The following is a 142232-nucleotide window of genomic DNA, read 5'->3' on the forward strand; positions in this document are numbered from 1 at the left end:
CCTGGCGGAGGAGGGGTTCAGAGGATTTGGGTGAAATAGAGTTGGGGTGCAGGAGGGGGTGGGCTGAAAGATGCAGGCTCTGGCTGGGAGGTGTTTACCTAGTTGGTTCCTGGCCAGCAGCTGCTGGGACCCTCAAGCAGGGCTCTGCCTGCTGCAGGGCCAGGTGCTGGGACCACGTGCCTCTCTGCACTGTGCGCCCTGGAGGGGAGAGACTTTGTGCGCTGCTCCCGCCCCATCACAATCATCGCAACTCCCATTGGCTGGGAACTGACCAATGGGGACTGCGATGATTGTGCTGGGGGCGGGGACAGTGCACAAAGCCCCCCCTTCCCAAGAGGCGTGCAGCACCTGGAGTCACATGGTCCCAGGAGCCAGCCGCTTGGGCTGCAGCAGGCAGGAACGCTGCCTAACGGTCCTGGCAGTTCTGGGCCAGATCCAAAGACTTGGCAGCTGGGTCTGACCCACAAGCCATATTATGCCTGCCCCTGCCCTGGGCTCTGGTGGTTTCCATAGCTGATGCTCCATAGGAATCTAGGTAGGTCTGGTGCCATTGGGTTCAGCGCCTTCTGCATGCATGATTGGGCGATGCTTTTTTTCTACCTGTGGATTGCAATTTTTTGAACTATAAAGGAGGCCAAAATAGTCACGCAATGAGCGTGCAGGAGAGAGGTCAATGAAAAATGTGAGTGGCAACGGTGACTGGCAAAAGGATTTGGCTGTAACATACTAAACCTTTACACAGGAAGAAAGGTTGTATAGAAATTACCTTCTGGCAGAACCAGGCCCTGTCTGGGCGGGCTGTGGGAGGAGCCAGTGGCTGCCTTGTTTCTGCCATGGCAGCCCGACCCGACCCTGGCCTTGCTCCTGGAGTGGGGGAATCAGCCCCAGCCTTTTCTTGGGAAGCCATCACCAGCTTCCCCAGGGCTGGAGCTGAAGGTAGGGAGGAGCCCCAGGGGCCGCATGGATAAGGCAGCTGTTTTTTTTCTACCCGGCTTGTGTAACCCACACACCTAGTGTGGGTCACTGTCCCATGCAGTGACACTTACACCACTTACAGCATCAGATAAGAACAGGGGAGCTCTACAGCCTATGCTGAGCGCCAGCTGGCTCTTAGCTCAAGCAGTAGAGGCTCCTATACTAAGCTGCAGATGTCCCAGATTCAAATCCATCCAGGGACGGTTATACTTGCACGCGCTGAAATCACTTGAGCCTGATGGACAGAAGTCACAGCTAAGAGCTGGACACACACACACACACCCCCGCCCAGGCTGCACCCCTGAACTCTGGCTGTGCACTGACCAAAGGCAGCAGCTGAGGGGCAGGGTGCAGAGAAGGTCTGGGCATGCGAAGGGCAGGGCCGGTGGGTTTCCAAGGACACTGCCCAACCTACTTACTCATGGTTTATGAATCTGCTCTGTGGTGTTTTCACAAAACTCTGCCAAGTTACTTCCCTCTCTTTTGTTACAAGCTTTTCCTACACTCAGACTCTGCCGGTGCTGGGGGAGCGTTGCCGCCCAGAGGCGCCCAGGGGCGGGGTGTGAATTTCCCTGGTTACTAGGTGGGGGCTGGAGCCAGTTCTGTGTTGGATGGATGGGAGGAACCCCTAGAAACTGAACCCAGCTGCTGCTGGTGCCAGCTGGCAGAAGGGTGACATACCTATTAAAACGCATCACAAGTCCAACTCTAAACAATTCTCAAAACCATTATCCTTACTCTGTCTATACATTTTGATTCCAGCCCAGAATTGTTTCTGTCCATGTGAGTGATGTGACGGAGTGGGGATTGTATTCGCGCTGTCTGCTTGGCGTGTGGTATGTGATTTCTACGGTCCTGTAGTAACCCAGTGTGTGTGCCTCAGTTTCCCTCAGCACTGCACCAATAGCGAGATGGTGATTGGACTGTTGCTGTGACAGTCTCCAGCATGTGCAGGATGGCTAATGCTTTCTGTAACCTGAGCCAAGGAGGAGGTGTGACCAGGTGACACTGTTTGCTCAGGAAGCTGGACATAGGCTGGAGGTGGGGCTGGCTGCAGGGGGAGACAGCTGCTGGGTGTGTGAGTGAGTTTCGCAGGCTTGGGATGCCGGGGTGGGGGGGAGTGTCAGGGCCCTGGGTTCTGAGCCCCCTCTCTCCTAAATGGACTGTATTTACTACTACTGCTTTTTGTGCTGACTAGTCTGCTCTACACTGTATGCCTGTCGACTAATAAACCTTCTGCTCTACCTGCTGAGAGTCCGTCTGGCTGCAGGTGGGGTGCAGGGCCCGGTGACTCCCCACACCTTGCTGACAGGTGTGTACAGAGAAATCAGCACTTACTGACTATACAAATCCAACCCTTCCAAGCCTAACTATATTTCAGAGGATTTCTGCATCTGTACAGCACATGGTACGTGGACTTCAGCGTTGCTAAAGATTGTCATTTGAGGGTAAAAATACCTAATGGTCAGGTCTACATACGTTAGAAAGACAGTCATTTTGGCATAGGAGAACGGTCGTCATTATCATTATCATTGTGGGGGACAGAGGCGAGCTGGTTGGTCCTGCCAAGTGGAGACATTGGTCACCATTAAGAATTGGGTTTCCACAGGAAGTAGCAACCCATCTTTTTGGCTTCAGTTGTTTTACTCTTCGTCTTCCTTTTAGCGTTGCCTATACTCAATCTTTACCCAGCTTCTGTGTCTCTTAGCCAAAGCCAGGGAGCAGATTTAGAGATTTGTAAAACGAAGATTAATCCAATGAATTTCAGTAAAGGAAAATGTGCTCTGAGTATCAGGAACACTTTCATATAAGTGAGGCCTCTTCAACTATCAAGAGTTACAGAAATCTGTAATGGTCGATATATTTAAATCTAAAAACGTCAATGTTGTAGGGAACATCTGCTATTGGCAGGGGGATGGAATATCGATCCAACCCCACTTAAGTCAACAGAAAAGTTCCCATTGATTTCAGTGGAAATTAGATCAGGGTTGCCAGGTGCCTGGTTTTTAACCAAACAGTCCAGTATTAGAGCTTTCTGTTCGGGAAACACATTGAGAAAATAGAAATGAGAAAATATAAACGTCCAGTATTTTCTAAATAAGATGTAATGTAGACTGCGATGAAATATCAAGCGTGTCCGGTATTTTTGTTGAAACCATCTGGCAACCCTATTGATAAATATAGAGATTGTTCGGCTGCCTTCAGGGCCTTGTACACTTATTACTGAGTGCGGGAGATGCCATCTTTTGTCTGCAAGTGACTGTAGGGCCCGTCACATATTTTCACAACGAAACAGCAGTTTATTTGGGTTGGACTCAGATTGGTGTGGGTGGTTCAACCGCCTGATGTAAGATATTTTACGCTTGTTAGCTCTATGGTGACATTTGGCTGTTGATATCGGAGATGGAAAAATATCTGGTTTCTATGGTTCTGTGATAATATGGCAACAGACTCTCTCACTGGGGTTATTTTTTGTGCTACAGGATTAAATAAATACTTGTTTGCTTTTTAATACGACCTTTCTATCATGGCAGCAGATTGAAAATTAAATGTGTATCTAGACAGTGCCGAACTTTCAAGTAACAACCACAAAACCATACGGCTTGTTTTCCTTTCTCTCTTATTGACTTTACTTTGTTTCATGGTAAAACATATGTGACTTGGCTGTTGGTGCAGCTGTAACTTAGCAATGAAATGAAATCAGTGCTAATATTATACATGTATATAGTCAGACCTTCCACAAAACAACAAGCATCATCTTTTCTTTATGTAGCGGAATGTGACTGTATATTGACTGGAGCTTGTATTATTCAAATGACATTAACGTGTGCCCAGTGTGACAAGGGAGATCCTAGCTCGGAGATGGTAGCTTTACTCTTGGCCTTAAGATGATGTTTCTGATATTTGAGATCTCTGTTTTCATGATCTTGTAATTCCATGTCTTTGATTTTGGAGCTCCCTGTCTCTGGCTCACCAGAGCCAGGTTGGTTAATTTCCCAGGCGAGCTATGCTCACCTGTAGATCGGGATAAGTCTATGGGTGAGCATAACCCGTATCGAACAGCTCTCATTCCCCATCGGACTTGGGGGGCCCCAGCTCCAGCAGAGCAGAGCAGCCCAGCCCCTTTGCGCTGGTCTCCCTGGCCAGGAGCAGGACTCTTGGCCACATTTAGGTGCCCTCCTCACTGGAGGACCTGCAGGCAGCACAGGGGATATTGACTTAATTGGTGCCAGCTCCCCAGGCCTCGGCAGCTCCCTGGTCATGGGGCAAGTCTGCGCTTGAACTCGTTGGATCCCCATCGCAACGGCACCGGACTCCATCCAGGAAGGGGTCCAGGTGCCAGTCCCTGGCCAGGAGTTGGACCGGGACAAGCAAGTCTCCATTTGTCAGGTTTGGAGTGCACCGCCCCTTCTAATGCACCATGGAAACGCCACTCTTGGGGTTGATAGAGGCGCTCCCCTACAAGTACTGCTAGGGGGAAAATGTCCAGCATGTGGCGAGCTCACACACCTAGGGTGTGTCTAGATACAGGGACTAGATACAGTGTCTAGATAAAGTGGACTTTTGTCTACAAAACTATACCTGCGTCTACACTACCACCGAGTTCTGTCAACATAACGTCGACAGAACTTGGCAGTTTTGTTGACGGCGGTAAACCTCATTTTACGAGGAATAACGCCTTTTGTCGACAGAGTTCTGTCGACAGAAGGTGTTATTCCATCCACACTGTCCTTTGCGTCTACACTCTCACATCGACAAAGCGGCTTGCTTTGTCAACAGAACTGGTTGTAGTCTAGACGCTCTTTGTCTACAGACGCTTTGTCGACAGTATCTGTCAATAGAGCCTCTGTCGACAAAGGCCTGTAGTCTAGATGTACCCCTACCCTGGAATGGATGTGAGCAACACATCTCGAAGAACACCCGTTGTGAAACAGAGAGCTGCCTTTTCTCTCCAGTATGATGTATAAAAGAGGCCTACAAAGAAATCACCTTGTTTCATTCCACTGAAATGTCAGCAGTGTAAAGTCTTGAATTTCTTTCTTCTATGGGAAGTCTTTTTTTTTCCGCCCGTCATAGCAGATGCCAGGATTTTGACGTTTCAGCTAGGTCTGGGCAAGTAACTCTTCCTGTCTCATGTAAATATCAAAGCTTTCCAAGTGTTCCCAATCAGGACAAAACTGACCTTTGGACATTTTTTGTAAAAACAAGAGAGAGATTCCAGCGTAGCCAGTAGCTGGTGAAAGTAGCAGGGGAGAAAGTAACTTACATTTCTTACAGATACGGTTATATGAACACCTGCTTCCCCGGGAGGGCTCAGGGCAGGGGGTGGAGGGTGTGTGTGATATGACAATATCTGTGGGGAATTTCAGTGTGGAGTAGAGTGCAGGGAACACAGGGCAGGGTGGTTAGGGCGTGTGTGGGTGTGCTCAAGGCAGTGGGTTGGTGTGGAGGGTTCAGGAATCAAGGCAGAGGGCTGTGGATGGGGCGTGTGCAGGAATTAGCTGGGACTGCGAGGAGACGCAGGCCAACGGGCTGGGTATGTGAGAAGAATGCCGGGGAAGAAGGTGCTGAAGCCCTCCTATTCCGACTGATGCTGCTTGTTGCTTGCTGCTCCCCTTCTGTCACTGCCAAGGAGCATTATATTGTAGGTTCTGATTGAATTTTTGATCCACAAGGATTTCCAGATCCTCTTCTGCAGCACTCCCACCGAATCAGTGTTAGTCCCTATTTTGTAGTTACGCAGTTTGATTTGTACTTCCTGCGTGCAGCGCTCTGCATACACTTCACTGAATGTTGTCTTGTTGAATTCAGATCAGTTCTCTCATTTGTCAAGGTCATTTGGAATTCTAATCTTGTTCCGCAAAGTGCTTGCAACCCCTCACCGCCTAATGTCATCCATACCTTTTCTAAGTATACTTTCCATTCCATTAGCCGAGTCATGAATGAAAATATTCAGTAGTACCAGACTCAGGACAGAGCCTTCCAGGACTCTACTAACAGAAGTCCTCTCAGTTTGACAGCAAACTATTGATAGGTAATTTGAGAGCCACTTTAATCCAGTAATGCACCCACCTTATAGTAATTTCATCTAGATCACATTTGCTTATGCAACTGTCATGCCAAAAGCGTTACCAAACTCAACAGCTTCCTTCCTAGACACTGGAACAGTAACCCTGTGAAAGAAGGAAAATAGGCTGGTTTGGCATGATTTGTTCGTGACAAATCGATGTTGGCTACTAGGTGTTACCTTGTTATTTTCTAGGTTGCTTCCAAATGAGTTGGTTAATTTGTTCCGAACCTTTCCAGGTTTGAAGTTAAACTAACTGATCCATATTCCCTGGATATCTTTGTTCCCTTTTTAAAAAATAGGTACTGTGTTTGCCCTTCCCAGGGACCTCACCTGTCTTCCATGAATTCTTGAAGCTATTGCAAATGGTTCTGAGATTTCTTCCGCTAGTATGTGCCCTAAGATTAATTTCATTAGGTCCTGCCAACTTATTTTTTCCCTATTTTTGGAAACGAGGTGGAACGAGGTGTACCGGTAGTTCGGAATAGGAATCCTAGCACGGGGTTCGAACCAGCGGGGTTTTAAAAATGGCGGCTCCCCGCTTATGCAAATGAAGCCCGGGAAATTCAAATCCCGGGCTTCATTTGCAAGTGCGGTATGCCTACATTACCCTCCTAGTTCGAACTAGGAGGGTAGTGTAGACATACCCTAAGGCAGTGTTTCTCAAACTGTGCTCCGCGGAGCCCCAGGGGCTCCACGAGACTTTTCCACGGGCTCCGCGAGTTTGACAAACTGGAAACATCGATAGGTACAACACATACAATCAGTGGACCGCTGGGGCTCTGCATACATTTTTACGCATGTAAAGGGCTCTGGAGCCCAAAAAGTTTGAGAACCGCTGCTCTAAGGCTACGTCTACACTGCAGATTTCTTGCTCAAGAACTGTTTTACGCAAGAGTTCTTGGGCAAAAAGTCTTCCACAAGAATACGTCCACACTGCCATGTGCTTTTGTGGAAGAGATGTGCTTTTGCACAAGAGCGTTCATGGTAGTGTGGATGTTCTTTTGCCCAAGAAAGCTCTGATGGTCATTTTAGCCATAGGGGTTTCTTGCTCAAGAAAATCATGTTGCTTGTCTACACTGCCTCCTTGTGGAAGAGCTCTTGCGCAAGAGGGCTTATTCCTCATGGGGAGAGGAATAACACTTACGGAAGAAGCCCTGTTTTCCAATGCTGTACTGTAAATTTACTTGCGCAAGAACACACATGCAGTGTAGATACCCGGCAAGTTTTTGCGCAAGAACAATTGTTCTTGCGCAACAAGCCTGCAGTGTAGATGTAGCCTAAATGTTGCTCATCTTTATGGGAATTCTCTCTTTAACATTCTCTACACACATGTGGTTCCATTGACTTTATAGAATTACTAACATGCTTAAAACAGCCACATAGGTGTTTGCCGCATCAGAGCCATAAGCCAATTAATAAGAATGCAGTTTTAACCTAACTATGGAATGATAACATCTGGATATGATAGTGTCCAGAATTGTTTGTAAAGACAGAGCCTAAATTCCCTGAAAAGGATTTACGATGGTTGTGACTTACAATTAATGTTAATGTTAATGCAGTAAATAAACAGAAGTGTTACGTTAGCCAAACTTCCATCTAATTAAATATTTACTATATTTATGTATCTGGTGACTTAACCAGGAAGCGGGAAGTGCTGATGCAAGCATCTCTAAAATGACATCTCTTGTATTTCTGCAGACTGACAGTGCTGACCTTGGCTGGTTGACCCCCTGCATCTCCCACTACTTCACTTTGCACTGGCTACTCTCACCCTGCCAGTGTCACTGTAAGTCTTTGAACCCTGCAGCTCTCTTGGCTTGCATGGATTTCATTTTCAAACATCTCTTGACAGGTGCAAATGTCTGTCTTTGAAGTTGTCGTGAGAGGCAGAGTCCCCTTTGGTCTGTAGCATGCCATATGAGATTCTGTCTTTATAGTGTTCATGGTTCTGTTTGGCTTGTAAGTCTATTGCCCCTGTTTCCCCGTAAAATAACAAAGGGTCGCTTTTTAATTATTCTTACTTTTGTAAGATTGATCATTCTTTGTAGAATGACTCACTCGGAGGCCCTTGATCTTTGGATATTATCTAACTGAAAGGGAAGTCTTTAAAACCATTTTCTGACTCCCCCTAGAGGATTTCTTTCACAACCTGGAAATCACACTACAGTGATAGAGAAACGGAGCATTCAGTCACTTTTGTCCGCATGGCTAGGTCAGTCGCAGTGCAGATTATATCTTTTTCAGTATCCTGCAGATTGCTTATTTCTGTCAGCTCCTGCTAATGACTCCCTGATTCTGTTCCCTCTTTAAATACAAAAACTTTTTGTCCATTTTCCCCCAGACACCGAAAGGGCCCAGAATTCTCTGCCAATCCAAAAATGTCATGACTGCCCAAAGATTTCCCACTCTTGTAATTCTACTAACTCTTCAATCACAGATTAAGTTAGAAATCCTAATATCAATATCTTTCTGAAGCCTCATCTCCCTTTATAATATGCATGAAAGTTTGATGTTGTAAATAATCTCTTATCATCTTAAGCATGTGATACATTTGTCCTCTTATCAAGGACCACAACCTGTATGTGTTGGAGATGAATCATTATCTTTTACTATACACCATATAACGCTTTGGCCAATATAGAAATTTCTGCTTTCAGCAGACAATGATTCTTGAGTCCTCTCTAGAAAAGTCACGGTAAGTGTCATACACTTTTTGACAAACCATATCTAAACATGGTTCTTGTTAGAAAGATCCTAACATAATCACCATTCCCAGAGGGAACCACACAATAACATTAAAAGATTTGTGTTTCAGCAAATAAGAAGAACATCGCTAGTTTAGTATGAACAAAAAAATCTGGTCTTTTTTTACTTTTAATACAAAATGCACCCAAACTCTGCTCGGCAAACCACAGTGTGAGAAAGTGGGTGAATCAAGACGGAAAGAAAATGGGACTAATGTCTGTACTAGTCCATTTCTCCAGTTGAGATTGGTGGAACCCATCCCTCGCCCACTCTCTCTTTCCTAAAGGAAAATTTTGTCATGATTATGAGTAGCAGCATTACAATAGTGTGTAGAGGTCCTAGTGTGCAAGATTCTGAATAAATGCACAGGCTCATATTTTTAAAGATCACAAACAAGTTCCTTTGAAAATGAGATTTAGGCTTCGGCTCAGGTGTTGCAATGCTGAGTGCAACAACACCCGAATTCCTGTTAAAGAAAAAGAGCCAGGGTGGGGGACAGTCTTGCTTGCCTTAAAAGCTCATGCCTAAGTTCTATCAAAGGGTACGTCTAGACTACAGGCTTCTGTCGACAGAAGTTTTGTCGACAGATACTGTCGACAAAACTTCTGTCGACAAAGAGCGTCTAGACTACATTGAGTTCTGTCGACAAAGCAAGCTGGTTTGTCGACATGGTAGCGTAGACGCAAAGGACAGTTTACATGCAATAACACCTTCTGTCGACAGAAACTCTGTCGACAGAAGGCGTTATGCCTCGTAAAATGAGGTTTACCAGCGTCGACAAAACCCTGTAGTCGAGACACACCCAAAGTCTAGAGCCACCGTGTTAGTTTGTTTAGCAGTTGCCATACTTTCCACAAAATTATTATGGAAGGAATAGTGGAGAGTCATCATAGTGGCAGACAATCAGCAAGGAGATGGATGGATGTAGCAGATCACTGGAAATTCAGTTGCTTACTGTTGAGAGATTTGTATCCTTCTGATATTAAAAAAACAAAACAAAAAAGAAAAATATTGAGGTGTCATTAAAGCGTTTTTAAAATAAATTCTAAGGTAAGGCTGAAATATATAGTAACTACACCTGTGCCTCCTGGACACATCTGAAAACATTGTGCCAGAGGAGAGATCTCCATTTAAGGATTGCATTGCAATCAGGGTCTCTCTTTTTGCAGGAGTGAATTTTGCATGTGCAATAAATGAGGCTCACTACACTGTTGCTAGGGCAAACTACATGTAAAATGCATCAATGAATTACTGGTTTTGAAATGCAGGCTCTGAAAGGTTAGTCGTTAATGATGTGCATCAACCTATATGTAAATTCTTTTGTGTTGCAGGAGTGTTAAGGAACAGAGAATCCGATGTGCGAATCCTGGATGATGGTGAGTGTGGGTGCATGCAGAGGGTAGTGTGGCTGATGGAGTGGCAGGGAGATGTGTGTGTGTAGAGGGACAAGGACAGGTGGAGTGAAATGCTGTCTATGTGCACAAAAGGGTGTGTGCTGCCTGGGTACAGTGAAAAAGGGGGGAAGGGCTGCCGCCCGGTGTACACGTGAGACAGCAGGAGTGTGTGCTGGTGCCCGGGAAGTGCTGGTGAGTGCAGCAAAGGGGAACAAGGCCTGGTGGGAGCTAAGAGGTGTCTGGTGGCCTGAAAGCAGGGACAGAGAATGCACCGTGTGGGTGGGTGGGTGGGAGGCCGGGGAGGATGCTGATGGGGTGTGTGTGGCGGGGCCCAGCCTGTGGCGTGTGGGGGAGTGAACGGAGAGGGTAGCACACCTGGGGGGTGCACTGCTGGAAGGCGGCTGGTGCTCTGGGGGGCGGAGGTTGCCTGGAGAAGGACTGGTGCCCTGTGCCTGCTTGGGAGTGGGCCGGTGATGTAGGCGGGGAGGTGCGGGGACCCTCTGAGGGAGGTGGCATCCTGGTGCCTTTGGTGGCCCCGGGAGTCGTGGGGGAGGTAGGGCCTTGGTGGGGCTGGTAGTGGGTGGGCCAGGCAGGTGGGTGATGGGGCCGGTGCCCGTGTGGGCGGGGCCAGTGCCCAGGGCGGGGCTGGGGCGTGTGTGGGCGGGGCTAGTGCCCACGGCGGGGCGGGTGTCCCTGTGGCCAGGGCCAGTGCCCAGGGCGGGGCGGGTGTCCCTGTGGGCGGGGCCAGTGCCCAGGGCAGGGCTGGAGCGTGTGTGGGCGGGGCCAGTACCCTGGGCGGGGCGGGTGTCCCTGTGGGCGGGGCCAGTGCCCAGGGCAGGGCTGGGGCGTGTGTGGGCGGGGCTAGTGCCCAGGGCGGGGCTGGAGCGTGTGTGGGCGGGGCCGGTGCCCTGGGCGAGGCCGGTGCCCCTGTGGGCGGGGCCAGTGTCCAGGGCGTGTGTGGGCGGGGCCTCGTGGGAGGGCGGGGCCGCCACCGCCCAGTTCGCCGCGGCGCGCGGGGGGGGGGGCAGTGACGGTTGCCCGCCGGCCGCGAGCCCCGGGCGCGCGCGCGGCCCGTGTGGAGCGCGGAGGATGGCCGGGGAGCGGCTGCTCCTGCTCGCCGCGGCGCTCGCCCTGCTGCCGGCCCGGGGCGCCCCCGCGGAGGAGCCAGCCCCCGCCATGCAGGGTACGGCGGAGACCGGCCCGGAAAGCCCCCGGGGCCGGGCGCGAGCCGCCCTGGCACGAAGCGCCCCCCCCCCCCCCTGAGGCGCTGAGGAGCGGAGGCTTCCGCGGGGCCGCCCCCCCCCTTCACCTCCGCGGGCGCTTGTGTGGGAGTCGGGCCGAGCCCCCCCCCCTTGGCCACTGGTCCCTGCCGCTCCCCGCCCCATGGGCCGGGCCCCAGCTGGGGGTCAGAAGGGCCCCGAGCCCCCCCCCGTTTGAACTGCCTCGCTGGCAGGTCTCCCTGCATTGTCCCAATGCCCCCCCCCCCCCCGGGACAGGCCGGTGGGGGAGCCGCAGCCCTGTTAGTCTGGTGCAGCTGGAACCAAAGACAGGGCCCTGCCGCACCTTAGAGACTCACAAGGTGGTTTATGAGGTGAGGAGCTTTCGTGGGCCAGACCCACTTCCCAGATCAAAGAGTGGAAGGAAATAGTCACAAGCATATATACCAAAGGGGACACCGCAACAGAGATGTAACTGCCTTACCCGTGACAGAGACGCTTCCCCACTTGTCACCCTGTGACTAGTGGGGGTACCTTGCTGGTTGCCAGGCTTGGGTTGTGAGTGACCTCCACTGGCTGCAGCAGGGCAGGGGACGAGTCATTGTGCAAGGGGGCTTTGAACCTGTCTGACCAGTGATCTCCCAGGGAGCGGAACAATGGGACGAAGGGGAGGGGAGCGCTGGCTGGGGCAAGGCTGGAAGTGAGGGAGTTAGTTTCTGTCTGGGAGGATGGAGGAGACAGCCTAGGGAAAGGGGCTGGAATTTAGGGGCACATCTCAAGGGGGGGGGGCTGAGGCATCGTAGGCCTGCCCTGGAACCAGATGACATCTGTGCTGAGCTGTATCCTGGAGAAGCAATAAACATCCTCTATTCTAGTGGCTGGTGGAATCTGTTCATGCCATTACGGGGGTGCAGGAGACAGGAAAACCCCAACGTGCCGTCACGCACCCCAATACCATTATCTCATAGACACTAACCTCACCCCCCCCCTTCTAAAATGTGATTTGTCAATTTTATGCGTGTTCATTTTTTTTTGATTGTATCCCTTTGGTATATATAGTTATGCCAATTTTCTCCACTATTTGATCTGAGGAAGTAGGTCTGGCCTACGAAAGCTCATCCATCACCGAATAAACCATCTTGTTAGTCTTTAAAGTGCTGCATAGTCCTGTCTTTTGTTTTGGAAAAGGTTGGGAACCACTGCGTTAGAGGGATCAGATCCTTGACGGATTGTTTCAGGATAGTTAATTGTATGGCACAAAAATGTTTGGAAGCAGCATTTTATGGCTATGGGGCTGCTAAAGCAAAAATATGGGCAGTATCTTAACCCCCAGAAAGGAAAAACTTGACTACTTCAGACCTAGGAAGGCTCTTAGCTGTGCATTACAATAAGGTGCTAATATTGCTGCAAATAGAAATCCTATCCTGCAATCAGATCTGCTTGGGTGAAATTACTGAAGTCAGTGGAGTTGTGTGTTGTTCGAAAGGTCTACCAATATGTAGCCCTATTGACTTTAATAGGCCTGTGTGTATGAATTCAGTTTCAGACTTGGAAACTTAGATATACTGGTTATTGATTGTATAACTGGTTTTGACATTTAGTGTAGGCTCTTAAAAGGAGCTAGTGATGCCAAATAATTGTTACTAATATAGTCCTGGAAAATTAGCATGGTCTATTTGTAAGATGGCCGATGTGTTTAATTGCATATATATTTCCCAACCAAATGCCATTATTGAATGAATGAATGAATGAATGAAAAGAGAAGTGTTAAATAAAAAACTGAAACACATAATAGGGATCTCGTGTGAGGACATTAAATACACATATTCAGAGTGGTGGTTGAAGATTTAGTTCAAAAGTTAATGTCTTACATTCTCGAGAATATATATGTTAAGGCTTAAACATAACACTTTCTCTATGGTACAAAGATAGCAAGCATATTTTTTATTAGAGGTCAGGTGTTAACTTCTAACCAATCACATGACACAGAACACGGGGATACAGTGTTCACATATTTGGGGAAGTGACAGGTAAAATAGCTAGTTGGAAACTTTAATGGATTGAGCCTGACTATACAGTGCAAATTGACAAATGAAACTGACCAACTTTCTCCTCTTATATTTGTCTTTGGCAATTAATAATTTTTTGGAGGGGGTCTGCCTTTGGTTTCTTCATTTCATTCCCTAAATATTCAGATTTTTAATTTTGATATTGACAAAATTTAAATAAGTGGTTAATGGGTTGCTCAGCACTTCTGAAAAGCAGGTGATAGTACAGGTTGAACCCCTCTAGTCCAGCACCCTCAGGACCTGATGATGTCAAACCAGGGTCTCTTGCACAAAAACAGAGCCTCATTAATTATGCAAATGAGGCATGGCGATATTCCACACTTTGCCTCATTTGCACATTTTTTTGCACAAGAGGGGGCAGTCTAGACATAGCCATAATGTGTTGTGTCTACATCTGTTGCTTACTGAAGATTTGTACTTCACAATTTTTAATTAGCATCACAAATTCCTGACTCAATGGAGTTCTTAAAGTGATATTCTATTCTTGGATTGGAAGTCAGGATGAACCTGTAATAAGTGCATCCCTTACCTGCAACCTTTTCTGGCTTGTATTGATTGTCCCCAAAACACAATCAGCATGTCAAAAGTTGCAAGGTTAATGCAATTGTGTAAAGGGTAATGCTCTGCCATTTGATAGAACAGTGAATCCGAAGGAGCTTTTAGCGAAAAGAGCAGATGGCAGCTTGTAATTGTTTCACAGTATACTTTATTCTGATATTTATAATCATAATCCACAGGTACAGGAGATGGGAAATTCCTTTTTTCTTTATACATTTAAGAAATATCTGTGCCTTTTAAATTCCCGGCTGACAGCATTTATAGTATGTCAGCATTTTTTGTGTCATGATAACTCCTATTTCAAAGGATAGCAAGACTATCTAGTAATATTATGGACAAGAGAATAGTGTCAAGTCACATCCCATAGGTCTTCTGCTCCAGTATGATTTGCTATTCTATGAAGGTTTGGAAGAAATTTTAAAGAAGACAGCTGAGTACAAATCAATATTTTCTTGACATCCCAAGTCCTCTTTCTCACTTTCCAATTTACATCTGTCCTCCAGAGATGACAAATCACAATATAGTCACCAAAGAGGCTTTCCATCTTCTAAATTACAGTATCTTTTTTTCTAATTTCACAGACAAAAAATGATTAAATCAGTCTTCACCTGTTGCCTAAAGGTATTTGCTAGATAAGGCATAGGCATAATTTAAAGCAATAAAACAGGCCTGTATCTTGTAAGATGGTAGTTTTCAACCTTTTATAATTTACAGACATATAAGATATCAAATGGTGGTATGGACCCTTTTGAGAATCTTAGCCATAGTCTGTTGACCCAAGTGCTGTGCCTGTGGACAACAGGTTGAAAACCACTGCTGTAAGACATTGATATAAGCAGTTAGCATGAAGCATTGAGACCTGTGAACTTTGGCATGGGCCCAAAGTAAGTGAATAGACAGAATTGGATAGATTCTAAGATACTGTGGTCTACTGGCTAAACTGGAATATGAAATCAGTTCCCCTGTCGTCTCAAGGTGAGGGCTGCTGGTCTGAGGCTGCCACTTATTCATCTTTAAGTACCTTTAATACTACGAGTCTCTGAGGGGAACCTTGTTAATCTGTAAAAACAAGGAGTGGTGGCACAGAATTCCTCATTTTTTAATATTACAATCAGTTCAACTAACGAAGCCCCTTAACACTTGTATAAATGTTAACTAGCACAGAATCCCCTTCTTGTGAGATTCTGAACACAAACAGCTTGGCTACATTGGCAAGATTTTGTGCAAATACTCTTTAACGCAAGAGTTTTTGCGTTGGAGTATTTGTGCAAGAGAGCGTCTACACTGGCATGTGCCTTTGCGCAAAAGATGTGCTTTTGTGCAAGAGCATCCGTGCCAGTGTAGACGCTCTCTTGCGCAAGAAAGCTCCAATGGCCATTTTAACCATTGGGCTTTCTTGCGCAAGAAATTCATGTTGCCTGTCTACACTGGCCTCTTGCGCAAGAACAATTGCACAAGAGGGCTTATTCCTGAGCGGGAGCATCATAGTTCTTGCACAAGAAGCACTGATTTCACACATTAGAATGTCAGTGTTCTTGCACAAGAACTCCCCGCCAGTGTAGACAAGCAGCAAGTTTTTGTGCAAAAGCGGTTGCTTTTGCACAAAATCATGCCAATGTAGACACAGCCCTAGTTATTAACATCAAATGAGAATGCAACCAGACTGCAATGAGGCTGATGCTGCACATCACCCCTCGCACATCCTTGCACAGTTACAATTGTAGAGACCTAGTGGCAGGAGACAAGTTGTTACCTATGAGGGCCCTACCTGGCTTCTGGTATGCCATGAGAGTCTGATGTTCAAGGAATGTCTTAAATGTCTCTGTTCGAGAGAGGTGTGTATGCACATGCATATGTGTGTGTGTTACTATTCTTCCCAGGAGGGCAGTACTCCCTCTATTGCAGAGTTTGTCAGCTAAGTAGAAGTAGTATGCTGAAGGCAGAGAAACAGAAAAGAGGAAGTCCCGAAATCTGAAAACATACAGTTTGCTAGGCACTATATTCTAATTCAGAAATTGATTTGGTTTTCTATTTAGATTTTTACTGCAGGTGAGTTACCTGCCTGGGCATAAGCTACAGGGAGGGGAATTGCCGCTATGGACCTTTCTCTGTTTGGTTGCCAAATCTGTCACTTGATCTATGGATTGTGAGTGTTGCAGCTTTGCATATTGGGCATTGTCAGCTGAACAATAATCTTAATAATACTGGGACTGATCTTGGCACAAGAACCTCAAACCTTAGAGTATTAACTGGGGATTCTTAAGTAATCAATATAAACATTAAATACTTTTGTTTGACTTTGGATTTGCAAATCCTTTCTATACTTGAGCAGGTGCAAAATCACGTGTTTATTTATTTTTCTTATCAGTCTTAACCCTGTTTTGGTTTCCTTATAACTGTTCAGCTGAACTATAAACATTTTTTACTCTCTAGTTCAATCCTTTGAGACATTTACAAGTTCTCCATAAAACAACTTTGTTGGAGAATTGATCATGCAAGAAAAATTCGTCAACATCAAGGGCCAGATCTGTATTATTTTGTGATTAAACCTAAGCTCGGAACCTGATGAGTCCTTGTATAGTTACTTTCCTGTAGCTCAGTTTTTTTATCTGGGAGACTTATAGAGCCTCATTTTGAGCCATAGACTGAAAATACACAGGACCAGAATCTTCATTGTTAAGATAGCTTCAGTCTGTTGTAGTTGTCACAAAATTGGGTGTTCCTGTGAGCTGCAGAAACAAAGAAAAGATCAAACCGAACAGTTTGAGATAAAGTGCCTTGCTCAGTACCCTAACAGCACAAGGAATCTTGTGTCATAGGAGGCTATCATTTCTTCCTAACCTAGGGGATTAGGATGAAGGCTTCCATTTTAGTAAGAAGCATGAAGAAATAGACAGCAGCTGCACGTCATATTTGACATTTTTTTATGTGACATATTTAAAACAAGACCGGAAGCACCAAGTTTCACCCATCAAAATTGTGAGCCAGCAGTTGCTGATAGGTCTTCAATTTTATTTCACTGGGCAGAAAATCATTTAAATGGCTTCTTAATAGATCACATAGACAAAATAACAGGAATATCCTTAATTTTTACCTTGATCCATCAGTCCACTAGCCCTCACAGAGGACACACCGATTGCAGTACATCATCTGTGTTGTTCTGTTCAGACCGTCAGCCACCTGCTGATAAGTCTGTCAGTTGCATTGGATATCCGATCAGCCTAGCCCAATGCAGCCTAGAACCCTTGAGTGGTCCATGAACCTCCACCTCCCAAATAATTGAGATTACACGCATGCACCACTATGCCCAATGTATTTTTTATTTTTTAAATCGTTTTTGAATTTGTCTAGGGTCACAAGATTTTTTTGGGGGGGGGGTCTTTATGTCAAATCTTTGATTCTAACAAAATTATTTAATGTCTAAGAGGCTTTCAAAATGTACATGGAGGACAACTTAAGCAGCACACAGCAGGAAAGAGAAATGTATTACAATATCTATAAAGTCAACAAGGCTTTACTAGATTTCATTACAATAGTTCAATAAAGGCATTTGGAATGTCTTGAGTCTTTGATAGGATACTTCAACGCAATACATTTATTAAAATGCTACATAGAATTCTGTTCATTTCCTTAATGACTTTTTGAGTTTTGAAGTCTGGTCTTGTGCAGAAGTAGGTTCCTGTGGATGAGTTCTCAAGGTGTACTTCTTCAGAGATTTTACTTTTGTTGCATTGCTTCTTAGTTAAGGCAGTCCTAGACTGATAAAAGTCAACTTTATAGAATGAACAATTTTTTTTACATAAAATATTTTGATGGCATTTATAAACTGGCTAATATCAGTCCAGAATTCTATCTTGTCTCTTTATTCTGTTGTCTTTTTTCTTTTCCCTTGTGCTTAGTTTTACAGTTATGTGGTTTCACAAGTGAATGATTACTGTAGTGGAATTACTTAAACCGAGAGAGATGATACTGTGATTTTTGAGCAGTCTTTTTGGTTTTCTTTCTTCACCTGCTGGCAGAAACAATTCAACATCCCCAGAAGAGTGCAGTCCAATTTAAAGTAATAATATTTGCAAGTAGGAAAATTCCTGATTACCTGGCACGGCATGTAATTCTAAATGTCACATTTCTTTGCTCAATCATTAGCATTCTGAAAAACAGATGTAAATTTCTTTTCTATTTTTCATGCAGGAAGTTAGAGCACTAGCTTTTCAAAAGTACTCAGCTCAGTGTCCAGTTTAGGCACTTGCATTGAAATGGCTAGATTTTCAGAAAAGAACAGCACCCTCCAGCTCCCTTTGTTCGTATTATTTAGATGACCAAACGAATGCTTAACAGTTTGTAAAATTCGAACACCTCATTTGGGTGCCTGAAATGAAGAAGCAGGTTCTTGAGAAACTGGCCCTAAACTTCCAACACAAAATTACTTGAAATAAAGAGACATTGTTGTGTTTTTTTGTTTTTTTGTTTTTACTTATAATTACATATTTTAACTTTGCAATGAGCTTTCTTTCCCTGTTTGGTGTAATGTAAGGTGAACACTTTAAAATATAATACAAAGGGCAAATTTATAATATTAAAGAATACCAATTTCAGTCTGTTCCTCTGCATTGACAATATGTAATTTAAATGTTATGCTCAATGACTAATTTTAATTTTTTTTCCTTTTAGCATTGCAACATACTCTTGAGACTGTTAAACACATAAAGGTAACTTTAATTTTGGGATTTTGAGAATAAATGTATTTATTTATTTCTGTTTGTGCCCGCAGTGTGCTAGGATACTTTCAGACAGAAAAGAAGTAATTGTCCCTGCCCCAAAGAGATGTGCCTAACAAGATTTATCAGTCTTCTCATTTCTTTAACATCACAGCAAAGGAAAATACTTGTGAATTACTAATTTTCACTATTACAGTGTATACACTAGGTTTAATTCTGCGGCTAAGAGATTTTTTCCATTGACTTTTATGGGAGCAGGATCAGGTCTGACATTGGGTGAGATGGAGAAGAAAGGAAAAATCTGCATGTTCTGTGACAGAATTAGCCAATTAATCAATTAGGTCCCGGTCCTGCAAAGACTTACTTTAAGTACTCATAAAGAAATGCAGAAGTTCAAACAAACACATACATTTAACAAATTTTTGAACATTGTTTCTCTGTACTCTAAAACTGTTCAATATTTATTTCAGCAGCAAATTTTAAAGCAGTTTAACTTTAATCTTTGCAGGATCAGAGCCTTAGTAAAGATGCTTATTCTTTCTACTAAGCAGGGTAAGTGTTTTCACTAATGAGTGACAATTTTTATTGTAGGTTATTCTAGAATGTGTGCTGACTTTTGTTTCTTTATTGTTAGTGTTTTCATTTCCAGTTTGAAAGAACAATAGGTGTTTTGTGGGATACTGAAAAATACTATATTTAGGAGTAGTTCTGTTCCTATATCATTTTCTGACTTACCCTCTATTCTTTATTAAAAAAAACCCACAGCACCATTGTTTTTTCTCTCATCCCAATCCTTAGCACACTTGACTTTGCTTAGGTTGTAAGCTCGATGGCTAGTGCACATCAGAGTGGTTCATAGATGATATAGATGCAGAATTTCCTCCAAATAGAATATTTTCAGACGTTTTCACCCGGCCTCATAGCTCCTCAAATACATTTCTGATATGTTTTAACTTTGTGCCCTTTTGCTGTAGGTATAAGCAGTAAACAACATTGACATATTTCCACATATTAGGGTAAATCTGAGGCAGGAAAATTTGCTGCTGAAATAAATATTGAACCGTTTTAGAGTACAGAGAAACAATTTTAAAAAATGTGCTAAATGTATGTGTTTGTTTGAACTTCTGCATTTCTTTATAAGTACCTAAATGTTTGCATGGAAAAAAATCAAATATATGGGTGCAAATTGCATTTGTCACTGAAATGACGTTAATGCAAGGTTGCCTACTTTGAATGTGGAAATGTTGTTGCATATGTTTGAATGGATTCACATGAAAAAATCCAAAATGCACAAACAAGTTTAGATAGATGTTAGCCTGCTGGGGTTTTGTGACCACTGTCCTCATACTGACCAATATTATCATACTTTTCCTCGTAATCTGTCTGTAAATGTCTGTTGTCTCATAACGTATGCTTTGATTGTAAACTCTTTGGGGGCAGGGACCATCTTTTTATTTGATGTTTGTACAGTGTCTAGCATAATGGGGTCTTGGCTCTTGAATAGGGCTTCTAGGTGCTATATTAATACAAAATAATAATAATAAGGCCACACATAAAAATAAGGCCCTGTCTATCTCTACAGTACATTTTTAGTGCTAGATTTGGTGGTTTTGGTGAATAAACTAGCACCAAGAAATGAATTTTGAGTTCTGAATATTTAAGACGTCACAAAAGATTGATCAATTAAACTTGTATCAGGCATCTGACATCAGTCAATAGCAAATAGAAAGATTTCATGGGACATTGAAAATACATTTGTGAATGTTTTGGAATACCATCCCAGAGACTGGGATATGCACCTTCCATTTTTACAGAAAGCAAGGAGAACTGCTATGAGTTACTCAGCAAAATGCACTTGTCATCTTCTGACATCAGAAGACTACACGTTGAACCTATGTAATCCGATCATTAAAAGTTATAGCAAAAGTCCAGATATAGCTGAAATTTGTTTTATTCATGATATAGGTGCACTTGCAATTTCGTCAGCACGCCTGCCGAGGACGGTCTTGCCTCAGGCGCCAAATTAGCTAGTTACGACTCTGAGGAAAAGTGAATAGAAATGAATCGTTTAGATTAGGTGTTTCCCATTTTCTGAGCATCCGGCATAAGATACAGAGGTTGGATTTTTGGAAGTGCTGAGCACTCATACCTGTAACTGAAGTCAATGGGTGCTGTGCTTTGAACGTATAATGTGCTATAAAAATGCCTAGTGCTCTGAAAAATTAGCTGTAAGTGTGTGGAAGGGAACATGCAAAATTAGTGGACACTTTTGACAACAGCTTTGTACTTTAGTTTCCCGTCTTTGAAATGGGAATAATCCACTTCGTTTCAAAAGGCCATTGAGAAGATAGTCATTAATGTTTTAGAAGCAGTAAGATGCCATAGAAAAGCTCACATGTGAAAAGTAATAATTTTGTATTTAGTGCAGAGCTTGTATGGTAAACAAAGAGCGGGGTCACACATCAGATGAGGAGCATAAAAAGAAATATCGAATAGCTACCTGCCCAGTGCTTGATCCTGAACCATTAAAGTCAATAGAAATCTTAACTCTAATTTTCGCAGTAGTAGGGTCAAGCTATGAGTGAGTGTACATTCATTCTGTACACTCAATAAGGCAGAGCTCCGATGGAAAAAATATTACGTAATCATATAATTAAAGACTGTTCATTTACTTTCTCTAGGAAATCTTAATTCGCTTATCTCTTACATTTACATGCTTAATTTCCAGTCTTGGCATTTTTTTTTGGTACACAAAGTATATATACACACTACTATGCAAATAATGGAACGTGTGGTTTAAGATGGCAAAATGCTAATTATACAGTTTTGAGACTCTCAGGGTCCCAGGCAGAACCACCACAGTATTTGAAGTTTTAACATTTTAGCTAGCTGTGATCTTGCCAATGACATGTTTACCTTATGTGGCAGGAGTTAGAAGGAAGGCAAAGTTTTGACTGTGTGGTACAATAAATATGGGAAATTCACATTCTTTGGAATCTCTCATTCTCTCTTTTTTACCAGAGAGAGAAATTTAACTTTGAATTTGTTGACTTCAGGGTTTTTTTGTTGTCGTTGTTTTAATTATAGTGTTCTGACTAGGCCAAATTATTCTGTTTGAAAATCTGTCTTAATTATTGCCCCCGTAATAATGGAAAAGGGGCAGCTTTTTCTCTGGAAGTGGGTGACAGGGAAGGAATCATGTGAGGATTACCTGTTCTGTTCCCTCCTTCTGGGGCATATGGTATTGGCCACTGTCCGCAGACAGGATACTGGGCTGGATGGACCACTGGTCTGACACAATATGGCCGTTCTTATGTAGACTAATAATATGAAGAAAAATATTGTTATAATAAAGTAGAAGTCAGATTTCAAATACATTGTTTTTATGCTTAACAGATCACTGTGAACCCAACCTCTTCTATCCAGGTTACAACCTTAGGAACAGACAACTTAACAATTTATGGTAAGAACTCCTAGCTCTCATTTACAGCAATGTGTTTGCAGATCCCAACTGTAAAATTGCATCATTCAGATTTTTGTCGACAAGATCTGTTTCAAGCAGCTAGCTCTTGTAGAATTGTGCCTCTGTCCATATTTCAGCATTCTATAACTAAGAATAGAAAAGTTCCCAATTTGCAGGCTTGCAAAAGAGAAACTCCATGCAAATGCCCATCATAATTCATTTAAGGAGGCAGGGTTACATTCAAAATGTCAAAAATCATAGATTTTCTATAAATATGAAAATCATTAAAAGTTATGGCAAAAGTCCAGATATAGCTGAAATTTGTTTTACTCATGATACAGGTGCACTTGCAATTTCTATGAGTGTACTTTATAATTATTTGGTAATCTTTTATAGAATCACATACTATACCTTTTGGATCAGAAGAAAAGAAAGAAGAAAAAACCCTGAAGAGCCTCGTGGCGATTCTGCAGGATATGATACAAAATGTTCCTACACAGGCTTCACCAACTGAGCAAACACTCTTTACACCCAATATAGTAAAATCATATGTCAATCAGAGTATTGACTCCCTTTGGTTAAATGTAGGCCAAAAATATGGTATAAAACAAAAGAAGTCAAAGAAAAAATCTGCTGTTACGAAAAAAATTACTGTATCTACAACAACACCATTTTGGAGACTTCGAACTGACACTGACGTTTCGGTTGTTTTACACACTAATGAGTCTTCTAGCTCAACAACCCCCCTGAAAAAATTATTTATGACATACGAAAATGGTGTTTTAACAAAAAAGAGTAAAACTTTTGATCAGTTAACAAATGGATCCCTAGAAAATCTGGTGCAGTCTTTAAAGTATGTACAAAAACTCAAAGAAACAGAAAACATCACCAAAAAAGTAGAAAAACAGAAACATGTTGCAAAGGTGAAAAAGCTACATGTATATGACACTGTGAAACATCAACCCGTAGGTGAAGCAATCTTGGAAAAGATTAAAAAGCTAAAAAAATTGTTACAGAAACCACCAGATTATGTTAAACAAAATCCACATCTCAAAGAGTATGTTGAATCATCTGAAAGCTATATAAAGAAAGCTCTTATTGTGGAAAAAGAAGCGGAGGCTTCTCTAGGTCAACTGTATCACCAGCCTAAACCATCACCTCCAGAAGAAAAGGTAGAAGAGAAAACAGTAGAAGTAGAAGAGGACACAGCAGAAATCAGAAAGCTAAGAGCATTTATTAACCTGCTGTATGATTTTAGTCCTCAGCTAACTACATATATTGATAGTTCCAACAAGAAATATGTCCCAGAGGATATTAGTAAAAAAGCTACGGCTATTCTTGATGCTATGAAACATGTTTTCTGTGGAATTCAGGCAGAGCAAAACAAAAAAGTGTTGAAAAAGTTGCTAGAGGATGATATAAAGCTTTTAAATATAGTTCTTAAGAACCACACATAGATTCTTTACAATAGTTATTCTGCATTTATTTAAAGATCAATTTTCTAGTTTGTCATTGTCATCTAGGCCTGATCTTTGTTGTATTAATATTCATCTCAGTAATTAAACACCATTTTCAAAAATGTTCATTTTCAGTGTTTACCATGGTGGGTCGTTGACCTTGGATAAGCTTATTCTGTTGTAAAATTTGTGTTGGCATCTGAATGAATCATGCTTAGGTACATTGTTAGTTTAAAATCTTATCATTTCCTTTGCAAGGGTTGTTCCACAATGCTTCTATAATACATGCCACTTAGTATAAAGGGCTGAGGTAAAACACTTAGTCTTTTAATGTTTATTTTCTAAAATTAAATAACACCAAATAGATCTACACTCTTGGGCTCGTGACTCTCATTGATAGGAGTGCAAAGATAGGAGTTCCTGTAGCTATCGAATAAACACTAAGAAGCAACCCTTGCCTCGTTCTTGTTCACAGGTAGCGAAGGTCCTAACTGCAGTCAAACTATCATGGTTTAGGAAAGGAGGTGGGCAGCAATGGGGCTTCTGGGAGCACTCCATAAGAACATAAAATAGTCATACTGGATCTGACCAAAGGTCCACTAGCCCAGTATTCTGACTTCTAATAGTGGCCAATACCAGGCACTTCAAAGGGAATGAAAAGAACAAGTAATCAAGTGATCCATCCCATCACCTGTTCCCTGCTTTGTGCAAACAGAGGCTAAAGACATCATCCTTACCCTTCCTTATTAATAGCTATTGATAGACCTATCTTACTTGAGCTTATCTAGTTCTTTTTTGAATCCGGTTTCAGTGTTTTGACCTTCACAACATCCTCTGGCAAGGAGTTCCACAAGTTTACTGTGCATTGTGTGAAGAAATCCTTCCTTTTGTTTGTTTTAAACCTTCTACCCATTAATTTAATTTGGTGATCCCTCGTTTTTTGTTATGAAAAGGAATAAATAACATTTCCTTATTTACTTTCTCCACACTAGTTATGATTTTATAGACCTCTATCGTATTCCCTCTTAGTCATCTCTTTTTCAAGCTGAAAAGTCATAATTTTATTAAGCTCTTCTCATATGGATGCTGTTCCATACCCCTGATAATTTTGTTGCCCTTTTCTATACCTTTTCCAATTCCAATACAGCTTTTTTAAATGTCATGACCACATCTGCACCCATTATTCTAAATGAGGGTGTGCCATGGCTGAATACAGAGGCAATATTTTCTCACTTATCTATCCCTTTTCTAATGATTCCCAACATTCTTGTTAGCTTTTTTGACTGTTGCTGCACACTGAGTGGATGTTTTCAGAGAACTACCCCAAGATCTCTTTCTTGAGTGGTAATACACAATGATGAGGTCTAAATTAGCTGTGTGTGTGTGTGTGTATATATATATATATATATTTATGATTGGGATTGTTTTCTAATGGGCAGTTCTTTCAGTTATCAACACTGAATCCTAGTCCTCATGGGGGCTTTCCGTTATTGGACCTCTTTCTCTGAAGGACGGGAGCACAGGAGAAGTGCATGCATGATCAATGAATCTTCTACCATGTGGCTCTCTGGACAAATGCAGACAGAGAGCCATGATAAAGGGGATTTTCCTAGACTGTAGGAGTTGTGTTGGTACTCTGGGCTGGAAAAGGAATGATTTTTGCCTGTCCTCCAACTTCTGAGGATATTCCCAATCCAAAGCTTATCCAACATTTGACCCCAAGTGAATTTTTTGACAAGCCCCCTCCCCCATAGCTCTTCCCTTTGTTTGCTGGAGTCCATGTTTTTCTTATGTCTTGAATTTGTTTAAGGCTTTTGAGATTTACTTTTAAAAGTAAGTCCTACTGAAATAATAGGGATCCGAGAGCATTCCTGGGGACTTCTTCCTGATTTCACCAGATACCTCATGTGGCCTTTGAAGAGGAGATAATCCAAATCAACCATGCTTTCAAGTTGGGCTAGGGTAGATGCCCAGACCTGCAATATGATTATGGATTCAGAGAGTTATCTCCTGAATTCTACTGTATAAGTTCTTCTTACAGAGCCATATTTTTGCTCAGTCCCCAAAAGGTCAATGAACTTTGAGACCTAGAGGATGAAAGACAAGCCGTGTGAAATGATATCAAATCAAAGGCTCCAACTATTTGTTCCCTTTACCAAAGGAAGCTTGCTCTCTTATGTTATATGTGCAAGTTGTTCTTAATTTAAATAATTTATACTTTTTGTGGCTTGTGCGTAGTCACTAGCCGGTGTATATTGTTTGTTTTCTTAAGATTTCTTTTTAGACAACTCAAGTTTTTAAAGATTTTTGTCATACACTGTTCCTACTTTTCTGTGTATTTTTCATCTATGAGTGTTAAAATGGTTTGAAAATTGAAACTTCAGAGGGTTTTTTTGTTACTATTTAGATTTTCATGTTAAATCCATTTGATCATATAGATACGGTGGTTCAGTATCTCTGATGTGGAGTTTCTTACAAATTTTTCTAATAAATATTGGCTCATTCCATAATAGTACCAATCTAACAGTCGGACTATTGCAACCTGCTCGTTATTAGTCTTTTACTAGAAAATATATTTCTGGCTTTTAAACATATCCTTTCATTCTGTTATTGATTTGGGATACTTATTTAAAATATCAAAGCTCTGCTGTTTTGTTGTTTGTCTCCCCCTTTCCCCGAAGAAATCAGAAACAAGAAGTTTGACCAAATCAGCAGTTGGCTTGACTCATTGGTTGGGCAGGTAGTATCTTCCTAAAGAAATAGAAAAGAGACATGGGAGAGAAAAAGAAACCAGAGAAGACAACAGAATTTAGATCCTCATTGTCATATGACAAGGCTTTATAAATGTTGACAATCTTAGTAAAGAAGAGAGAAATAAAGCCAGTAGGGTCAAAAGATGAATTGTCATAGGAAAATCCAGAAATAGAGATTACATGAGAGACCAGAAGTTTGTCATCTGGCATGTACATAAGAATTTGTCAAACTGTTTTGTTATGAATAATTATTACGAATTTAGCTCCTGTTTCAATTAGTGAATAATTCACAAACCAAGATTGATTTTTTTCAATGTACAGAATTTGTTGATTGTCAGTATTCACTTGTGGACAGGATAAGTAATTGACAGCATGTCACCTATTTGCAGCTTGTTCATGTTGACTTTGCTTTTGGTATTCATAGACTCGATTGTCTGTGTCTTAGGGTATGTCTACACAACAAAGTTATTTGGAAATAACAGCCGTTATGTCGGTTTAGCGTTTACACAGCCAAACCTCTATTTTGAAATTAAATCAAAATAGTGGCGGGCTTATTTTGAAATTGGTAAACCAATCCACGAGGAATAGCACCTATTTGGAAATTACTATTTCGAAATAAGCGCCGTGTAGATGCTTATTTCGAAATAGGAGGCCTCCAACCCTTCCCAGGGTGTCCTGGTAGCCACTACCACGAAAACTCCTCTCCCTTTACCCCTCCCCGGAGCCCTTAAAGGGGTAGACTCTGGCCACAGTGCCTGTGCCAGCTCCAAGCCTGCCAGCCCGGAGCCAGCAGTCATTGCCCCGACCCAGTGGCCCCAGCATGAGCAAGGCAGCCAGTGCCAGCTAGCCCTTCACCACTCCCCAGGACCAGTTTGCCAGCCCCCAGGAGCCTGTCAGGGGCCGGAAAAGGCGGGCACCTGCCTGGTCCAGGGTGGAGATCAGAGACCTAATTCAGGTTTGGGAGGATGCCTTCAACATCCATGATCTCCGCACTAACCGGAGGAATGCAACCACGTAAAGGCGGATGGCTTCCAGCCTGGCTATCAAATGCCACATGCGAACCCAGGAGCAGGTTCGCATGAAAATAAAGGAGCTTAAGCAGGCATATGCCAGGGCCACAGGGGTCAGCTCCTAGCCGGGGCAGACCCAGACCCCTGCCCCTATTTTGATGCTGGATATTGCATCCTGGGGGGCAGGACGGTCCATGCCCCTCAGGTGGTCATCAACCTTGGGGCAGAGCTTGCTGCCTCCTGCTGCTCCAGCCCCTGCTGCCTCCCCAGCTACCACTCCTTCTCCCGCTCCCGCTTCTTCCTTCCCATCCTCCCCACACCCCAAGGGACACTGAGGCTCCCGCACCCATGGTGCTGGGAGACAGTTGGGCCAGCGAGGCCCTGAGCTTCTCCTCCCCCTTCCTCCCCTTGTCTCCCCCTGCCAGCTCCATCCTCCCCTCTCCCACCTTCTTTCCCCAGTTTCACCTCAGTTTCATTCCCTCCCACCCCAGTTTTGTTCAATAAAGACGCTTTGTTGTAATGAACACGTGTCTTTTATTGTACAGCAGGAAGGGGGGGCTAGGGAGGGGTAAGTGGAAGGCCGTGAGGGAGGAATGAGGCACAAGCCCCCAGTGGGACACACCAGGGAGACTGTTACTGCCTGCAGAACGTGCTGCCAGGCTCACAGCAACAGGTCCAGGAGAAGCACCAGAGTGCCCAGTGGTGGCTCCAGCTCCATGCTGCAGAGTGCTATGATGTCCTGAGTGGGGGCAACCAGAGCACACAGAGAAAAAAATGCTTTGCTGTCCCTCAGCGAGGTAGGTAGGCAAGCAAGCAGGGAAACCTTAGAACTGGCTGTCCGGGGGCGGGGGCTCCCTTTAAGCACAGGTCTCAGATACCTTGTGTGGCTGCTGCCTGAGGCTAACTCCTGACCTGATGCCCTGTCAGAGCCAGTTCTGGCCAGCCTTAGATGCAATTCAGCATCCTATCAGTGTGGACATGCTATTTCGAAATGCATTTTGTGTTTAGACGTGTTATTTCGAAATAAGCTATTTCAAAATAACTATTTTGAAATAATGCTGTAGTGTAGACATACCCTTAAGGTGTTAATGCTGCTTCTCGACTGTTTTATTGAAACATTTTAAGTATAATTTGAATAGAGAATAACAAATACTGCACTTTCTACTACAGGTTTTGGACAAATAATCACTTGTTATAAGTTTTATTAATTTTTTGGGGTTATAAACATTTTCACCACTATGTGGCAGCTGCTGAATATCTGCGATTAAAAGAAAAAGACCTTTTAGCAAACTGAACTTATTCCTTTTATTCATTAAAATATTAACATATGAGTTTAATTGTTCAGCCTGCCCTGAAGTGGACTTGATTTTGTTCCCATTAAAGTTAATGATATTTTTGCTTATTTTAATCAAAATGATACAGCCTTTTATAGGAGGTGTGACATGCTGTGCATACCTTGTGCTAGGCCAGGAGGGCTTAATGTCCTGTGGGCAGAGGAAGTCCCACCCCACCCCCTCGACACAATGAGCATGCTCCAAGAGCTGGGATAGTATAAAAGGGAGCAGCTCAGCTCAGTTGGGATTGGGCGCTGGAGAGGTAGGACCAGCCAGAAACCCAGATGACAGGAGCTAGAAAGGAGCGTCAGGGGAAGACTGGTGTTGTAGAGCCTGAGGACCTGAAACAATGTTGGGTCACCCCAATTCCAGAACTGGTAGGAAATGACCCAGGGAGGGGGTGTGAGTGGTATCTCCCACCTGAGTGAGCTCAGTGTGTTGCAATGGGATTCCCCACGGAGTGACTGGTGGCTCACTCCCTCAACGATAGGGCTGTGGGTTGGGATCCAGTGGAGTTGGGTGGGCCTGGACCTCCCTTCCAGAGCTACTGCTCCAACCCCTTTGACTCTAACCATTAGCCAAGGGCTACTTTATAGACACTGACCATCAAGCCATATGATTCTGTGACTCAAGGACTAATATATATAGATGATGGCCATTGCGCTGTGCTGCCTCAGAACGGGGCATGCTTAAGACGCAACAAGTGGTGGATAATGTGGGCATCGATCAGGACTTGCTAAGAAGCCCAGATGGAAAGACTGGAATAGGGGAACCCCCTCATCCTTGATAACAGTGGAAGATGGATTTAGACAAGCTTCTGAAGTGGATGTTGGAAAACCAACAATAGCAAGTAACTCAACAACAATTACAACAGCCTTAGCTGGTACCACAGTTGGCCCACCACTACCAGCTCCAAATGACTCAACATCAGGAACAGCTACAACAGCTGCTCCGTGAGCTGGCTACGCAGCACCAGAACCAACAGGAGGCTCTGGTCCAACTGATAGCAGCACTATTGTGCCCCAAGACCTGCCACCATGGGAGCAGTGTCGGGAATTGCCTTGATGGACCTACCCATTCAATTGGCAAAGATGGGACAAGTTGATGATCCAGAGACTTTCCTGGTCACCTTTGAACAGGTTGCTATGGCCACCAGGAATACTGATCCACACTATTGGCCCCTTATTTAACAGGATAGGAACACATGGCCTATTGCAACCTCAATGCAAGAGAGGTTTTATATTATGCAAGGGTGAAAGAGGTGACATTGGACCACACGGGTATCGGCCCAGAGAAGCTCTGGGGAATGCATACCCATGCGCCTCTTACCCTGGTCATGCCAAAATTGGTGATCTGGAACACTAACGGCAACTTAGCCAAGTCCCCGTAGGGAAGGAAAGGGACCCAACTAAGGAAGGCCTACAGTCCACTGGAACATGGGACCGTTGCTGGGAGTGTGGCCAAGAGGGACACATTTGACAAAACTGCCCAGATATGGACGGTAGTTACAACCATATCCAGCTCCCCAGTCACTGGGGCACAGAAACCCTGTCCAGGGAAGCTAGTGATGCTGGTGGCCATAGGGGGAAATGCAACAACCACCTTGGTGGACTCCAGATGCAGCCAAATGATTGTACAAAAGGGACTAGTCCCTGGTCTCCAACCCTCTGGGAATATGATCCGCCTACAGTGTATCCGTAGGGATAAATTACCCTATTCACCTGCGGCCGGGAAGAGGTCCTTCATGTAGGTGTGGTACCCCAACTAACCTATCCCATAGTATTAGGCTGCAACTGGCCCATGTTCAGAGAGGTTGTCCAGGATTGTCACTACCGACTCTCAAGAAGATGTCAACGCAGGAGACTGGATTGAACTTCCAGAGCCAGTGGAGCTTCAGGGAGAGAACACCTGCTGGGCTCACTCTTAAGGGTGAGGGTGTATGACGGGTTTTACATACCCTTTGCTGGGCCAGGAGGGCTTATTGCCTTGTAATAGGACTGCGTCCCACCCCTCCAGCCACACTGAGCGTGCTCCAAGGGGTGGGGCATTATAAAAAGGAGCAGCTTGGCTCCGTTGGGGCTGGGCGCTGCAGAGGTAGGACCTGCTACAGGAGCCCCAGAGGTGGACTAGCCAGAAACCCAGACGATGGGCGCTAGAGACCTAGGAGACTGCATTGAGCTTCCAGACCCAGTAGAGTCTCAGGGGAAGACTGGTGTTGCAGAGCCTGAGGACCCTGAAATCGTGTGTCACCCAATGCCAGAACTGGATGGAAGCGATCCAGGGAGGGTGCATACGTGGTGTCTCCCACCTGAGTGAGCTCAGCATGTTGCAGTGGGATTTCCCGCTGAGTGAGTAGCGGATCACTCCTCCATTGATGGGGTTGTGTGTCAGGGTCCAGTGGAGTAGGGTTGGTTTGGACTCCCTACCAGTGCTGCTGCTCTAACCCCTTTGACTCTAGTCCTTCGGCTATATTGTCCTGCAACTCAAGGACTACTTTCTGGACTCTGACCATTAGGCCATACCAAAAACTAAAGGTATAGAAAACATTACCTGTGTGGGAAGACTGAAAGAATTGGGTTTGTTTAATTTGGAAAACAGAAGACTGAAAAGAGACATAGCAGCTTTTAGATACCTAACAGGATGTTACAAGGAGAAGAGAGAAAAAATATTCTCCTTAACATCTGAGGAGAGGATAAGAAGCAACGGGCTTCAATTGCAGCAAGGGAGGTAGGTTTAGGTTGGATATTAGGAAACTTCCTAACTGTCAGGGTGGTTAAACACTGGAATAAATTGCCTGGGGAGGTTGTAGAGTCTCCATCATTGGAGATAGTTAAGTGCAGGTTAGATAAACATCTATCAGGGACAATCTAGATGGTGCTTGGTCCTGCCGTGAGGGCAGGGGACTGGACATGATGACCTCTCAAGGTCCCTTCCAGTTCTAGAATTTTATGATTCTATGACTAACATATGGACTGTGGCCATTGGGCCATGCTGCCTCGCAACAGGGAAGTGTGATGTGTTATATTTGTGTGAGAAGCATATGGTGGTAAACATGGACATCAGGAGCGATGTTTGTAGTGACATGATACATTATATTAATAGATGCACGAGAACCAACCTGCCACTCTAATACTCTAACTACCTTTAATGATGTAATCTTATTATATTAACCTTCATATCCATTGTGTTTTTGTGTCTGAGGCCGGCCATATCTCTTCACAGAGCTTGATCCAGTAATGATTTGCACAGCGTCTGCTTGCTTGCTTCACCTCAGCTTTTGCATGTTGATGTCTCACTTTGGTGTTCTCTGTTGGCTTTTTGATGTATTCCAGATAGGCTGTGCTCTTAACGTTGATTGGAAGAAACATTTCAGCTTCATTTTCTTCAAACCCAGGAGCAATGCCTGAGGGGGCTCAGGAGGAACATGACCCTCCCAAATGTCATGGGCAACAGGGGCAAGAGGCCAGAGCCTTTGGGTGGGGGGGGGATCTGGTGCCCACAGCAGGGTTCAGGCCACCTGTACTCACTGGCAATGGCAGCGGGGGTGGGAAGTGGGGCCCTTGACTGTTTGAACATGTGTGACAGGGAAGGGATCACGTGATGATTCCTTGTTCTGTTCACTTCCTCTGGGGCATCTGGCACTGGCCACTGTCGGCCGACAGGACACTGGGCTAGATGGACCTTTGGTCTGACCCAGTATGGTCGTTCTGATGTTCTCCTCCCCACACTCATTTCCTGGTGGGGAGTGAAGCAACAAGTTGGGGAGCAGAGTGAGCTAGGGTTGTGTCACTCCTCTTCCACTCACTGCTGGTTAGCGTGGGTGGCAGTGAGGACCACCCCTACTGCCCACGCCAGCTCCCCACTAGTCTCCTGATCTTCACTCGGGAGGGAAGGAGAGAGTTTGGGAGTAGACGCTGGGAAGAGATGTGGAGGGGCAGAGCAGGGGCAGGATCTCGGGTGGAGGGGGCATTGTCCCAGTATTCCTCTGGGCTGGGGTGGCATGGGGAGGAGTCACGTGGGAGGTAGTCACATGGCCAGTGCCCTCCCCCCTTTTCCTTCCTCACCAGTTGCCACTGTTCAAACCAGTCCTTGATGCTCTCTTTCCCCCAAATGTAGCTAATGCTGTTTCATGGATTGTTCTTAAATCTTCCCAAAATTCCTCGGCCCTCTCTGTTAATGACTTCACATGCATGCTGAATTCAAAAGCCTTCACCTAAGCCTAGTATTTCTCTGGATTTTGGTATTAATAGCATTGACATTGGGCTGCTCTTAGGTTTTACTCCATGTAGTTTCCTGGCTGTGATCCTCACTTTGCTAATGATCAAGGAGTGGTCAGTGTCCCAATCAGCACTGTGGAATGTGCATGGCTGCATCCAGACTGGCTTGGCCCCACTATGGCTGCCTTGTTCAGACTCTTCCTCACTTTCCTCCATGGCCCCCGGTCACTTGATGTCTGTGGGACCTCACCCACCTAGGGACCTGGGAGCTCCCCAATGGCTGTCCCAATAGCAGTTTTGGATCCCTTGAGTATTCCATCAAGCCCAGGGTATGTTACTTACTGTTTCATTCCCTTCCAAGCCCCAGTTACCAGCAGCAAGAGTCAGCTGCCCCCTACATCACAGGCCCATCCACAACACCTCCTCCTGAAGCCTGGCAAAGTTTCCCACCTCATACAAAGGAACGGTCGGGGGATACACAAGATGCCACCCCTCTCCTTCCCGGTGGCTTCATTGAGTTCCTCTCCCAACAAAGCAGAGACAGGGGCCTCCATTACAGGCCCACCTCCTATGGATTTCTTCTTATGGACTTCTTTCCCACCATGCTCCCTAGTTGCTGAAGCATTGAAAGCAACAGGATCATCAGGCTCCGGTGCTCAAATCCAAAGATGCTAAACACCTTGGCTTGTTCAGCCACAAGTTCTACTCCACATGGGGGCTTGATACTCAGGATAGCTAACCAGCTAGCTATCCTCAGTTGCTATGGTTATAACTCTTGGGCCGCCATCTTTTAATCCAAGGACGTATTGCCCCAGGAGTCACAGGATGAGTGTGCTGCTTTTGCTCAGGATGGCAAAGCGGTATCCCGTCCCTGCCTCCAAGCTCCCTTGGTAGATTCCTTCTGTGCCCTTTCTCAACCACCTATCCCGTTTTCAAGATGCCTGGGCTGCCATCATTGGACTGCTGGGTCCTTCAGACCATGGAAATGGGCTACTCTTTCCCGTTTCTGTGCTCCCTGCCTGTTCCTTTGTAGGAACCCCTCTCATGAGCAGCTTGTACTTTGTGATTTTCACATGCTTTTGGATCTAGGGGACGTGGAGGAGGTTCTTTAGGACTCCAGAGGCAGGGTTTTGTACTCCCAATATTTCCTTGTCCCCAAGGCGAAAGGGGGCCTCAGCCCATCTTAGACCTTCAGGAGCTCAACAAGTTCATGATCTGCCACAAGTTTTGGATGGTCTCCCTGGGTTCCATCATTCTTTTCTAGGATCCAGGGGATTGGTACACTGCCCTCGACTTAAAGGACGCCTACTTTCATATTGCGATCGAACCCTCGTACAGATGATACCTTCAGTTCCAGGTGGGACAGTTGCACTTCCAGTTCGTGTCCCATCCTTTTGGGCTTTCTGCAGCACCCTGGGTGTTGACCAAATGCACAGTGAATGGTGGTGACCTTCCTCAGGCGTTGCAAGGTCCAGGTCTGCCCCTATTTGGACAACTGGCTCCTGCGTGGCCGTTCTTATCAAGAGGTGGGCACATGTCACCATTACCAAGAGTGACGGTCTACTGGTTGGGTCTGTTGCTTAACTCCAGAAAGTCAACTCTCGTTCCTACACAAAGGGTCGAATTCACCAGGGTAGTGCTCGATAGCACATGCCAGAACAACATTCCTGCCAGAACAACACTTCACAGTGTTGACCGAGATCCTAAAGTCCTTTTCCTCAACTTTCTAGTCATTACGGCCAGAACATGCCTCAAGCTCCTGGATCACATGGAGACGCGGGCAGTTACTTCGGGCTAGTCAATTTCTAAAATGGCAACCGGCTGGGAACAGGCAAATCAAGCGTGGGATATTTAAATCCCGGGCTTGATTTGCAATTTCGGTCACCCTCATTAGCCTCCCTAGATCGATCTAGGGGGCAAGTGTAGACGTACCCGAAGTGTATTACCTACCGGGAGTACAGAACCAGCTGGGGGATCACCTCAGCCACTCTTTTCTCACGTACGAGCGGTCAGTTTGGCCAGATGTTCTCCACACCGTTTTCCGGAAGTCGGGGTTTCCCCAGCTCAACCTCTTTGCTACCCAGAACAATCGGAAGTGCCCACAATTCCGTTCTGGGGCCTCAGTCCAAAATCCCTAGCAGACGCATTCCTGTTTCCGTGGCAGACTGGACTGTTGTACGCTTTCGCCACATTTCCACTGGTCCACAAGGTGCCCCTCATGCTCCGAAGCATCAGGGTGAACGTTATCTTAAAGCCCACGCCTGGGCCCATCAGCGCTGGTACCCTGTCCTCCTGGAGCTGTTAGTACAACCACTTATTCCACTTCCCCTGCTCCCAGACCTCATTATACAAGACCATGGCTGTCTTCCCCACCTGCCCCTATGCTCTCTCCATCTCACATAACCCTTTGTTTAGCTTTCACGGGCATTGTCCCATAGAAAGTGTCCACCAGAATAAAATTAAGTTTCTTTTGTGTGGAATTTTGTGCAATAACAGTCAGATGTGGAATTTGTTGCTGAAGAGTCATACAATTGATAGTGTATAGTTTATTGTGTCCTGAAATAGTAGAATGATTTGACTGTGTGCATTTGGGAAACACAATATTCTTTGTTGTTTATCAAGCTATTTAGATGTGTAATCACAAGCCACTCTAAAAGTAATTATGCAATAACAGGATAATTATTAAAATGTCACCACCACATGTTCTGTAATGATTCAGTTGACATCCTTTTATTTGACAGACACAAACCTTTTAGCTGGCAGAGTTAACTTAAACCTCTAAAAGAGACATCTGTATACTTTATTGTAAAATCATTTACAGCTGAATTATTAGAATAAGATCTGAAAAGTAGGATATACCAGCATTGTCCTATACTTCTACCAGGAAAACAAGAATTCTGAAGAATGAAAGGCATATCAAATATATCATTTAAGGTGAGGGCTTTTATCCTATAGAATGAAGTAATGTTTATGACTCAATCTAAAATAAGTGAATTAACAACTATATTAAAATTGCCAGTGATGATAAAAATCTTGAAAGGAAAAACACAGTCATAAATATTTGTTACCATTGTATAGATTTTTAAAAACCTTTGTTATATTTGTTTTATAGGCACATGCTTACAAGTTGGAGTAAAAAAACCCATTTTAATAATAATATTTTATGCCTCTGTACATATAAATGATATATAATGTTGATCCTTGTATCTATTTTATCTTTAGTGTAAATACTGTGATTATAAATATCAATTCAACTCAATAAGTATTTACTGAAAAAAATCAGAAATAAAATAAAATAATGGAAATTCTATAATTTGGTATGCAGAAATTGTTGTCATTCTTTTTATACCATCAGAATTCAGCTTGAGTGATTAATGTTTGCATGGTAGTTTGTAATGTGTAGTTATAAAGTAGCAAAAGTATGCTTAGTTTAATTCTCATAAAGAAAATCTTTACAGAATTTAATAAATTAGCATTTATACCTATTTTAGCATGTAAGAAAGAAGCAAAGTTATAGTCTGCTCATGCAGAATTTATTCTTTAAATTGTACTTATTTTCAGTTCTTTAAGAACAATCCCTATTTTGGTCAGTCACAGTAGTTTTTTAAAGGGAGCTTTTAGAAAATACTGTCAAAGAGTATTACTTTAAAAAATGGATTTATGCATACTTTATTTCTTCTCTCTTTTTGTCTTTTTCTTTCATCAGTTTCACAGGTTGGTGTAGGTGAGCTGGTTTTTCTTTCCTTTGCTGTTTTTCTTGTTCTGATTGATTTTGCCGGAGACCCATTACTGAGTAAATACACTGATTTGTAATATTTGCCATAAATTCTTCTTTTTGTAAAAGCCATCAAAGTCCACGTTAATTAAAAATTAAGCCAAATGCATTATTGTACAGTTCACATAGCATGTATAACCCTTAAAAGTCATTTTTGCTGTTTCAAGTGCCTTCAAAGAGAGAGTGATAGAAATGAAGCCGTGTTAGTCTGGTGTAGCTGAAACAAAATACAGGACTATGTAGCACTTTAAAGACTAACAAGATGGTTTATTAGATGATGAGCTTTCATGGGCCAGACCCACTTCCTCAGATCATGGTTGTGACTATTTTCTTCCACTATTTGATCTGAGGAAGTGAGTCTGGCCCACGAAAGCTCATCACCTAATAAACCATCTTGTTAGTCTTTAAAGTGCTACATAGTCCTGTATTTTGTTTCAGAGAGAGAGGATATTTTTCATCTGTGCAAAATACACAGTGCTTCCCAAATTAGATACCTTTAAATAAGTCTTAGGGACATTTGTAGCAATAAGTTCACAATCTGAAAAGGGAATGTATTCAGTATTACCGACCCCAGGCCTTCAAAAACCATAAGTTAAGTCCCCAGAAGCCATGGGATTGGCTTAAAAATCACAAAACTTTTGCCGCCTTGTTTCTGAGACATTCAGGATTTTTCATAGCTTTCCTCTGCAGTTCGGAGGGCTAACACATTTTTTTTTTAAAGAAAGCTGAGAGTCTCATGTAATCACATGTCTCCAGGAGTTGAAGCTTTACGAAAAACACCAAATATCATGAGACTTGTGATGAAATTGCAGGAGTTGCCAACACTGCCAGTAATGCATGCTCGTGCATTCAGCCCACCCAGTCAATAGAAGTTCTTCTGGGCTTGCAGGAGCAGGGCTATAAAGATCAAAATGTATCGGGACAGAGAGGGTTTTCTTTTTTTTTTTAATTGAAAACCTTGATAACATGTAACAAACTGTCAGCATCAATCTTTCCTCACTCACAGCTATGGGTGGTGGTTGGGCTATCAGAATACTTAAAAGCCAAAATATCATGACCCCTCTTTCTACGGTAGTCAGAAATAACCCGGGTCCGTTCTCTGTTCTCTCCAGCACTATGATATTGCGCCTGCCTTTACTTTCAGCAATTGAAATAGGATTCTGACCCTCCTGCATCCATAATCCTCTTAATGTTTGAGCTGTTGCTCCATTTGATTGGAAGTTTTCCTTTGAACAGGTGACTCAGAAAGGCTGGTGACCATTTCAAAGTTGCTACTTGCTTTTCTCATTGCTGAGATGCAAGAAGACTGCTCAGAAGGTGCCTTTATTGTGTCTCAGCGGTATTAGTGAGCTTTACTTTTTAGTTTCATTACAGCCTCGTATTGATTGAGTAGTCACGATCCATTCCCTTTTGTGTAACCGTATTTGAGCTTTATCTCCTTTTTTTATACTCAGGTGGCTTGCTGACTCAAAAGTCCTTGTTGGGCGTGGGCTCCGTTTGTGAATGTGGAACAACAAACAGTTCAGTAAAGTTCAAACCCATGTCTCTAGAGCAGTGTTTCTTAAACTTTTTAAGACCAAGGAACACCAAACAATAATTTTTTTTAATGAGGAACACCAAGGATTTTTTGTTAAGAAGAAGGGGAAAAAAGGGGGGGAGGGGTTTGGGGGGAAAGTTGAGCAAAAAAAAAAAAGTCGCCTTCCCCTTTAAGGGTGGCCATTTTGAATTCTGTTGTTCTCCGTGGCACACCTCCGGCTGCCTCACGGCACACTGGTGTGCCACAGAACACAGTTTAAGAAACACTGCTCTAGAGCAAATGCACTTTGGATGTCACAGTCCAGGTACTATGAGTCTTTGGAGTATCATTAGCTGAGCATGTGTCATTTTGGAGTCAGCTGTCTAGGGTGGCTAGTTTGCTAGGTTTGGCTTGATGTAAACCAATGCTACAATTATTTGTGGAATTGGGGTTTGATTGTTAAATCCTGGGCCCTATCTAGAGGCCCAGACTTGGCTTTGATGCATTCCTTATTCAGGCAAAACCACCGATGTCAATGGCAGCTTTGGTTGGATAAAGTCCAAGTCATCCCATGGAGGGGCAGAATTCCTCTTCTGTGCATGGTAGAGAACTGAGCCACCTCATGGTAGGGGTAGAGGGTGCATGTGCAGGAAGGGGGAGACGATCGGGCAGTGTCCGCACACAGACATACAGGTGTAACTCGACTCAGGTGAGTGGTCCCAGTGGTTGATAATTGAGCTGCGTAAAGCTGCACACCTGAGAGTGGCTTCAGACTTGTCCCTTTTGTTTATAAACTTCCTGGACTACATTTGCATGCACAAATCCCAGCTTGACAGCAAAAATGCTGAGTGTTGCCGGTATGTTTGGAAGGTGAGAAGGAGAATCGCTGCATGCAGAGAAACAGTAGGGGCTTTGCAAATATTTCGACAAGCAGCTTAACAGAGAAGTGCTGAAATAAAACAGACTTGCAAACAGTCTGTGTGCTAGTCCAAAAGTGGTGATGTAACACAGTATCCCACTTCAGGCATCCTTATACGATTGAATGTTAGATCGTGCCCTTTTTGTAGCAGACTGACAACATTTCATGAGGCAGAGTAGCAAAGTTTGAGGCGTACATATAATAGAAATACTATGAGGCATTAAGGGAGGTTTTTTTGCATCAGGACCCAGGGCATATCTGAACACAAGATTTATATCTCATTCACCCTTATCCAAGTAAATACTTGACACAATCCAGCAAGATGACCTTTTAAAATCATGTTTTAATAAACATGTCTTGATTCTGATTTATGTTTTTAGATCTGTTTTTTAAACTTGTGTTAGAGTATCTGTTGGAATCCCACTAAGGAACACCATGAATTAATGTAAAACACATGCAACTGAAAAGAAATACTAATATATTAGGAAATAATAAAAATAAACCCCTTTAAATTGTACTATTTTGCACTGAACTCAGTTATGGTGTGCCTAAAATAGCAGCGTTTCAGCTCTTGCATGCATTAGAACAGATATAGTTATAGTTAATTAGCCATTTTAAAATAGTACAAATGTGCTTCATGAGGATCATTTTAACTTAAATATTAAACACTGACTCATCAGGCAAATTAGCATTTTGTGTCTCATGGCACTTTCATTTGTGCTATTGAGTTAGGAAGAATGGAGCTTGGAACAGTGACGTTGGGAAAAGGAAGAGACTGGACACAGACGTTTCAGGTAATGTGTGTTCCCTATGGCACAAGCGTTGCAGTGTGAAACCTAGTCAGTCATGCGTTTTGTGATTTTAAAGAGAAGTTCAGCATTTTGATCATTTTAACTAGAATGAAGAAAGCCCAGAGTCGCCACGTGGAACGTACAGTTCCAGCACAGAGAGCTCTGAAAGACTTGCATGATCTCAGCTTGCTTTATAAACTATCCAAAGTAAGTTGAAGACTTTCAGAAAAGTATTGTCTTCACTTGGGGAAAAATGCTGCCCATTCAGATATATCCGCTACAACTATACCCACCCAGCAATTCAGACCTTTATTGTGGACAGTCTCATCTCTCAGAAGGATGAATTAGAGGTAGCTCCGTTGCATTTAATGAGAGTTTTGAGACCTCCTTGTACTGTAGCTGGGTGGCACTGTAGGCAAGCTGTGATCCTTTCCCTCCAACTTTCCCTGTACCTCTCTGTTGCACTTGTTAGATGAGTATGAGCCTGATATGTAAATGATGGGAGAAAGCATGCCCAGAATCCCATCTAATAACTGTGCACTGCAAACCTTGCATACTACAAGATTTTGGGACCTGGGGAACTGCTAACGCTTCAGTTCAGTGGTGCCCTGTTTGCATTCAGCCTGGCGTTTTCCTTTCTTGCACGCACCGGAGTGTGTCAGCTTGCCGTCTTACTGAGTTTTTAATAAGTAAACCAAGGGAGCCTTTCAAATGAGATTTGCTGCCTCGACACCAGTGCCGAAGAGAAACTGTTCCCTTTTGCTGCGTGAGCTGCACGTTACTTTCTAAAGTAACTGGCTTGCCACCCATGGATCTGAAGTGCCTATTACAGCCGTTCGGAGTAAAGTGCAAGTAGCTTACTCTCTGGTTTCTGGTTCTGACATTCCCATGGCAACCTCCGCCCAATTTAGTCACAGTTCGCTGCCTCTCAAGTAGGATTTGTTCAGAAATGAATACAGGTTGCAGCCTGAAAAAGACACTTCCCCATGTGCTCCTGATGGCCAGTAAATAAGGCCTGAGACACAGTGTGAATATGAGCTTTTACTGTGTTTGGCAGGGCACAGTTTGCAAGGTTAGACTGTTTAATGGAGCCAGCAGTATCAAATAAAGGAAACTAAAAGAACAGCAAACAACTGAGATCAGCTACATTTTAAGTACAATGTGGCAACAGGAAGACTAGGCTGCCGCTTAGCATATGAAAGAAGAAGTGGACAGGAGTCAGGAAATGTGTGAAATCGTAAAAGACTTTGTGAAGTGTTGGACTGGATAAGGATTTACCATTACAGATTGATAGGATATAAAAACTATGTAGCTGTGTCAAATATTTGATGCCTGCTTTGCGTGTGTGTCTCACACACACATAAACTGGATATAAAAATACCTGAAATATTATTGGAAGATCCTCTGCAAATGAGTGTGAAATTCTCACAATGATCCCTGTTTGGCTGACTCCTGCAGTGTCATGTGAGGATGGGCTGAGGGCTCTGGCAGGGTGTTAGCGTCATAGAATATGACACATAGGGGATGACTTACAGCAGCATTTCTCAAACTGTGAGTCCCGACCCCGTGGAGGGTCGTGAGCAACTTAGAGGGAGATTGCAAACAACTTAGAGAGGGGTCGCGAGCAGCTGAGATGCAGGTTGCAGCAATGGAGAGGGGGGGTCACAAGCAACGGAGAGGGGGGTTGCGGTATCATAAGTTTGAGAACCCCAACTTACAGTGTTGAAATGACATGTTGAGTACTCTCTGGTTTTTATGAACCATTTGTCCCAACTCAGTATGGCCATTCTTAGGTTCTTACTGTAAGATTTACCCCGCATTGCTCGGGTCCTTAACGTGTAAGTCTTATTTTTCTTCATTTAAATCATAGCTCTGGGGTGGGGCTGGGGATGAAGAGTTCCGTATGCAGGCTGCCCTGGGGAGAGAGGACAACCCCAGCCCTCTCTCACTGCAGCAGCTTGGGGTCAGGTGAGAAATGCCTCTCCATGGCTGCTGCAGCAGGCCCAGCTGGGGAGGGGGTGCATGTCCCCCAGCTGGGGCAGACAGACACACAAACAAACACACTTTCTGAAATATATAGTAAAATAGCTGTCCCTTTCTCCACCTCTTCCCCCTGCTGGTCCAGTGGTGTTCTAGCTATCCTGGTCCCCATCTCTAGCCCCTTGCTGCCCCCCTGTGGTCAATCTACAGTATCACAGTCCCTCCTACCATATTCCCCTTTCCATGTTATGAGAAACAATTGAATTCCAAGCACATCCCATTGTCTTGGCACAACAAAACCCTTACCTTGACCAAATTTGGCGGTCCTAGCTCTTTCCATTTAGGAAGAAACAAGTAGTCCTGTGGCACCCTGGAGGCTAACAAAAATATATAGGATCATGAGCTGTCAGGAATAAGACCCACTTCATCAGATGAGTTGGAATCGAAATAACAGAAACTATCTATCTATCTATCTATCTATCTATCTATCTATCTATCTATCTATCTATCTATCTATCTATCTATCTGCAGAAGAAGTACCTTTCAATTATAGGACCCATGTTAATGAAGCTAATTAAGTGGGCTGGATGTGTCCCATTCATAGCTTTTGATGTGGAAATGCGAATGTCAAAGGCAGGAGAAATTGGCTTTGTAATGCACCAACCAGTTAATGTCTTTATTCAAGCACAGGGTAACAGTGTCAAAATTCGAGCTGAATTCCAGTTCAGCAGTCTCCCTCTGTAACTGGGCAGTGAAATTCCTTTGTAGAAGAACAGCTACTTTTAAATCCATGACTGAGTGGCCAGGAACTCAGGTTTCTGTGTGTTCCCGTTTCTGATGTCTGATTTGTGTCCATTTATCCTTTGTTGCAGACTGTCCAGTTTGGCCAATATACGTGGCAGAGGGGCATTGCTGGCACATGATTGCATAGATCACATTAGAGGATGTGCAGCTGCATGAGCCCCTGATGTTGTGGTTTATGTGGTTAGTTCCTGTGATGGTGTCACTTGTATAGATATGCAGACAGAGTTGGGAACAGAACAGCTGTCATCACCTACAGCCTCTAGCGTAAACCCCTCCAACACATCACTGACAATCAACAACCTATCCTGGAAAACGATCTTTCATCGCACAGGGCTTGGGAGACAGGCTAATCCTCACCTACAGACAGCCCCCAAACCTGAAGCCAAACCTTTCCAGCAACATCTCAGATACACTCACTCAGGAACCTACCCCTATAATGAACCCCGTTGCCAACTCTGTCCACAAAGGATAGAAACCCTCCCTTCAACTTTCCTTACGCTTCTCAGTCCAGAGTGATCAGTGATTGATTTAATGGGTCTTCACTAGACCCACTAAATCAAACCCTGAAGATTGATTGTCACAGCGCCAATCCCCCCGTAAGTATAGACATGCCCTGAGCAGGGTTTTGCCTGCAGTTGCTGCTCTTTACTGCTCTGGTACTGGGCACAGGGACGGAACACAGGGAGATGGTCTCTCTTGTGCTCCCTGTGCTGGCAGCCAAGCAGTGTGGAGGAAAAAACCGGTTGACTCAAATGCAGAAGGTAAAACAGGCAAAGGGGCTGCAGAGCAGAGGGTGTAGTGGACAAGGACTGGGGGGAGAGACTACACCTGGGGCCTTGCATAGAAGGAAAAGAAACTGGGTCTGGACACATAGGAGCCTGGGACTGTACCTCCTCTTTTAACAGAGGCCTGGGGGAACACCTATGACAGCGAAATATCGAAATACAATTCCCAAAGCATTATCAAGCCCAACCGGTTCCCTACGGCTGACCCAGTGCTCACTTACCTGGCTTTATTGGTTTCACCCAGTAACAACTAGATGGGTGAAACCAGGCAATTGTCCTCACACCGAGGAACAATGCAAGAGAGAAACACCCCCGGGCAAACACTTCACAAAACAGTTGCTCTGTACAGGGCTTCAGGGGGGCTGGGGGGGAGAAAGGTGGTAAAGGACACGATGCACAGGGGCCCAGCATTTCAAAGGAAGCTGGAGCTCCTGGCCACTGCTGCAGCTGGAGCCCTGGGTCCCTTTGAACTGCTGCGGAACTCCACGTAGCTTTGAGGTCTGGGTGGCGGGTCCCGGCGCCATGGTCCAGACGCACAGAGTCAGGCTCCCCTCCCACCTTGCCCTGGGGCCCATGGTGGCTGTCAGCCCCACTGGCTCCTTATCTGACCTCTCAGGCCTCGTTCTCAAAGGAAAGCTGCACAACACAGTCAAACGATGCTCCTGTGAAGTTACATTCATAACTGTGCTAGACACTGGGGCTGTGTCTACATTGGCACCCTTTTCCGGAAAAGGGATGCTAATGAGACAAGTCGGAATTGCAAATGCCGCGGGGGATTTAAATATCCCCCGCGGCATTTGCATGAACACGGCTGCCGCGTTTTTCCGGCTCGGGGCTTTGTCGGAGAAAAGCGCCAGTCTAGACGGGATCTTTCGGAAAATAAAGCCTTTTCCGGAAGATCCCTTATTCCTCTTAAAGGGTATCACAAGGAGAAAGGAGAAAATTTGTTCCTCTTGGTTTCTGAGGACAGGACAAGGAGTAATGGGCTTAAAGTGCAGCAGGGGAGGTTTAGATTGGACATTAGGAAAAAATTCCCAACTGTCAGGGTGGTCAAATATTGGAATAAATTGCCAAGGGAGGTGGTGGAATCTCCCTCTCTGGAGACATTTAAGAACAGGTTAGATAGACATCTGTCAGGGATGGTGTAGACGGAGCTTGGTCCTGCCTTGAGGGCGGGGGGCTGGACTCGATGACCTCTCGAGGTCCCTTCCAGTCCTATGATTCTATGATCCGTAACCCACTCACCCTGCTTTTGTGTCCTATGACCGGAGAGTTGTTAACAGGCCCCTTCACCTTGAATGGTCTCTTACAATGTGTGTTAATTACTTATGCTAATAGATCGCTTCCATTTAGTATTTAGCTGTAACACTTTACGCCCCTTTCATAGGTGTGAGGAAGAACTTGATGCATGTAACTGGAAAGCTCATCTCTTTTCCCAGCAGAATTGGATCCAAACTTAACGGTGCCTTTTTTTGGACTTCCTAGCACCATGAGTATAGACAATGATTCTTCATGGCTGGAGTGGGTAACGAAGCAGTTTGAAAGCATCGCTGGGGACGATAAAGAAATTGACTTGGAAGAATTCAAAACTGCTCTGAAAGTGAAAGAGGCAAGTTCTTTCGAGCATGGGAGACGTTTGGTTCAGATGGTCTGTTTTGCTGTGTAGATAACTGGACATGAGCTCAAATTGTAGAAGTCATATTAGACTTTGTCAGTATTTGGTGCAAAACAATAGTGGCAGATTAAAATGGAAGCTTCAGGGGATAGCCAAGTTAGTCTGTTACAGGAAAAAATAGATCTGGTAGCACTTTACTGTCTACATGTTTTGTTAGTCTATAAAGTGCTACCAGACCATTTGTTGGGTTTTTTTTGGAATAAAATGGTTCTGTGATCTGTTGTTGCCCTATTTTAAATAGAAGAGTGAAGCTTAAAAAATGGATAGGCGAGGCTAATGAAGAAGTGTTTTAAAGAGAGCTTTGATTAGTCACTGTATATTATTAGCAGTCTTGGAAACCATGGGTGAAAGACGAGCTAAATCTTGAAGTTAGTCGGTTGGAGGAGTTTTGGGTAAGATTGCTCATTACCATGATATTCAGCCTTTTTCGGGCCATATTTTTCGCTGCTGTTAATAGAAGACTTCTGGATGGCTTTATAAGAAGTACCCATCACGTATTGTTGAAAATATTTGTTCCTTCCATAGTCCTTCTTCGCGGAGAGGTTCTTTGCATTGTTTGATTCTGACGGGAGTGGAACTATAAGTTTAGATGAGTTACTCAAAGCCTTCAACCTTCTCATCCACGGAGACGAAACAGACAAGCTACGATTCCTCTTCCAAGTTTACGACGTAGATGGTAAGATTCTGAAGAACGAACAGTAGTCATTTGGCTACCAGTGTTGCTGTCCTCCATGAGCATTAGCTACTTCTTAAAGATGGATGGAGGGAGCATGCCATTAGCATGTATTTACACTAATCAGATAGCTCAGCTCAAGCCATTGTCTAACATTCTAGCTTGCCAGCCTTGTCCTCCTCCAGGACAACATAGTCTTCTCCCTTAAAAGACAGCAGCTAAACTCGTTCCTATTGTAAGTTCTACCTGGCTATGGTGTTACCCTCGATGCTGGAGAAGAGCCAAACAACTGGGGCTAGATTCACCAAGGAGACTTAGGGTACGTCTAGACTACAGGGTTTTGTCGACAGAAGTTTTGTTGACAGATACGGTCGACAAAACTTCTGTCGACATAGAGTGTCTAGACTACATCCAGTTCTGTCGACAAAGCAAGGTGCTTTGTCGACAAAACCCTGTAGTCTAGACACAATCCTACATGCAATAACACCTTCTGTTGACAGAACTCTGTCGACAAAAGGCGTTATGCCTCGTAAAATGAGGTTTATCAGCATCGACAAAACTGCTGAGTTCTGTCGACATTATGTCGACAGAACTCAGCGGTAGTGTAGACGCAGGTATAGTTTTGTCAACAAAAGTCCACTTTTGTCGACAAAACTCTGTAGTCTAGACACACCCTTAGGCACTCATTGCCAGGTCAGGCACCGAAGTCCAAAATTTCTATAATCAGTTACTGCTCTTCTGCCGCCCAACTCCCGAGCAGCTTGCGTTTCCACTGCTCACGTCCCCTAGATGCCTCCCTATCTGTCACGGGACATGTGCACAGCCACCTGTCTGCAAGCAGGTCACAATGCAGCCCCAGGGGATTCTCAAACAAAGGCCTACCTCCCTCTATCCCCCTTGTGGGGCATGATCGGGCTAGTGTGCCCAGAGACCCCTTTAGAGGGCATCTAGTAGATCAGAGCCCACCAGAACACAGCCAGGTTGAGTGGTGGTTCCTCTCCCTTTTTACCCAATAGTCCAGAGGGGCAGCAGCACTCGCCAGGATATGAGAGACTCGGGTTCAAATCCTTAGAGGGAGATCTCAAGGTAGCAGATCCCCCCTCCCAGCTGAGCCACCCATAAGCCAGGTGGCTGACCACTGGCTTATGGGTACCTCCCTCCCAGTCTCTCTTCTTGGGGCTGTTGATAATTAAATATCAGGGGCATGCGTAGCCACCCCCGAGCTAGCTTTGCTGGAGAGCCGGGGAGCTGCACAGCAGGGGCAGGACTCAGGATACATAATCAGGAAGTTAGCCCCTGCTCTCAGCATCCCTCTCCTTGTCTTTGGAGCAAGCGACAGCAGAGCTGGCTGGGGAATGTCTCCCCATGTTGCGGTCACACCTCTGACCTTGGCGCACGGCCAGAGATTCGTGAATGGATTCATAGAATCATAGAACTGGAAGATACCTCAGAAGGGCATCAAGTCCAGCCCCCTGCTCTAGGCAGGACCAATCCCAACTAAATCAACCCAGCCAGGGCTTTGTCAAGCTGAGACTTAAACACCTCTAGGGATGGAGACTCTGCTACTTCCCTAGAGAACCCAGCCCAGCGCTTCACTACCCTTCTAGTGAAATAGTTTTTCCTAATATCCAACCTGGACCTCTCCCACTGTAACTTGAGACCATTGCTCCTTGTTCTGCATCCGTCACTACTGAGAACAGCTTCTCTCCAGCCTCTTTGGAACCTCCCTTCAGGAAGTTGAAGGCTGCTATCAAATCCCCCCTCACTCTTCGCTTCTGCAGACTAAACAGACCCAAGTCCCTCAGCCTCTCCTCATAAGTCATATGCTCCAGCCCCCTAATCATTTTGGTTGCCCTCCGCTGGACCCTCTCCAATGCGTCCACATCCTTTTTGTAGTGGGGGGCCCAGAACTGGACACAATACTCCAGATGTGGCCTCACCAAAGCTGAATAAAAACAAACAAACAAACAAAAAAGAACACACACCAACCCTCACTCACAAACACAAGCTCAGCACACAGCAAGAAAGCCCCAAACACAACACACACTTCCCTCAAGAGTCCTGTATCTGCTTCTCCTTTACCTGGAGAACTCCCTCTTTAAACTCGCTGTCAGCACTCACCTGTTCGGATTAATTGCACCGATTTATTTGAACGATTTATACCCGGTGTTTGTACACACCCAGCAAAGAACAAGCACGGTCAGAGACAAGGGAAAGTACTTTGCAGCCCCCAAAAGCTGCATTTGTCACAAATATTATTCCCGGAGTGGTCTGAGCGAGGGATGGAAAAGGGTAACTGGTTAACCGGGAAGCATTGCAGTTAAACGATTTACCGGGGGGAGGGGGAGAGGTGTGTGGAGCAGCCGGCTGTGGTGTGGCTGGTAGGACCTAATTCAGCAAGCCAGAGCAGCCCCCAGCCTATCCGTGGAGGGCTGGGTTGGAGGAGCCCTCCTGCCTAGTAAGCTGGCCAGACCGTAGCCGGTTAACCGGTTAAACAATTGCAATTAATTCATTTAACTCAGTGGTCACCAACCAGTAGATCTCAGAGCCTCTGACAGGTGATGTTGACAGGTTTGGCCAGGAAGCTCTCAAGCGCTGGCACATCAGTTGATCCTGCACTCACTGTCCTGCTGCTCCTGCCGTCTGCCTTGGAGCTGTCCTCCGGGAGCCTCCTGCTTGCTGTGCACGGTGTGGGAGGGAAAAGGGGGGTGCTGATGTCAGGGTGTCCCTCCTCCCCCCACTCCTGGACCCCATCTCCGCAGAGAGAAGGGGATGGAAGGAACTTGGCAATGCAAATCATTCTCACACACACACACTGCCCCTCATGCTCCTCTCCTGACCCAACACACACGCGGGGGGGGGGGGGGGCTGTTACTTCTGTTCCTGCTGGCAAAGTGGGGTATCTTGGGCGTTTGGCTGGTCGGTGCATTTCGTCATTTTCATTTCTCTCTCCTGCTTAAATGGAATTTTTTGAGCAGTGAGTTCTACAGTGCCACGCCTGCCGTGGCTGGAGTCATTATCCTTCTGGGAATTACTGTTCCTGGACGTGGCTGGCACAAACCAGCCTGAGAGAGGCAGAGCAGGGGGTCTCCACATGCTGTCCTGGCTTGCAACCGCTCCTGCAGCTCCCATGGATCAATAGCAGGGAACTGTGGCCAGCAGAAACTGTGGGTTCAGTGCCTGTAAATGAGGGGCAGCGCATGGCATCATGCAGCCATTGTTGTAGATACCAGCTGCTTTCGGGAGTGGGGCAGGGCCAGGGCAGGGGTAAGCTGCTTTAACCCCACTGCTCCCCCACCCGGAAGCTGTCTCAGTTAAACAGTGCCCAGCCAGAGTCTGTGTCCTGCTCTTCTGTCTCCTCCTGCCCTCAACCTCCTGCCCCCCTGATCTCAAACTCCTTCCCAGGACTTGCACTCTGAAACCCCTCCTGGACCCCAATCCTCTGCCCTGGGCTATGCCAAGAGCCCCTCCCACACTCCATACTCCTTGACCAAGACCAGAACCTGCACCCCAGTCCCTACCCTACCCTGGCGAAAGTGCGTGGTGATGGAGAAGAAGAGGGATGGAGTGAACAAAGTGAGGCCTTAGAGAAGGGGCGGAGCAGGGGCGTGGCATCAGAGAAGAGGTGGAGCAGGGGCGTGGCCTCAGAGAAGGGGCGGAGCAGGAGCGGGGCCTCAGAGAAGAGGCAGGAAGGAAGCAGGGCACATTTACCTAGGTTTGGGGTAGATCTTATATTGCACTTCAATTGAGAAAGCGATCTTGTGGTTAAAAAGGTTGGAGACCCCTGATTTAACTGGTTAACTTTTTCCCTGCATATTTATATCCCCTAGATTGATCAAAACCACAGGGGCAGGTTTGAACCTAGGGACCTGACTCCAGACAATATTGACCCCTTCTTGAAATGTGCAAAGGTGTTTAGTTTTGAGGGTCGTGCTTTTTTATTTGGGCAAGTATTGAAATGTTGGTGTGTGAGAAATGTGTTTCTTTATAATCAAGGAAAAGCGAAACCTCGGCCAAATAAACCCCCCAGTTCTGCCTTGGTAGTGTTTTCTTTCTGATCTAATCAAGTTGAAAGGATTGGCCACAAAACTAAGAGCCCAATCACCTTCCAAGCTAATTTGTCTTTACGTTTTGTGGCCCGTTAAGCATTATCTGTGTGGATTTCGTCATGGTGAACACTGACCACTAAGACTGGAATCCGTGCTCTCCAAATAGCTGTTTCCCGCAGATCATTCACTAGTTCCTCTAAATAGAACCATTTTTTCCTAATCTACCAACAGCTAGCCACTGGGGGGGAGGGGGGGGCACAGTGTCCCCGTGAAAATCCTGAGGGGCAGGAAGGAAGCCCGTTTCTGCATCAAAGGGAAAGATAAAACTAAAAGCAGCCAGGGTGTCCCTAAACCGGCTCACTAGCTATTGTACCACCTCGTATGTCTCGGAATCTCAGGAGCCAAAGGGCTATTACTGTACTCTTGGTCAGATGCAAATTCTTGCTCACCGTAGGCAGTGGCTCCATTGACCCTGATGAACTGCGCACGGTCCTGAAATCGTGTCTGAAGGAGAGTGCAATATTCTTGCCGGAGGAGAAGCTGGACGACCTCACCCTGGCTCTTTTTGAGTCAGCCGACAAAGACAAGAGTGGCTCTATCACCTTTGAGGAGCTCAGGGAGGAATTGGAGCGCTTTCCAGAGGTCATGGAGAACCTAACCATCAGGTACTGGCTTTGACTGGCCCCTCTGGGTTCCCAATCAGAGCTATATATTAGACCAGTATTTTCCCTTCTTAGCACCTTGCTCTTTGCCCGTTTCACAGGCTCCTGCAGTGTCCTTGTTTAAGTCTCCGAGGGGTCACCGTGTTAGTCTGTAATGAAAAAAACTTTAAAAACAACCATTATGATCCTGTTGCACCTTAGGGTGCGTCTACACTACATGGCTCCGTCGAAGGAGCCATGTAGAGTAGTTTACTCAGCATAGTCAAAGAAGCGGGGATTTAAATAATCCCGCTTCTAAAATAAAAATGGCTGCCGCGCTGTGCCGACAATCAGCCAATCTGGCACAGCTCCATTATGCCTTGTGAAACTTTGGTTTCACTTTGTCGAGGTTTACTTTGTCGAATGCGCCGCATCTAGACTGCTGCGCTGTGCCGGATCAGCTGATTGTCGGCAGAGCGTTTATTTTACTGAAGTGGGTTTATTTAAATCCCCGCTTCTTTGACTATGCCGAGTAAACTACTTTACATGGCTCCGTCGACGGAGCCATGTAGTCTAGACGCACCCCTAGAGACTAACCAAAAAATATGTAGATGGTATCGTGAGCTTACATGGGCACAGCCCACTTCTTCAGATGACAACTACAGAGCAAGAGGCACAAATTAATTCATAGACGGAAATCTGACATCTGAAAAGGCAACGCACAGAAACCTTTAGGGACCATTTTAACTTGCCCAGGCACTCCTCAATGGATTTAAAGGTGGCTATTCTCTTACAAGGTAATTTCAGGAATTAACGAGAGAGTCTGCGGAACTGGCCTTTATATGCAAATTGGACACTATTTCTCATGGCTTGAACAAAAACATGAACTGGATGGGCTGCTGTAGTCAACACCCAAATGACATCAGAAGCTAAGTGTTGGGCACTTATAGCCCATTCTATTAGTCTCATTTAGCATGGACACTTTAATTGTCAGGGGGTTTTCTCCTCCGCCTCTCCCTCTTTTTTTGCTTTACAATTGAACCTCTGTGCCTCCTGGTCCATAGTTGTCATCTGAGGAAATGGGTTGTGCTCATGAAAGCTCATGATACTATCGATATATTTTTTGGTTAGTTTCTAAGGATGTGTCTAGACTACAGGGTTTTGTCGACAAAAGTGGACTTTTGTCGACAAAACTATATCTGCGTCCACACTGCCTTTGAGTTATGTCGACTTAATGTCGACAAAACTCAGCAGTTTTGTCGACGTACGTAAACCTCATTCTACGAGGAATAACGCCTTTTATCGACAGAGTTCTGTCCATAGAAGGCATTATTGCATCTACACTGTCCTTTGTGTCCACACTGTTATGTCGACAAAGCGGCTTGCTTTGTCGACAGAACTGGATGTAGTCTAGACGCTCTATGTCGACATAAGTTTTGTCGACAGATTCTGTCGACAAAACTTATGTCGACGTAAGCCTGTAGTCTAGACATACTTTAAGGGGCTACAGGACCATTCTTATCCTCGTTTATGTTCACAGTGGCCAGCCACGGATGGGTGCTTTGTATTTTTCCCTTGGAGATTAAACAGTCCTCTTCCCCAAACCTGCCAAAGCCTTCCCCAGAAGGAGAGCAGGGATCCCGTCCAAAGCAATGGGATGATGTTTTTGAGAAACAGCACGCTTAAAGGAAGCCGCAACCCTCTGTCCACAGTGTGGCTGCTTGAACGTTCTCAGGGCAAGATGCCCTCCATACCATACTCCAGCTGCACCGTCGTGGTGTACGTGAGGGGGCTGCCGGCCGCTGTCCTATAGCTGGGAACTGGCAGGGTTCGTGACCCTCCGCATGAGAAACCAGACCCTTGTTTCCTTGCTGGTCGAACAGTCAGAGCAGGGCAGTGAGGATGAAACACGAGGGGCCTACGATCCTGAGCGTCTCCTGGGACGTGCTGGGAACGCGTCCTGCTGAAATCAAGAGCACGACTGCACCTCAGAAATTCTGCTTGTTGGGGGCTTTGAGAAGCTCTTCTGGGGGAGGAGGCCGGGTGTGAGGCTTGCCTTGCGACCCTTCAGCGTGCAAAAGGGAGCAAAATACTCTTGTTCTCTGGACATTGCACGTCACACCTGACTCTGTACCGAATCGTACCCAATTGTTTAAAAGAAACCAAAGGCAGTATTTCTTCATGCAGTGCACAGTTCATCTGTGGAACTCCTGGCCAGAGGATGTTGTGAAGGACCAGGACTTTAACAAGGTTCCAGAAAGAACTAGATAAATTCATGGAAGTTAGGTCCATCAATCCTTATTAGCCAGGATGGGTAGGAATGGTGTCCCTAGCCTGTTTGTCGGAACCAGGAGACAGGAGAAGAATCACTTGGTGATTCCCTGCTCTGTTCACTCCCTCTGGGGCAGCTGGCAGTGGCAGCCAGGACACAGGGCTAGACGGTCTGACCCAGACTGGCTGTTCTTATGTACAATTAAAGGCCCCTCAAGAGCCAAGGGTCAAGGCGTCATTCAGGTTGATTCTCTGTTTGTCCGTGCAAATGCCTTCCCAATGTGAGGAGGCCTGTGGGATAAGTATCGCTCTGTTTTCCAGAGAGCCATTACCCTGAGTCCACCTAATCAGCATCGATTTGGGGGCGCTGCCCCTCCTCCAGTGTGGTGTAATGACCTAGACACATCGTCCACCCACTTGGCTTTCTCCTAGTAGAGGCTTATGGCGGCCGTGGCACTTTGTGTGCTCCGAGAAGTTGGGGTTTCCACGTGCCTCCTTCCGCCCATTGACTGTTGGCTCCCATTTCCCGCCTTCCTGGCCGTGACCGGAAGCAGAGTTTGTGCTCCACTCACTCCATCCAAGCCCTCCTCACCAGCCCGGGTTCAAGAGGGCGCTGCACAAGCAGAGCCGCCCAGAGGATATTCCAGACGGTGCATGGGCGCCCGGGCTAAATGTTCCCAGCGGTTACGCTCCCAGTCCATCCAGAGGGTCGCAGAGGTCTGACGTGCTCAGGATGGTGCAAAGTGGCTGTGGTCTTCTTGCAGCCTGTTGGAAAACCCAGCGCCACCATGTGGGGTCCAGCAGTCATCATCACCACCCTGCAAATCCCCCAGGGGCATGGCCTTCTCGCCAATCTAGCACCTCCCGGATCAGTCTCCAGGAGATGCTGCCCCGAGCATCCGTCCCGTCTCTGTCCAGCCCTGCCAAGCTTCCTGCGCCACCGAAGCTTTTGGCGCTGAGCTTCTGCCGTTTGACCAGTGGCAGGAGCCCACGAGAAGTGAACATGCCACTCCAGTGACCTGCCACCCTCCCCTGTGCCCGTTTCATTTCCAGGCAGGAGAATGTGGTAACTTTGCTTCCACGGATCTTCCGCTGGGCAGCAAGCATGAGGTCACCACGTTCCACCAAGGCCACGGCAGGGCCCCAAACATGGCAGCAGCTGCTGCTACGCAAATGTCCGCGTCTTACAAACCTCCTTCAGCACCGTCAGGGACGTCACCCAAGTACTTAACAGTGGCTACCTGCTCGATGGCCCTGCCGGACGGGTTGTTAACCATCTGGTTGAAATCTGGAGCGGGGGCTGTTCGATGGTGTGGCCAGGCACGGAGTTTGAGATGGGAGTCCCCTTTGGAGAGCGGGTGCCGGGCCACCTCCCCCACCGTTCCCAGTGCTTTGCTCGCAGCTGCCAAGTGTTGGTGTTGGTTGCTTGGTCACAGACTCAGGCCCGCCAATGAGGGGAGGGAAAAGGGGGCAGTTGCCCTGGGACCCCGGGCACCTGACCACAACCACTGCTACTGTGGCAGCGACCGGAGCTCCAGCCCCCTTTGGCTCGGAGGATGGGGTGGGTCATGTGCTGTGGTCCGGGTGATGCTGAGGGCTGGCTGTCCCAGCCCCGCCCCTCAGCCTGAGGCCACGCCCCTTTCAGAAGTGCAGAGCAGCCCCCCACACCTTGCCCCGTGGCCCGCGGTGGCTGTCAGCCCCACCGAGCAGACTCTTCCCTTCCTTTCCGGCAGTGCCGCCAACTGGCTAAAGCCCCCGAGGACGGACCCGAGGAGCCGCCTGCCGCGCTACTTCACCCCAGCGTACTGGCACAACAACAGGAGCAAGCTGCTCTGCATTGGGGGCTACGGGTGCCTCAACCTCCTCCTCTTCACCTGGGCTGCCCTGCGGCACGCGCCGCTGGGGGCCTGGGTCATGGTGGCGAAGGGCTGCGGGCAGTGCCTGAACTTCAACTGCACCTTCCTGGGGGTGAGTCCTGCGCCTGGTGGGCACGGCCCAGCCCCCCTCCCGGTGCTGGGGCAGGGCCAAGGAGTGAGGGGCCCAGCGGGCGGAGGGCGGGCCAAAAAAACCGAGACCGTCCCTGTCAGGAGTTGTCCAAGTGGGGCTCAGAAAGCTCCAGTCCTGGGGATTCCAGCGCCAGCTCCGGGCAGTGCTGAGGGCTGCCCTGGGGAGGCCCACGCAGCCCTGCCTCTTCTGCCTGAGGCCCCACCTTGCCTAGGGGCCTGGCGAGTCAGGGGGCCCCACTGGCGTCCATGGAGAACACGTCCTCTTTAGAACGTGTTGGCAGACGGTTCCCAGGTCCCCATGCCCAGCTTGCCCAGCTTTCCCCCGTTGTGCAGGTGCACTCTGCTCTCGATCCATTTCGTTGCTTTCGTCTAGACCGGGGGTTCTCACAGTGTGGTCTGCAACCGTCTTGCAGGGGGGCCGCAGGCTCGGGGCTTGCCCCTCCCGGTAGTGGGGAGCCTACGCTGGCTTCCTGCTGCAAGGTGGGAGGGGGGAGCCTCGCTGGCTGGATCTGGCTCACAGGGCAGGAAACCGCTCTGCCTGCTGCCGTTTTCCCGGACTCCAGCTGGGGGAACAGCAGTACAGGAAACTGCTCGCCTGGAGGCTTTCCCCGCTGCTCCCATTGGCCAGAACCACAGCCAATGGGAGCAGCGGGAGTGGTGGGAGGCACAGATCCAGGTGAGCAGCCCCCCATCCTCCTCATGCCCAGACCCTGCACCCCATATTCCTCACCTACCTCCCTGCCACTGAGACCCCTCACCCTCCCTCCCTCACAACCCCTCCACCCCACTCCTGCGCCCTTCCTCCCACCCAGATTCCCCCCCATTCCTCTATCCTCCCTCCCACCTAGTCCCCACGCTGTCAGCCTGTTCCTGCAGCCTCCTTCCCACCCTGACCACCCACCGTCAGCCTGCACCCTCCCTCCCACCCAGAGCCCCCAACCCTATCCCTTCCTGCGCCCATTTGGTCATCCTGGGTGGCTGGCTGGTAGTCCGCAGAAAGGTCTGCCTTGCACAGGGTGGGCCATGAGCCAAAAAGTTTTTGAGAAGCAATGCCCCAAACGCTCTCCGATTTTCCACACCCTTCCTTGTGTGTGGTGCCCAGAGATGGGTGCAGCTGAGGCCTCGCAAGGGCTGAGTAGAGACGAGAACTGCACGTCTCCTTCCCGTGTCTCACACGCAACGCTCCTCTTAATACATCCCAGAACGATGTATGTTTTGCATCTACATCACAGTGCTGACTCCTCCCCAGTGGGTGATCCACTCCCACCCCCCGCTCTGTCCCAGCATGCTACCACCCGGCACCCCGCCTGTGCTCAGGAGCTCTGCGGGAGAGAGGATTCTTGCGGGGATGCATTTTCTCCTGGGACTTGCAGCCATTTCCCTTGGCTTATGCTCAAAAGGGAAACCGTGGGCAGTCACTAAGACCAGTCCTTCGCCCTTCTCAGGGCTGAATTTCACGTGGCTGATTTCAGACCAACTCCCCGATGTGTCAAGGTCTCTTTGAATTCCAATCTTGTCCTCTAAAGTGCTTGCGACCCCTCCCTCGCTCGACATCACCCCCACATTGTATATGCACGCGCTCCCTTCCCTTAGCCAAGTCCCGAGTGAAACTATTGACTAGTGCCAGACTCAGGACCGAGCCCACGGGACTGTAGTCTCGCTATGCATACAGCACTGCAGTGGGAAGGTGACAGCCTGTCCACATAGCGCCGGAGCAGCATTTCCAGTTTGGGCAGAGCCGTGCTAGCTATCACGGAGCTGCTGTGCTAAACTTAGAGCCTGCGGTACGTAGTCGGTCAGCTGCATGAGTGTCGGGGTAGGTAGCTGCCCCATGTCCGTACCTAGAGCTGTCCTGCCATCTCTGCAGCTGTGGCCTTGCCACTATTTTAAGCAGGCTAGCTGGACCCAACCCAGCATGGGTTGTCTGGGGATTGCTCCTCTGTAGACATGACCCTAGTCACCACTGAACTCCCTGGGCCACACGGCTCTGGGGGACGGCTGGAAGTGACCGGGCACCCCAAGGGTCGATTCTCAGGCTGGTTTGGTTCAACATCTTTATGAATGACCTGGAGGAGAGGATGGGTTGAACCCTCGCAAGTTTACGTATGTCATTAAGCTGGGGGAGAGGTAGATACGCTGGAGGGCAGGGATAGGGTCCAGAGTGACCTAGACAGATTAGAGGATTGGTCCAAAAGAAATCTGATGAAGTTTGATAAGGACAAGTGCAGAGTCCTGCCCGTGAGACGGAAGAATCCCAAGCATTGTTACAGGCTGGGGACCGACTGGCTAAGCAGCCGTTCTGCAGAAAAGGACCTGGGGGTTCCAGTGGATGAGAAGCTGGAGATGAGTCAACCATGTGCCCTTGTAGCCAAGAAGGCTAATGGCATATTAGGGTGCATTAGGAGGAGCATTGTCAGCACATCTGGAGAAGTGATAATTCCTCTTTATACAGCACTGGTGAGGCCACATCTGGAGTATTGCGTCCAATTCTGGGCCCCCCACTACTGAAAGGATGTGGACGCATTGGAGAGGGCCCAGTGGAAGGCAGCCAAAATGATGAGGGGGCTGGAGCGTGTGACCTATGAGAGGCTGAGGGATTTGGGCTTAGTTAGTCTACAGAAGAGAAGAGTGAGGGGGGATTTGAGAGCAGCCTGCAACTTCCCGCAGGGAGGTTCTAAGAAGGATGGAGAGAGGCTGTTCTCAGTGGTGAGAATGAGGAGCAATGGTCTCAAGTTGCAGGGGGGAGGTCTAGGTTGGAGATTAGGAAAAACTCTTTCCCATCGCGGGCGAGGAAGCGCTGGGCTGGGTTCCCTAGGGAAGTGGTGGAATCTCCATCCCTAGAGGTTTTTAAGCCCTGGCTGGGTTGATTGAGTTGGGGTTGGACCTGTGTTGGGCAGGGGGCTGGACTTGATGCCTCCTGAGGTCCCTGCCAGCCCCGGGTTTCTATGAAATGGAACACACGGTTGTGTTGCTCACTGGGGAACGTTTCGGAGAATCTGCCTGTTTAAAGTTAAGACGTTACAGAAGGGCAAAAGGGAAGAAGGCCGTGAGCTCGGCGAGAGCAAGGACCAGGACCGTCCTTGCCCCAGAGCCATGCCCCACAGACACCCCTCTGGGCTCCTTTAGCCTTCACTCAATGGGAAGGGGGGGGGAGAGCCCAGGTCTGGGCCTCAGGAGACCTCAGTTCAAGTCGTGGCTGTGATTCTGGACCAGTCTCTTTACCTCTGGGTCTTAGCGTGCCCCACTGTCCCGTCGGGATGACGTCCCTCACCCATGTTAGCGAAGGGCTTTGGGGCTGGGTGGAGCTCGGGGACTGTGATGCAAGGAGGATCTGGGGGTCCCTTCTGGCCTTCAGCTCTCTGGCTGCCTCCCGAGAGACAGGCCCGTGTAGCAGCAAGGCCTGGTTCTGACTGTCGTCCGGTTCCCCCAGGCGCTCATGCTGCGCCGTTGCCTGACGTGGTTGCGCGCTACCTGGGTGGCGAAAGTTTTCCCGCTGGACCAAAACGTCGTCTTCCACCAGCTCGTGGGGTACGTGGTGGCGGCTCTCTCAGTGGTTCACACGGGAGCACACGTGGTGAACTTTGGTGAGTAGAAGGCCTCTCCCGGCCCAACCCCCTCGTCCAATAACCGCGCTGATCCCTTCTTTGCAACACACTGTGCTTTTGCACCCGTTTTCCTAACGCTCTCGCTTAATGCGCAAGAGGGGAACCAACCGTTACTACCATGGACAACCCAGCCGCTCCTTAACTATCCAGATCAAGGGCTTAAAAAGCCTAGATTCAAATTGACATTAAATACAGACACGATCACGCGGCATTCCCTGAAGTATGGAATGCACCTTGGAGTGGGCGGGGGGCAAACGGGGGCAAGAGGACCAGCCACCAGGGTGCAAAAGACCCTCGTCATTGTTCTCCAGGGGCTGGGCTTTCATTTCCCAAAACCGTGGCCCTGCAGGTGTAGTGGTTGCAAAATCACCCTTGAGCATGTGACCCAGAGGTAACCCCCGGGGGCTGGTCCACCCCGAAGGGAAGAGGGCCGGAGACAATAGCTCTGCTGGGGGGAACTGCCCTGAGGGGAACTGACGCAGGCCTGAGTGTGCAGAGAGCCTAGAGCAAGAGCTCTGCGGTGCGATTTGCCCCGTTCAGTGAGGACGCCGCAAATACGTCTCTAAATTCCAGCGCTGGTAACTGCACGTCGCAGGGCGTAAGGAAGCAAAGGGAGATTTGCAAAGCTTGCTCCGGCAGGTCCTAAAGTGCAGGGAGCTTCTAAGAACTCCCTGGGAGAGGGTAGGGGGAGTATGGAAGATACGTACCAGGAGTGGCCAGACTTCCTGACCCTCCAAGCTGCAGACAATAATCTTCAGAAGCCGTAAGACATGCACAACCGGCCCTGTGGGGCAGAGCCTGCTGGGGGGCAGGTCTTCTTCTCCAATGCCCACCACCCCACTACAGGGCAGAAGCTCTCAACTGCCCCTGTCCAGTTTTCTGGGGGGCTCTGAGGAGCTGCGCTTTCACTGTAAAAGAGCCGCATGCGGCTCACGAGCCACAGTTTAGCCACGCCTGGTATGTAGATTCAGCAAGAGCAGGCCGTCAGTGAGATACGGTGAGGCTGCAGAGGCAACACGGATTCCATCTTTCTATGGCGGGGGGCGGGGGCGTTTCAACGTTCAAAGTTTGCAGCAGTGGATTTAAGGCAGGTGCCGCTTGTGAGACCAGCCACACTTAACTTTCCCTCTTCCCGTTGCTAAAAATTGTGTACGGTGTCAAGTAAGGGGAGGGGCTCTTTATAATCCACTGGTTCACCGGGCATTGTCCCCCTCCAGGGGTAAGAGCTTTCTACTGCTACCAGCGAATGGCCTTTCTCTTTAGCTCAAGGGCTTGGGTGCAGCCGCTGCGGACAACTCCCATTTGGAGTGAGACGTGGAAAGTGATCCTGCTTTAGGACGAGTTGTCCAGCAATCCAGACTTCAGCGCCCACCGAGTCCCGGGGGCGTTTGCGGGGAAGGCGGGGGTGGGCGTTTTGTGCATAAACAGCGCGTTTTATAACTAATGTCTGTAAAGCAAGGAGAACTGACCCTGGAATGCGGGCTCAGGACACAGCAACCAGGGCTAGTGTCATGGGGTCAGAGGACCACGGCTGACCCACAGAAATATCAGTCGGGGGCTGCACAAGCGAGAAGCAAAAAAACCCCAAACCAAAACTGACGTGGCCCCTGACCGAGAAGGAGAAAGACCCTCCCCACATTCCCCTCACACGCCAGAGCCTAGGGGGGCCCAGGCTGGGAGATTTGGGGGGCCCCCTAGGCTTCCTCCTCCCTGCCAAGCAGAGCCCGTGGGTTAGATCCGGCTCTGGCTTGCCTGGCTCCAGCCCACGAGGCTCAGGGCTCCTCCCCTGCAGCGGGGGGCTGGCGCTGGCACCCCAGCTCCGTGGGGGCTGTGGGGTGGAGTGTCAGCACAGCTCCCAGCACTGGTGGGGGGGTGCCCGGCCTAGGGATCTGGATCCAGCCCCCAGGCCTGAGGTTCCGAGCCCCGTCAGCTGCCACAGCCCCTCAGGCCCACGTGTCTCTGTTCAGTCAGGCTGGCGCAGCGCCAGGGTCGCCCCGCGCTCTGGGAATATCTCTTCACCACGCGGCCCGGGATTGGCTGGATTCACGGGAGCGCCGCCCTCACTGGGATCGCCCTGCAGCTCCTCCTCTGCCTGATGCTAGCGTGCTCCAGCACCTTCGTTCGGAAGAGCGGCCATTTTGAGGTACTCCCCAGCGGCGCCCCGCAGGAGGCCAGTTCTGCCTTCGTTACAGCGCAGTCCTGCAGGCTCCGGGGCCTCCCCCACCCCATCCCGCTGGGGCCATTTTCATGCATTTCCTTCCACGGCGGTTCCCGTCGCAGCAGAGCGGAGAGGGCCTGCGACCCGAATCCCATGCAGCCAAACCGCGGGGTGGAAACTAAAGGCAGCCGGAAAAACCTTCTCACAAGGGCCGGGAGTGGGCGCGGAACAACGCACTTCCATGGGGTCGGAAATAAAACCCGGCCAGTCAAACAAACTCAGGGAATTCCACCCCTCCTGCGGCCAGGTTGGAAACCCGCATCCAGCAACTTGGGGTGTTCCTCTTTCCTCTTCTTTCAAAAGACCGCCCCCTTCCCTGTCCACACGCGCCTTTTTGCGAAAGAGCTCTTTCAGAAAAAGAGTTCTTCCTTGTAGAATGAGAATGACCAATGTCAGAAAAACCCGTTGGTTCTTTCGAAAGAACGCAATTGCAGTGTGGACGTAACTCACTCTGTAGTGTAGACATACCCTGAGACTTGACACTGTTGCCAAAAAAGCAAACATGATTCTGGGTGGCATTAACAGGAGTGTTGTGAGCAAGACACAGGAAGTCATTAAGAACATAAGAACGGCCGTACTGGGTCAGACCAAAGGTCCATCTAGCCCAGTAGCCTGTCTGCCGACAGCGGCCAGCACCAGGTGCCCCGGAGGGGTGGACCGAAGACAATGATCAAGCGATTTGTCTCCTGCCATCTCTTTCCAGCCTCTGACAAACAGAGGCCAGGGACACCATTTTATCCCCTGGCTAATAGCCTTTTATGGACCTAACCTCCATGAAATTATCTAGCTTCTCTTTAAACTCTATTATAGTCCTAGCCCTCACAGCCTCCTCTGGCAAGGAGTTCCACAGGTTGACTATGCACTGTGTGAAGAAGAACTTTCTTTTATTAGTTTTAAGCCTGCTACCCATTAATTTCATTTTGTGTCCTCTAGTTCTTCTATTATGGGAACTAATAAATAACTTTTCTTTATTCACCCTGTCCACACCACTCATGATTTTATAGACCTCTATCATATCCCCCCTCAGTCTCCTCTATTCTAAACTGAAAAGTCCTAGTCTCTTTAGCCTTTCTTCATATGGGACCCGTTCCAAACCCCTAATCATTTTAGTTGCCCTTTTCTGAACCCTTTCCAAGGCCAAAATATCTTTTTTGAGGTAAGGAGACCACATCTGTACACAGTATTCAAGATGTGGGCGTACCATAATTTTATACAGGGGCAGTAAGATATTCTGGGTCTTATTTTCTATCCCTTTCCTAATAATTCCTAGCATCCTATTTGCCTTTTTGACCGCCACTGCACTTTGTGTGGAAGTTTTCAGAGAATTGTCCACGATAACTCCAAGATCTCTTTCCTGATTTGTCGTAGCCAAATTAGCCCCCATCATACTGTACGTATGAGCAGTGCATTATTCTGCTCTGCTCTGCGCTGATTAGGCCTCAGAGTATTGTGTCCAGTTCTGGGCACCGCATTTCAAGAAAGATGTGGAGAAACTGGAGAGGGCCCAGAGAAGAGCAACAAAAATGATTAGGGGTGCATCTACACGGTGGCATTACTTCAGAATAACGGCTGTTATTCTGAAATAACAAAGCGAGTCTACACAGCAATTCCATTACTTCAAAATAAATTTGAAATAACGGATGGCTTATTTCGACTTCTGCAAACCTCTTTCCACAAGGAGTAGCGTGTATTCTGAAATAGCTATTATGAGGAGGAGGGAGAAAAATTCTTCTCCTTGACCTCTGAGGATAGGCCAAGTAGCAATGGGCTTATATTGTAGCAAGGGAGATGTAGGTTGGACATTAGGAAACTTCCTACCTGTCAGTGTGGTAAAACACTGGAATAAATTGCCTAGGGAGGTTGTGTAATCCCCATCTCCGGAGATATTTAGGAGCTGGTTGGACAGACACCTGTCATGGATGATCTAGACGGTGCTTGGTCCTGCCGTGAGGGCAGAGGACTGGACTTAGTGACCTCTCAAGGTCTCTTCCATGTCTAGTGTGCTCTGATTCTATGAAATTCCGCTCTGTTACTCCTGTGTAAATCCACAGTCACTCCATTCATCTCAGGGACCTCCTGGGGCAGGTTCGGACCTCAGTGACCCTTGTGTGGTCAGGAGAGGCAACTCTGAAGTCACTAGAATTTCCACGTTTACACCAGTAGACCTTTGAGCCGGATCCAGCCCCTTGCTGCTAAGCATGGCTAGTTTTTCCCACCTGTCTGCGGCTTTTGTTGGCTGGGCTGGGAAGCCGCGCTGGAGTTTATTGTACCTGGCGCCTAGAAAGGATGGAAAACAAGTGGTACTTTAGCTGACTTACAGCCCCAGTGGGGCTGTGCCTTTTGCCACCCCTGTACGCTTTAGTCGCGCTGACTGTTCGTTGCTAATGACGAGCGGCCAGGGTCTCCAGTGGTCTGTTCTTCTTGCGACCTGCAGGTCTTCTACTGGACCCATCTGTCCTACATCTCCGTCTGGGCGCTGTTAGTCCTCCACGGTCCGAACTTCTGGAAGTGGTTTGTGGTCCCTGGATGTCTGTTCGTGGTGGAGAAGACGGTCGGCATTGCGGTGTCACGCATGGCCGGGCTCTACATTGTGGAAATCAACCTCCTGCCATCCAAGGTTTGTCCCTGGAGTGATCCAGGGATGCCCGTGGGCTGACCGCCACTGCAGGGCCTGGGACAAAGGGGGGGGGGGCTCAGTGCCCATGGAAGGGGCGGGGCCAAGGGCAGAAGGGGCGGGGCCAAGGGAGGTCAGCCCTTAGCACTGCCCAGGCCACAGCGCTGTCCCCCCCAGCTCTCAGAGCCGCATGGCACAGTACTACAGTGTTCCCATGGCAGTTTGAAGGGCCCCAGGCACTGGCTACTGCTGCAGTAGCAGCGGTGGCAGCTGGGAGCTCCAGGCCCCTGTGAATGGCCGGGCCCCGGGGCAATTATCCCCTTTGCCCCCTCCCCATGGGCGGGCCTGCCACTTCTGCAGATGCTGGGGTGGGACGTGAAATAAAGACTCAGGATTTAAGCTGAATGGAGTCTGTTCCTAGCTCTGTTGCTGACTTGCTGCACGACCTGGGGGAAGTTCGTTACCCTTCCGTGCCTCTCTTTTCTGTTCTCTAAAATGGGTATACAAATCCGCCCCCTGACTCACAGGAGAGCCTTTGGTGTTTGTACACGGGTTGGGGATTCTGGTGAAAAGCCCTGTGCAGAAAGAATCATTCCTACGTGGCACGAGGGAAAGGAAGGACAAGTGAGACACAAGAGGCATGAAAAAGACAGCCTCCGATAATCACCTCGTGTGTATCGTGGCAGCGTGTTGGAATGGCAGTCTGCTGTAAATGTGGGGGAATTAGAAATGGCAATGCTCAAATAAGGAGGCAGCGTGGCCTAGTAACTGAAGCACCAGATTGGGAAGGGAGACCTGTGTTCGAGTCCGGTGTCTGTTTGCCAGACCTTAGACATGGCTCTGTGCCTCAGCTTCCCCTTTGTAAAATGGGGATGAGAATGTGAGTGACCGCGAAGTGAGATCTGCGAAGAGCTAGGGGTGGTCGTTATTCGTTTATCTGGTGCAAGAGCGGGCGTTACCTTATATGGCCCGGGGATTAACTAAAGATCTGTCCCCCAGCCCTTCTCTTGGGTCACTGTCAAAAGCCCCACAAACGATCCCCCGTCACGCGACTGGCCAGCCAAGACGTTGCCGCGAGCTGAGAACGGAACCGTCGGCCAGAAAGTGTGTTACTCGCAGTCCTCCGTCAGCGTTCACGGGATCTTTTCAGCAAACAGTCGCACCAAGGCCAGAGCCCCGGCGCCCATTGCAAGGGGCCTCTCCGTAGCGGCGCCGATACGGGTCTCACCCGTGCCGTTGCAGGGCCCGGCTGTAATGCTGCATGCTGGGAAATAGGCCTGCAATCCTTTGCATGCTCCAAACGGCAGGCCCCAAATTGGAGGCTTGTGGAAGAGGCTTGAGCAACACCCAGTCTGCGGCCATTCCTGGTGCGCTGTGCTACCCTCGACATCTGGGGTCTCCAACCTTTTCAAGCACAAGGTCACTTTTTTGAAAGAACTGCAGTGCAGGATCGACTTCAAACCCAAATACCCTTGCGCTGCCTCCTTTGTGTCCCTTCTCCGAGGCACCGCTCTGCTCACGCCATCCCCCCTTCCTCCCTCCCCCGTCCTTCCTCCTTTTCATCAGGCAGGGGCAGAGGGTTGGGGTGCGATCTCTGGTCGTGAGCTAAGGGATCTGGAGTGTTCAGAGCAGCTCTGAGCTGAGCTCGGGGTAGAGGTTGGGATGCAGGACAGAGTTTATGATGGGCAGGGATACAGGCTCTATAAGGGAGTTAGAGTCTAGGGGGGCTCAGGGCTAGGGCAGAGGTTTGGGGTGCAGGAGGGGTTCATGACTGGGGCAGGGATTCAGAGCTGGCTCCAGGTGGACACTGCTTATCTCAGGTAGCTTCCGGGAGGTGGTGCAGTGGGGCTAAGGCAGGCTCATTCCTGCCCTGGTCCTGCACCACTCTCAAAAGCAGCCAGTAAACTCCCTCCATCCCAGCCCTGTTGTGCCTCCTCCGTTCTGTGGCGATAGAATACAGGATGAGAGAGGGGCCACCCGGACATCAGCATTTTCTCTTCCCTTCCCTGCGGAAGTCGGGGACAGCTCCAAGGCAAAGGGCAGGAGGTGCATAGCAGTGGGGGGACAGCCGAAGTGCCAGCATTGGAGAGCTTTTTGGCTGAACCGGTCAGGATCCCCTGCCAGAGGCTCCAAGATCGACCAGGAGATCCCGATCGACTGGCTGGTGACCCCTGGCCTACATCTTGGCTTTTCGTTTCAATCCAGGTGACTCATCTGGTGATCAAGAGGCCACCATTTTTCCACTACAAGCCTGGCGACTACATTTACCTGAACATCCCGGCCATTGCGAAGTACGAATGGCACCCGTTCACCATCAGCAGTGCGCCCGAGCAGCAAGGTACGGGGCTCCCCAGGGCACCAGGGCGGCGCCGCTTTGCTACTTCAGCTGAGCGGTGACTTAAAAGGCGGCTTAAATAAAATCGCAGCGAGTCCCTTTGTGGCGGTGCAGGGAGATTTTTGCAGCAAGCAGGTTTCATTTGATGCGACGGGCTCGATAGCCAAGAATGAAGCTCTCCCACCGTGGGCTGCCGAGATGTGGGGGGAGGGGGGCGGCGTTTGAAGCATCACGGGTGAAAGGAAGTTCTTTCTGGGGGCTGGGTCCCCTGTGCTGAGGGACTTGTATTCCACGTCCCCGTCCTCGCCCACCGGCGCGCGCCACACGTCTGGAAGCAGAAGCAGACGGGCATTGTGCGTGTCCGCAAGTCCGAACCGTTGGCAGCTGCCCTGGGCCTGCCGGAAGGGAACATTCATTGCCACCTGCCCTTCTGCCTCGTGTGGAATCCTGGGAAATGTCGTTTCTGTGAGCAAAACCTAGTCACGTCTTTCCCTGCACTTAGAGAAACACGCCATGCTCAGAAAGGGGCCAAATGGTCCAATCCCATGTATCCCCGGACACAGCGATCTGGGGAATGCAGCTGGTGTATTGGAAGTGGGTTAAACTCTAGACTGACCTCACTGAAATAGCCGGAGCATTTCTTTGTTTCGCCTCCAGCCCTTCTTACGCCCTCTGGTGTTTTTTAAACGTGGAATTCAGCTTTAATTTAAATGCTGGGCCAAAGTCTGTCCTCTACAAAATCCCTGGTAACTTCCTTGGGCTTTCTAAAAATTCCTCTAGATTTTCCCAGGGGTAGCCAAGACCAGAACTTGGCCAGGTTACTCATTCTGCATCTTGCCTGTACAAAATTGTAGTCCAGTTGCAGGATTCCCTTCATCAGAATGTTTACCCAGGGCTCTTTCTTATTCCAGTGTCATCTGCCTTCATTTCACAGATACCATCTGGCTGCATATCAGATCACTCGGGCAATGGACCAACCGACTCTATGAATATTTCAGACGGCCTGAACCACTCAGCCAGGAGCCTAAACCACTAACGAGAAATCTGCAAAAGCAGCGATTTCACCAATGGGCCCAGGTTTGTAATGCAAGGGGCTGTTTTTATGAATGACTCTCTATGGATTCAAATAGGAGTGTGTTTACTTTGCTTTTCCATGACACGTGAGTATCGTATTGCCTGCTACTGCCACTAGGCAGTTCTATTTAGTGGTGGTGACATGGGGAAAAGGAGCAGCCTGTATTTATCCTGACACATTGCCCTGTGTAGAGGCTGTTCATTTTTTCTTACCCTGCTGCTATAAGGAACCTAAGGCCATGTCTTCACTTAGCGGAAGATCAACATTGCCACGATCAATCTTCTGGAGTTCGATTTAGCGGGTCTAGTTAAGACCTGCTAAATCAAACTCACAGGGATCGCCACCCCCTACTGGCCAGTACTCCTGCTCCTGGGAGGAGTAAGGGAAGCCAATGGGAGCATCAGTTTCTCGCCACGGGGACAGCAGGGAAACTCAACCCCAGGTACATAATTGGCATTGCTGGAGTTGTGTATCTTTATTCAACCTTCCCCTTTAGTGTAGGTCTGGAAGGAAAGTCTGTAGCTCGTGAAATCATCAATGTCTGGGCTTCTCAGGCTGATATCAGACATAGAGAGAGTTCTGCTAGCTCATTAAAACACACCAGAGAGTTCAGTATCTGATGCTTCCCCTTGGACAGTCACTGCTAAGTGTCGGCTTGGCGTTGTGTGACTTCCTCGAGAGTTGTTCCTACTTCCCCTTTCTCAAACAGCCTGTGCGCTGTGGGGAGCGACCCGCTGGGCTTCTGGGCACAGATAAGAAGTGTGCAGTAGCGGGAGAAGGTTGTGAAGCATTTCAGGGCTGAGGTTGGAGTACCCCACACTGCTCTCTTACGAGCGAGGCTTACCGGTTACCCGGTTACCCATTTATATCCCTACAGCACAGCGGTACTGAAACCAACAGACCAGTCCATTGCCTTAAAGGCCTAATAATAATAATCCCTCACGCTTATACAGCGCTTCTCCATCAGCACTTAGCAAAGTGTATTCCCAAGGAAGGCAAGAACATTCTCCCCATTATACAGAAGGGGAAACCGAGGCACACAGGGGTGAAGTGACTTACCCAAAAGCATCCAGCAGGCCAGTGACAGAGCTGGGCCTAAAGCTCAGGACTCCAGCCTCCTGGTACAGGGCTCTAGCCATTTGGCTACACCCCTACTTCTAGAAAAAGTAAGAACATAGGCTAGTGCGAATCTGTGTTGCCCATTGACTAGAATGGAGCTACAGCTTAGGTTCTAGTCCCTTGTCTCATTGCTGTTTGATCCCCACGACGTCCTGCTGCCCACATGGCATCAGACTTGTGCATGTGAGAAAAGCAGGGAGACGTTGGCCCTGTTATCACGGCGGTGAGGAATGAGGCAAGAATGCCCAGTGATTTCATAGCTCAGCCACACGAGACCTTTTCTGCCTGGGGGCCTAAGGAGAGAAGCCCTGGGTTGGTCCAAGTTCCATCTGTCCCAGGTGTCCTGGCTCACAGCGGTTCCTTTTTGGCATTGATTTTAGGAACGTCTGTTCCCTTTGTCTGGCTTGGACGGGTCAGTAGCCACCAGTGAGGACGAAACGGTCGAACTGACATCTTACAAAGCCACCAGGGGTCCTGGCTGTGGACCTGCTGACATCCCCATCGCCGAAAGGAAGGAAGCGGAGAGCCCCCAAGCCAGAGAGGTAAGGGCCCTTGGTGACACCCCTTACCACCGAGTCTGCGCGTCCAGGGCTCTGCCCCAGCCCCATCTGGCTCTGGATGTTTTGAACGAGCCTTTTCAGGCTAGGGATAGAGGCATAAGAGGAGAGGACCTTGGGGCCTGCATTCAGGAATCAGGCTGGTCAAAAGCTTCCCACCCCACTTCCTGTCTGACAGAAAGTTGGGTTTTTGACGTCACAGATGTTCTGCTAAAAGCGTCTGTTTTGATGGACAATGTTTACTTGTCACCGGAAAGACCGAGCAGCCAGCAAATCTTTTTTTTTTTGGCCGTTTGCCGGGCAGCCAACAAACCGTTTTTTTTTTTTTTTTTTTTTTTTTTGGCTCACCCTCTCATGAGCGCCCCTTTGTGGCCGAGGGCATGTCCACAACTTCCCTGCCCAACTGGTTCCGGGAATGCCGGTGTCTCTGTTGGTTTTCTGATCAGTTGCTTGGAACCAGGCTTCTTCTTATCCCTCTTTTGTAGCTGTTGGCGGGGGTGAGAGGGGGGACTCAGGCCCGCCTACTCCTCCAGGTCCCAGCCCAGGGACCCTGTAAGTAGGAGTAACAGTAGTTCGGAATAGGAAGCCTAATCCGAACTACCTAGTTCGTGCCGCGTGTAGCAGCGGGCACAGAGTCCGAACTAGCAGGGATTTAAAAATGGCGGCGCCCAGCAAGATGCAAATGAAGCCCGGGAAATTCAAATCCCGGGCTTCATTTGCAACTTCGGTTGCCTACATTAACCACCCTAGTTCGAACTAGGGTGGTAGTGTAGACATACCCTTTCTCCCTGGGCCACTTCCCCAAGAAGCTGCTGCGTCCAGCCCTTTGTCTCAGGGCTTTGAGGCCAAGTCCTCAGCGCCCCCATCCCGGGTTCTGCAATTGCTGTTTTCTGTTATGGCCGGGCATCAGCCGCTGGACCCGGGTTTCAGCCAGGTCTGAAGTCCAGCTCCCACTCAGAGCTGTCTGAGGTGCTGCTGGTCCAGTCAATCCCTGGGTCTGCCGGGTCGAGCTCCCGTGAGGAACTGCCAGGCCCTGACCCGCAACTTCTTTTATATCAGTCTGCTGGGCCCTGATTGGCTGCAGCAGAAGCAGCCACTCTAGTCTGCTTGGAAGACCTATTTTCTGCTCTCTCCCTGGGGCGGGTGCAGCAAGACCTCCAGCAGGGGGCGTTGGGCTGAGTCCACCATGTCCCAGGCCCCCAAAACGAAAAATATTGATGCAGAAATTGCCTCGTGGAAGGTTATAATTGTGTGTCTCGCACCCCCATTCGCTGCTCTGGGCTGGTTTCCCCAGCCAGACTACATCTACCATGATGCACCCTGGTGGAGACTTGTCATGCATCTGATGGCTCAGCAAGAGGGGAAATCATGGTGCATCCTGGATGATGTAGTCCAAATGATAGAGAGTGGCAGGAAAGTCTCGAATCCTGCAACGCCCCCCGTTGAATGTTAAGCATTGGCCTGTTGCTGTTGGCATCAGTGTGACTATTTAAGTGCTTATCATTAAAGCATATACATAAATCGGATCAGGATTAAAACCCTAATCGTGAGGCTCCTTGATGGGTGAACACACACAATTCTCATTGACGTTCACCTTTGGTCCTTGCAGAGAAAATACACGCACAGGCCGAGGGTGCGGCTTGTGCTTTTTATCTGGGTTCACTATTGATTTGCATCATTTGGAAAGTGGCACGCAAGGAAAATGTCTCACGGTGGCTTAGTCATGATATTTTTATGGTGGATTTTAGAGACAATGCCTCTACAAAGCTGAACTGTGTAATAATGCAGTAGTCACTAGTGAGGCAGCTTAGACCAACAAGGAATAGAAATGAAGCCCTTTTAAAATCAGGAAAGGTTCACACACACAGTCTCTCTTTTGAAGGAACAAAAGATAAGTTAGATATAAATCATACTAATGTGAGGAAGTTTGAGAACCACGTCTCCTGGCTTTTATCATCTGATATGAAAAGCTCTCAGGATATTGATTCTGTCACAGCTGAAGGAGCAGTCATTACAGATAAAGAATTTATATGCACCATTTTTAATGAGTTTCTCTCCCTGTTGCTGGTGAACTATTACCTTTTCTCTCTGTCGGTAGCGATCCCCTCCCCAGCACTGTCAATCTGATCACAAATCTTGTAAATCTTGTATTCACTCCCATGTCCTACGAATGCATGATTCGTGGGAATTTGAATAATTGCATTTTTGAATCAACCTTTGATTCAATTACAACCTGGATAATTTACACAGACCTTTTGGGTGAGAAAATCTTCCCCCTTAACTAATGACCTTCCCATTTTGGGTACTGGTCATTTGTATTAACGGGGATGTACATGGAAAGACTTGTTTATTATGTTGCCCTTCTCTGTAGACTGGCCATGTGACCACCTCGCTTGAATGTGGCGCTTTCTGCGCTGGAAAGTTTTAAGACTAAAATAACACTGGGCTTTGCCTTATTCCTGGGGCAGTGGGTAGATTATGAAAGATTTAACCAGCACAAATGTCCCTGCCAATATGGAAGACCTGGAAAGTTTTCCAGCCTTACCAGGAAATCTAGCGGCGCGTCAGAGTCAGGGGGACATTAATACTCGTGATGGAACACCGTCTAGGAATGAGGCCAGCTGCTTGACTTTTGGTACCACGGGTTTCTCTGTGTAACAGGTCTCTGCCAAGCTGAGGGAGAATCACAGAGCTTGTAATATCAAGGTAAGAGTCTCCCTTGCATGGCTGGTCAGATCATCGGACTCGCAGCTGGCTCTGGGCAAACACACCCCAGTGCTGGTAGCAGGATCATAGAAAGTCTGAAGGGCCCATCATGCATATTGCAGGCCACAGGCCCTCTCCCCGCTGATATAGACCCCTGACCTCTGGCTGAGGTACCTGAAGTCCTCCGATAATGACTCCGAGAAGCCACCATTTATACTAGTTTAAACCTGCACGTGGTCTGTATCCAGTGCTGCAAAGGAAGGCAACCCCCCGCCCCGAGGGGAAATTCCTTCCCAACTCCAAATACCCTGATCGGTTAGACCAGTGTTTCTTAAACTTTTTAAGACTGAGGAACACCAAACAATAATTTTTTTCATGAGGAACACCAAGGATTTTTTCTTGAGAGAAAAAAAAAAAGGATCGGGAGGGTAGGGGGAGTTATTGAGAAAAAAAGAGTTGGGGGAAGTTATTGAGCAAAAAAAAAAAAAAAGGGTAGCCATTTTGAATTCTGTTGTTCTCCACGCCACACCTCCAGTGTGCCACGGAACACAGTTTAAGAAACACTGAGTAGCCCCTGAGCATGTGAGAGAGACCCGCCAGCCAGCCAGGGCAGTGAGACCCCTGTGGCGTGGTCCTTACATGTGCAAGCAGCATCACTCCAGGGCTAAAGTCAACCTCATCCCCTAAGGTCCCCTCCTTGTTCGCCTGCCGATGGGCCCCTCCATTCCCACTAACGCCGCAGTCACGAACCTTTTTGAGGTCAAGGGGCCTCTGACCCACAGAAAAATGAATCGGGAGCTGCACAAAAATAAGATGACCCTCCCCCCAAAAACCAAACCCCTCACTGACGTGGCCCCGACTGAGGAGGAGGACACTCCCCGCATGCCCCTCACGCACCAGAGCCTAGGGGAGCCCACGTTAGTAGATTCTGTGGGGAGAAAGCCTCCAGGCAGTGCTTTACTGCGCCAGCCAGAGGTGGGGGGAGGCGGAGGGGCAGTGCACGGAGCTGTTTCCTCCCCCACCAGATAGAGCCCGTGGATCAGATCTGGCTCTGGCTTGCCTGACTTCGGCCCTCGAGGCTCGGGGCTCCTCCCCCTAGTATTGGCGAGCCAGCTCTGGCACTGCAGCCTTCTGGGGGAAGCTGTGGGGAGAGGGGTCTGGAGCACCTTACGCTAAGGCACCGGAGCACCAAGGCCTTGACTTTTCAGGCGGCTTCGTGCCCCCAGCGAGGCCCGACTGCCAGATCAGTCTCAGCTCCCAGCGCGGCCCCAGATAAATGACCAGCGTTTTGAGGCCATGTTGAGGGCTCAGCCCTCGCCTCATAGGTCATAGAGTCATCAACTTTCAGCCCAGGCGGCGCCGCTCCCTGAAGGGGCTGGGTGGGGCGGTGCAAAGGCTGCAGGTGAGCCCCCAGGCTGTGGGTTCTGTCCCTCCGCCGGCGTGGGGCGGGGTTAGAGAAACCCGGCGAGAGCCGTCCCTGTGAGACTGAAGCAGACGTGTCTCGTGTGCCCCCAACTGCAGCCTCTCTTCTCCCTTAGTGTTATATTGACGGCCCCTATGGGACGCCGACGCGGCGGATCTTCGCCTCGGAACATGCCGTGCTGGTCGGCGCGGGCATCGGCATCACTCCCTTTGCCTCCATCTTGCAAAGCATCATGCACAGGTTGGCCATGTACCTCTCCAAGGCGTGGTGTGGTGGCACCCGGGTCCCGCGGTTCCTGGCAGAATGTTAACGCGCCTCAGAGGCTCACGGTGACCTTCCCACTGCCTCCTGTTTCTCCCGCTTAACGAGCCACTCCTGTCACCGGCATGGGGGAAAGCCCTTCCGTGGTCCTAGACTCCCCTTTTCCCTGATGGTGGCCCACCGGGCGTGGGGAGGGTAAGGGGAACCCAGTCCTGCCCACATACTCCAGGTTCTGGCCCAGGGCCCCGGGTAGCAGCCACTAGTGGGGCTCCCGGGGCGGCCCGTCCATATAGGCGAACTAGGCGGTAGCCTAGGGTGCCAAGTTAAATGGGGTGCCAAATGGTGGCGCAATATCATTGAGGAATTTGGAGGTGGGAGCGCCGATTGCCAAGCAGCCATCTCTGGTGGCCTAGGCAGGGAACAGGATCCCGCTCACCCACCTCCCGTGTACCTGCCCTCCGCTGCCTTTGGCCGGCCACAGGATGTAACATATAAGTTAACCCAGGGGAGTGGAATTCTTCTTCCCTTGCCCATTAAAAACCACACCGTGGCTTAAAGAGTCATGCTGCAGGTTATGTCCAAGGCCAGTTCTGTTCTGCCTGGGCCAGACCTCGCCGCCGTATTGTGGGGCTCAACAGCGAGTCCTGGTTCTCCCACTCGGCTGTTGGGTGACATTTTCAAAGTCACTTCTGCCACCGTGCCTCACTTGGCCCATCTGTAAAATGGGGACAATACTCCCGCGGTCATTGGGAAAGCGCTTTGAGCTCTGCAGGCAAGCAGTACGAGGTAAGAGTGAGGTGTTATTAGCTAAGGTGGTCACTGTTATTGAATGGATTTTAACCACCCAAGGGCCCTGCTAGGCTGGGGAACTGCTCTTATGTCCATTTCACAGATGGGAACTGAGGCCCAGCACGGATCAAGTGCTCACTTGAGATCAGACACACACTGTAGACGGACACCTGGACAGAAAGTGTACAAAGAAGCTGGAGAAGGCTGTTTTCTAGATCTGGTCAAGAAAAGGTTGACCCCTTGACAGGAATGGTTGTTATTTTGAATTTTGGGACAGTATGGCCTGGCTCTAGTGACTTTCTCCAGAGAGTTTCACTGCTGCGTGCCGGGGGGAGGTGCTCTGAAGCTGCCGGGGCTGTGTTTCATACCCCCTCCCCCCCGGGTTGTGTTCCATTCACCTAGGCATCGAATGAGAAAGCAGAAGGACCCCGGCGGCAGCCCCTCCTGGAGCGAGAGCCACAAGGACGAAGAAATGAAGCTTCGGAAGGTGAGCACTTGCTTCTGGCTGCTAGCAGCAAATATTTGCAGGAAGCCCTCTGAACTGCTGCATGCGCTGGGCTCCTGGGCAGAGCGACGAACCGGACCCGGGCCCAGTGGGGTGTGGGAGCTGCTGGCGTGACAGCCAACTTGTCACATGCACAGATAGCTACTCTGTGATAGCAAAACGATAGCGAAGGGCAGGGTAGGGCAATTGTTGACGGGGGCAATGCCAAGCTTTTGGTAAGTGGGCAAGGGCTGCACTTTTCTATGTAGGGGGGCAGGGTCTGGGACGGAGGCTGGGGGCAGAAGGGAGCTCAAGGTAGGGGCCTGGTTTGCAGGAGGTGGGGGATCTGAGAGGGAATTTGGGTGGCGGAGGTGGTGATCTGAGGCAAAGGGTTGAGGTGCAGGGGATATGGTCTGGGGGAAGGGTGTAGGAGGGGTTGTGGGGTCTGGGAGAGAGTTGTGACCTGGGCTGAGGGGCTGCAGAGGGTTTGGGTGGTGACCTGGGGCAGGGAGTTGGGGGGAGGGCAGGAATAGGGGGCACTAGAGGCAGGATCTGGACAGGAGGTGCTTACCTAGGCAACTCCAGGCCAGCAGCCCTTCAAGACCCTGAGGCAGGCTCCCTGCCTGCCACAGCCCCAGACTACTCAAAGCAGCTGGTTGCTCCCTGTGGCTGTCCGAGCAATGGGAGTGGGGAGGAGGCTTGATGTGCTGCTCCCACCCCAGCAAAATCTCTCCGCTTAGAGTGGAGAGATTTTTCTGGGAGATGGGGGAGCACGCAAAACCTCCCCCTCTTGCCGGTGCTCAGAGCAGAGAGCCACAGGGAGCAGCCAGCTGCTTAAAGCGGCGTGGGGCTGCTCTGTGCTTGTCTTAGAGCAAGTCTATGCTAGAAGCGCTGCATTGGCGGGGCTGTCTGGAGAAAATGCACTAGGCCAACAGGCGAGAACTGTCTTGTCCGTATAATAAACCCACCTCTGCGAGGGGCAGTACCTGTGTCATAGCAGTGCGCACTGGCACTTAGGACGTATAACTTGCATTGCTCAGAGGGTGGCTTATTCACACCCTGCGTGATGGAAGTGTGTACCGAAGTAGGTGGTGGTGCAGCCCTGGCTCAGGCTGAGACTCATTATACCCCATTTAGGTCAGGAGGGATAAATGTATCTTTGGAAGAGCTGCCATTGATGATAGAGGGATCCGTTGCTCCTGGGTTGTAACTGTAACAATAATGTGAAAGGGACAAACTCTCCAGCTGTTTTTAGGACTTTGGTTCTTTAAGGCACCTCTGCCAAGAGATCTCCAGGCCTTTGTCCTCCTCTCAGAGACACCCTTACCAAATAATAAATAAACTTAAAAAACAACCAGTGACAACGTGGGTTGTGTCCAGGAAAGCTCACGATCCTGTCTAAAATGCTTTTGTTAGTCTCTAAGGGTACGTCTAGACCACAGGCTTTTGTCGACAGAGGCTTTGTTGACAGACACTGTTGACAAAACTTCTGTCGACAAAGAGCGTCTAGATTACAGCCAGACTCCGCTTTGTTGACAGAGAGTCTAGACGCTCTCTTTTGAAAAAACACAGTGTGGATGCACTAGTGCCTTTTGTCACCAGAACTCTGTTGACAAAAGGAGTTATTCCTTGTAGAATGAGGTTTACCGTCGTCGACTAAACTGCCACGTTCTGTCGACTTACTGTCGACAGAACTCGGCAGTAGTGTAGACACAGGCATCGTTTTGTCGACAAAAGTCCACTTTTGGCGACAAAACCCTGTAGTCTAGACACACCCTAAGGGTACATCTACACAGCATCCTTGCATAGCTTATTTTGAGGTAATATCTAAACAGCTTATTTCAAAATTTGGCACTGTCTATACAGCATCACATTTCATAATAAAGCACTATTCTGAAACGTCCCTTCACCATCATGCAATGAGGTTTATAGGGAGGTTGGAATAGTGAGCCCGTTATATTTCGATATAATGGGTTTGCTCTTAAGACGTGGAATAGCTCTGCAGTGTAGACATAGCCTAAGGTACTACAGGATCACTTGTTTTTTTTGTTTTTTTTTTAAGTTTCAGAGGGATAGCCATGTTAGTCTGTGACTTTTAAAACAACATATACACAGTGTTATCAGCTTTCGTGGGCACATTCCACTTCTTCCAATGAGTGGAGCAAAAGACACAGAACCCCCCAGATTTAAAGCAGAGAAAGAGGGGAGAGGAGGAGGGAAAAAAACCCTGTCACTTATAGTGTCCGTGCTAAACGAGGCTAATAGAGTGCCCAGGCAGGTCCTCATTCTTGGATTTCAAAGTGGACATTCTTTTACAAAGTAATTGCAGAAACCAACTAGTGAGAGTGAGCCTGTGGAACTGGCCTTCGTATGTAAATCTGACGCCATCCCTCAGGAACTGAACAAAGACATGAACTGGATGGGCCATTCTATTCAACACCTAGATGATATCAAAAGCTACCGTAAAATCTCGAGTATAATGCACACTTTTTCCCATTTTTTTTAGCATCAAAGTCGGGGTACGCATTATCTATAATTGACAGGGGGTTTCCCCTTCCCCTCTCTCCTCTTTTTCTGCTTTAAATTTGGGGGTTTCTGTGCCTTTTGCTCCACTCATCTGAAGATGTGGGCTGTGCCCATGAAAGCTCATGCTACCATCTATATATTTTCCGTTAGTCTCTCCAGGACCACTCCTTGTTTTTTAAAGTTACAGATTATCACAGCTCACCCTCTGAGACGTTTAAATAGTAAATGTAAATCAGCAACGCTCCCCTGGAGCCCCCGGAGTGAAAATGCTGGACAGAAGCTGAGAACCAAGCTCCCAGACTTGCCTACGTAATGCTAAGGTGCAGGAGCACAAAGGCCCGGATTTTCAGACAGCTTCACACCCGCATCAAGGCCTGTATGCCACGTCTATAGCTCCCCTAGAGCTATATACACGGCACACGGACAGAGGCACTGACGTGAAACACAAAATACTCTTTCTGGAAGGGTGCAATGTAACACAACTTCATTTCCTAGACTCCAGAATCTTCACACACAGCTGAGAACCAAAGAGAGAGAGACCCAGCAGGCTGCTCCCCAAGGGGGAAAGGACAACTCCTCTCCCCTTGCTCTAGGCTGGATGGTTGCAGACACAGTGCTGCTCCCAGGTTGCATGGCTGCTCCCTGTGGCTCCTATTTGCCAGAAACCAGCCAGTGAGAGCTGAGGGAAGTGCTAGCACCTTCTTTCCCCGTGTCAGGCCCTTGTCTACAAGCAGGACCTGGAACACCCCTGAACATCAGTTTGCAATTGTAATGCCGTTTTGAATACACGCCCACCCCCAGCAACGGGTCCGCCCTCAGCCAGCGTGAGTTGGCATTGAGTGAGCTGAAGCGACGTTGATTTGCCCCGGCTGAGCTGGCCCAGTCGATCGGACTCCCAAGCCGCCTGTTAATCGTCCTGCTCCTTCACCAGATCTCCTGGTGAGGAACAGGCGTAAAGGCTCAGGTGGAGACAGAATTAGAACCTGGCTCCGTCCCAGGCCTGCCTGTCCCTGGTCTAGCGTGACCACAACTCCCAGACACTCAGGCTGGGTCAGTTTGCCAGTCCGCAAAGAGCCACGCTGGTGGCTCCAAAAGGAACCAACCCCACCAGTTTGGCGGATCTGTAATTTGCCGTGAAACTGGGGGGCTCAGTAGCCCCACAGCAAAGGTCCTGCTTTCAGGTCGACTTCATCTGGATCAACCGAGACCAGAAGTCCTTTGAGTGGTTCGTCAGCCTGCTGACTCAGCTGGAAATGGAGCAGGCCGACGAGGAGCCAGAGGGTGAGTGGAAGCCAGGCGGCTCTGCTAGTGCGAGGCTACGCCTTCCCTCCGTTCCAACGGGCGACTGACCTCGGCCTCCGCCTCTCACCTGGAGGAGTGCAGGCAGATCCGGTAACACGGTAGAAGGTTGGATTGTCCCTCTAGTGGTGCGATAGGCACGTGGCCCATCTGCAAATGCAGGTAAAGAGGCAGCGGGGGTTGGGGTAGGGTTGTGAGCTGCAGCTATTGGTTCCCAATCCTGGCTCTATCAAGGCTCACTGCAGATCCTTTGAAGGGGGCCCTCCTGGGACAGATTAACGTGTGGCCTAGGCACCTGGATCTGACTATCCACCCCCACACTCCTTCCCCAGCGTGGGCTGCCCTCTCCTGGGTGGCACCAAATGCTCCTGCTTTGCTATTCTGTGCTCCCAGCTGCTGCTGCTCTCGTGCCGCGTCCCCACCACGTGCTGACTGCACTTCCAGATGGGAAACATTGTCCTGCCTGTTTTCCCCGGGACAGGCGTTCTCCTAGCTGAGTTTTGACCGGTTTGGGGGGCCATGTGTTTTGAGCCGGCCTTGGTTAGTCGTTCGGTGCTAACACACTGACCTCTGCGTGCTCAGCTGGTTTTCTCTTTGGCTTTTCCCTTCTGTGGACAGACCGTTTTCTAGAGATGCACATGTACATGACGTCCGCGCTGAGTAAGAACGACATGAAGGCAATTGGCCTGCAGATGGCTTTAGATCTGCTGGCGAAAAAGGAACAGAGGGACTCTATCACAGGGCTCAGGACCAGAACCCAACCCGGCCGCCCTGACTGGAGCAAGGTAACGGTCCTTGAAACTCAATTAGCAAATGGGCTTTTGCACGCTTCACTCCTCCACAGCCACCTGCTGCCGGGGGATGCTGGAGTATCTCCAGAGTAGTCAGTGGAGGGTGTCTATTCACAACACTGTCAGTGCGGTCAAGCGAGCATGCCAAGCCTAACCCCTACCACCTCAATCAGGCAAGTTCCTGTCAGAGTCAACGGGAGCTCTGTTTAGGTACGGAACTCAAAACGTTGTACGGAACTCAAAACGCTGTACGGCACTCAAAACGCTGTACGGCACTCAAAACGCTGTACGGCACTCAAAACACTGTACAGAACTCAAAATGTTGTACGGCACTCAAAACGCTGTACTGAACTCAAAATGTTGTATGGCACTCAAAATGCCGTACTGAACGCAAAACACTGTACGAACTCAAAACGTACTGAACGCAAAACACTGTACGAACTCAAAACGTACTGAACGCAAAACACTGTATGACACTCAAAACGTTGTACGGCACTCAAAACGCTGTACAGAACACAAAACGTTGTACGGCACTCAAAACGCTATACAGAACTCAAAACGCTGTACGGCACTCAAAACGCTGTACAGAACACAAAACGTTGTACGGCACTCAAAACGCTATACAGAACTCAAAACGCTGTACGGCACTCAAAACGCTGTACTGAACTCAAAACGATGCCTGAGGAGGGAGGGTTCTTGGTGGCTCTTCGTGAAGTGGGAATTCTATAGGAGTCTTTGATGGTAGACTCAGGTTTCATGTCTGCTGTTTAAGACTCTGTTAGATTATCCATGCCCAGGAAACAATCCACCCTCCCTAGCAGCTGTTGATGGCCATCGATGAAAAGAACCTGATTGGCGCCCCCTGGCTTAGCTTTGTGGTGGAAGAGAGCTAGTGAACCAAGGACATGAGAACGGTGTTGACACGAGACATTAAAACAGACCCGTCCCTTGTTCTTTTCTTCCCTTCACGCCAGGTGTTCCGCAAGATGGCAGAGGAAAACAAAGGGAAAGTCCAAGTCTTCTTCTGTGGCTCTCCAGCGCTTGCGAAGGTCGTCAAGACGCACTGTGAACAGTTCAACTTCCGGTTTTTCAAAGAGCATTTTTAACAGGCTTCCTGCCCATCGCTGCCTTTGCCAGAGCTCGGCGAGCTGTCTGTAGAACCCTCTTCCTGCCGGGGATTTCAAGTGTCCGTCTTTGCTTCTGTGATTGCTGGCACGTGCGTCAGATTTACAAGGGAGCTTTCTTTGCTTTCCTCTCTGGCTGGATGTAGGGAAGTTTGCACAAAGCATGGCCTGAAAATGCTCCATGAATAAAGCAAGCTCGTGTTCAGCTGAACCTGGTGTGTGGCACCTCCAGCAGAGTCCCCGTGTGAGCAAATCTAGCCACGCTGGCGTCTCTCCTCTGCGTGGTGTGCTACTGGCTTAGGATGGCCTCCTCGTGAAGAATAAACCTCCCACTTCTAGGAATTTACTGCCCCTTGAAAGCTATGGGCAGATCTTCCCAAAGGCCCAGTGACAGGGGCTGCCCTAGTCGGGTAGCCCTCCTCAGGAAGTGGTCAGGCCAGATACTTCAGGGGAAGGTGCAGGAAACCTGCAGCGGAGCGCGTATGGAGTAACCTGCTTCTGGAGCGAGTTTCTTCCTGATCCCGGTCAGTCAGAACTTAGGCGATGCCCCGATCCTTTAGCACAGGGGTGGGAACTTCAGGCTTGCCTGGATCTGGCCACCAAACCTGCGAGACTGCTCCCCCAGGCTCCTGCGTGCACGGGGAAAGTAGGGAGGGTCGTTTCCCTTCTCCGTCAGGAGCGTCTCACTTTGCGTCTCTCTTGTGGGCAGCCCCCAACTGTGGATCAGCGGCCCCCCAACCCAAAAAAGAGCTTCCCCAGCCCTGAGTGAGCGTTTGTGTCCCTTCCCCACCAGTCCCTGGGTTAAATGGGTTGTTTTAGTTGACTCCAAGAGGCTGGCTCTGGGGAGTCACAACATTTACCAGAGGCAACCTAGTGCGAGGGACTCACCCGCCGACTTACCGCGGAGGCGGGGCGACCCGTGAGATACACACCCGAGTCCAAGGGCCCGCCTTTGGGGATTCTCAGTGCCAGGGGTTTGATTCAGTCTGGGAGCAAAACTGAAATCCTTATCCAGGTTTGGCTTCTGACAGAGCCCATCCAAGATCAGGGGAGTGTGTCCCCCGGGCGCTGGCCTCTCTCTAAATACGGGGAGTTGGCTGCTAAGAAACATGCCAAGAAAATAAACCTACTGGCCAGAGTCTCCGGGGTGGACGGGGTGGCCCCTGGAGGCCTGGTTTAGTCGACTGGCCTGGACACAAGACAGAAATATCCCAGGGAAAAGCTGCCTTATGCAACAGGAGGATCAGACATAGCAGGGCTCCATCCCACCCCCTAGATAAGGGCACCATTTACGGGGAGCTACCGGGGGACAGTTGCCCCTCCCACGTCGGAACTCCTGGATTTCACACTTGAGGTCTGCTCAAAGCGGCATGCCCTGACTCCAGACGCCAGCTCTTAAATGCAACAGCATGTCAGCTGCTTGCAGCTTAGCCTTTGGAGCAGGGAGTTTGTTATCGAAAGAGCCAGGCAGGGTGGTTAACAACAGCAAAAGGCTGGGCAGTCCAGTCCCTGAAGGATCCTTAGCGTGTCATGAAAACATTGCCGGGTACGCCACTTAAAAGATGGGGGTGGGGGGGAAGAGTATGAATGAGTGTTGTGCTGTATTTGGATTTGGACCTCTGCTGTTAAATGTGAACATGTTCTTGAGGAAAGGGTAAACTGGGATTAATCCACAGCTGACTGCAAAGAGCTACAACGGGATCTCACAAAGCTGGGTGATGGGGCAACACTAGGGCAGATGGAATTCAGTGTTAAGTGCAAAGTAATGGAAAAATACAATCCTAACTCGAGAGACAAAAACGATGGGATCTAAAATAGCTCCTAGCACTCAAGAAAGAGATCTGGGAACCATTAGTAACAGAGTAAGACTATCAGAGGGGTAGCCGTGTTAGTCTGAATCTGCAAAAGCGACGAGGAGTCCTGTGGCACCTTATAGACTAACTGAAGTGTAGGAGCATAAGCTTTCGTGGGCAAAGACCCACTTCGTCAGATGCATGTAGTGGAAATTTCCAGAGGCAGGAATAAATATGCAGGCCAGGATCAGGCTGGAGATGACCAGGTGGATCCAATCAAGGAGGATGAGGCCCACTTCTAGCAGCTGATCTGGAGGTGTGAATTCCAAGAGAATAGAAGCTGCTTTTGTAGTTAGCAAGCCATTCACAGTCTTTGTTTAATCCAGAGTTGATTGTGTCAAACTTAAAGATGAACTGTAGCTCAGCAGTTTCTCTTTGAAGTCTGGTCCTGAAGTTTTTTTGCTGCAGGATGGCTACTTTTAGATCTGCAATTGTGTGTCCAGGCAGATTGAAGTGTTCCCCTACAGGTTTTTGTATGTTGCCATTCCTAATATCAGATTTGTGTCCATTGATTCTTTTACGTAGGGACTGTCCTGTTTGGCCGATGTATATAGCAGTGGGGCATTGTTGGCACATGATGGCATATATTACGTTGGTGGATGTGCAGGAGAATGTACCAGTGACAGTATGGCTGATCTGGTTAGGTCCTGTGATGGTGTTGCTGGTGTATATATGTGGGCAGAGTTGGCACCGAGGTTTGTTGCAAGGATTGGTTCCTGAGTTCGAGTTCGAGTTATTATGGTGCGGTGTGTAGTTGCTGGTGAGAATATGCTTCAGGTTGGCGGGTTGTCTGTGGGCAAGGACCGGCCTACCTCCCAAGGCCTGTGAGAGCGAGGGATCATTGTCCAGGATGGGCTGAAGATCACTAATGATGCGTTGGAGAGGTTTTAGCTGGGGACTATAGGTGATGGCCAGTGGTGTTCTGTTGGTTTCTTTCTTGGGCTTGTCCTGTAGCAGGAGGCTTCTGGGTACACGTCTGGCTCTGTCAATCTGTCTCCTCACTTCCTCGTGTGGGTATCGCAGTTTACAGAATGCTTGTTGAAGGTCTTGTAGGTGTAGGTCTCTGTCTGAGGGGTTGGAGCATATGCGGTTGTACCTCAGTGCTTGGCTGTAAACAATGGATCGTGTGGTGTGTCCGGGATGGAAACTGGAGGCATGCAGGTAAGTATAGCGGTCGGTAGGTTTTCTGTATAGGGTGGTATTGATATGACCGTCACTTATTTGTATCGTGGTGTCCAGGAAATGGACCTCCCGTGTAGATTGGTCCATGCTGAGGTTGATGGTGGGGTGGAAGCTGTTGAAATCATGGTGAAATTCTTCCAGAGTCTCCTTCCCATGGGTCCAGATGATGAAGATGTCATCGATGTAGCGTAGGTAGAGAAGGGGTGTAAGTGGACGAGAGCTGAGGAAGCGTTGTTCCAGGTCAGCCATAAAAATGTTGGCGTATTGTGGGGCCATGCGGGTGCCCATAGCAGTGCCACTGGTCTGGAGGTATATGTTGTCACCAAATCTGAAATAGTTGTGTGTGAGGATAAATTCACAGAGTTCAGCCACCAGTTGTGCTGTGGCATCATCAGGAATACTGTTCCTGACAGCTTGTACTCCATCTGCATGTGGGATGTTTGTGTAGAGAGCCTCTACATCCATGGTGGCTAGGATGGTGTTTTCTGGTAAGACTAGAGTAAGACTAGACATTCTGGGTGTGTCTAGACCAGTGGTCCCCAACCATTTGAGGCTGCCGGGTGCCAGGGGGCGTGGCCATTTGCCTGCCGGGCACCAGAGGGCGGGGACACTTGCACGCCTGTGGGCGGGGCTCCCCCCATAGCCGCGCCCCCGGGTCCAGCGCGCCCCCCCCAAGTACCGCGCGCCCGGGGCCAGTGCCCCCCCTCCAAGCGCCGCGCACCCGGGGCTGGCGCTCCCCCCATGCGCCGCGCGCCCAGAGCGCGGGTGGCCAATCCGCGGTGCTCCTGGAGCCGGCGCTCACCATGCGCCATGCACCCGGGGCCGGCTCCGGCACCGCGCATGTGCCACGTGCCCGGGGCCAGGCCAGCCCCGAGCACTTGGCGGGTGCACACAAATGCCCCCGCGGGTGCCATGGCACTCCGCGGGCACCGTGTTGGGGACCACTGGTCTAGACTACAGGGTTTTGTCGACAAAAGTGGACTTTTGTCGACAAAACTATACCTGCGTTGACCCTACCACTGAGTTCTGTCGACAGTAAGTCGACAGTTTTGTTGATGGCGGTAAACCTCATTCTACGAGGAATAACGCCTTTTTTCGACAGTTATGTCGAAAAAAGGCACTATTGCATCCACACTGTGCTTTTTCGACAGAGAGCATCTAGACTCTCTGTCGAAAAAGTGGCTTGCTTTGTCGACAGAACTGGCTGTAGTCTAGATGCTCTTTTTCAATAGAGGCTTTGTCGACAGTATCTATCGACACAGGCTCTGTCGACAAAAGCCTGTAGTCTAGATATACCCTAACATTTTAAGGCTAACCAGTGTCCCTTAAGTGACTGGCCACTAGATGTCAGACTATGTTAATGTTAGAGCTGAGTGCGGCTAATACTTAGTTATTTTTCTTTCTTTTATATAGGAATTAGATACAGTGCTCCTGTCAGCTAACTTCTAAGTTGTCTGCCAGAAAAGTAGAGTTTTCCAGCGCCTTGGCAGTCCCTGGATAGAGGTGATGTGTGTGTGGGGGGGGGGGGAAGGAGGCAGATGGGGTTGGTCCCCCCCCAATTTGATGCTTGGCTTGTACTGAGCATGCTCAGTAACACTGCTGAAGCCTCTGTCCTTAGTCCGCCCCCCCCCCATGCTCTCACTCTCTTCTCCCTCCCATAACAGCATGCACAGGTTGCCCCCCGCCCCCAAATCTGAAGTGGCCCCACTGCCCTAGACGGTCTGCAGCCCTCCCCTCCCCCCCATGCAGCAGCCAGCTCAGCCAGATGCCCCTGGGCAGGGGAAATTCTCCGTGGATCATCTCAGGCCGTGCTGAGGCCCCTGTGCCCAGCTTCCATGGCGTGAAGTGGCCTCAGCCGGCAGCCGCGGGCGGAGAACAGCCTGGCGCCGAGGGGGGCGCGACTCAGCCTGGGTGGGGAGCAGAGCGAAGCGGCGTCGGTCTCCGGGGCTCATTGTCTGCAGGTTAGGAACGGGTTACGTGCCCGACGGAGGGAATAAGCCTGTTTGTCTGTGTCCAAACCGACATCAAAGCCTGAATGAGCGTTTCTTCCACTCGGCTAGTTTCGAATCCCGTTGCACAAAGCCGGGAAATGCCTGTTCTCGGAGCCCAGACAGGCATGAGCCGACAAGCAGCGAGCTTGCTCCTGAGGCAGCGGGTTGCAATGTTGTCATCACTCAGCTTGTGAGCCTTTTCCGCCAGGCCCTTGATGCTGCTTTACAGTGCCTGCCTGGCTCCGTCCCGGCGACGCCCTGGGCAGACAGCTCGAACAGGGGGAGAGTCCGGCCGCTCCCAGGGAACCCGGGGTGCAAGCAAAGCCAGGAGAAATGGGAGAGAAAAGGGGGAGCCAGATCCAGAAGGGGACGGAGCAGGACGCCGGTGAACAACCCTCCCACGAGCTGAGCGAGGTGGAGGCTGTAACCTTTCCAGCATGAAATTAAACGCTCACAACTCTTTGAGCACAAGGTGCTGGATCATGATCGGTCAGTTTCACTCTGGGGGGGGAGGGGGGTTGCAGACGGTTTGGCGGCTCAAAAGCCTGGAACTTAAGCAACAGCAGAAAGTGGATGTTCCCACATGGTTGTGAAAGTGTCAGAAAGCTGCCACTTCTGGCTTCCCTTCTGAGCGCTTATTTGATGTAATCCCAAGTCTCATTCACTGTTCCCTTTAATGTTTCCATGTGTGTGCGGAATAATTGTATACGCACTGAGGCATGTGTGGATGTGCACCACCAGTAGACACACACAGTGCTGGCTGTGGGTGCTCTGCTAATCAGCTGGGTGGCACCTGACTCTCTTCTGGGTACTGCCCAAGTGCTCAACGTACAGGGCACACGGGTCTCGTCCCCAGTGTCTTCAGAGGTGTTTGCCCACTGGTGAAATTCTGACAGCAGCTCAGGGCTGAGCACACGACCTTGAGATCCTGGGAAACTGAGGAAAGTCCAGGCCCATATTCAGCTCTGAACATGGCAGTCAGAGCCATCTCTGTTTGGTGAAGGTGGGTGGGGAATTATTATTTTATTATTGCTTTCCCCGAAGAAAAATTTGACCAAAGCTGGGTTTTTCCTCATTTCGGTTGTTGTTCTTGTTTTGTGGGGGTTTTTTTTGGCTTTTGGTGGAAAAACTGACAACCCAGAACCTAAGACAATCTGGCTTTCACAAACCACAAACCCAGATGTTTTCATTGATTAGGGCTCAGGTGTGTCCATGAAAACACACTTATTTTCTAGAAAAATAGACATTTTTTTTCACAGACTAGTTTGTTTCATCGCACAGCCGTTTTCAGGCCATGCCCTGTCTGGCGGGACAGTCTCAGCCCCCGCTTATGTTTGGATACAAGCCCTGTAGAACTTCAGCTTAGCTCAACCTCAGCTCCGATTCAGACTCTGTCCCCAGATTTCTGATAGGAGCACTGCAGACAGTATAGTACTCGGTGTTCTTACATATTGGCCTGGCTCTCTGCCACCACTATAAATAAAGCGTTGAAATAGGCCCTTTGTGAGGGAAAGCACGTAGTAAAAGATGGGCCCAATTCATGGCATGTAGACCCAGAATCAGAGCCGCATCATAATGCCCTGTGTGTTTCTGATAGGTTTGGTGTAGCCGGTACAGCCCGTTATAGAAGAAATGACCAAATCGTATGTATACCCTGATCCAGCAACGTGTGTGAGCACATGCCAAATGTTAAACACATATGGAGTCCCAGTGATGTCAGTGGAACTCCTCGCCACAGGATGTTGTGAAGGCCGGGACTTTAACAGGGTTCAAAAAAGAGCTAGATAAGCTCGTGGAGGTTGGGTCCATCAATGGCTAATAGCCAGGGTGGGCAGGGATGATGTCCCCGGCCTCGGTTTGTCAGAGGCTGGAAATGGGCGACAGGGGAGGGGTCACGTGATGATTCCCTGTTCTGTTCCCTCCCTCTGGGGCTCCTGGCAGTGGCCGCTGTCGGCAGACAGGCTATGGGGCAGAAGGGCCATTGGTCTGGCCTTGTGTGGCCGGTCTTAGGTCAGTGTGATTAGCATGGGAGTAAACTGAGGCGTGCGGGCTCCAGGCCCAAGCCCCGCTCTGAGGATTCTATTCTGAACCTCCTGAATCTGCCGCCTGGACCAGCCCTTGCGCGTAGGACCCGTGGCTCTGCCTTGCGCCGCTCCACGAGCCCGGCGACGGTTCTCCAGGCCGAGCGTGGCTGGCCTGAGCCGGGACGCGGGGCGAGGCGAAGTCTGTCGCTCCCCGACAACAGGAGAAAAGCCACTTTGGCAACAGCGAATTCTTCAGCCACCAGAGGGCGCTGCAGACCGGCCGACCAGCCCTGGGAAAGGAAAGGGGAAAGCAAGGCCAGCGTGGGGTGATGGTCCCTGCAGCCGGCCCAGGGGCAGAGGGCAGGCCCAGGCCTTGCTGGCCAGGTCTCCAGGAAGCAGATTCCAAAGGAGAATGGCCACTTTTCCCACCAGCCGGCCGTGCCGTTTTGGCGGGGCTACGGCTCTCTGCTTCCCCGCGAGCCAGCAACACACCCCATCTCGGAGGGGCCTGGCGGGTCGGGGAGCCTTTTCTCCGGGTGCAACACAAGCAGGCACCGGTCAGAGCTACAGTGGGCCCCACCCTGCGAGGGGCCCGCCCCTGGGGACTGCTGGGGGAGGCACCCAAAGCTGAGCGGGACGGGAGCACGACCCCATACGCTCCTGGCCAGGCGCTGCGCCTTGAGTGCTCTGGAGCCACAGGGCTGGGCTGGGGTGGGACCGTAGCCAGGGTGGGTGGGAATGGTGTCCCCAGCCTCGGTTTGCCAGGGGCTGGGAATGGGCGACAAGGGAGGGATCACGTGAGGAGTCCCTGTTCTGTTCACTCCTCTGGGGCACCTGGCCACTGTGGGCAGACAGGACACTGGGCTGACGCAGTCTGGCCATTCTTATGTTCTTACGTTCCGTTTCTTCCCCACCCCGTGCCTCAGTTTCCCCTCCCACCCTTTGCCTCGGTTCTCTATTTAGACCAGCGGCTCTTTGGTACAAGGCCTCTAGCCATGTGTTTATTGTCACTTGGGGCCTCCAGGTGCCCCTCCAGGTGCCCAGCGGAAGGGTGTGCTCAGTGACCAGCCCGCAGCGGAATTTGCTCCCCTTGCTGGCAGGTGTTACCCCGGGAGAAGGCCTGGGATTGGGGGGAAGGGGTGTTATTCCAGGGGCCTTCCTGTTGAACGCCTCTTGCCGGGGTGGCTCTGCTGTGTGGCTGGCGAGCGGGTCCAGACAGAGTGCAGCGAGTGGTCAGCGCTGCAAAACGCCCGCCCGGACGCAGGCCCTGAGGAATTCCCTGCAGCATCTGCAGCCCCCACCCCCGCCAGAGGGGAGCCATAGGGGACCCCCGGGCTGGGATCTTCCAGAGCCAGCTGTTCTGAGGGACAAGAACCGGCTGGCCATTGGGAGGTGCTGCAGGGAGGAGAGCGGGTCTGTGAGGCAGCCAGCGCCTCCACGCCGCTCTGAGGGCCCTTAGCATGACCAACGGGACCCTTGTGGGAAGGGTCCCTTGGGCAGACAGCTGCCAGCTGCCCTGGTCGAGTCCAGGCCTTCCCGGAGGTGTCTGCCGGCCGTAGCAGGGTCCTGCCTCTCTCAGCTCACTTTCGGCCCCCGGGTCCCTCCGCCTCCACCTCAGAACCGGGACTTGCAGCCTGAGTCCAGGCTCCGTCCTGGGACAGCGACTCCAGCTTTGTCCCCCGGCTTCGGGCTTGGCCCTTGGCTCTGGCTCCCTCCCAGGTCTGGACCTTCAGTGCCGCCCCTGGCCTCTGAGCTGGTGACAAGGAGAAGGGAGACGACCAATCTGAGATTCTGTACCTCAGGCTGGACAGTGGCGGATCCTACAGCCGATTGGTCTTTTTGGGGCACTCCGTCCCCCCGCACCCTCCCCATACTTGTCTTTTCGTTCTCCGGGTCTGTGGGAGCAGCCCTTTGCCGCCCCCTTCCCTATAACCACAATTAGCGTTTCACAGCCGCGGCTGGAGAGCCCCAGACGCCCCATATTATTCCAAGGGTGCGCTGGTTTTTAGTAGCACTAGCCCGTCTCGTTTTTGATGGAAGGCTCCTGCCAGAAGTGCTGAGCATAGAGACCCAAGTAGCCAAACCTTTAGCGCAAGGAAAATACGGGGCTTCTCCTGTCCGATAGATGTTCTCTTCGTAATCAACGGCCCACGAGGGAACAATTGCTGTTCTAAACAAATACTCGGATTAAACTGCATTTCCTGGCAGATTTATCTGCCTTTTTATGACCAGCCGGGCCGAGATGCTGACACCTTCGTTTTAACCAACAAGATGAATTCAGGGCAGACGTTTCTCGGATGGCGAAACTGTGCCCGGGGAAAACGAAACGGCCACAGGAAAGTTCGAGAGAAAGTAGGAGTGCTCTCGAAAGCTGGCGCTGGCCACTGTCGGCAGACAGGCTACTGGGCTAGATGGACCTTTGGTCTGACCCAGTACGGCCGTTCTTATGGTCTTATGTTCTCCTGGCACGGCATGGCAGCCGTCTTGGCCTGCTGGTGGGACCCAGGATGGCTTGCACCATGTGTCAGCTTGGTGGAGTGTCAGCCTGGTGCTGTGTGCGTCCAGGGATCAGAGATGGTTCCTTTCCAAAGGATGGGAGCTTCCTGCTCTGTGGAAACCCCCATGGGGGCCCCTGAGAGAATTTTTTCAGGGGACACAGTTTGGGTCTCTCCAGGGGAAGATCCGGGGCTCTGGTCCCCAGTCTGCTGAGATCTGGGCAGATTTTGCTGAAGACGCATCAGCTCAGGAGCCGTGTGCAGGATCCCTGAAAGCCTTGACCCACTCTGTGACCCCAGCTAGAGAACGGGGCGTGTGAGAACGGGGGGTTGCTAGGGTTACCGATGGCGTCACCGGACACACTTGACATTCCGTCTTGTTTAGAAAATAAGAAAGTTTAGAACATTTAGAAACATTCTATTTTCTCGTTTCTATTGTCTCAATTTGTTTCCGGAACAGAAAGCTCAGATACTGGCCTGTCGGGTTCAAAATCGAACACCTGGCAGTCCTAGGGGTTACTGTCGGGCCTGTGCTCTGCCCAGGGGAGAGCTCACCGGCGCGCCGACGGCCCCACACATGCCAGGGACCAACACAGACCCATAGCCCTGCCCTGAGCCCCTCACCAAAGCATCACGTGGGAGAGGGAGCCAGCTGCGGTGCCCTCAAAGTGCTGGGCCCATCTGGGGCAGGTCACGGAGCCCTCTCCGCACCCAGTGAATGCCCCTGGGAAGTGCGGGCGCTAAGCAGCGTCAGAACTGCCCCCTCCTGGCGGGGATCGCGAGCGTTATCCTGCGCTGAGCCCTCCCTGGGCCGGACTGACAGACAGGTCAAAAGGCTGCTACCTGCTCTCCACCAGAGCCGCGGCCACCGCCTGCTCACCTGGGCCAAGTGCAGACTCGGGGCCGTACGTGTCCCTGAGAACCGAGCCCTTGGTTGGCGGGAAAGGCCGTGATGGTTCTGAGCAATTTGGGCCCCACGGAGTCAACGGGGCTCGGTGGGAAGCCAGATGCAGGGGGCTCGTCTCCTAAAGATTGGCTTTTGGGAACAAGCCCAAACAAACTCTGGATTCTGCAACTGGGGGTCTGAGCTCAAGGGAAGTGGAATTGGGGGAGATGAGAATCGCCCATGCAGAGTGCCCGATATTTGTCCTGCCTCATTCCCTGAAGCATAAAATGTGACTTCCTGCCCCCCGGGCCTTTCAGTCCGACCCCGGAGACACAGCGGATAGGTCGCCTGCTTCCTTGCTGATTTACACCGCCTGGGACTGTAGCCCCGCACTCCACTGCTCTGTTGTATCGGGGATCCGACCTCGTGTGTCTGGGCCTGGCAGAAACGCACTGCAGAAAGAGCCAGGCTTGGTACTTCACTTTCGGGCGTGGGGGCGAGCGGGGGTTGAGAGAGCCGATTGTTTCAGGGGATTGGGAAGGAGGATCTGTGTGTGGCAGGTACCGTGCGACGCATTCACCTAGTGCACAGGCTTCCCACGCGTCTCCCAGGGACTTCAGCACTGCCCCGAGCGCACCATGTGCCAGGCAATTTCTTCCTGACTGCGTATGAATGGGACGAGTTCCCTGCCTTTCAAAGTTTGCGGATGATACCAAGCTGTTTAGGATAGTCAAGACAGAAGCAGACTGTGAGGGACTCCAAGAAGATCTCACCAAACTGAGTGATTGGGCAACAACATGGCAAATGAAATTTAATGTGGATAAGTGTAAAGTAATGCACATCGGGAAAAATAACCCCGACTATACGTACAGTATGATGGGGGCTAACTTGGCTACGACAAATCAGGAAAGAGATCTTGGAGTTATCGTGGACAGTTCTCTGAGAACTTCCACGCAGTGTGCAGCGGCCGTCAAAAAGGCAAATAGGATGCTAGGAATTATTAGGAAAGGGATAGAAAATAAGACCCAGAATATCTTACTGCCCCTGTATAAAACTATGGTACGCCCACATCTTGAATACTGTGTACAGATGTGGTCTCCTCACCTCAAAAAAGATATTTTGGCCTTGGAAAGGGTTCAGAAAAGGGCAACTAAAATGATGAGGGGTTTGGGACGGGTCCCATATGAGGAGAGGTTAAAGCGACTGGGACTTTTCAGTTTAGAAAAGAGGAGACTGAGGGGGGATAGGATAGAGGTCTATAAAATCATGAGTGGTGTGGAGAGGGCCGATAAAGAGAAGTTATTTATTAGTTCTCTAAGTAGAAGAACTAGAGGACACCAAATGAAATTAATGGGTAGCAGGTTTAAAACGAATAAAAGAAAGTTCTTCACACAGCGTGTAGTCAACCTGTAGAACTCCTTGCCACAGGAGGCTGTGAAGGCTAGGATTATATTAGAGTTTAAAGAGAAGCTAGATAAATTCATGGAGGTTAGGTCCATAAAAGGCTATTAGCCAGGGGATAAAATGGTGTCCCTGGCCTCTGTTTGTCACAGGCTGGAGAGGGATGGCAGGAGACAAATCGCTTGATCATTGTCTTCGGTCCACCCTCTCTGGGGCACCTGGCGCTGGCCACTGTCGGCAGACAGGACACTGGGCTAGATGGACCTTTGGTCTGACCCAGTACGGCCGTTCTTATGTTCTTATGTTCATCCACAAAGAACAAAAAAGCCCACGTTCGCTTTTCATGGCTAGAAGCAGCGCGGCCGAGGCGGCCATGGGGAGCAGAATGAAAGGGGTAAGTGACTATGAATCAGAAAAGTGAAATGAATCAGATTCATTTTGCTATGAATCAGAAAATTGAGCCTTTTCCCCCCACGTTATTATTCAGAAACGCACAAATGTCACAGCCGGTGACTGCGGGGGGATGAAGATCCACATTGCAGTAACGTCCCGGGCGCTGTAGATGGCCTCTCCGGGAACCACGCTCCATGACCGGCAGGGTCGGTCTGAATAGGGAGACGGGAAACATTTGTGACACTGGGGCGGTGGCTGCAGGCAGCCTGCGGGGTCTTTGATCTCCGCCTGGAGAGGAAGCGGCAGCAGGGATGTGTTTTTACCGGGCTGCTTGGCTTGTGACGAGGTGGCTCTGGCTGGCGCGGCAGCATCGGGAGGGAGGCGACAGGTGCGGAAGCTGATGAAAGCTGCGGCTCTCCAGTCGGGTAGAGAGATGCCCAGAGTCTCGTTGCCTCCTCGGGATGGGGGCCAGGAAAACGCACCGCCCTCCAACGCTGCCGACGGTGGACAGCGGAACAGCCCTGCCTGTCTCCAGTCGTGGGGCTGCTCATCCTTTCACCCACCTGCCAGGAGGCAGATGGCCGGGGTGGATTTACAAGAAAGGGCCCAGTCGGCAGATCGGCCCAGGGGCTCCCGGCTCAAGGCCCGGCCAGGAAGATGTCTGGGACGGAGCGACAGGCAGGAGACATGGACGTGCCTGGCAGGAGCGATCCTGGCTTGATCCGAGCGGGGGTTAGGTCCGACCGGTGGCTGGCGGGGAGGTGGATGGGGAAGAGGGCTAATGGGCCACTCCGGATCCCCAAGGATGGCAGCTGATTGGCCGGGGGCAGGAGGGCAGCCCGTTCTGGGCAGGAGGAACGGGAAGAGGAGACGACCTGGGCCAGTCTCCCCTCTCGTTTCTGTTTGAACAAGACGCAGCGAGGGCTGACTCGGCACTGTCAATCAGCGTGTGCCGGGCTGTTCCTTCCTCTTAAAGGGGCGGGACGGGAGCGGGGGAGCATCTCAAAAGGCTGCCCCGAGGGGAGGGGGTTGTTGCTCCAACAGATGCAGCAGGGGGCAGCGATTCTGCAAGGAGCGAAGGGGGAAATGCATCGCTGCTGCTAATTGATCTGACGGCCTCAAGGCCACACAAAGACAACCCAGCGGCTGCGTAGCGTGAGCCGGGGCACTGAGAAAAGGCCTTTGTTTGTCGGCTGGGTTTTGCGTGTCAAGCCACAGGGAGAGGCAACGACAGCGCCTTTGGCTGACACGTGAGGATCGTGCGTGTGTTAGCGTGTGCCCTGGGCCGCTGTGTCCGGAGTGTCGCTGGAGCCTGGGAAATGGGTTTTCTTAGCTGCTTGTTTGTAACCTGGTGAAACCAGAGACAGGCCCTGCTTTGTAACAGGCCTTGAGGCCGACCCCCAGAGATACGAGGGCAACCCGTTCTATTAAGACACGAGAAGTCATCCTTCCGCTCTACTCTGCGCTGGTTAGGCCTCAATTGGAGTCTTGTGTCCAGTCCTGGGCACCACATTTCAAGAAAGATGGGGAGAAATTGGAGAAGGTCCAGAGAAGATCAACAAAAATGATGAAAGGTCTAGAGAACATGAGGTAGGAGGGAAGGCTGAAAGAATTGGGCTTGTTTAGTTTGGAAAGGAGAAGACTGAGAGGGGAGATGAGAGCACTTTTCAAGTATCTAAAAGGGTGTTACAAGGAGGAGGAAGAAGAATTGTTCTCCTTGGCCTCTGAGGACAGGACAAGAAGCAATTGGTTTAAATTGCAGCAAGGGAGGTTTAGGTTGGACATTAGGAAAAACTTCCTGCCTGTCAGGGTGGTGAAACACTGGAATAAATTGCCTGGGGAGGTTGTGGAATCTCCATCTCTGGAGATATTGAAGAGCAGGTTGGACAGACACCTGTCAGGGATGGTCTAGACGGTGCTTGGTCCTGCCCGGAGGGCAGGTGACCTCTTGAGGTGACCTCTTGATGACCTCTTGAGGTCCCTCCCAGTTCTAGTGCTCTGTGATTCTAGGATTAGCTGATTTGCAACTAATGACGGGGCGAGCGCGATGGGGCCCTCAAGGAAGTCGTGCCGCGCTGTGTCGAGGAGGAAACCATCCTAGAACCCCCACTGAGGTCTTGCCCTCGACGCTCAGGGACCCAACCCCATGCTCTGGGGTCTCTGGGCCTCTCACTGCCCATGGCTGGGGCAGGACAGCAAGGGAGGGTCACGTCGTAATCGCCCTGTTCCCTTTGTGCTCTCTGAGGCACCGGGCACTAGCCACTGTTGGAAGGCAGCTACTGCCTAGGGACCGTGCGTCTGACCCCGCCTGGCCCTTCTTGTGTGTGGGATTCAGGGCCGGGGTATGAAGGGGGGAAGGTGCCTGGAGAAGCCCATAGGTGGGATTTCAAACATGCTGGGCACTGAAAATCCCTCTAGACACCTGCCTGCTTTGTCTGGCCCTTTGCCCCCCAACCTCGCCGTTTCGCAGACCCGTAACCTTGCTCCCGTGCATTGACGTTACCCCCGGGCCTGTTTGCGGCTCTGGGCCGGCGAGCCGGATTCAGGGCTCCAGGATGGTGGGAGGGGTCTCTAGACCGTCCCCGTTCAGCCCGCTGCGCTTCCAGCATCGCCTCTTGCGGCCGCTCTCGAGTTCATCCCGATTGCGCCCCAGCGGCAGGTCTGGCGCAGCTGCACTGTCACGAACACATTACTCACTGGCTGTGTCTACATTGGCGCGATCTTGTGCCAAAGCGGCTGCTTTTCCGCAAAAACATGCTGCCTGTCTACACTGGTAGTGTTCTTGCGCAAGAACACTGACGTTCTAATGTGTGAAATCAGTGCTTCTTGTGCAAGAACTATGATGCTCCCGCTCAGGAAGAAGCCCTCTTGTGCAACTGTTCTTGTGCTTTCTTGCACAAGAGAGAGTCTACACTGGCACGGATGCTCTTGCACAAAAAACACATCTCTCGCGCAAAGGCACATGCCAGTGTAGACGCTCTCTTGTGCAAATACTTTAACGCAAGAACTCTTGCATTAAAGAGTATTTGCGCAAGATCGTGCCAATGTAGACGTAGCCAAAGGGAGTGGAGTCAGTCCTGCGGCTCACATACCAGGTGAGCCGGGCCCTCGTCCATGCCTGCAGCCCGGAGAGCAGCCTTCTGAACCAGCCTTCTGAGCCGGACCGCTGGGTTAGCGCCGGGAAGGAGTGACAGTGTCGCGGCGCTCAGTAGCTGCCTGGGTTTGGAGGCCCGTTCTGGGGGAGGGAATGAGAAACCCGCAGCCTGAACTGGTGCCAGACAAAGGAGCCGGTTCTGACGGCCAGAAAACGATGTGGAACCCAGCTCACCCGGGGAGGCAGCCGGAGCAGTGAAATGTGGCGCGGCCCCAGGCTTTGCTCTGCGCACAGCGGGTGTGGGGAGGGAGGCGTAAAGCTCCCATGGAACATAGGGAGGAATGTTTGAGGGCTGATCCCTTCCTCTTCCCTGGTCCGTCTCATGTGCACGGAGAACTGCAACACCCCAGTCTGGAAATGCAAACAACCCCCCTTCAACTGCCTGAGGGGGCTCCAACAAGGCTGGAGAGAAGCGGGTCTCAGTGGTGACAGAACGAGGAGCAATGGGCTCAAGTTACAGTGGGGAAGGTCTAGATTGGAGATGAGGAAGAACTCTTTCCCTAGGCGGGTGGGGAAACGCTGGGCTGGGTTCCCTAGGGAGGGGGGAATCTCCATCCCTAGAGGTGTTTAAGTCCTGGCTTGACAAAGCCCTGGCTGGGTTGATTGAGTTGGGGCTGGTCCTGCCTTGGGCAGGGGGCTGGACTCGGTGATTCCTGAGTCTCTTCCTGCCCTGGGATTCTGTGATTCTATTCAATGTTTATTGGGATTGGCTTCCAGCAAGCACGACTCCAGCTTCCTTTTCCCCCACCCACTTCCCGTGTGTCCCTAATGTCTACAGCAGTGTTTCTCAAACTGTGCTCCACGGAGCCCCACGAGAGATCCCCAGGGGCTCCGCGAGGGTGACAAACTGGAAACACCGATAGGTACAACACGTACAGTCAGTGGCCCGCTGGGGCTCCACGTACATTTTTACGCATGTAAAGGGCTCCGGAGCCCAAGAAGTTTGAGAACGGCTGCTCTATAGCAATAGTTTCAGACGTGCCCGAATCAATCCTTCTGCTGAAACGTGACCAACCCGGCCTAACGTATTACGCCTCTAGCGATGAAACCGAGGGGGCGCTCGCAAGGTCCCTCTAACAAACGCTCTGTAGGGAGGAGGGATTTTTCTACATGGCGGGAGGGGGCCTGGGGGCCAGTGGGCGAGAGGCAGGTGTGGGATTCCAGAGTTCTAGTCCCTGCTCTGCCGCACCCTTGGGGCTGGCCTCTTTGCATCTTTGAGCATCTCTCGCCCTACCCCTCTTAGTGTCTATTCATCTCAAGCTGCGGAAGGGGCTGCCTCTACTGCTCAGCTCTGTGCGCAGCAGGGTCCTGATCTCGTCCGTAAGCCTCAAAAGAACAGAGAGTCAATCATTAAACTCACATTACAAACGATTTCCAGGGACCATACCCAGCTCTGTCCCACCCTAATCCTGGATGATCTACGGTGACAGTCGTTTTGCAAATCGGACTCCCAGGGTTCATTAGCTCCTCATTTTGCCCGTTATTTACATTTGTTGAATGCTCTGTTTACTCGGAGAAGCCGGCGTGGAGTGGCGAGAGCAGCAGGAAAGCTTTCAGGCCTCCTTCTCCTCTCCAAATGCACGGCTAATCCTTTGATGTCAGAGGCAGTAGGAGTTCAGATCTGAGCCGGGCTGTCTCATTAGCCGCAGCACCATGCATACAGGAAATGGATGTGCTCCCCCCCGCTTTCGGGATGCTTTTATCTCCTGGATGTTTATCAGATCCTCTCCACACTGCCTGGGCCTGCTTTCCTCTCCTCCGCAGCTCAGCAAGGGGAGGCTAAAGGAAGCTCTCCTGCAGAGACTAACAAGGAGAGTGAAAGAGTTAGTTACGCTAGTTTTCAGCTTGGTTACAGAGTCCTGCCTCCTGTTTCCACAGGCACGAGCCCTGCACGCTGGTGGAAAAAGCTGTGCACAGTCAGGCTACGTCCACACTGTAGGGACGAAGAAGACTTCTGCAGAAGAGTTCTTGCGCAAAAACTTCTTGCGCAAAAACACGTCCGCACCTTGGGCACGGCTTTTGCACAAGAGAGCATCCACGCTGCATGGACGCTCTTGGCAAGAACGCTCTGATGGCCATTCACAGCACGGCCATCAGAGCACCTGGGCTTTTTCTGATAGGCTCTACAGCAGGGTCCGGATTATCTGACCTTCGGTAATCCGACATTCCGCTTTATCCGACGTAGCCGCAGACGTAGAGCGCAGTGCGAGTATGTGGCCTCCAAGGCCAGTCGCCCTGCGTTGCTATGCCACATGCAGCCTCTCGCGGGTCGGAGCCTCTTGCCAGCGCCGCTTGGTCCCCATCCCTGCCTGGCCCCTTCCCTCCCTGCAGCTCCTGGGCATGGGGCCAGGCAGGCCCCTTCCCTCCCTCCCTGTACTCCCTATTATCTGACATTTTTGGTAATCCAACCACCTGTTGGTCCCGTTTAGGTCGGATAATTGGAACTCTACTGTATTTGCGCAAGAAACCCCTACGGAGCATCCACACTTGCCTTTCTGTGCAAGAGCTGTAGTGCAAAAAGGACGTATGCCTGTAGGAGGAGGTATTCCTACGCCTCAAAAAGCCCTCCGTTCTCTCGATTGACTGTAGATTTTCTTGCACCAAACTGTGCTTGAGGTTTGGATGCTCTGTGGGTTTTTGCACAAAAACCCTGTTGTGTAGACGTAGCCTCTGAGAGGACAGGTGGCAGCTGTGCAGTGGCGTGCGGCCCCGGCCAGAGCTCTTGAAAGGTTGCAACAGGACAGCACCTGCCAGGAATTGAAGTTCCTTTCCCCCCTGTGGACGATTCACACGGCAAAGCCACATTTCCCGGTGTGGAGCTGGCGGAGGCAGCTGGAAAGAGGTAGATTTAACATCCCTTTTTTGCTGGGGTGCAGGGACGGAAGCTTTGTGACTCCCTCCCCCCCCGGCCGGGAGCATCCTGTGGCTACAGTGGGCTGGCAGCATCAATGGCTTGCTATGAAACCACGTTCAGTCGGGGTCCGAACGGAAGGGGGTTTGGTTTATTTCAAAATGTCCTTGAACATTTGTAGAGAGACGATTCCTTTTTGGAAATCTGGAGCTCCCGCCGCATGGCCTACACTACACTTCCATGATCAATCATCCGGAGTTCAATTTAGTGGGTCTAGTTAAGACTCGCTAAATCGAACTCAGAGGGTCCCCTCCCCCACCAGCATCCAATGGTCCTGCTTCTGTGAGAAGTAAGGGGAGCCGACAGGAGTGTTTGGGGATGCCGCCAAGCTCGGCTTAAGGTTGAGCCGTCTCCAGCTACGTATTCTGTGTAGCTGCAGTTGTGTGTCTTAAGCCGGGTTGCCAGGTCCATGTAGACCTGGCCAAAGAGATGACTCTGAACCGCATGGCAGGCAGCGATCGCAGCACATCAGTTACTGAACACATTCCCAGCCTTTCTCTTTGCTTGCAATGGGCCACGTGTCATGCCCACCACATTCCCAGTGAAAGGCGGGAGGATTTCTGTGTTTGCATGCGTGTCCGAAGAAGAGGTAACCACGGCCCTGAAATGTCATGGGCCAGTGAAGTGGCAGGGTCAGAAAATCGCCCAGATAGAAGCAGACGATTCTCCACAGACAACCTCTGCCTTCTGGCTGCTCCGTTAAGCCACTGAGCTCCCCACGCACCCGCCAGCTCTTGTTACACAGAGGAAGTCACTGAGGGTATGTCTACACTACCACCCTCGTTCGAACTAGGGTGGTAGGTCAGACATACCCTGATGGTGTTTCTCGCACCAAGGAGCAAGCTAATGGCTGGGGTGAAGTCAGCCCACTCGGAGACAGAACTGGACTCTGATTTCTAGTGACGTCAACTGAATTTTGGAAGAGCGTCCTCGTCATCTCACAGAGAAAATAGAACCGGCTGCCTTTTAAAATCGGGGCTCAAACGTTATTCTCTGTAGAAAATGGCTGGTATGTTCCAAAGTCAACACACCAGACCCTCCCTGCTTAGCAGAACGGGGTTTTTAATGTGTCCCGAGCTGTGTTTTGGTTTTGGCCACTGGCTTATCTCTAGACAGACCACCTGCTCCCATCTTTTAGCTCAGTTCCTCCCGGCCAAGGTGCGAAGAGGCATGTGAAAAGCGTGGGCTCTAAGCCCTCAGCAGGCTCTGTCCTGACATGAGGGTTACATAGTGGGGAGTCCTTTCTTTCCTGTGTATACGGTTTGGCCTAGTCCTACACCCTTCCCAGGTTCCATGAGGGATTGTCTGCATCCACCCAGTCGGGGACGGACAATCCAGGGCCCCGGCCCCTGAGCAAACAGATTAGAGATGTACTGGTAGGACAGTATCTGCAGCAGCCCTCAGCTGGGCCCACTCATCACTCACCGCTGTCGCATCTCATCTATTGCACAAGCAACTGTTTAGTCTCAACTAATTGTCTTCATAGTTCAGAGAAAGGAAAGGGAATAACTCAATACAGCGGCAGCTTAACAACATAAGGACCTGCCAATAGGCTGATAAATAATGTATCTGGGGGGAAGCCCGGAGAGCAGAAAATCAGTTAAGTGTCTCGGCCGCAAGGAGCCTTTCTGCTGCCATCCCAGTCCGGAGTGGGGTTTCTCTCTCAGCAGCCTCATCGTCCAACGGTCTCAAACACAGTGGCCGTTCCTAGCTTAGTCATGACGCGTTGGGTCCCCAGGAATCTGTCCTGCAGGGGCCAACTGTGACCAGTGTCCCCTCGAACATTTTCTAGCCGTGGATGGGTTGAATTTTCTTTTGGGTGGGTTGAAATGTCTTATGTGCACCACCAATACTGAGGTACTGTGTGTTCATGTGTAGATGCGCGTCACCAATACAAACAAAACACACACACGATTTTAAGCAGTCCATATGTGTGGAAGAAAATATATGAAAACAAGGGCTATTTAACACAGGCGAATGCATATGATATTTAATATGAAATTAAATAAAAAAGAAAATGAACACTACCCTGGGAGAGTACATGTATCAACTTTTCTAACAGCTCAAGCTAATACATGCTACATCTGACCCATAAGAGCCAGAATGCTACCAAATAGCAACGATCTGGCCTTAATGCAATACAATGTACCACGTATTAATTAGTAACACCGGGTTTTAAAAAATCATTAAGTTCAGAGTTTTAGAGATCTGCAACACCCCAAAAACATTCTGTGAAAAGAATCTTTTTCTTCCTTATCTGAAGCCATTAGCACCTCTGCAAATGTGGTTTGAAATGCAATCATGTCCTGGCACACACACAGCCCTTGCAGCCTGCTCCGATCCCTTCCAACCCAGACAGACAGAGGACTGCAGCTAGTCAGACCCCCCCCCCCCACACACACACAGACAAACTGCCCCCCCCCCCGGCCTCCACCTCACAGCCCAGATGCCAGCACCCACCCACCCTCTTTCTCCCTCCTACCCCATGTACTCAGACCCTTATCTCCCCCTTCCCAGGGGGCTGGAGAGTGCTGAGTTTCTGCCTCTCTCTCCTCCTGCAGAGGGACACTCTAAACTCCCCTCCCCTCTGACTCCTCATCAGCCAATTAATTAATTAATTACTCCCTCCCTCCTTCCCCATCCTCCCACCCATTGTCTTCTTATATCCCTTTTTACCTCTCTGAGCTCCTCAACTCAAGCAGGCAGCTGGCTCCATTTACCGAAGAGGTTCACAAACTTTTCGGCATCACGCCCCCCTTTTTGATTTTTGAAAAACCCTCATGCCCCCCCCCCCCCGACACACAAATAGCAGCAAAACTTGTTGAGCAAAAAACAAAAGGAAAAAGGAACTGAACAGGGCAGCAAAACTTGGGGGGGGGGAGGCTGGGTCACCTCACCCCCCTGGAATTTCTTCATGCCCCCTCTAGGGGGGCATGCTCCCCAGTTTGGGAACCCATGATTTAGCAGCTTGCTCTGTGAGATGCCCCTCCCCCTACAAATCAGCTGAGCTCCCTGCCTATGTAGGACCTTTGAACTTCTGAGCAGAACTCAGAAGTTGGGGACGTGAGTAATTTTTCATCCTACCTGGAAGCAGCAGAGTGACCCCAGTGAGCAGCTTGTGCCGAAATGAGAGTGACTCTTAGGAACACCCACCCACACCCACCCTGGATTATCCAGTAGAATCCTAGAATCCCAGGGCTGGAAGAGACCTCAGGAGCCATCGTGTCCAGCTCCCTGCCCAAAGCAGGACCAATCCCAACTCAACCACAGCCAGGGCTGTGTCAAGCCGGGACTTAAACACCTCTAGGGATGGAGATTCCACCCCCTCCCTAGGGAACCCAGCCCAGCGCTTCCCCACCCGCCTAGGGAAATGGGTTTTCCTACTCTCCAACCTAGACCTTCATTGCTGCAAGTTGAGACCATCGCTCCTCGGTCTGCCATCTGCCACCACTGAGAACAGCCTCTCCCCATCCTCTCTAGAACCTCCTTCAGGGAGTTGAAGGCTTCCCTCAGATCCCCCCTCACTCTTCTCTTCTGCAGACTAAACGAACCCAAATCCCTCAGCCTCTCCTCATAGGTCATGTGCTTCAGCCCCCTAATCATTTTGGTCGCCCTACGCTGGACCCTCTCCAATGCGTCCACATCCTTTCTGTAGTGGGGGGCCCAGAACTGGACACAGTACTCCAGATGTGGCCTCACCAGTGCCTAATAAAGGGGAATAATCATTGCTCAAGACCTGCTGGCAATGCTCCTCCTAATGCAGCCTAATATGCCGTTAGCCTCCTTGGCTACATGGGCGCCCTGTGGACTCATATCCAGCTTCTCAGCCACTGTTATTTGAGACTTGAGCTTTTCTTGACCATTCACATGCTCTTGGGGCCTCGCTCTCATAGTTCCGGAGCCTACGCTGAGCAAAGAGAAAGGGCCTGTGACAGCTGGTGATCGCTGGGTATTTCCACCCAGACAAAAACGTGCTCGGCTACAAGTCAGACGGGCTGGGGAAGGGGAGGACGGTCTATATCTGCCAACTTCCATCTCCCCCAGTAGGCCCCTCTGGGATGTGTATGGGGTGGGGAGATTTGAGGACATTAAAGCCTCAGTAAATGCAGAATATTCAGGGGGTAGCCGAGTTAGTCTGTTACAGGAAAAAATAACAAATGGTCTGGTAGCACTTTATAGACTAACGAAACATGCTGATGGGATCATGAAGCAGTAAATGCAGAGAGTGCCATTAAGAAGTGAAGGAGCCAAACAGTTTAAAGCTGAGCTATTTGAAGTATTGTTAAAAGTAGACACACTGCGAGCCGTGAACTTTACCTTGGCTTTTAATTAGCTTAATTTCCAGTCATTTCCACATGGTTTTGTTTTACAGCCTGTTCCCAGGTTAACTGGGAGACACGCAATCAGATACATTATACTGTACATTAAATTGCCATTGTGACAGACCTGCGCCTATTATTATGAAGAAATGACCCTCGAGAAAGTCTTTGTGGAAATACAGGGTTCCTTTAATCGCCCTTGAGTGGGAACAGTCTTCTGACCATCTTGTCAACACAGCCGAAGGCTGGAAGATGAAAGGACACGCTTTGTGGTCTGAATCCTCTCCTGCAGAAAATCGACAGCTCCCAGTTCTCCAGGCCCAAGAGTCAAGAAAGTTTTGGTTACTCTAAATAGGTCTTTTAACTGGGGCCATTGGAAATTGTATTTTCCCCAAATGTGCCATCCTTTGGCTGTGGGGATACATCTAGACTACAGGCTTCTGTCGACAAAGAGCATCTAGACTACATCCAGTTCTGTCGACAAAGCAAGCCGCTTTGTCAACATGACAGTGTAGACGCAAAGGACAGTGTAGATGCAATAACGCCTTCTGTCGACAGAACTCTGTCGATAAAAGACGTTATTCCTCGCAGAATGAGGTTTACCACCATTGACAAACCTGCCACTTCATTTCCCTTTTTCAAATAAACTAATCTACATGCCTCCGTCGACGGAGGCATGTAGTTTAGACGTACCCTAAGGGTCATATGGGACCACAAGCTAAATATGAGTCAACAGTGGGATGCTGTTGCAAAAAAGCCAACATGATTCTGGGAGGCATCGACAGGAGTGTTGTGAGCAAGACACGAGGAGTCATTCTTCCGCTCTACTCTGCGCTGGTTAGGCCTCAGTCAGAGACTTGTATCCAGTTCTGGGCACCACATTTCAGGAAAGATGGGGAGAAATTGGAGACAGTCCAGAGAAGAGCAACAAAAATGATAAAAGGTCCAGAAAACATGAGGGGAGTGTGCGTGTTTCAGTGGGCGTGTGACGGGGTGGACTCCCCCCGCACTGAGCGGGAGGGGGTTAACCCAGCCGTGAGAGCAGAGGAGGCCACGCCCCTTGTACTTTACTGGGCATGCTCTGGCTGCAGTGTTATAAAAGGGAGCAGCTCAGCTCAGTTGTGGCTGGCAGCCGGAGGGAGAGGACATGCTGAGCCGGCTCCCTGCAAGTCCCAGCAACTACCTAAAGGCAGGGACGCAGACAGCCAGGCTGGAGACCAGACGCCTCTAGAGACCTCGCTGGACTTGGGAAATAAGAGGAAATAGCCAGAACGCAGAGAGGCGGCAAAACAGAGACTCACCAGTGGTCTGGGGAAGCGGGAAGCAGCCCAGGAGCAGCAACAGCTACCCGGGTGAGTGAGCCGCTATGGAGGAGTCAGCGTGTTGTGGTTCGGATTTTCCCGCCGACTCAGTGGCGGGAGAAAGCCACTACCACAACCCTGGGCTGCGGTCCAGTGGAGTGGGGGGGCCTGGACCCCATTACAGGGGGATGTAAACCTTTCCCCTATCTACTCCCACATAAATAGACTCTGATCCTTCAGACTATTGGACGGTACTGCCCTGTCAATAGCGGCAAATTCTAGACTGTGACTATTGAGTCACGTAGTGACTATTGAACAGTACGACTCTGTGAATTCTACACTGTGACTATTGAGTCACGTAGTGACTATTGAACAGTACTACTCTGTGAATTCTAGATTGTGACTATTGGGTCACGTAGTGACTATTGAACAGTACGACACTGTGAATTCTAGACTGTGACTATTGAGTCGCGTAGTGACTATTGAACAGTACGACTGTGAATTCTAGACTGTGACTATTGGGTCACGTAGTGACTATTGAACAGTACGACTCTGTGAATTCTAGACTGTGACTATTGAGTCACGTAGTGACTATTGAACAGTACGACTCTGTGAATTCTAGACTGTGACTATTGGGTCACGTAGTGACTATTGAACAGTACGACTGTGAATTCTAGACTGTGACTATTGGGTCACGTAGTGACTATTGAACAGTACGACTCTGTGAATTCTAGACTGTGACTATTGAGTCACGTAGTGACTATTGAACAGTACGACTCTGTGAATTCTAGACTGTGACTATTGGGTCACGTAGTGACTATTGAACAGTACGACTCTGTGAATTCTAGACTGTGACTATTGGGTCACGTAGTGACTATTGAACAGTACGACTGTGAATTCTAGACTGTGACTATTGGGTCACGTAGTGACTATTGAACAGTACTACTCTGTGAATTCTAGACTGTGACTATTGAGTCACGTAGTGACTATTGAACAGTACGACTCTGTGAATTCTAGACTGTGACTATTGGGTCACGTAGTGACTATTGAACAGTACGACTCTGTGAATTCTAGACTGTGACTATTGGGTCACACAGTGATTGTTGAACTATGTTGCTCTGCCTATAGGATTCCTACGAGGAGACTAGAGGGAAGGAGCAGAGAGACCCTGGGGGCGAGAACAGAGGCACCCACTGGGGAGAAGTGCGATAGGCCGAGGCGGACCACCCACTCCACCTGGGACAGGGAGCTTTTTCCCGCTGACTCAGGGGCGAGAGCTGTGAGGGGAGACTGAAAGAACTGGGCTTGTGTAGTCTGGAAAAGAGAAGACTGAGAGGGGACATGTTAACACCTTTGAAGTTACAAGGAGGAGGGAGAAAATTGTTCTCCTTGGCTTCTGAGGACAGGACAAGAAGCAATGGGCTTAAACTGCAGCAAGGGAGGTTTAGGTTGGACGTTAGGAAAAACTTCCTGCCTGCCAGGTGGTCAAACACTGGAATAAATTGCCTAGGGAGGTTGGGGAATCTCTATCGCTGGCGATTTTAAGAGCAGGTGTGATGGGCTGCACTGACCCCGCACTGGGCAGGAGGGGGTTAACCCAGCTCTCAGCACTGAGAAAGCCACACCCTCTTCACCTTACTGGGCACGCTCGAGTGGCCCCACTATAAAAGGGAGCAGCTGAGCTCAGTTGGAGCTGGCGGCCGGAGGGAGAGGACGTGTATTGTCTGCTCCAGGGAAGCTGCATTGACGACCTAGGCGCTGAGGTGCTACCACGCAGGCTGGAGGCCAGGCACCCCCCGATACCTCACGGGATCCAGGGGCGAACAAGAGCAGACAGACCCCAGACCAGGGAGGGGAGATGGAGACTGGTACCCAAGCTGGGGCGACCGCAGCAGGCAGAGCCCAGGGGAAGGCGATGGCTGCCTGGGGAGTGAGCCGACACCGGGGAGTCAGCGCGTGTGGGTCGGAGCTTTTCCCCGCTGACTCAGTGACTGAAGCTACAGCCACTAGCAGGGTGCTGGGCCGGGCTCCAGTGGAGAGGGAGGGGTCGGTCCCCCTTTTTGAGGGATGTCACCCTCTCCCCTATCTCCTGTCCCCGACTCTTGCCATTGAACTGCACTGCCCTGTGAATAGGGGCAAGTTATGTACTATAGCCATTGGGCCACGCTACCCTGCAAATAGGGGCAAATGACTGATTCTTGTTACTGAGCCGCACTACTCTGTGGATCGGGGGAGTCACTGGCTATAACCATTGGGCCACCCTGCCCCATGGACCGGGGGGGGGGGATTCACTGAGTCTTAAAACTGTGGGCGGAGCTATAGGCACAGACTGGGGGAGAAAAAGCTGAGAAGTACATGGGAGCACCACACCTCCGCACTGAGCAGGTTTGTCCCCATCCACATCCCAGCAGGTCAGACACCTGTCAGGGGTGATGTCGATGGTCCTGCCGTGAGTTTAGGGCACGTGACTTGAAGACCTCTCAAGGTCCCTTCCAGTCCTGGCTGGCTCCCAGCCAGAGGTGGCCGCATTTCCGTGGTGCGGTACGTCTGTGTGTTGCACCAAGCATCGCGGGGCTCGCAGCCCTGTGGCAATGCCAAGAGCTTACTCACGTCTCTCGCCGTGGGCTGCTGGCGTGTCAGATCTGCCACGTTCGAACGACACGGCTGTTTGAGTTCTCCGAGAGTTGTGTTGGTTTGAATGTCGCCGGTGTTTGCGGACACAAAGCACTCTAGAGCACACGCTATAGAACTGGCGCGGTTCCTGCAAACAAACGCACATGCCTTTTGCAGCTTTACATATGTCTGCGCCGAGCAAGTCTGAGTGCTGTGCAAACATGCTCCTTGTGGGCGGGGAGTTGTGGGAGCCGGGAGTGAAGGCTGCAGAATACTATTGGGCCCGCTTCTGTTATACCGCAGGGTCAGCGGCAGCCGTCATCCATATCTAAACCAGGCTTAGTGCAGCATCTTGTAGGGGTAGAGACCTGGGTATGGGTCACCAAAAGAAATGAATAGGTAGCAGGTTTAAAACAAACCAAAGGAAGTTTTTCTTCATGCAGCGCACAGTCAACTTGTGGAACTCCTTGCCAAAGGAGGTTGTGAAGACTTTAACAAGGTTCAAAAAACCCTAGGTAAACTGATGGAGGGTAGGTCCACCAAACTTACCATTCCTGCCCATTCTGGCTAGTGTCCCTAGCTTCTGTTTGTATGGAGCTGGAAATGGATGAGAGAAGAAGGATTACTTGATGGTTCCCTGTTATGTTCACTCCCTGTGGGATACCTGGCGCTGGCCACTGTGGGCAGACAGGACACTGGGCTAGATAGACCTTTGGTCTGACCCAGTCTGGCTGTTCTTATGTCAGCCCTGTAAGGTCTGATAATTTCCCCCTCCGAAAAAGGACAGTGTGAGGCTCCTTGATACTTTCATCGGGATCCATCGGGGTAGTTGTTCTGTATGAAACGCTAAAGGGCCTGGGTTGTCAGTAGGTGGAATCGAACCTGCGACCTTGCGGGCTAAATCCATGAGCCTGTATCCCAGGAGCTAAAAGCCAGCAGGCCCTTAGCGAAGGCGGTAGAGCAGACTTCCGTCTCCGGGCGGGTCTCAGTGCCCCCGAGTGCACGTATACATGCCTGTTGGCAAATTCTGTGCTTGCCACTTCATCTTCCCTGCCCCTAAATTCCACCAGCACTTGGCTCGGGCTGCCTCGTGCCTCGCCAGGCCTGCGCGTGCGCTCATGCCGACAAGAAGGTGAGCCTTGCGCATCGACGAATAGGAACCAGAGGGCGGGAAAGAGCTCTCCAAGGGGGGATGGAAGCCGCCTCAAGGTCATTGCTGACATGACGAATACGGCGCGGTGCACGTCTCAGCCCCAGCAATGAAAAATTAATGAATGTCTTCCTCTCCGTCTCCGCACGCTCAATCAGCTGCCATTCTCCACCTCCTCCGCCCATCCGGCCTTTCCGACAGATGGAGGAATAAATGAGTCAAAGGGATTAAAGCTGTCGAATGGATTCGGCGCCGTTCCCGCTGCTAGTGTAACATTGTCCTTTCGGTGTGGGAGGCTGCAGCCTGCGTCGGGGGCCACGCTGAAACGGGAGATGGGGCATCAAAGAGCCCGATGGTTTGAAGGCTGCCGAAAAGCGCCTTGTTTCGCTCCGACGAAGCAGGGTGGAGAGGGGAGCCGCTGACGTCGGCGGGCCTGCCTGGAGAGAGAGCGCCGGGGATTCCGGGGCTGTTGAACGTCGCCGAAAAAGGCAGAACAAGGCCAGTGGCTGGAAGGTGGAAACAGACAAACCAGAGCCCGACTAAGGCTCACATGTCTCCTGGTGAGGATGGCTCGCCATTGGGACAAGCTGCCAAAGCAAGTGGCGGATTCTCCGTCTCTCGGTGTCCAACGTCTTTCTGGTACGTGCTTGGGTCAGAACTTAGCTACTGAGAGACACGGGGGCTGGGGTAGGCGGGGGTCAGGGTCGACGCTCTCATGGCCCCTTCTGGCCTTACGCTCTGCGAATGAATGACAGGCTGCGCGGGGCCTAGGGAGCAGCCTTGGGGGCGTGACAGCCTGCCCGCCTGCTCCCCAGACTCAGCTGCCGTTCAGTGGGGCGATCCACGTAGGCTGGCCGGGGGCAGGACACCAACCTGGCAGGGGAGGGGCGGGGGTGGCAGTGACATCACAAAGGCCTGTGGCAGGACCTCACCCTATTGGGGGACAGTGATGACCTCACAGAGAGACCCTGACATCAGCCAATCAGGACAGAGGCGCAAGGCCGGGACAAGCTCAGACTCACGTGGCTTTGCAGCAGCGTGGCCCCTTCTCCGGGGCTCTCCTGGGGATTAGGCTCAATGGCTGCAGGCAGGGGGAGGAGCCTTGTCGGCGTTTTCTCCGTCCCTGGTTGTGTGGGGCGTGGCTGGAAGGGGAGAGCCTCGGAGAGGTGGGGAGCTGTCCTGTGTGGTCCCCTTCCCTCCCTCGTCCTCGTCCCCCTTGCGTCCTCCCCCTTTTCCTCCCCCCACCATGCGGGGGAGGGTGTTGGGGGGTTGCTGTGGGAGGCCTCACAGACCGCTCGGAGCAGGAGGTGACCTGGGCCATCCTGCTGGATGTCGGCTGAGACCCCCGCCCCCCGTCCCTAGCCTCGCTGCGGATTGGCCGAGCGGGTGGTGACTGACAGGGGAGGCTCAGGTCCTTTTGTTCTCTGTCAGACCAGACCAGTAAGACCCAGGCCCTGGCATCGGTTGCAAGGCCGGGGCAGCCTCAGAGACACCCCCCGGCCCTTTCTGGCTGCGAGAGAGGCCTCCCGAAGAGGTGGGGCTGGAGCGGCCGAGACTGACCCCTCCCGAGGTGCTTAAAAGACAGCAACCGTCTAGCAGCACCGTCGAGACTAACAAACCATGTGACTGGGATCCTGAGCCTTCGTGGGCACCGCCCACTTCTTCAGATGACTGGACTTATTAAAGGTCCAGTTTCGAAATAAATAGGGGATGAGGTGGGGAAAAGGGAAAAAAGGGGGGGGGGGAAATAGCCAGGCTCTGTCTAGACTGCAGGCTTCTTGCGCAAGAAAGCTTTTTTCAGATGAGATCTTCCGAAAAAACTTCTTGCGCAAGAGAGCGTCCACGCTGCAAAAACGTGTCGAAAAAGCGATGCACTTTTTCGAAAGACTGCCTGGACGCTCTCTCGCATTTCAGGTAGCGGAATGACGGAACGGCCACCAGGGCACCTGTGCCTTTTCCTCAATCCCTCTTCTGAAAAAACTCCCTCGTCCCTGCCCACACACGCCTTTTGGCAAAAGAGCTCTTTCGCCCAAAGGCTTCTTCCTCGTCGAAAGAGGGTTACCAATTGCGCTAACACCCCTCTGCTCTGATTTACTCTCGAAGGAACGCGCTTGCAGTGTGGATGTGCCATGAGTTTTGTCGGAAAAAACGGCCATTTTCCCGACAAAACTCTGCCATCTAGACATACCCTTCGGCTGGTACATTCAGGCCATGGGGCAGCAGAGGGCAGGCGGGTAGAAGAGGCAGAAGAAGGCACAGCCTCCACACACCGCCAGCCTGGCCCCGCCCACGCTCCGCCCCCCAGAACACCTGCTGCGGCCGAGGGTTGCTTTTATGTGAGCCTGGACAGAACAAAGACAGAGCAGAGGCAACGAATTCTACTGGCCGGACCATTCGGTTTCAGAAAGCTCGTGACCCCGGCACCAGCCAAACACAACAAGCAGGGCAGCGCTATGTCCCCGGAGATAGTTTATCCGCTTTTAAGAAAGTTCATCTCTGGACCTGCCATGTGTCTGTCTAACTGTCTAACCGTGCCGGGACACTGTTTTATTCCAGGGTGAACCTCGTTAGCCAGTCGCTTTCTGATCCAGCAACATCCGGGGTATGGTATGAATTCAGGATGGCCACATAGCATGGGTGTGGCCAAGTTTCCCATGGTCCCAGAAAGTGTGTTTCCAGCCCCCAGTCCCGGCTCTCAGTGTTCTGTGCTGTTATTTGGCTCTAACTGACCCCGCACTGTCTTCTCAGAGCCCAGCAAGCAGGGGAAGTGTTGGTGATGCTGCTAGACAATATCGACCTCCCGTGGTCCGGCAAACTCTCTGGTTCGGCACCGGTCAGGTCCGCAGGGTGCCGGATTAGAGAGGTTCCACCTGTGATAATCAAGCTTGGAAAACCATCCCAGGTTCTTCCGCTCACGAGAATGAAATGCCAAGGTGAGTGAGTTAATACGCAGAGCTGTTCCGCTGTGGGACAGTCTGTACATAACGGGGCAGGAGGGGTGATGGAGTCTGGCTTCTTAAAAGCGGATAAACTATCTCCGGGGACATAGCGCTGCCCTGCTTGTTGTGTTTGGCTGGTGACGAGGTGCTGGCGTGGCCAGGCAGAGAGGAACCCGGCTGTCCAGCTAACTTGCTCTCCCCGGCATGGGTGGGGGAAGGGAAGAATGGGGCAGGCCGAGGGGCAATAAGGCACACGGTCCAGCAAGACCCATCCAGCCTAAAACAGATGGATGAGAGCTGGCTGGAAATTTCCCAAAGAAACAGGTTTCCATTGGAAAATGTTGATTGGACACAGTGTCCTGTCTGCCCACAGTGGCCAGTGCCAGGTGCCCCAGAGGGAGCGAACAGAACAGGGAATCCTCAAGCAATCCCTCTCCCATCACCCGTTCTCTGACAGAGGCTGGGGACCCCATTCCTACCCATCCTGGCTAATAGCCATTGATGGACTTATCCTCCAGGAATGTATCTAGTTCTTTTTTGAACCCTGTTAAAGTCCTGGCCTTCACAACATCCCCTGGCAAGGAGTTCCACAGGTTAACTGTGTGTTGTGTGAAGAAAAACTTCCTTTGGTTTGTTTTAAATCTGCTACCTAGTCATTTCATTTGGTGACCCCACTTTCTTATGTTATGGGAACAAGTCAATATTTTTTCCTTATTCTCTTTTTCCACATCAGTCATGATTTTATAGACCTCTAACCTATCTCCCCCCCCCCCAGCTCCTCTTTGCTAAGCTGAAAAGTCCCAGTCTTTTTAATCTCTCTTCATATGGGACCTGTTCCAAACCCATAATCATTTTTGTTGCCCTTTTCTGAACCTTTTCCAGTGCCAAGATATTTTTTTTTTCAGATGAGACGACCACATCTGCACACAGTATCCAAGTTGTGGGCATCCCATGGTTTTATAGAGAGGTAATAAGATATGCTTTAACTTATTCTCGATCCTTTTTTTAACGATTCCTAACATTGTTAGCTTTTTCGACTGCCGCTGCCCACTGGGTGGAAGTTTTCAGAGAACTATCCACAATGACTCCAAGATCTCTCTTGAGTAGCTGTAGCTAAATCAGTCCCCATCACATTGGATGTAGAGTTGGGATTGTTCTTTTCCAATGTGCATTACTTTACATTCATCAATATTAAATTCATTCCATTTCATTTGCCATTTTGTTGCCCAATCACTTAGTTTTGTGAGATCTTTTTGAAGCGCTTCACAGTCTGCCTGGTATTGATTTCATCTTCCCTTTTGACGGAGCGTTTTCAAAATGAATGATTTTGATGAGGTCACGCTGTTTCATGTAGCCACCAGCCATATTTGAATGTCTGTGCTATAAATTACAATCTAGCGAACAGGGCAGTTGGAAGGACAAAGCCAAACGGTCCAAGACGGTCACTCCGATGGCTCCAAAACAAACTTTTTCAGAAGTTTGGTTTTTTGCTCAAGTTTAATCCTTCCCTCCCGCTTGGGACAAACCCAAAATATGCAATGTTGGAATTTCCCCGACGGGAAATTTGGATTCCCAGCTAGCTTTGCTCTGGGCTATGCAGCCTTATCCATAGGGCCTGCCCTCCAAAGCCCACTGCCCCACTGGGATTTGGGATCGAATCCCTCCATTTTGCACACTGAAAATCCGGGTCCCTGACCCCAGTCGGCTGCGGGCAGCTGTGCAGCCCCCTCTGAGCAGTGCAGCATGGGGGGTGAGAGAGTTCTAGGGGTGCCAGAAGTGGGGTGGAGCACCGTTAGCCCATGCTTCTGCTCCCCCTCCCCAAGCCAGGGCAGCTTGTAGTCAGAGAGCGGCTCTGCATTACAGAAATGACCCCATCCAATGCGCATCCTGCTCTGCCATCTCCCTCCATCCCTTCTACTGCTTCTGCCTGTGACAGGAAGCCCAGCTGGAACAGATGAAAGTGAGACAGGGCACACTCACCCCGCGCTGGGCAGGAGGGGGTTAACTCAGCTCTGAGGGCTGAGAAAGCCACGCCCCCTTCACCTTTCTGGGCATGCTCGAGTGGCCCAGCTATAAAAGGGAGCAGCTGAGCTCAGTTGGAGCTGGCGGCCGGAGGGAGAGGATGTGTATTGTCTGCTCCAGGCACTGAGGCGTTACCGCACAGGCTGGAGGCCAGAGGCAAGCAGGTGTGGACAATCTCCAGACAAAGGAGGGGAGACAGAGATCTGCCCTGGAGCTGGGGCGACCGCAGCAGGAAGCAGCCCAGGGAAAGACGACGGCTGCCTGGTGAGTGAGCCGACGCCGGGGAGTCACCGGCTGACTCCGTGACTAGAGCTACAGCCACGAACAGGGCCCTGGGCTGGGCCGGTGGAACGGGAAGGCCTGGACCTCCTGCCGGAGGTTGTGACCCCCTCCCCTGTCCCTTGAGGGGACTACCCAATCCTGTGATTTAGGTGGAACTTATTGACTCTGGCCATTGAACCGCACTGCCCTGTGAATATTGGGCAAGTTATAAACTCTGGCAATTGGGCTGCACTGCCCCACAACGTAAGGGTGAGTTACTGACTTTGACCATTGACCCGCACTGCCCTGGGAATAGGGGTGAATTATTGACTGTGGCCATTGGGCTGCACTGCCCCATGAGTCGGGACGAGTGACTGACCGGCCATTGGGCCACCCTGCCACGTGGATCAGGGTGGGTTTGCTGATTATGGCGGTGGGGCCACGGAATCGTGGAGCTGTGGGCGGAGCTACAGGCACGGACCGGGGGGAACAAGCCGAGAACGATCCGGGATACCAGACGTGAAACAGGCGCCCCTGCCCCCCGCCGCGCTGCGCGGAGCTGTCCCCACCCACGCCTCAGGTACAGTCCGAATGGCGCCTCTATTGCTCCTCCCTGTGCGCTACGTCAGCCCTTGCAGACGCAGCTCGAAGGGAGCCTACGTCCCTGCTGCCTGGAGCCAGCCTGCTGCCCTCTCTCTGCCGTGGGCTGGCACGGAGCAGGGACCGGGCCCTACCTCACGCCTAGCCCTGGGGCACTTGGGGGCTGCCTGGCCCTACCCATGGCTCCCAGGGAAGGGAGATGCTTTTCCCACCCTCTTTTTTCATTGCCTCCTACCCCACCCATCCGCAGGCCTGGGCAGAATGTGGCTCCGTGATGAGTCATCGGGCACGTTCCATGGCACATGCTGGCCTTGCTTCCAGTCATTTGGTCAAACACCAGGCCCTCGGCGGGTGGGCGCGCCTTGGCGGTCGATGCAGCCAGGCTGGCATTCACCCGCCAAGAGCGGCCCTTGGTTTGCTAAAGCAACAGGAGTCTCTCCATCAGGGTTTGCCGGAAAACAACCCAAGGTGATATTTGATCGGGTAAGCGCTGAGCAACGTCTTCCCGTGTTTGCTTCGTTACTGTGATTACATTCCGACCGTAGCATAGCAACAGCTAATTGCCTGGCGGTGGCAAAGTGCATAATTCCCTGTATTAAAATTTTATTGAGATGTAATTGTGTTCCCCTTGCAGCCGGGGGTGCTTCAGGAAGACGGAGGAGAGCAGCTGCGGTTAGCTCAGCATTTGTAATGTTTGCAACATTGGCCGCTGCTGGAAAAACACGATTTAAAAAAAAAAAAAGGCCAGTTAGAGGCTTCAGAAAGGGCCGGTGTTATTGCAGAGGGGTTATGGGGAATGTAGAGTTGTTACAGACTAGCGTTGTTGCCTTTTGAAGGCCAATACTGGGGTTTTCCCCAAGACTTTCAGTAGTCCGGCCAGTGAAGTCATGCTGTGTTCCCTATTGCAAATGGAACGAAACCATCCTGTCATACTTGACACACGAGTCGGGGGGTTTCATCGGCGAGTCTGTAGCGGAACATCCGTGCACTGACTGTCGTTGTCTTGGCTCTATGTTGTCTGACCCATGCTTCGAGGTCTAGGTCCCTGGTGAGATTCCCAGAAGGGCGGGACTCCCAGTGATCTTGTACTAGGCTACGTCTACACTGGCAGCTTCTTGCGCAAGAACTGTTTTGCGGAAGAGTTCGTGCCCAACACGTCTTCCACAAGAGCACATCTACACCGGCATGTGCTTTTGCGCAACAGATGTGCTTTTGCACAAGAGCACCCATGGCAGTGCAGACACTCTCTTGTGCAAGAAAGCTCTGATGGACTTTTTAGGCATAGGGGTTTCTTGTGCAAGAAATTCATGTTGCCTGTCTATACTGCCCTCGTGCACAGGAGGGCTTATTCCTCGTGCGGAGAGGAATAACTCTTCCGGAAGAAGTCCTGTTTTACAACGTTATACTGTAAATTTACTTGCGCAAGAATGCACGTGCAGTGTAGACTGCCGGCAAGTTTTTGCGCAAGAACGTCTGTTCTTGTGCAAGAAGCTGGCAGTGTAGACGTAGCCTAGCTGTTTACCGAGTGTGTGCAAATTGACCCAATGCCACTCTCAACATCCCCACAGGGCTGAGAGCTGAGGTCACGTTAATTATCCCATACGAGGTTCTCCGCTAGTGGCTGGTGAAGGCCGTCTGATAAAGAACACCTGGTGTTTTCACTAGCAGTCCTTAAGGATGGCCTAGAGGAGCACAAATTTAACCCCTGCAGGCCCCCACCTATGGCTCACACTACACAGGCAACACCTGGTGTGTCCGAGACACAAGGCAGCTGAGAGGTGCAAAGTACCTGGTCTGTGACTTTTCACCGCGCACGTCTTGGGGGGGCTCTGCTGCTTGGAAACACCCTGCCTCATGGGGGGCACAACCAGAAATAAGCCCGAAATAAACACAACCACCACTGTGAGTGAACCAGATTGACAGACGGGAGTTAGCGATAGTCACAGGCACCTGAGTGTGTCCCTGCCACAAAGGGGAAACTACCCAACCTCCCCTTGAGCTGCTGTAGGGTCCCCGTGGCCCACTGCCGCAGACTAGGCCTTCCCCGCAACACAGGCGTGTTCTTAACGTGGCTCCGCTCGTTCGCTTGTCGGCTCAGCTAAACGAGCAGTGACCACGCAGCAACTTGGGTTACCAAGGGGAGCTCGCCTGTAGGGCTGAGTTACAGCCGCTAAGCCGAGTCAAAAGCAGAGTTGCCTTGATTTCATGACTAGTTTAGTCTGGGTTAACACACGAACCCAGAGTAACAAAACAGGACTGTGGAGCACTTTAAAGACTAACAAGATGGTTTATTAGGTGAGGAGCTTTCGTGGGCCAGACCCACTTCCTCAGATCAAACAGTGGAAGAAAATAGTCACAAGCATATATACCAAAGGATACAATTAAAAAAATGAACACATATGAAAAGGACAAATCACATTTCAGAACAGAAGGGTGATTGGGGGGGGAGGTAAATGTCTGTGAGCTAATGATCTTAGAGGTGATAATTGGGGAAGCTCTCTTTGTAACGGGTAAGATAATTAGCATCTTTATTCAAATTTGAGTGTAAAGTGTCGAATTTAAGCATGAATGAGTAAGAATTCACATTGCCTAGCTCCAGCACCGTTTGGTGTACCAGCAGGATGGAAAGGGGGAAGGGAAGGCGGGAAGGGACGCTCTGCCAGTGCTGGTGGGCAGTGGCCTTCCTCTGGAAGGGTGCAGGCAGGCGTCGGGCGTTGATAAACGGACTGAATCTGATGGTACAGTTTGGATCTCCCTGGGCCGGCACCCTCGGGACCTGAGCAGCCCCAAACCAGGGAGTTTGCCAGACCAAGGCAAGTCAAAGCTCCCCCGCTGGCAGCCAGCCACACTCAGGCTCCTCTCGGGGCTGTGGGGCTCTCCTACCCATGCCAATGGGGCCAGGATCAGGCTTCCCTGGCTCGGCTCCCTGATCCCTGTTAGCCCTGCTGCTGCTGGAAGTCCCAGCTGGGGCCAGGGTTCACTGGGCCGGGGCTTCCTGGCCACCTCCAGACTTGCTGCTACCAGGGGTTTCCAGCTGGGCCAGTGTTCCCCAGCCGCCACTGGGGCACGCCAGGCCTCCCTGGCCACTGCCAGCCCATTGCTGCTGGGGGTTCCCGGCCAGAGCCAGGGCTCACCGGGCCAGGACACTACAGGGCTGGGCTCCCCAGCCACTGCCAACCCAGACAGGGCTCCCCAGCCCTCGCAGGGCTCCCAGCTGGCTCCACTCCCAGCCTCTTTGGTCCAACCGTCCATGGATATTGCTGGACCGGAGAGTCCCGGATTTGGGGGGTTCAACCTGTTGTGCCCAGAGGCCCGAACCATGCCCAGGGCCCCGTTGTGGTAGGTGCCGTACAAACGCAAAGCTTCGCACAGCGCCTGCTTCACAGACCTCGCCCTCTAGGACGCTAATTCCAAAGGCAGGCGGAGCAAGCGTGTCTGTGCTAGGGAGCGACTGAACCCCGACAGACGTTGTTCTCAAAGTACAGTCGCGTGGCGGCAGCTGTCAGGAGACAGCCAGGCACGGTCTCCTAGGTATTTGCAGGCAACTCTGGCCGTGCGCAAGTTCCGCGTAACCGAGAACAGTCTGGCTTGATTCCTTCGCTTGAAGTGCTGAGACTGAGACCGAGACCGAGAGAGAGACATTGTTGTGTCTTGCTGGGCTTGAAATCCCAGGGAGACCGCTTTTCACTTGCAGCCCTCTCCCTGCGGCAGCTTTGTTGTTTTTTTCTTGAAATGCCCGTCAGGTCATGCACCTGATTTGTAATTCATCTAGTTAAAGGGTTAAAAAAACCTCAGAGGGGTCGCTGTGCGAGTCTGAAACAAAAAACAGGGGCTGTGCCGACACACGCCGCTTCTTGCGCCAGAAATATGCAAATGAGGCGAAGCGTGGCATATCACCGAGCCGCATTTGCATACCTAATGAGCCCCCATTTTTGCAGAAGTGGCTCTTGCGCCAGAAGGAGCTGGGGCTGTGGGCAAGCGGCCCCGGGAAGTGGGCAGCGAAAGGGCGCTGTGAGAGTAGTAGGAAGCCTAGAGTAGTAGGTGGGCCTAATTCTTCCCCCACTCCCATTTTTCTCCCATGTGCTTGTCAGTGGTCAGGACATACTGTGGTTTTACTCTGGGGCAAGAGATTAGACTGAGAGCTGCACTGGGCTCCTGAGGTGAGTGGCAAGGCGGTAGTTGCTCTTCCCTGGGTGAGGGAAGAGATGATGGTTCCGGGGCTCATCTTGAGGACTGTGCCCCAAGCTTGATGTTGTGGATTATGACCAAGCCACACTGTCTGCACTGCCCCTTCTTGCGCAACAAAACCCCTCTTGCGCAATGCCGCTGCGCCGATTATTTTCAGGAAGAACGGCATTGCGCAAGGGGGGGTTTGTTGCGCAAGAAGGGGCCGTGCAGACACCTCCTTCTGGCGCAAGAGCCTCTTCTGCAAAAATGGTGGCTCGTTAGGTATGCAAACGAGGCTCAGCGATATGCCACGCTTTGCCTCATTTGCATATTTCTGGCGCAAGAAGCTGCGAGTGTAGACATAGCCAAGGAGTGGTGCCGTGGCACCTTAGAATCTACATTAACCAAACTATATAGAATCGTGAGTTTCTGGGGGAAAACCCACTTCTTCAGATGACTCGGACCACTCAACCGTAGCAGCCGGGTGAATGAGGCTAATGAAGTGGGCTGCTGTGTCCCATGCATAGCTTTTGGTGTAGAAATCCAATTCATCTGATGAAGTGGGTTTTGCCCACGAAAGCTCACGAGTCTCTGTATGTTGGTTAGTCTCTAGTGAAACAACATGGTGTCCCTACAGCCATATTGGAAGGCCTAAAGCCTTCCCTTCCGCTGCCGCCAGACTGAAGAGCAGCAGCCATTAGCTGGAAAGCCTGGGGTCACATCCTCACTCTCTATCTAAATTGCATTCAAACAGTGTCACACCAGCCTGTCAGAAGGAGATCCTGACCTAATGGCCCCTACTGTCACCAGCTAAAGAAACGGATCTCAAGATGGGTAGAGGAAACTTAGCTTCACGCCATTTTGCCTGGCAAGAAACTGCTTATCCTTAGTTGTGGAATCCTCATTCTGTGATTCTGGTCCTCCCGTTTCTATTGTTTGTTTGTGATCTCTGCCTGGTTTGTAACTGTTTCTGTCTGCGGTCTAATTAATTTGGCTAAGTGTAAATCAACTAAGATGGTGGGGTAGGATAGGTTAGGTAATTCTGTGACAGTAGGTTATGATGGGTTAGTAAAATGATAGTAAAATACCTGGTTAAAGTAGAGCTAAGCAGGACTCACGTTTCACTATATAAACGGGGGTCCAAGAAGGAGGCCAGTGGGAAAAGGGAAAGAGGAAAGGAAGAAAGGAACAGCAAGAAGGAGGGAGGACCAGGAAGAAGAATTTACCTCCGAGACCAGCCTAAGAGCAGAGCTGCCAGGAATCCTCTGCGTGACCGTGACATGCAGCAGCTACGATCCAGAGAGACTGACCTTGCCTGGCCAACAGGGGAAATCTGCCGCCCTTTTATCAGGGTTGGTGAGCATGACGCTGTGTGCTTAGCATGTGTAGTCTGCTTGCTTAGTAATTGTCAATAGAGAATAAGAATATTACTGAGTAAGGCTCTTTCAGTAGCAAAAATCCTGCAGACCCCCAGGAAGTTACGCCTTGGGGAAGGGTGGGTGTGTACATGAACAGGGTTGCATCTTGGGCCCTAGGAATTGGGTAAAGGTGTGTCCCTCGAGCGTAGAAGGGCTAGAGAAATTTGTGCAGGTAACAGTAGGCACCCACAAATGTGTGCATAGCCTACCTTGTGAATTAGAGTTCTAGCGTGTGAAATCTGTGAAGCAGGCGCTGTGTAAAGCTTTGCCTTTGTACTGCACCTAACTCAACAGGGACCCGATCTCCATCGGGCTCTCTGGACGCTCCGATCATATCAATCATAATAATGAGAAGTGAAACTACCAGTGGCAGAACGGACTGTTGAGATGATCTATTGTGTATTCTCCTCGTGCCAAGCCAAGGCTGTGATCCAAAGCAAATCCCCACCAGATGAATGTGCAGAGTGGCCAGACAGAAGTCAAAGCTCTACCAAGTAGGGGGACTGCAATGGGCAAGAGGTCTGGCAGTATCTAGCCAGAGACTACACACATGTCCCCGTCAGTCGGAGGAAACCCAGCTATCTGGAGGGTGAGGTGCTGTCCCGTGGTGGAGTGACACCTCGTGAGCCCACAACGCAGTGGTCGGTTCCCAGAGCCAGCTCATGCCTGCAAATTCCAGTCAGTACAAGACAATTCATAGCTGGGCATGTGCTCAGCTGCTCCAATACAAGCTTGGGAAGGGGTCATTAGCTAACGCAATTAGGGATGTGAAGGACTAGTCGACGAGTCGCTTCCCCCTCCCTTGCTGCCTCTATCACATGGAGAAGAGTGGGGACTTCAAAGCGGCAGCCCCCGGGCTCCACACGGAGCTGCCACTTTGAAATGCCGCGTGCAGCCCAGGTGTCTCCAGGCTGCACGAGGTGTTTCAAAGCGGCAGCGCCGTGTGCAGTCCGGGATCAGTTGGAGACTCCCACTCTGACCTCGGGCTCCGTGTGGCGCTGCCGCTTTAAAACGCTGTGGGTAGCCCGGCGTCAGGCTCCTCACGACATTTCAAGCAGCAACGCTGCACAGAACCCGGGGTCAGCAGGGGAGTCCCCAGCTGACCCCGGGTTCCACCCGGTGCTTTTGCCTTTGACGCTAGGGCTGTTGCTACACTCCAAAGGTAGAGGGGTCCTATCGACTATTCAAATAGTCGATGCAAAATGCATCAACTATTCGATTAGTCAATTATCCGATACTTAACATCCTTAAACACAATCGAACATCACCCCATTACAAAGCCCTGGGTTGTGTCCAGAATGTGGGGCTGTAGTAGATCGAGGTGGTGAAGGACAGTGGCTGACACAGGTCACGTGGATTTTTTACAGGGACTGGGGACAACACCATATGGAAGGGCCCATTCAGTTTGTCCAGCCGCTGCCTTTCGTGGACATGCAAGGTTTCACTTTCCCACCTACTTAGGGTAACAGAATCTTCATGTGACAAAAGCGTTGGCTCTGCTTCAACACTCAGACGATGTGTGGCTGCACGAGCCAGTGAGCCGGAAACTGGCCCACACAACCGTGCCTTCCACAAGCACACGAAAGTGGAAGGAGAGGGCTGCGTGCAGTGTTCCTTGGCCTCTGCTGATAAGACAAGAAGCAATGGGCTTAAGTTGCAGCAAGGGAGGTTGAGGTTGGACATTGGGAAAAATTTCCTACCTGTCAGGGTGGTGAAACACTGGAATGAATTGCCTAGAGGGGTTGTAGAATCCCCATCCCTGGAGCAGGTTGGATGGACACCCGTCAGGGATGATGTAGATGGTACTTGGTTCTGCCGTGAGGGCAGGGGACTGGACTCGATGAGCTCTCGAGGTTTCTTCCAGTTCTAGGATTCTATTCTGTGATGCTGGAGCCAGGGCTCCAGGTACTACCAGCGGCCTCCGGTGCCACTCAAGGTTAATCACACTGAGCCGATTCCATTTCCCAACACTTCTGTCACCTCCAGCAGGAGATGGTGTCTCCCTCGTACAGCTGGCAAGCGCCTGCTGAATTCGTCAGTGTGTTCCGTGCTCCGGAACAATTTAATCTCGCAGATGATGCACCCAGCACCCACATGTAACCCCCAACGAGGTCGCACAACTCAACTCCCAAGCTGCTGGCTGCAACCGCGTCTGGCCTGAGCCTATTCTCAGGGCCAGCGCTGGCACATGAAAGTCTTGGCCGTCGACCCTTCCGAAGCAGGCAGCTTCCACAGTGCTGTGCCTGCCAAGATGTGTTACCCTTGTCGTTGTGTAGGGTGACCTCCTCAATGCTATTTCAAATCTCCTCTTGGCCCATGCCAGTGCCAGGCAATATGTGGGGCCTGCAAGAACACGATGGTCACAAGCATTGAAAGAAAAGTCTCGTGGCCTAGCGAGTCATAGAACTCTCGAGTGGAAATGAAGAGTAAAAATATCGGTGGCAACTACCGATCGTTCAATTTAAATAACGTGAGCGGTAAATAGGAAAGTTTCAAACCGAGTAGGGGCACCTCTTCTGATGGCCCAGACACCATTGTCTTCCAGGGATCTAGGCTGGCTTACAGCAGCAGAGGAGATGAGCGCGTGGCTCTGAATTTGACCTCGCCTACCCCCCGGATAATTGGGAGTCACTTCACTTTTGATATCAGTGGCTGGTTTGCCAGCAGCGGGACAGAGCTAAGATGCCGAGCTGTGATGTTTTCAACTTGACTCCAAGAGTATGTCTAGACTACATCCCTCTGGCACCGGAGGGATGTAAATTAGACGCATCGAAATTGCTAATGAAGCGGGGATTTAAATATCCCATGCTTCATTAAAATAAAAATGGCCGCCACAGCAATTTGCCAGCAAAAATCGGCAGTCTAGACGGGGATAGGTTGGCAAGGAAAGTCTTTTCTCACCTATCTCTTATGCCTCATGCAACGAGGTTTACAGGATCAGTCGGAAAAGGCTTTCCTTGCCGACCGAGCCTCGTCTAGACTGCCAATTTTTGCCAGCAAATTGCCGCCGCGGCAAAAAGCAGCATCCATTTTTATTTTAATGAAGCGCAGGATATTTAAATCCCCGCTTCATTAGCAATTTTGATATGTCTAATTTACATCCCTCTGGCGCCAGAGGGATGTAGTCTAGACATACCCCAAGTGTGACATGACGTGGCAGTAGATCAGGAAGAATAGATCAGGGAGAACAAATATCGAACGTTCTAAGTGGATAGAGCCCCTCTCAGAATCAGGGGTGAAAGGAACTTACACGTCTTATAGGTCCTGCCCTACCGGAACCCAGGTGCTTGCCAGCTCTTTCAATAGCTCCTTGCTGGCTTTTACTACAGTTCAGCCAGCTCTCACCAGAGCTGCTCACCATGGCTACCCGCCTCCTTTCTTCTCTGCTGAAAACTCAGCCCAAGCTCAGACAGATGCCTGGTCCATGCGGAGCACAGAGCAGCATTGCTGGGGAAAAAGACGCCATGGGTGCCGGCGCGAGAAAGGAAGATGCAGGATGAGGCTGATGGGCAGGAATGAAGGGAGCAGCAGAGCCGATGTAACTGTGATGATCAGAGCCGCTGGGAGCTCCTGCTACAGATGAATAGATCTCAGCAACAGCAGGACAGCTTTGCAAAACTTCCCTGAGGCAGACAACGCACTAACGCTGCAATGGGCAACCGAGGCTAGTAAGCAGGCCACCTTCATCTCCTCCATCATCTCAGTGGGCTGCAAGATGGCTGTTACCAAGACGGTCTCCTGCGATAGGCTAGTTTTGCTCACTGCACGTGTGTCCCTAGAATTTGTGGGGTGGCCGACTGATCCGTTGCAGCGCTGTGATTGGATGTAGAGGGAGCACCCGGCTCTCCCAGTCACTGTTGTGTGCAATCAACCCACCTCTCACGTCACATGCCCTGGCTTAAGTGCGTGTCGCTGTAGCAATTCCGGCAGGAAAAAAACAACACAGACAGAAACCAGCAGGATCTGGCAACCTTGAACAGGGGCAACAGTCAACAAAATGTCTCATGGGCCACACACAGAGCCCCAATGGGCTGCATGCGGCCCTCGGGCTGTAGGCGCCACCACTACAGTAGAGCACGGTTGGCCAACACTCTGATCCTATGAGGGCGGCCAAATGCCACATGGTGCCTCATTGATTTCAACGGGGCCCTGCACCAGCGCAGGGATACAGCCTGCAGAGTAACGTACACACTGGGGCTGCGTCTAGACTGGCATGATTTTGCGTCTTGACTGGCATGATTCTGCCTGTCTACACTGGCCGCGAGTATTTGCGCAAGAACACTGACTTTGTAATGTACAAAATCAATGGTTCTTGCGCAAATACTCTGACACTCCCGCTCAGGGATGAGCCCTGTTGCGCAAGTATTCTTGCGCAAGAGGGCCAGTGTAAACACCAACGTTAATTTCTTGCGCAAGAAAGCCTGATGGCTAAAATGGCCATCGGCGCTTTCTTGCGCAAGAGAGCGTCTACACTGGCTCGGATGCTTTTGCGCAAAAGCAAATCTTTTACGCAAAGGCACATGCCAGTATAGACGCTCTCTTGCGCAAGTACTTTTAACGGAAAAACTTTTCCGTTAAAAGTATTTGCGCAAAATCATGCCAGTCTAGACGCAGCCTGGTGTAGGGCAAGGCTGGAAACATGTATTCTTCATAATCCTGATTTACCTAACTCTTGAGGGGGCTGAAAAAGTCACAGTCCCTGTATCTGATCAGATAACGCATCCAGGACTGGAGGAGAATGAACCTATGGCGAGGCAGGATTGGAACGAGAACTGGGTGACATATTTCATCTGACTTTTTTGTGTGTGTGCCAAATCTGCATTTTTGGCCAACACTAAATCACTACATTAATTTGTGTCAGTTTCACCAAATTGTTCTTTCATTTCAGTATTTCCCAGATAACAGGTTTCAGTTTTGTAGGTAAAAAACCCCTTTTCCCTTCAATATTTCATTGAGTTCTATTTTTAAAACATGCAAAAATAACCCAAATGGCTCATAATCAAAGCTAAAGAAACTGCTTTGTAGTATTACTTTTCAGCTCTGATTGAAAATCCATTGTTTGCACAGCACTGGTAGGATCTATTCTATTGTTTTGTTGCCAGGGAAAGGCGTGGAAGCAAAATCATACTGTATATTAACTTCTAGTGTCACATTTTCATCTACATTAAATCTGCGTTAGCGAGTTTGATTTTTCCACTTTCCATTCCCCGCCTCCCAAAAAGGCTGAGTAGGAGAATCTGTAGAGGTCACCAGCCGTCTTTGTTTCTCTAATTTGAAACCACCATCTAATTAGATGTCAGCCAAGCAAAATATTCAGAGTCACGTACTAATTATATCAACAAAATCAACAATTTAAAAGCAAAGGTTAATTACATTTATATCAAAATCCAATAGAAAAATTGATGCTCAAACAGTTGGGCAGACTAATTGAAAGCTAATGTTGCTTCTAAATTGAATTTCAAATGAATTTTACATCCAGAGTTCATTTTGCTAATTCCATTCTCTGTATCCTGTAATTTGTTGACAGTGACTGATTACTTAGGTGAATAATATCTATGTACCAGGACCACTTAGTAATAGAATATGCCTTGTGTGATCACCGTGTTAATGAATACAGTTTATTTAAAAGTTCACTCTGTGGTTAGATTCCTGTACAATGACATGACTTTGTCAATACCAGTGGCTCACAACGGCAGCCAATTCCTCTTTGATTTCTTTTTTTAACTATAGGCGGGACTGATATTTTTGCCGTGATGGCAGCTGAATGCTCTAGCGGCTCCAGCGCAGCTATTTGATAGATCGCAACATTTCAGCAGCTTCCATGTCCTCATCTCCATTTGTCCGAGGATAGGAATGTCTATTGACACTTTGCCGTAAAAAATTCCGCATGAATCACCTAATTACTGCATGGGACTTCAGGCCTGAGCCAAAGTCCTTTAACGTCAATGGGCATCTTTCCATTGACTCCAGGGGGCTTCGAAGAGGGCCCGTACAGAGCGGTGCAATCGATATTGGTTACATTTCCCTTTCTAACTGGAAGAGGTGTTGGAAAATGGCAAGAGGAGGTTAGACAAACACCCATCAGAGATGGTTCGATGGGGTGGACGAGGCCTTGAGTGTTCCTGCTGGAGGCCTTGTGGTCCCGTCACATCCCACCCCAGGAAAAAGGCAGTACCGAAGTCCTCCAAGGAGGCTAGAGTGGCTGCGGAGGAAGCAGCCAATCAGGGGCCAGGAGGACCATATAAAAGGAGCTGCAGAATAGAGCAGCAGTTTGCTGTGTGCAGCTCAGGCCGTGGAGACTGGGTGACTCGCTGGTGCCGCAGACAGCTCAGTGCGGAGAGCTCACAGCAGACGAGAGAGCCCTGAGGCAAGGCAAAGACGACACGGGGTTAGGGGCAGGCTGTTGAGGGGGAGGCAAAGGGGGCAGTCACCCAGGGGCCTGAACATTCAAAAGGGCCCTGGCTCCTGGCTGCCACCACCGCGATCACAGGAGCAGCATCCGCTGGACCCCTCCGGTCCTTTAAATCACTGCCGGAGTGCGGGGCAGCATGCTCCGGGCGGCTCTGAGGCTGCCTGGCCGGGGCAGGGGTGGGGCGTGGTGTGCTTCTGGCTCCACTGTGGGCTGACTGCCCCAGCCCCGCCCCTTCTGCCCACGGCCCCACCCCTTCCAAGAGCTGGGCCTCCACCACTTTGCCCCAGGGACCCAGGAAGTCTGTCGGACCCGGGGCCGTGAGGAAGTGGCTCAGGGAATCAGAGCAGCAGCGGAAAGGACATAGCAGACAGCGGATGTCTACAGGGTCCCCGGGCGGGGGCCCAGGGTAGAAGGTGGAACCAGGTCCCCCCAACCTCCTCTGGCCAAACGTGGGGGAAATGGCTCGTTCACAGGTCCGATGTGCTGCTAAGAGCCCTGGCAGGGGTAAGTTAGCTAGCCCCACTCCAGAGGAAGCCGCAGACCAGGGCTAGGAAGCGGCAGGCGGGTGGACATTAAGACCCAGCGGTGCCCCAAATTTTCAGGTGCCCTGCGCAACTGCGTCTTCCACATATGGGCAAGGACGACCCTGAATCCATGCTTGTATCACCTCTTTGCTGCTGCTGCGTATTTGATGGCTGTGATTTCTCCTGCCCGCCCCTTTCTTTTGCACTTCCCCAGTCACAAGCCGCTTTTGGGGGGAATTGGGTGGCCGGCAGACGGGATGCTCCCAGAGGGCAGACCCGCCTTGACAGCTGTTTGCATGACTAGTTGTGACTTGGATAGCCCGCAGGCACTCTCGCAGACCAAACTGGGCTTGCCGAAATGAGCGAGAACCAGCCACTGGGCGTGGCAGCAGAACCAGCTGGCAGGAACCACGAGGTAAACTTGTCTGCTGTTTTTCTCCAGCGTGGTGGCTTCAGATGTGTTACCATGCTGTCAGGCCGTGCGTCCCGGCATGCGGCAGTCATTTTCCATGGTAAACCCCCACTTCTGTTGGCAATAACAAGCGGAGTATATGCATAATGCTTTAGCCAAAGGGCTGCAATTCAGTTCATTGGAAACATTTATTCATAGGAATTATCTGCAAGGAAGCAACGTCATTTTTTATGCCCCGATCACTGGGGCTGGCTGGCTGAGAAGCCTTTAAGAATGAACAATGCATTCGTTCAGGTGTATTTGACCTTGCAGAAAAAGCAGTCGGTGTTGTTATGGTCCAGCGTCTCTTACAATCGTTTCCTGGGGTTCTTACAATCACTTCCATTTGGAAGTGTGTCCGAGAGATAAATCATCTTACATGGCAAGTTACTGTGTTGGTGCGAAACAAACTTTCCTACTGGCTCTTTTGTATGTGGTTAACAACAACCGTGCTAGAGGATTCTGAGCAGGGTAATTACAGTCTCTTCAAGGTTTTGATTAAACTAGTCATTAACTCTGCTGTCCTGATAATACATGGCAGCCAGGCAACTGCTTCCTGGAATATCAATAATTCAGCGCCTGCCTGCATTGCTTATATGTCACTTTTCTGCCAAAGAGCTCAATCAGATTGTGACAGAGAGCATCAAACGTAATGCAGACCATCTAAAGGCTCCAAGGCTGTCTGGATTCAATGAGCTGGGAGTAAATACTATCTCTTGTTCTTTGGGACGCTCTACTGAGAGAGCAGGAGAACGTTTCTTTGAAGTTCCGTAGTGTGGGCCGTGACTTTCATCTGAGACTCTCAAAGCGCTCGGCAAATATTCATTAAGCAGCATACAACTCCTGCGATGCAGCTCTGCATCTAATTCTGTGCATTTCACAGATGAGTAAATGGACGCACCAAGAGAGGACTCCCAACTGGGCACTCAAAGCTAAACACCTAGGCTACATCTAGACTGGCAGGATTTTCCAGAAATGCTTTTAACGGAAAAGTTTTCCGTTAAAAGCATTTTCGGAAAAGAGCGTCTAGATTGGCACGGACGCTTTTCTGCAAAAGCACTTTTTGTGGAAAAGTGTCTGTGGCCAATTTAGACGCGCTTTTGCGCAAAACAAATCTCAGCTGTCTACACTGGCCCTTTTGCGCAAAAGGAACTTCTGCCCGAACGGGAGCAGCATAGTATTTCTGCAAAAAGCACTGATTTCTTACAGTAGGAAGTCAGTGCTTTTGCGGAAATTCAAGCGGCCAGTGTAGACAGCTGGCAAGTTTTTCCGGAAAAGCGGCTGAGTCACAGTCCTGAAGTCATAAGCAGGCGCCTTAATAAAAGTGGTCTAATAATAAATAAATCAGGAACTAAAAATGGAAGTATTAGAAGTTTTTGTTAGTGTGAAAGTGAATTTCTTGGATCCTCTGCAGGTGGGAATCTACTCAGGTACTTCTGTGTAGTGTCACCTGTGACAATTCTCCCGCCTTATGCTTTATGAAATTCTTATGAATACAAATATGCATAACTTGAAGATGCTTTGGACAAAATACCTCCTGTATCCTATCGATTTTAATGTCACAAAATGCTAGATCCGTATAACTTCTTTTGGCTTCCCTTAGTTGGGATTGGTCCTGCCTTGGGCAGGGGGCTGGACTTGATGACTCCTGAGGTCTTTTCCAGCTCTATGGTTCTACTGTAACCCCCAAGGAGATGACTTAGGGTACGTCTAGACTACATGCCTCTGTCGCCAGAGGCATGTAGATTAGGCTACCAGACATAGGAAAATGAAGCGGCGATTTAAATAATCGCCGCTTCATTTAAATTTACACGGCTGCCGCGCTGAGCCGACAAACAGCTGATCAGCTGTTTGTCGGCTCAGTGCGATAGTCTGGATGCGCGGGTGTCGACATCAAAGGCATTTGTCGACCACCCAGGTATGGTGGGGAGGGGAATGGCTCAGGGTGAGGGGATGGGCATGTGGATAGAAAGTTTGTCATAGCCGTTCTGGTTCCATTGCAGGCGTATCGTACTAAGAGCCGTATTATTTCTTTATTCTCTGGCGCCGATGGCAGGAGTTCCTGTCTATACAATCAAATAGAAGGCAGGAGTTTTTTATGGCCACACAATCAATTTAGCGACTTTCCACCATGAAAGAACAGCCCAGCCGTGTAGCCACAGTCGGTTTTTGTGCCTGGCAAGCTGCTGCTTTGTAGTTTCTCAGTGTGATGTTTGACAGGAGGGAGAGAATTTGCTGCATGATCCTCTCCCTGCAGCAGCTTCATAGCATGGTGTCGGGGCAGGAAAGCAGGTCTCCGTTTGCAGCACACATGTACTGTTTTTCTCCAAGGAGCCATTCTTTCCGGCAGCGTGCAGCGTGCAGGCTGGCAAATGTACAGCCTCGACTGCTCCCGGCAGGGCCCCGAAGCCCAACAGAGTCTCTAGGTTGTGTACAAAATTGGAAACAATCTACCACGCCTCGTGTCACAGCTGTTGTCGCTGCGTCTCACCTGTGGCTCCCGCGGAGACGCGGCACATGCCTCTTCATGGCTCAGTTGACAGGAAGGAACGCTGCGGTCCAGATGGCCCGGCCTGCGTCGGCCATTGCGTGGGCCTGGAACGCTGGATCTGCTCTCCGCCTGGTGTGCGTGGCTGGCCACGCGGTTTCTTGATCACCTGCCGCACAACAGCACGCCTCTGCACTTGCCCGGGGGGTTGCTCTTCTCCTCGCATGCTGGGCATCACCTTCCTTTGCTGCTCTGCTTTTCTTTTTCCTGCCACACTTTTCCTTTCACTTGGCAGCAACTTAGACACCGGAGAGCTGGCCTGGCTACAGCACTGAATGCTGGGACGTCAGCTAAGTCCACCCACAGCCAGTGCCCAATAGCCACACGACTTCTGGCCCATGACTCCGCGTCTCCCTGAACGAAACGCCTCGACTCAGATCCCTTCGTTTTCTCTTACGGAATTGGCCTCCCGCTGTATTTTCCTCTCTCTGGCTGTGCAGCCTTTCCCCTCGCTGCCAGGAACAGAAATGCCGAGGGGCTTTGGGAGCGAAACGAAACTTTCGTAGGGCGAGCGTCTCCTGCCAACACAGCCCCCGGCTCCGCCTCCCAGAGGTGGGCGCACGATGCCAGTGGCAGCTGTCCCTTCCTCATAGGAGCCGTTTCTCCGAAGCACTAAAATGCGGCAGCGTTTTCAGCACAGGCCTGCCCTAAGGGAGGGGGGTTCAGATGGATGAAAGGCAGTTAAGCACCCACTGAAAGCCAGTGGGACTTAAGCCAATCTCCTTTTGTGCCTTGAAAAGTCTGGCCCAAGAGCTTCTGTGGTTGGCCCTTGAACAGGGGAGCCGACAGCCGAGCCGAGCAAGGGGCGTATCCGGGGTGGGGGTGGGGGGATTCGGCTTTGATGTCCTGGAAGGGGCGGGCCTTGGATGGAAGGGGCGGGCCCGGGGCAGCAAGCACGCCACAGCAGCCCACCCCCAGCCTTTGGTGCTGCTCAGAGCCCAGCACGCCCATGGCTCTCAGTGCCCACCGGAGCAGGCCGTGCCGGACTCCAGGGGCAATTTTAAAGGGACCCGGGCTCTGGGTGCCTCTGCTGCGGTATTGGTGGTGGCGACGGCTAGGAGCTCTTTAAATCACCGGGTCCCAGGGCACTTGCCCACTTTATTCCCTCTCCCCTTGGTGGGCCCGTCCTTGAATATTCAGAAGCAAGAAATGATTGCCCCTCCCGGCTCCCTACCCCTCCCGCTAACAGCCAGGGAAGGGCTTTCAAGTACTGGTCGGAGTCCCCAGAGCCAGATGTGGGTGCTGGAACTGGCAATGGATAATGTGTCCCACGTTAAGTGGCGCACAGCGCTGCCAGCCGGAGTCCTCGCTGTCGGGGTTAAACATCCTCCCATGTGCTGCAGGCGCCAGATCAGTCTTGCTCCCGGCACTGGGGCAGATGCAGGCATTGGCTGAAGAATGAGGCGCGGGGTGAACTGTCTCTTGCCACTCATTTGTGTTCCCCCGCAGAGTTCTAGCGGGGAAGCCGGCGCGCCGTTCCAGCTGAATGTACTTCACGGCCGGGTGCCGTACGCGGGTTGTAATCGCTTTATCGATCTTTCAGCGGCTGATTGTCCCGAGTGATCAGCCAGCAACCCTGGACACCCCGGTTTTAATTCCTGGTTTTAGCTACCAGATTGTGCTCTGACCGGCGCTGGCTGGGCTCAGAACCCAGCGTCACAGCCGGTCGCCTTTTGCTTTGCACGACCGGGCGTGGGCCGGGGATGACAACTAGCAGCTCCAGCGTGTCTGGTCTGACGTGTGGCCCGAGGGGCTGGGGACACTGGCCTGGCCATTTTAATGAGGTCCTTTTCCAACCTCTGCACTGAGCAACGATTGGCCAGCGAAGCCAGCACAGCGCCGCCGAAAGTTAGTGGGGCCTGGTTAGTGAGCAGACGTCTTTCCCCGCCGCTGGGGCTCCAGGCTGGGGCCCAACCCTGCTTCCAGGGAAATAAACAAGCGACTGACGTGAGTGGGGGCAGGATCGGTCCCCATGTGGCCTTGCAAACAACAGGCCAAAGCCTCCATGCTCACACAGTCTGTTGTGCTGCCACTGGGTTCAGGGAGGGGTGATGTGAGGGAGGCCTCCAGGCCTTGGTTTTGGTGGTACAGGGGATTCTCTGATCCAGCAACATCTGTGATCCGGCAGGACCATGGATGTTCCAGGATCAGAGAGTCCCACCGTGCTGCATGGGACTGGAGGATGGGAGCCGGCCCGCAGCTCAGCTGGGCTGTGGGGTGGGGGGCGGGGAGCCAGGGGCTGGGGGCAGCAATAAGGGGCCTGAAATGACCTCCCCTGGTCCGGAAAAGTCCCTCGTGTGGGACCAGTTAGTACCCGAGGATGCCGGACTAGGGAGGTCGAACCCGGACTGTGATCGGTGGCTGACGCGCCGCTCTCCAAACATGGAGCTACAAGCACTGCAGCTGGGGGCTCGGCTGGTCAGCGCTGAGCCTGCTCTGGCGAGAACTTACACCTGCAGCTGGCTTTTGCATGACCGCCACCCCGCCCCACAGCCCAATCCCAAATGCCTGGGCTGCGGCCCCACACGAATGGGCCTGGAGAAGGTAGCGGGGAGGGGCCAGGACCCGGGTGTGACTGTGCTCAGGCTGAGACGAGGCATTGAAGCAGGAAGGAGGAGAAGGGGTTCTGGCCCAGTGCCCGGGGGGCCTTGTCGAAGGTCTGTAGCCACCCCAGAAGCCTGGCCGCCCAAAGTGAGGGTCCAGCCCTGAGAGGGGGGAACAGATTTAAAACTAATAAAAGGAAGTTCTTCACACAGTGCAGAGTCAACCTGTGGAACTCCTTGCCAGAGGATGTGGAGAAGGCTAGGACTGTAACAGGATTTAAAAGAGAACTAGATAAATTCATGGAGGTTATGTCCATCAATGGCTATTAGCCAGGATGGGTAAGGAAAGGGGTCCCTGGCCTCTGTTTGTCAGAGGGCGGAGATGGATGGCAGGAGAGAGATCGCTTGATTATTGCCTGTTCGGTTCATTCCCTCTGGGGCACCTGGCATTGGCCACTGTGGGCAGACAGGTTTCTGGGCGAAAATGTCAGGCACCTGGCAACCCTACAAACACTCAGCGCTCGGCCTCCTCCCCCCCCCGAAATCCCCCAGCCCCGCAACACCCCAGCCCCCATGCTTACCTGGTTCCCCAAGGCTGCAGGCCTAGGGGAAGCAACGCTTCCCCTGGGTCTTAGTGCTCAACCGCTCCCCTGTTCCTATCCCTGCACTTAAAGGGGACATGCTGTTTTAATGCTGTTGTTTTTTTTTACTCAACAACTTTGGTCTCCTCCCCCGCCCCTTTTTTTCCCTTCAACAGAATTTTTTCCCAGTGTTTTTTTTTTGCGGAGGGGAGAGGGTGTTTGGTATTTTTGTTTGAACCATCTGGCAACCCTATCCACGCCAGCACCAGCATTATGAATTTGTTCTTTTCCCCCATGGAGAGACAAGGGCAAAAACTGCCCCAGCGAAGCCCCAACCTGCAAGGACTGGGGCTGTGTCCAGGAGGAGAGGTAGAGGCCCTGCAGCCTTTCCCGTTCTTGGGTAGGCTGACGGGCGGACACAGGCTACCCTTGCAGGCTTGGAGTCTGTGATCCTTGCTTGGGGAAACATCTGCTTTCACTGGCTGTTTGACTTGAGTAAGGGTGGTCAGGTTGGGCCCTCCGGTAGGGTCACCGGGTGTCCGGTTTTGAACCAGACAGTCCAGTACTTGAGCTTTCTGTTCGGGAAACAGATTGAGAAAATAGAAACGTCCGGTATTTTCTAACTAAGATGGAATGTGGATTGTGGTGTCATGTCAAGTGTGTCCAGGATTTTTGTTGAAACCATCTGGCAACCTACCCTCACGTGACTGGTTCAAACATGCTAGGGGAGCGTTTTTTAAACTATAAAAGTCACATTTTTAAAAAATCCTTGAGTAAACAAATATAAAATAGAGGCAGGCGATTAACAATGGCAATGAGTTAATAACAGTACACTCCTCCTCTCTAAACCGAAAATCAGAAACATCTATTAAACATCTACTTTCAACATCCTCCTGAAGTGATGGAAACTAAAGACAACTGGATTAGTAGATGAACAGAAAAAACCCTAGTGCCACGTAGACTCACTCCTTCCCTGGCTGGCAGCCAGTAACAACCACAGAGTGCTAAATAATAATAAATCTGAATTATTTATATAAGGTAGAAATTGCTCATTGTAATTTAGAACGGGTATTTCTCTTACTGGGGGGCTTAAAAGGCCCATGACATCATGTGTCGCCCTGGGTGCTTTCCTTTTTGGCTATTACCGGCAACCGCGCTCGGCAGAAAACCGGAGAGCAGAGAACCCATGGGAGCAGGGGGTGAAAGAAGCTGTCTGTCCGTAAGTGCTGCAGTAATTACAAAAAAGAGGATTGGTGCTTTTTTATGGCTCGGTGCAAAAATAACTTGCTTGTGCTTTGGCGCCAGAGAGATGTGATGTGATCAGACCAAAGGAAGGCTCCGGCGATGGCTGCCGCTCCAGACAGAAGCGCTTTCTCTCCCCCCAGGTGAAATGCTTCAAAGGGCAGCCAAAGGGGAATTTCATAGTCTTGAATCTCCATTCTGCACCAGGGTGCCTCTGCTGATATCAGTGCAGACATGCCAGGACAAGGCTGGCTTAATGGGAGGGAAAGCAGATACCTGGGCCTGAAAAATCTCAAGCAATTTGTAACATGTACGCACACTGGCTAATCTATTGCTCTCCCGCCTACAGGAAACCCTTAATCTCTTCTGATAGACCTGCCGCTGCACCTATATTATCAGTAATCCATCACTGTAGCTTCAAATGCTAGCATGTTAATGAACAGCTCAACATAGGCGAACAGCCACAGAACACGCATTCGCCTGCCTACATCAAGGCATTAAATGGCACTGATAAGTGACCAGATCCTTGGCTGTGAGTCACATGGAATGAGGCAGATTTACATTGGCTCAGGATTTGACCCATTGCTGGAAAACTCACCTGAGTATGGGGGTAAACAGACAACCCACAAAAATGATTAGGGGAATGAGAACAGCTGCCCTATGTGGAGAGATTAATAAGAGTGGAAGCTTTCAGCTCAGAGAAGAGAAGACTAAGGGGAATAAGATAGAGGTCTATAAAATCATGGCACGTGTGGAGACAGTAAATAAGGAAAAATTATTTACTTGTGCCCATAACACAAGAACTAGGGGTCACCAAATGAAATGAATAAGTAGAAAGTTTAAAACAAACAAACGGAAGTTTTTCTTCATACAACACACAGTCAACCTGTGGAACTCCTTGCCACATGATGTTGTAAAGGGCAGGTCTTTAACAGGGTTCAAAAAAGAGCTAGAGAAAGTCTTGGAGGATAGATCCATCACTGGCTAATGGTCAGTGTGGGTAGCAATGGTGTCCCTAGCCTCTGTTTGTCAGAAGCTGGGAATGGGTGGAGTGGTGTGAATCACTAAGGCACTTGGTATTGGCCACTGTCGGCAGACAGGATACTGGGGCTGAATGGACCTTTGGTCTGACCCAGGATAGCTGCTCTCATGCTCTGCTACTCTTTTGACAGCAGCTGTTTTCTAGGTAACATGTTAATAAAAAAACCCAAACTTTCTGATAGTGGAAATATTAGACCCTAATTTAGAAGAGATTCTGTGATTAATACAAAAATTGCTTGGCTATATGATTCCCATTGGCTAGAAGAACAATAAAATAACCCATCAATAATGTAGAGTGGAGCCATTGAGATAAATAGTAGCACAGTCACAGTAATAAATTCCGAATGAAATAAAATCCTTATTTTCAAGCAATGGTGTAGTAAAAATGCTTTGAAAGATGGTGATTTACTGATATATTACCTGCAAGATCACGGTGTTTGTTTAATGACCTGTGCACCATCCTGTGTAAAACAAGCACGAGGTATGTAAATAGAAGATATTACCACAGCCAAGTCGTCAATATCTCTATTTTGCCCTGTTATCTTGTTTTTCAGTTCTTAAACTACAATACCAGGTTGCTAGTGAAGTGAGAGGACCAGTGCGTTAAATAGAACTTGATCGGAATCCCTCTCTTACTTTGCCCTACTTGCTTCAGGCACAACATAAAGGTTAATAACAGATACAGGACGCAGCGCGTTTAACCACAGTACTGCTACACATCACAGCGTGACAATTAGAAACTCCTGCGGAATACCAATGGCCGCTGATCAAACAGACTTCAGCAAAACCGGTCGACAGCACATTATCCCTGTTCGTCATTCATCATTTATTTGGCAGGGTACAAAGCTTCTATTGACCGTGAGCGCCGCTCTGTCTCTCTTACCACCCGAAGGATCTACCCTGTCAGAAGAGGGCAGGGAGGGTGGAATGAAATCAGTTTTACTTCAGCAAGCTTTGCCAACACTTTTGAGACGTCAGTCCAGCGGAGAGGAGGCTAATGAGTTTTTCTGGGCTCAGCCAATGCTAACGAGTTTTCTTATCCCCTAGTCATAACTTGGGTCATCTGAAGAAGTGGGCTGTGCCCGCGGAAGCTCATGATCCCATCGACGAGGTTTGTTAGTCTATAAAGTGCTACCAGACCATTTGCTTGCTGTTTTTTTCGGCACACCTGTAAGGCTTACGCTGCCGGGAGGGATGGGGAGGGCGAGCTTAAAATGAGAGAGCCGGCCACAGGAAGGGGTGGTGACTATGAAAAGACAGCTGAGGACAGAGACAGGTAAACCATGAAGGTGCCTGTCTCAGGCCTCACTATTTCTAAGACTGCGTGAGCCAGGCAGGAAATACAGTGCTGTAAGAGGAGAGGTGGGAGGCAGGCCCGAACTAAAGAGATCAGCTGACATGCCAAGCCCCAAAGGGGCGACCCCAAAAAACTACCTTAGAGTTAGGCCCCCTTTGCTTTCCTTTGGCTTTGATTCCCCCCTCTCTCGTTGGTTATTTTTGGCTTGTAGAAATCAAGTGCTACAAATGGACAGGGATGTGTAAATAACTTGAATTGTGGTCTGATGGGGAATCGGGGGAGCCCCTCTTCCCCCCACCTTGAAATTTGATTTTTAAGGAACTGGCATTACAATCCAGGTGGTTTGTTTTTTTAAATTAGGATCCGTAACCTCCCTGCACTACAGAAAATGACCGTCGTCTGTGAACAGCACGGACGGACGGTGACTTTCACTCGTTTCCTGCTAACAGAAATCAGACTGCTGCGCTTGGCTGCTAATGGGCCCCATTTTCTTGGCAGCCTGCAGAGCGAACCGGACTCTCAATCACATTGACTTTGCTCTGCGGGTGTCTACAATTACACGCGGCAGGCGGCACCCAAAGCCACCAATGTAGAGAACAGATGGAAACTCACCATGAAATGCATGTGGCAGATAAGTTAATTGCAGAGTAATAACTCCTCACATCCCATTTTGAGCAGCAGCTACTTCTGAAATAAATGAATGGCAGCCATTAGGTACTCAACATTTATTTAATGAGGATGACTATAAAGAGTTGTTATTTTTACTAATTTGGTATTTCTAGCTATCTGTGTTCTTAATTATTCTTCTGCTGTGATGTACCTCTCCTGTCTCCATCCAGCATATGATGCATCCTGCTCAGCCACTTCCATTCTATTATAATTTACGCTAAGCAGCCTGCCCCTATATCCACAGCAGGATGTAAATATCGCTGTCTGTAAAAGCTCCAGAGCTTAAAGCTACCACTGCAATTCAGTCTCCTACTTGAGCTTTGACTGAGAGTAGTGATGTTAACAAAACCCTTGACTGCATGTGTAAGTCAACGTGCAACCTCACTATTTCCTCTGTAGTCTTTCAGGTGTAATATAGGCACCTAACTTGCAAAGCAAAGTTTATTATTATACTATTTGGCTGAGTCTACATTGGCAAGATTTTGCACAAAAGCGATCACTTTTGCGCAAAAACTTGCCGCCTGTCTACACTGGCCGCGAGTTCTTGTGCAAGTACACTGACGTTCTAATGTGTGAAATCAGTGCTTCTTGCGCAAGAACTATGACGCTCCCGCTCAGGAATAAGTCCTCTTCCGCAAGTGTTCTTGTGCAAGAGGCCAGTGTAGACAGGCAACATGAATTTCTTGTGAAAGAAAGCTCGATGGCTAAAATGGCCACCGGAGCTTTCTTGTGCAAGAGAGCGTCTACACTGGCATGGATGCTTTTGCGCAAAAGCACATCTCTTGCACAAAAGCACATGCCAATGTAGACGCTCTCTTGTGCAAATACTTTAATGCAAAAACTCTTGCGTTAAAAGAGTGGGGTGCTTAGAAAATCAGGCCCTTTCTCTCTCTCTTTCCCCCTTTCTGTAGTGGCGATCACAGGACTACCTTGGTCTGTCTTGTCTCTTTGAGCGCTCATTCAGCAAAGCATCCCTCTTCCAGACCACATTTACGCAGATGTTTAACCCTGAGCATGTGCTTTAGTGTTAGCCTGAATTGGGGTTTCGAGTGTAATCTCTCTGGATCAGCGGCTGTCTCTTCATACGTGTACACACATGTACACTTCTTAGTAGCCTGGGGCTAACTTGGAATGCTAGGTGCTGCTCCAAGTCAGTGGGTCTCATCCTTCTTGAGCATACGGACCCCTTTACAATCTACTAAAATTGTACGGACCCCGTAAAACAATACAGCCGTTTTCACACATTCCATTACTTGATCATCATTGAGATGTAGAATAGTTCATGGTAGCTAAACACACCAGCCAGACGTGGGATCAGGGCCTGCCCGAGCCATTCGGCCCCGCCCCGGGCACCCGGCGCACGCATGGCGCCACCCTGGGCACAGGAAGCATGTGCAGTGCCGCCCCCGCGCGGCCCGGCAGCCTCGCACGGCGTCCCCTACAATGGGGCGCCCCAGGTGGTAGCCCAGTCAGCCCGTAGTTTGGGCCAGCTCTGCATGGAATGCAAGTGCTTTCCCCATGCTCCCTTAGCTTCCGGAGATTGGGATCAAAAGCAAGCCACATCCTGGCGTGCATGGCTGCTGCCCCTCCCCTCCCCTGCCATGTTCTGGGAAGGGGGCGGAGAAGAAAAGTAAGGATCGGGCCCACCACAGTGGGCCCGATCCTTACTTTTAAAAACTTTCCGCAGGCCCCCGGGATCCGCAGACCACAGGTTGGGAACCACTGCTGTAAATAACAATCCAATATTTATAACTGACAGTTGTAAGATTTGTTTTTTTCCTATTTGAGATAAATATCAACAGTCACCTAATTCCTAGGATTTATTTTTAACAGTTTTGTGGATTTCTCAGCATTATAAATCAAACAAATAAGTGATAAATAGGCCTAATTCTATCTCTGTTGAAGTCAATGGAATTTTTTTCATTGACGTCAACGAGAGCCGGATTGATTCTGTGCATATTCCTCTTGTTGCTGAGATTTTAAAAATGAATTTCCTTTTTTTTTTCCCTTCGCCAAAGACAGATAGCAGCAGTAGAGGTAGAGGAGTCATCTAATAACCACATATTAATACATGAATCATCACCTTAGAACCCACCTCGGTAAAAGACTGAAAGGAAAATGACTGAACTTGATATTCTAGCTGTCTGAAGTAAAGAATTTTACAAATAACGCACAGCAGAGAATCTGTAACAAGATAATAATTGCAGTGTAAATTTCCACTCTAGCTTTGGGATCACACACGTCCTTTAAATGTTGTTTAAATGCATTATAGCACTTAAGGCTCTACTTGAAAACCCTCTGTGCTTTGCTGAAATCTAAACAGAAAAAATCGGTGAAAACTCTCCCTTGTAAGTATATCTAATCACCTTCTGCAATAGAATTCTCACCCAGCATTTGAAAGTGAATTAGCCGCAACGAGGATAGTTCTCTAAAAGAATCTAATAAAGACAAATATTTCCATTCAAAATTAAGACACTTCCGTGTATGGAAGTTCCAAAATCTGACTTTTCCCTTAATCATCATGGTATTTGTGATACTACCAAAATAAAAAGTATATCCACCAAGGCACAATTGTGCCCGAATTCCAATGCCCCAATCCGCAAGGCAGAGTGTGGTAATGGGGATTCATTTATTCTGTTCCTGTTAAGGCAGGGGAGGGCAAGATACGAGCCTCAGGCTGCCCTGCCAGGACCCTCAGATGCAAAAACTGGCCAATGGGAGCTGAGAGATATCGCGGGGGCAGGCAGCACGCAGCAATTCCTCTTCCCCTCGGCGCCTGGAGCAGAAAGCCACAGGGAGCAGCCAGCCACTTTGAGCAGCCTGGGAAAGTGGCAGGCAGGGAGCCTGTCTCAGGGTCCTGCGACTGCTGGCCAGGAGTTGCCTACGTACGCACCTCTGGGCCAAAACTTGCCTCTGCTGCCCTCACCCTCTCCTTGCCCCAGGTCACCACCCACACCCTATGCACCCTCTTCTTCCAGGTCACAGCTTCCTCCTAGATCTTCCCCCCTCCTACATCTCTCTCCCACAGTAGAATCCTCTCCTGCACCCATACACCCTCCTGGATCCTGTCCCCCAAACCCATGCCCCAGGCCACCAGCCCCTCCTTTACCCAAAAGCCCTTTCAGACCCCACATCCTCTCCTGCACCCCAATACCTTGCCCTGAGCTCCTCTCTGCACCCAACCCCTATACTCCTTCCTTAGAAAAGTGCAGCCCTTGACCAATTCGCAAAATCTTGGAGTGTCCTTCCCATCAAAATTATTGCCCACCCTTATGTTAAGGAATCCAGTAGTGTTCTTCTGATGGAGCTGATGATGAAGGACTGTAATCAACAGCAGTCCATGATGACATGCCTTTAAATGTGAGGGTGGCCCAAGACACCCGGCCTGGAGCCAGGTGTTTGAACCTGCCTCAACATCCAAGTTATTTGGATTTGGGGGCCTGTTTCCAATGGTAAGAGAATGGAAGGATCCAACAATGGTTTTCAAGGACCTTCACCAGTTGTGAAGTCATTTAAACTAGGGTTTACAGTAGAACCCCTGTTTTATGCAATCTCATTGGCTACGTCTAGACTGGCACGATTTTCCACAAATGCTTTTAATGGAAAAGTTTTCCGTTAAAAGCATTTGTGGAAAAGAGCGTCTAGATTGCCACGGACGCTTTTCCGCAGAAGCACTTTTTGTGGAAAAGCGTCCGTGCCAATCTAGACGTACTTTTCCGCAAAAAAGCCCCGATCGCCATTTTCGCGATCAGGGCTTTTTTGTGGAAAACAAATCTGAGCTGTCTACACTGGCCCTTTTGCGCAAAAGCTTTGCGCAAAAGGGACTTTTGCCTGAACGGGAGCAGCATAGTATTTTCGCAAGAAGCACTGATTTCTTACAGTAGGAAGTCAGTGCTTTTGCGGAAATTCAAGCGGCCAGTGTAGACAGCTGGCAAGTTTTTCTGGAAAAGCGGCTGATTTTCCGGAAAAACAGCCAGTCTAGACACAGCCCTCGAGGCTTGAGAAATTCATATAATTGAACATATCAAAATAAGAGCAGATAAAGTGCCTAGGTTGCATTTAGGTTGATTGCCTTCTTCTTGTCCTTCAAACCCCACTGCCAATGATTTCCAAAACACTGAAGACTTTGGGCTGCAAAGGGCTTGGTTTTGGTTTTCATCAAACTCACTTCTGTTAGGTGGGTTTTTTTTTAGTTGGGAAAATGGGTTTGTATATTTGGTCATTTGAAAGATTAAAATGTTTATAAAATGAAGGTTCGACAGCATCTGTTTTCTTGAGAGCGTCAATCACTAGCACCAAGGATAACCTCCATATTTGGTCTCAGGTGATGCTGAAGCTCTAACAACTCCCCCGCAAAAGAACCAACTTGTGGACAAAGAACATTTAACATTTGCAACTACTGTGAAATGTGCATGCTAGAGATCTGACCCAGGCAGACTCTCGGTTGGGTGGTTACCATGGGACACGGCGTGGTTGGCTGAGGACTGTGTGCTAAACAGGAATGGCTGGACTGTAACAGAACGCGTCTCTGAGAAACGTATTTCTCCTTTGTATTTCAGTGTGACGCTGTTGCAAAAAAAGCAAATATGATTCTAGGTTGTATCAACAGGTGTGTTGTAAGCAAAACTCGTGAAGTCATTCTGCCGCTCTACTCTGCACTAGTTAGGCCTCAGCTGGAGTACTGTGTCCAGTTCTGGGCACCACATTTCAAGAAAGATGTGAAGAAATTGGAAAGGGTACAGAGAACAGCGACAAGAATGATTAAAGGTTTAGAGAACATGATCTATGAAGCCAGGCTTCATGAACTGGGCTTGTTTAGTTTGGAAAAAAGAAGATTAAGGGGGGACATGTTAGCGGTTTTCAAATATCTAAAAGGGTGTCACAAGGAGGAAGGCGAAAATTTGTTCCTCTTGGTTTCTGAGGACAGGACAAGGAGTAATGGGCTTAAAGTGCAGCAGGGGAGGTTTAGATTGGACATTAGGAAAAAATTCCTAACTGTCAGGGTGGTCAAATATTGGAATAAATTGCCAAGGGAGATGGTGGAATCTCCCTCTCTGGAGATATTTAAGAACGGGTTAGATAGACATCTGTCAGGGATGGTATAGACGGAGCTTGGTCCTGCCTTGAGGGCGGGGGGCTGGACTCGATGACCTCTTGAGGTCCCTTCCAGTCCTATTATTCTATGATTCTATGATTTCCATGTAGGCCCAATGGTTTTTCATCTTAACTTGCTTCAGCCCTTTTCTTTTGAAATCACCTTGGTTCTTACAAACTCTTGAAAGCTTTATGAAAATCTATTTAATTTACCAAGCGTTTGTCAAATTACATGTTGCATTTTGCACAATTCTTTGCTTCATTTCCCTTCTACACATTGCACTGAATTGATGCTGGTCTTTAGCTTGTCTAACAGGTTGAAGTTCTTTACAGCAATGACATTTGTCTTCTATGTGCTGATTTTTTGAAACACTCTGCTTAGGAATAGTATTCCATTAGCCGACAGGCCAAAGGGCGTTACCCTTATTTTAAGTAGTAATTGCAGCATTAAGTACTTTCAGTGTGCCCAGTGGTAGAAGAACTGGGCCTTTAAATGTAAAACTGAAGTCTTATTTTTTATGACTGTATTTTAATGTGGGGAAACTGACAATTTATATTGAACTATATTCCCTGTACAGCACTTTGAGAAGTTCTTACACAAAAGGTGCTAAATATAAGAAATGTATTGTAATAGGTCATATACATCTGCCATAGGCATGTGAGAGCATCATTATGGTTTTGAATTCATTTGCAATTGTGAATTTCTGAAAGTGACTTGCTGTGATGACTAAGGTTATAAGTACCCAGTGCGTTCCTTTTTTAAAAGATGGAAAAATGCAAAAACCTTTCAGAATTCTCTCCTCTCTTTGCATTTTGCATATGAGTCAACAGTGTGCCCTTGTAGCCAAGAAGGCTAATGGCATAGTAGGTTGTATTAAGAGGAGAATTGCCAGCAGATCCAGAGAAGTGATTATTCCCCTTTATTCAGCTCTGGTGAGGCCACATCTGGAGTATTGTG

At 49.9% G+C, this 142232-nt stretch overlaps 2 protein-coding genes and 1 long non-coding RNA gene across 5 annotated transcripts; all 3 read left to right on the top strand.

The window, feature by feature from the left end:
- Window positions 1-340: 340 nt before the first annotated feature.
- Window positions 341-24039, top strand: LOC102453278 (uncharacterized). Of its 3 annotated transcripts, none has more exons than XM_025189195.3 (5): window positions 341-535; window positions 10123-10167; window positions 18701-18738; window positions 22144-22210; window positions 22607-24039. In XM_025189195.3, exons 1-5 carry the CDS (start codon window positions 517-519, stop codon window positions 23665-23667), a joined length of 1230 nt encoding a protein of 409 aa, XP_025044980.3. In that variant the 5' UTR covers window positions 341-516; the 3' UTR covers window positions 23668-24039. The 3 variants fall into 3 exon arrangements, 2 of the variants coding, with proteins under 2 accessions (XP_025044980.3, XP_075752957.2); XR_012895675.2 differs by lacking the exons at window positions 341-535; window positions 10123-10167 and adding exons at window positions 11268-11368; window positions 19256-19299 and having other exon boundaries at window positions 22607-22771; XM_075896842.2 differs by lacking the exons at window positions 341-535; window positions 10123-10167 and adding an exon at window positions 11195-11368.
- A 20556-nt stretch (window positions 24040-44595) lies between these two features.
- NOX5 (NADPH oxidase 5) lies at window positions 44596-80390 on the top strand. The gene is made up of 16 exons (XM_075896841.2): window positions 44596-45160; window positions 45752-45902; window positions 50403-50613; window positions 54594-54828; window positions 58297-58450; window positions 60439-60614; window positions 63124-63306; window positions 65509-65641; window positions 66573-66715; window positions 68213-68374; window positions 71051-71095; window positions 72634-72758; window positions 73971-74055; window positions 77760-77859; window positions 78496-78662; window positions 79643-80390. Exons 1-16 carry the CDS (start codon window positions 45041-45043, stop codon window positions 79772-79774), a joined length of 2322 nt encoding a protein of 773 aa, XP_075752956.2. The 5' UTR covers window positions 44596-45040; the 3' UTR covers window positions 79775-80390.
- A 28092-nt stretch (window positions 80391-108482) lies between these two features.
- Window positions 108483-114678, top strand: LOC149523615 (uncharacterized). The gene is made up of 3 exons (XR_016350631.1): window positions 108483-108631; window positions 110214-110398; window positions 111310-114678. It is a non-coding gene; the product is annotated as an uncharacterized LOC149523615 (long non-coding RNA).
- Window positions 114679-142232: the final 27554 nt, after the last annotated feature.

This window comes from Pelodiscus sinensis, chromosome 14, assembly GCF_052426305.1.
Source record: "Pelodiscus sinensis isolate ZL-2025 chromosome 14, ASM5242630v1, whole genome shotgun sequence".
In the NCBI taxonomy this organism is placed as follows: Eukaryota; Metazoa; Chordata; order Testudines; family Trionychidae; genus Pelodiscus; species Pelodiscus sinensis.

Excerpts from the sequence above, each read along its gene's own strand:
- LOC102453278 (XM_075896842.2), top strand. The coding sequence starts at position 11,275 with ATGGCCGGGGAGCGGCTGCTCCTGCTCGCCGCGGCGCTCGCCCTGCTG. Across the intron at positions 11,369-18,700 it reads GCCAGCCCCCGCCATGCAGG|CATTGCAACATACTCTTGAG; the intron begins GTACGGCGGAGA and ends TTTTCCTTTTAG. Across the intron at positions 18,739-22,143 it reads AGACTGTTAAACACATAAAG|ATCACTGTGAACCCAACCTC; the intron begins GTAACTTTAATT and ends TATGCTTAACAG.
- NOX5 (XM_075896841.2), top strand. The coding sequence starts at position 45,041 with ATGAGTATAGACAATGATTCTTCATGGCTGGAGTGGGTAACGAAGCAG. Across the intron at positions 45,903-50,402 it reads CCAAGTTTACGACGTAGATG|GCAGTGGCTCCATTGACCCT; the intron begins GTAAGATTCTGA and ends TGCTCACCGTAG. Across the intron at positions 74,056-77,759 it reads AAGAAATGAAGCTTCGGAAG|GTCGACTTCATCTGGATCAA; the intron begins GTGAGCACTTGC and ends TCCTGCTTTCAG.